The sequence below is a fragment of the Ovis aries genome, chromosome 7 (assembly GCF_016772045.2).
Source record: "Ovis aries strain OAR_USU_Benz2616 breed Rambouillet chromosome 7, ARS-UI_Ramb_v3.0, whole genome shotgun sequence".
Lineage (NCBI taxonomy): Eukaryota > Metazoa > Chordata > Mammalia > Artiodactyla > Bovidae > Ovis > Ovis aries.
In genome coordinates this window covers 48,701,152-48,845,330 of record NC_056060.1, presented here as the reverse complement: position 1 = coordinate 48,845,330, position 144,179 = coordinate 48,701,152, and the positions used below count along the sequence as shown (strand labels likewise).

General features: G+C 39.8%; 3 protein-coding genes and 1 long non-coding RNA gene across 15 annotated transcripts; 2 read left to right on the top strand and 2 right to left on the bottom strand.

Annotated features, from left to right (window-relative positions):
- Positions 1 to 30,022: 30,022 nt before the first annotated feature.
- Positions 30,023 to 33,873, top strand: GCNT3 (glucosaminyl (N-acetyl) transferase 3, mucin type). The gene is made up of 2 exons (XM_027971780.2): positions 30,023 to 30,254; positions 32,068 to 33,873. The coding sequence occupies exon 2, from the start codon at positions 32,119 to 32,121 to the stop codon at positions 33,439 to 33,441; it is 1,323 nt and encodes a 440-aa protein (XP_027827581.1). The 5' UTR covers positions 30,023 to 30,254; positions 32,068 to 32,118; the 3' UTR covers positions 33,442 to 33,873.
- A 5,914-nt stretch (positions 33,874 to 39,787) lies between these two features.
- Positions 39,788 to 56,688, top strand: LOC121819972 (uncharacterized). Its single transcript, XR_009601204.1, has 3 exons — positions 39,788 to 46,498; positions 54,010 to 54,125; positions 56,496 to 56,688. It is a non-coding gene; the product is annotated as an uncharacterized LOC121819972 (long non-coding RNA).
- On the bottom strand, positions 53,184 to 85,403 carry GTF2A2 (general transcription factor IIA subunit 2). Its single transcript, XM_012181428.4, has 5 exons — positions 85,330 to 85,403; positions 59,987 to 60,107; positions 59,274 to 59,378; positions 55,858 to 55,984; positions 53,184 to 53,480 (listed from the first exon to the last, which is right to left on the bottom strand). Exons 2-5 carry the CDS (start codon positions 60,056 to 60,058, stop codon positions 53,455 to 53,457), a joined length of 330 nt encoding a protein of 109 aa, XP_012036818.1. The 5' UTR covers positions 60,059 to 60,107; positions 85,330 to 85,403; the 3' UTR covers positions 53,184 to 53,454.
- Positions 59,995 to 111,217, bottom strand: BNIP2 (BCL2 interacting protein 2). 12 transcript variants are annotated; one of them, XM_027971777.3, is made up of 13 exons: positions 111,044 to 111,217; positions 109,966 to 110,043; positions 103,726 to 103,832; positions 102,775 to 102,842; positions 102,126 to 102,302; positions 100,189 to 100,365; positions 97,007 to 97,109; positions 96,291 to 96,422; positions 94,818 to 94,904; positions 94,603 to 94,701; positions 93,831 to 93,866; positions 91,267 to 91,314; positions 59,995 to 60,107 (listed from the first exon to the last, which is right to left on the bottom strand). In XM_027971777.3, the coding sequence occupies exons 3-13, from the start codon at positions 103,773 to 103,775 to the stop codon at positions 60,089 to 60,091; spliced, it is 996 nt and encodes a 331-aa protein (XP_027827578.3). In that variant the 5' UTR covers positions 103,776 to 103,832; positions 109,966 to 110,043; positions 111,044 to 111,217; the 3' UTR covers positions 59,995 to 60,088. The 12 variants fall into 12 exon arrangements, with proteins under 12 accessions (XP_027827578.3, XP_060273829.1, XP_042108309.2 ...); XM_060417846.1 differs by lacking the exon at positions 109,966 to 110,043 and adding an exon at positions 109,810 to 109,949; XM_042252375.2 differs by lacking the exon at positions 109,966 to 110,043 and adding an exon at positions 104,048 to 104,169.
- Between the last annotated feature and the right edge of the window lie 32,962 nt (positions 111,218 to 144,179).

The window sequence follows — 144,179 nt, the reverse complement described above, 5'->3', positions numbered from 1 at the left end:
GGTGACCTCCAGGAGTGGGTGATGGACAGGGAAGCCTGGCGTGCTGCGATTCATGGGGTCGCAAAGAGTCGGACACGACTGAGCGACTGAACTGAACTGAAAGTATTTATTCTTACGTGTATCATTCTGTCAGCTTTGATGAATGAACATCCAAGCACAGAAAGAACACTTCTGTTGCTCTCGTTCTTTTCAAAGTTGTCAGATCTGCTTTGTGTTCTGAAGGTTCTCCTTTTCCTAGTCTGCGTCCTGCCCCTTGATCCATCACAGATATCTAACTGCCCCCCCCCCGCCCCACACACACACCATAAAGCTCTTAGATGTTTAATCTTGTCTTGTATCTGCCTGTTGGAGGACTGGTAATACTTGTTAAGCAGCAGCAGAAATGACCTGTGACCCAAAGCAGGGACTTTGTGCTCCATCCTCACAACTCTTGAGTCCTGCAGGGCTGGAGTTTCCAGTTCCCATGGGATGTACTCTTATCTGGAGAAAGAGCCTATAATCTATATCTGTCACTAAGGTCCTTTGAACTACTCGCATCCAACGGCAGTGGGTTAGGAGTTGTCATGTTAGCAGGAGTATGGACCATAAGCACCAGAAAGAGTCACGGCTGCTTTCACACAATGGGGGGCAGATAGGAATGAGTCTAGAGGCTTGGGGTAATCCTCTGTCTCATGTACTGTGAAGCAACACAGGAAGGGTCTGATGACCAAAGGTGCAGACCCTAGAAAGTGAAGGTTTATGTCACATCACTAATAAGACCCCGAGGCCAATGAGTTGATAGATGAAGGTGAAGGGAGTTTAGAGTAGACTGTGGATAAGGGACTGAGTGGCACCAGGTCCACTGCTGAGACCAAACGGGGCTCTAATTCATCCCACCAATCTTCTAGTTTCCTCTCGGGGAGGGAGGCCCATGGAAACCTTGGAAGCCTGCTTCCTGAACAAGTTTAAGAAGTGGCTATGTTTTGGCCAAGGAGCACTCCACTCATCACTTGTTAAGCAAAGCTGCTGGGGTGCGTGGTGGACTGGCAGCTCCAGATGCTGCCCTGTGAGTGTTGAAGCTGCACTTTCCCGAGGATGAGCCCAGCCTGTGAGCTGCACACTATGGGGGCATGTGTTCCCGCAAATTCCTGCCAAGTACGGGACTTCTGTATCAGCCAACTTTGACTCCTTGGTATCCTTGCCAAAACTTTCTCAGAACTGCACTGCGGGCTGATGTTCTTCCTACATAACCCTTCGTTCTCTCTCCCTCTGACACATGACCTAGGTTGCTGGACCTAGGTTGCTGTTTGAAGGCACCCCCACCCCCTTTATTCTTTGTAGGCAGTCCCCCAGTAATCATCTCGCGCATTCAATCCCATTTTAGTGTCAGCAGCTCAAAGGACCTGAACCAACATTTCCAGGTTGCTGAAACGGAGTGGTTGATTCTCTTCTGTATTCAAAATTGCCCCTCCCTAGGGCCTGGAGGCCAGGTCATTTTTCATGTACTTTCTTTTCTAAGCATAATTCTCTCTCCAGTTTCTATGAGGGTAATTATCCTCCTTCAGCGATCTCTTTTATGAGACCGACAGAATCCTGGCCCATACTTATCACCTGACCTCTAGACAAGCCCAGACAGGTCAGCAACCCTGAGTGAACACGGTGGGAGCTCACATGAAGACCCTAGACGAAGCAGTCACATTGCACCGGTCACAGAAACCAACTCTGAGGGTTCGGCTACCAAGCAGAAGGCTCATACTCATACTGCATTTGAAATATAATCTCAAGAAAGCTGATGTTTCCTAGAAATTAGAGTTCCTACATTCTTCTTTCAGGAGCCAGTGAATTATACAGACTTTTGGGTCTACCCCAGGCTGGTATACTTTGATTTACAAAGGGTTTACATTATTGAAGAGTTCTTCAATATTATGCATATATACACACAAACATGTATAATGGTTATATATGTAACTTATGTATAATTTATGTAATTGCATAGAAAATGCACACTCTGTATACAGTATATTGGTTTCCCTTGTGGCTCAGCTAGTAAAGAATCCACCTGCAATGCGGGAGACCTGGGTTCGATCCCTGGGTTGTGAGGATACCCTGGAGAAGGGAAAGGCTACCTACTCCAGTATACAGTATAGAATTGCACCTTTATAGAGGTTTTATGAACATCCCTTTTCTCTTTTTTTCTCTTATTCTATAATAGGACAATATCAAAAACTTCAAAGTGCAGTAATATGGTCTGTTCAAATCATGTATAACTAGAATGATAAGATAATCTTCCTTTATCTTTCACCTCAAACACATCCTCAGAAAACATTAAGATGATACTGGACTAAAAATGTAATCCCAGATTTTTATGGTCAAAATCTGAAAACTTGGAGATTTTCAAGCAGAGGACATTATCCTAATTGAACTATTCCCATTTTGGAAAGCGGGGAACAAAGGAAAAGAACGAAAGCTGATTTGTGTAATAATGTGAGCTGGTGGCTATAACATTTTTGTTTTTTTAGTTGGGGTATAGTTGCTTTACAATATTGTGTTAGTTTCTGCTGTCTACTGAAGTGAATCAGCGCTGTGTCTACACAGAGCTCTCTGAGACCTCCCTCACACTCTGTGCTCCGCTGCCCGCCCCTCTCGGTCATCACAGAGAACCCAGCTGAGCTCCCTGTTCTATGCAGCAGCTCCCCCAGCGACCTCTTTACATGCGGTAGTGTATAATGACACTTTCAAGCTCCTAGTTCATCCCCCACATCCTGGCTGAGTCATCCCCACATTGGGTCCACACATCCGTTCTCTCTATCTGTGCCTCTTTCCCTGTCTTGCAAATAGGTTCACCCTGAGAGGGAGTTACCTTGCAAGGAATGAGTCAGTTGGGAGATGAGTTCTCTTCCTTCTTGGGATTTAAACTATATTTATTTCTCCATGTTCTGTGCTGGACTGTTGAGAGTGGAGAGTGGAAGTTCTGAAAATTAAAACTCTGGGGTCTGTTATGAAGGGTTGGGAGTGATAATTGCCATCACTGAACATCCTGCTGAGCCAAGAACCCCATGAATCACGCACACACTCTGACTTGTGATTCCAGATTCAGACTGTGGAAAATGTACAGCAAGTGGAGGGCAGGGAATACTGGGGTAAAATTAATCGCTACAGATAAAGGTCCTGGTTTTTTCTTTGTTTGTTTTGTTTGTATCGTGTAGGATGCAGAATCTTAGTTTCCTGACCAAGGATTGAACCTGGGATTCCCTGGATTGGGAACTCAGAGTCTTACCCACTGGACTGCCAGAGAAGTCCCTGGTCTGGTTATTTTGCATAGAAGGCAGAGGCAATATGAGGTAGGCAAGAGATCCATATTAGGAGCTTGGGAGTGCTTTGAGAGGAATCTCATATCAAATTATAGCCGTTCTGTATTGACTGAATTCTCTTGTTGTTGTTCAGTCACTCAGTCATGTCTGACTCTTTGCAACCCCATGGACTGCAGCACACCAGGCTTCTCTGTCCTTTACTACCTCTCGGAGTTTGCTCAAACTCATGTCCATGGAGTCAGTGATGTCATCCAACCATCTCATCCTCTCTTGCCCCCTTCTCTTCTTGCCCTCAATCTCTCCCAGCATCAGGGTCTTTTCCAGTGAGTCAGTTCTTCACATCAGGTGGCCAAAGTGTTGGAGCTTCAGCATCAGTCCTTTCAATGAATATTCAGGTTGATTTCCTTTAGGATTGACTGGTTTGGTTTCCTTGCTATTCGAGGGACTCTCAAGAGTCTTCAGCACCTCAGTTCGAAAGCATCAATTCTTCAGCACTCAACCTTCTTTATGGTTCAGCTCTCACATCTGTATATAATTACTGGAAAAACCATAGCTTTGACTATTTGGACATTTGTCAGTAAAGTGATATCTCTGCTTTTTAATATGCTGTCTAAGTGTGTCATAGCTTTTCTTCCAAGGAACCAGTGTCTTTTAATTTTGTGGCTGCAGTCACTGTCTGCAGTGATTTGAGAGCCCAAGAAAGTAAAATGTGTCAATGTTTCCACTTTTCCCCTATCTATTTGCCATGAAGTGATGGGCCCAGATGCTGTGATATTATTTTTTTGAATGCTGAGTTTTAAGCCAGCTTTTTCACTATCCTCTTTTACCCTCATCTAGAGGCTCTTTAGTTCCTCTTCACTTTCTACCATTAGAGTGGCATAATCTGTATATCTGAAGTCGTTGATATTTCTCCCGGCAATCTTGACTCTGCATATAAGTTAAATAAGCAGGGTGACAATATACAGCCTTAATGTACTCCTTTCCCAATTTTGAACCAATCCAGTGAGTTTCTTCCAAATCCTTCAATAAAGACTGACATGCCTGGACAATATTGCATGGTGGTTTCCTCAGTTCAGTTCAGTTGTGTCCAACTTTTTGTGACCCCATGAATTGCAGCACACCAGGCTTCCCTGTCCATCACCAGCTCTCGGAGTTCACTCAAACTCATGTCCATCGAGCCGGTGATGCCATCCAGCCATCTCATCCTCTGTTGTCCCCTTCTCTTCCTGCCCCCAATCCCTCCCAGCATCAGGGTCTTTTCCAAAGAGTCAACTCTTCGAATGAGGTGGCCAAAGTATTGGAGTTTCAGCCTCATCATCAGTCCTTCCAATGAACACCCCGGACTGGTCTCCTTTAGGATGGACTGGTTGGATCTCCTTGCAGTCCAAGGGACTCCTGAGAGTCTTCTCTGACACCACAGTTCAAAAGCATCAATTCTTTGGTGCTCAGCTTTCTTCACAGTCCAACTCTCACATCCATACATGACCACAGGAAAAACCATAGCCTTAGCTAGGTGGACCTTTGTTGGCAAAGTAATGTCTCTGCTTTTGAATATGCTATCTATGTTGGTCATAACTTTCCTTCCAAGGAGTAAGTGTCCTTTAATTACATGGCTGTAGTCACCATCTGCAGTGATTTTGGAGCCCCAAAAACGAAAGTCTGACACTGTTTCCACTGTTTCTCCATCTATTTCCCATGAAGTGATGGGACCAGATGCCATGATCTTCATTTTCTGAATGTTGAGTTTTAAGCCAACTTTTTCACTCTCCTCTTTCACTTTCATCAAGAGGCTTTTCAGTTCCTCTTCACTTTCTGCCATAAGGGTGGTGTCATCTGCATATCTGAGGTTATTGATATTTCTCCCGGCAATCTTGATTCCAGCTTGTGCTTCATCCAGTCCAGCATTTCTCATGATGTACTCTACATGTAAGTTAAATAATCAGGGGGACGATATACAGCTTTGATGTACTCCTTTTCCGATTTGGAACCAGTCTGTTGTTCCATGTCCAGTTCTAACTGTTGCTTCCTAACCTCCATATAGGTTTCTCAAGAGGCACGTCAGGTGGTCTGGTATTCCCATCTCTTGAAGAATTTTCCACAGTTTATTGTGATCCACATAGTCAAAGGCTTTAGCATAGTCTTTAAAGCAGAAATGGATGTTTTTCTGGAACTCTCTTGCTTTTTCCATGATCCAGCGGATGTTGGGAATTTGATCTCTGGTTCTTCTGCCTTTTCTAAAACCAGCTTGAACATCTGAAATTTCACGGTTCACATATTGCTGAAGCCTGGCTTGGAGAGTTTTGAGCATTAATTTCCCAGCATGTGAGATGAGAGCAATTGTGCGATAGTTTGAGCATTCTTTGGCATTGCCTTTCTTTGGGATTGAAATGAAAACTGACCTTTTCCAGTCCTGTGGCCACTGCTGAGTTTTTCAAACTTGCTGGTTTCCTAGAGGACAATGAAATGAACCTTTCTCCTGGTGCCTGGGGACAAGGCATGCCATCTTCTCACCAGAAGTGAAGCTCTAGGCAATGGCAATGGGAACTGTCCTGAGCAGGGTCAGGAGCAGGGCTGAAGAAGCATTCACTGTGGGGATTCCACTCATGTGTGATACCAGACAGAAATTATAACTCCCTGATATTTACCAGGAGACAAAAGGACCCAATCTGGAGGCCATCACTAATGGTCTCTGCAGGGTCAGAAACACCGTGTAGGTCACATGAGCCTGTGTGAGCAAAAGAGAGGCACTGCTGACTGAAGTACTCTGCCCATTTTGTGTGACAAAACGTAGGTCAGCTTCCTCCATGGTTTGCTGTGGGATAAAAAGACCCCAGACACAGAATGTTACAGTATTCTGAGATTACTTCTAAGATCTGCATTGCGGGAAGGATGGAGACGCATGTTCAGACTGTTGGGCAATCACCACAGACTGGTATCTTACCACATCAAAATGACAGAATGTATTTTATTGATGATTATGACCTAAGATCCCTTTTGAGTGTTGCCCTGTGTCCACAGAGAGGATCACGTGACATCAAGGCAAGACAAAGGGACTTTGTGATTTACCTCAAGGAAGGGAAAAATGGATCTTATAATTCTACCTTGGCAAACTTTAAATGGCTCTTTGAAAAAGCAGTTAACGTGTATTTGAAAAAGATTCCAGTGTTAGCCAAAAAAGTCGTTAAGAATTGATTGTGTTTCTAGAAGTTTATCTTGCTTTCTGTAGCCATTTACCACTCTGTGTTGTGGTAGAAGGAATGATTTATTCCCTTCAAGCGTAACTTTCTTCTCTAGCTTCCAGGAAAACATAAGCGTGAGTAGCAGGGACGCTGTGAAGAGTCGTCTGTACTGATTTGGGTATCTTTATGAAAAGAATAATAGAATGTACACTGTATTTATCTAGCGTTAAGCATCAGAAATTAAAGGCAGAAACACACACCCTGAAGCTGTTAATAACTCTTTGTGGTACTGAATTTGAAAACTGATCAAAATTTTAGATAAAATGAAGCTGGTAGTGTAACATTTTATCCTTGCAATGTTAACAAATTCTCATTTTTTTTTCATTTGATTAATGTGTATTAAATGCACACGGCATGAAAGAGACTGAACCGGGTCTTGAAGGACTATGTGAAATAGTTTCAGGTCAACAGTTCTTTCACACAGGACATATTAACCATGTTGGCCCACCCAATAATATAGGTTTTTTGCTCTATGGTTACCATGAGACTTACATATAACAGCTTATATTTATCACAATCTGTTTTAGGTTGACAGCAACTTCAGTTTGAATGCATTCTAACTCCACATCTTTACTCCCCCTCAAAGTGTTTATATTTTTGATGTCTCAGTTTTACCTATTTTTATCTTATATATTCCTTAAGTAATCATTGTAGCTAGTTAATTTTATTATTTTTGTTTTTAATGTTCATGCTAGCCTTAAAGGTGATTAAAACACTACCTCAGTCCTGTCTGACTCTTTGTGACCCCATAGACTGTAGCCAGCCAGGCTCCTCTATCCATGGAATTCTCCAGGCAAGAATACTGGAGTGCGTTGCCATTTCCTCCTCCAGAGGATCTTCCTGACCCAGGAATTGACCCGGGGTTTCTTGCTCTGCAGGCAGATTCTTTACCTTCTGAGCCACTAGGGAAGCCTAATTGCCTTTATCTTTATACTCTCGGAAGTTTTCTTGTTCTTAATTAGCATCTTTGTTTTTCTGCCTAAAGAGCTCCCTTTAATATTTCTTGTAAAGCCAATTAGGTGGTGATGTCTTTAGCATTTGCTTGTCTGGAAAGCTCTTTATGTTTCCTTCAATTCTGAAAGGTATCTTTGCCAGGTAGGGTATTCTTGTCTTTTGTCCTTTCAGCACTTTATATAGTGCCATTCCTTTCTAGTTGCAAAATTCCTGATGGTAGTCTCATGGGGAATCCTTTGTATGTAAGAGTTGTTTTTTTTTTTCTTGCCACATTTAAGATTCTTCCCTTGTCTTTAGCTTTGGACATTTTGATTGTAATGTGCCTTGGGTTTCTTTGGGTTCCTCTTCTTTGAAATTTTCTAGACTTTCTGGGTCTGAATGCCCATTTCCTTCTTCTTGCCTTATATTTCCTATCTCTTTGTTGAAGTTCTCACTGTGTTCATCCATTTTTCTCCCAACTTTTCAGAGTATATTTATGACTGTTAGTTTGAATCCTTTATCAGGTAAATTACTTTTCTTTGTCCCATCAGGGGTTCCCCCCCTGCGGTTCTATCTTTTTCTTTTGTTCAGAACATAGTCCTCTGTTTCTTCACGTTGCTTGACTCTGTTGGTTTCTATGCAGTAGATAAAACAGCCATCTGCCCCAGTCTTGAAGAAGGGGCCTCATGTGGCAGATTAAACCCTGCTTTAGCTCTCTCAGTAGTCTCCAAAGCTTTGGGATTCTCCAAGCAACTTATTGTATTTTTAATCACGCCCAGTGTTCACTTGGGGTGTTTCCTTGTCAAGGACTGTCTCTAGAATTGTTAGTTTCTAGGGACCCAGGAATACAAACCTTTCTGGCCACCAGAGCCAGGTGATCCAGAATCGTCCCCTGGGTAGCGGACAGAAAGCCCAGGAGCCAGGCATATGTAAGAGCTGGCTGTGTGCTATAGATGTATCAAGATTTCCTTCCTTTTTTAGGCTGAATTATATATTTATTTACACCACATTTTGTTTTATCCATTCATCCGTTGATGATTTACAATGCTTTTTAAAATGTTTGAGGTATAACTGACATACAGTAAACTGCACATATTCAAGTCTGCTTTCTCTCTCTCATATGTATTGTGCTTTGCTTTTTGGTGCTCAGGAAATACTGCATTTTTAAAAACCAAATTGAAGGTTTGTGGCAACCCTGTGTCAAGGGTCTGTTGATGTCATTTTTCCAACAGCATTTTCCACTTTGAATCTCTGTGGTATGTTTTGTTGATATTTCAAAGCTTCCCCCAGCAAAAAGATAAATCACTGAAGGCTCAGATGATAGAATTTTTTAGTGATAAACTAATAACTACGGTATGTACATTTTTTAGACACAATGCTATTACATACTTAATATACTGTGGTATAGTGTAAACATGACTTTTACATGAACTAGGAAACCAAAAAATTCTCATGACTTGTTGATCACAATATTTGCTTTATTATGATGTCTGGAACTGAACCCACAGTATCTCCAAGGTATGCCTTTTTGGATATGTATGTATATATATTCCCATAAAATCATCTCAATACATATATATTTCCATTTCTATGATATATATATTTCCATAAAATCATCATCCATAAAGTATATATACATATATATAATCCTATAAAATATACATATATATATTTCCATAAAATCATCATCTCAATAAAAAAAGATCCCTTTATGATGCAGCATTAAAACAAAACATACAAAAGGGGCATAGTTTACATAAGTGTTCATTGTTGGTGGAATGATCACAATCCTAAATTTTCTCACAAATACCAGTAGAGTATTTTATAAGTGATAACAAAGAAGGTTAACTATAAAGCCATAAAAACTTGTGTTTTATTATTGATGCTGGGTCAGGCAGTGTACCCGAATGTAGGAAGAATGAAAACATTCCTTGAAACAAATTTCAAACCCATGACATGTCAGTGTGATATGTCTGATCTATGATGAAGGAGTTGACTGTTAACTTGTTAGGAACTTCCTGCTGAATTTGAACGGAAGCTGGTCAATATCCAGAGACAGGTGATTCCGTGGGGCTAAGACCCAACCTCCAAATGTGGCCAAATATAAAATGCTGACCAAACACCAGGCTTCTTCATCCTCAAGATTACACTGCCAATGCTAAAAGTTAGAGCACAGGTTACTGGTCATCTGTGTTGAAATGTGTTGAAAGGAACTCTTCCTATAAGCATAAAGTAAAGATTCTAAATGACCAGAAAGCTTTGTGTCTAGCTTATTTGTTGTAGCATTTGTTTTTCCTCAGTGGCTCATGAAAAGCGATGCATCTTTTAATCAACGGTATCTTACATTTGAAGAAAGGTGGTGATTAGGAAAAGATATGAAAGGCAGTTTCAAGCTTCCAAGCGCAGTGTTTCTGATTGTCACCCCTTCTTTACATGCCTTTGTGTCCTGCACCCTAGAATTTGTGAGAAGCTTGGGCTCAGGCTGCACAGAATGGGATCCTGCCTGGTCAAGCAACCTCGGCAGTCCTGTTTAAGTATTATTACTAGCCCAAGCTGATACATTTCACACAGAAGTTAAGGGAGTTGACCCTCTGTGCAGTCAAAAATCCAAGTATAAATTTATAGTCACCCCTCCACATCTGCAGTTCCATATCTATGAATTCAACCAACCACAACCTGTGGAATGCTACAATATGTATTTATTGAAGAAAAAAGTCTGTGTATAGTTGTTGCTGCTGCAGCTGCTGCTAAGTCGCGTCAGTTGTGTCCGACTCTGTGCGACCCCATAGACGGCAGCCCACCAGGCTCCCCCGTCCCCGGGATTCTCCAGGCAAGAACACTGGAGTGGGTTACCATTTCCTTCTCCAATGCATGAAAGTGGAAAGTGAAAATTGAAAGTGAAGTCGCTTAGTCGTGCCCGACTCTTAGCGACCCCTTGGACTGCAGCCTACCAGGCTCCTCTGTCCATGGGATTCTCCAGGCAAGAGTACTGGAGTGGGTTGCCATTGCCTTCTCTGGTGTATAGCTAGACCGGTGCAATTCAAACCTCTGTTGTTCAAATGCCAGCTGTATTACTTCAAACACGGTGAGTTTTCCCTGAAATGATACAGCAAGGTTAAACGTCCAGACTTTTATACCTTTAAACTGTTGTGTAAGAGAGTTCAGTCTGTCTCACCCAGCAATGAATATTTATTTATGTATTTAAATAACATTTATGTCTCCTTGCTCATTTCTTCCCTGGTGGCTCAGACGGTAAAGAATCTGGCTGCAGTGCAGGAGACCTGAGTTCGATCCCTGGGTCAGGAAACTCCACTGGAGAAGCGTATGGCAACCCACTCCAGTATTCTTGCCTGGAGAATTCCATGATCAGAGGAGCCTGCTGGGCTACAGTCCATGGGGTGGTAAAGAGTCAGACACGACTGAGTGACTAACATATACACGGGTAGATATGTAGGTTTATTTAACCACTCTCCAGTCTGGGCCGACTGTGCTATAGAGTATTATAAGTGGCAATTGCCTGTGGAAGGGTTGGCTTTGTAGGTTTACTTCAGTGGAGAAAAGGGAAGTCAAGGCAATGACTGGACTGAACTGATCACATTTTTTTTTAATATAAGTATAGCTGATTGGGGGTCTTCCCTGGTGGCTCAGACAATAAAGAATCTGCCTGCAATGTGGGAGATCCCAGTTTGATCCCTGGATTGTGAAGATCCCCTGGAAAAGGGTATGGCATCCACTCCAGTACCCTTGCCTGCAGAACTCCATGGACAGAGAAGCCTGGAGGGCTACAGTCCATGGGATCACAAACAGTCGGCCACAGCTGAGCGATTAACACAGCTGATTTACAATGTTTCAGGGGCACAGCAATGCGATTCAGGTATGCATACATACCCATTCTGTTTCAGATTCTTTTCTATTATAGGTGAATTGATCACTGACTGAATTTGTTCACCAATATAACCACATGATTTTATTTTCTATTCCATCCATTTCATTCCAGTCTGTTGGTTGGACATAAATACTAGCCACAATCCTAGATCCTGGGGATACATAATAAATAACATATAGGCTTTATCTATAAGAAGGTGGCTGGCCAAAGGAGTGAAATAGTGGAGTGTCAGGCCAGAGAGTAATTGGCTATTTTACCACATTGTGACAAGTGCCAAAAGAGGTTCAGGTTTTGACTGGACAATCCTGGTATCTAAGCCTTCTGCTTATAAAACAAAATGGAAAAAAAAAAATACGAACAAACATTAGGTCTCAGCCTAGGAGTGACCTTTCTCACAAGTCCTCCCTAACTCACATATTTATTTCCAAACCACCTTATCATATCACCTAAAACATGGTCTAACACCAGCCTGTATTCTCTAGTAGTCTGTTAACTTCCTCAAGATAAGGCCTACATTTGGCCCACCAAGAACTCCCTTGTATGCAGTATTGAAATGATAAATATTCTTTGTGAAAATATTCTAAAAAGAATGTATCATTTGCTTCCTTTGATGAATATCTTTCTTTCTAGAGAACTTGCTTTTCATATTCAGTTCAGTTCAGTTCAGTTCAGTCACTCAGTCGTGTCCAACTCTTTCCGACACTTTGCAACTCCATGAATCGCAGCACGCCAGGACTCCCTGTCCATCACCAACTCCCGAGTTCACTCAGACTCACACCCATCAAGTCAGAAATGCCATCCAGCCATCTCATCCTCTGCCGTCCCCTTCTCCTCCTGCCCCCAATCCCCCCAAGCATCAGAGTTTTTTCCAGTGAGTCAACTCTTTGCATGAGGTGGCCAAAGTACTGGAGTTTCAGCTTTAGCATCTTTCCTTCCAAAGAAATCCCAGGGCTCTTCATATTTAGGTTTTTAAAAGCTCTACCTTTGAATGTTTAAAAGTAGCAAAATCAATTTTTTAAAGAAAAATCTAATAAAAATGTGTTATTAATCTACAGACATGATTAGATGATCATAAATTGTCATCTCACATTGGCATATTTATTTGGGGGCCAGAAAATAATTATCTTTCATGACAGATATGTTAATTGATATATCTTGATATCTGCAGATGAGGAAGTTGACAAAAAGGAGGATGTCAAAGAAAGGCATGGGTATGGGGAATCCTGCATCTTTTCCAGGTGCCCTGGATGGTGCTTTCAGTGGTAGTGTCTTTGAGCAAGGTGGGTTAAGTACAAAGGAAACATGATGAGTGAAGGAGTCTGGATTTTATTCTTTGAGCCCATTCCCTGAGCAAATGGAAATTGTTAGGTATTTGTTTTCAGCAGGGGAGTTGCATGGGCAAAGCTATGTTTCAGGGTGGTAATCTGAAAACAAGGGAGGCCAGATTGGGACAGGGGAATAATTTAAGAGGCTGCAGCTATAGAGTTTAAAGGCAAGAAAGGAGGGTGGTGAGGATGGAGAGCTAATCAAGGAGAAATCTGAGGGCTTAGCAATCTGCCAGAAGACTATTGCACTCATTGCCCTTGTTGCCTGGGAATTACTGCTCCATAAATGTCTTACTGAATGAGCGAGTTCCTGTAGATAGGAAGAAACAAAGGGGAAGCTAAGGTTACTGCCAAGTCCAGCCCCAGAGTTGGCCAAGATTTGGAATGATGGGTCTGGAGTAGGAACAGGAGAGAAGATGTGCTCAGGCTGGGTCAGCAGTGGGGTCATCAGCCTCTATTTTCTTTTCCCAGTTGTACTTCGTATCACTACGCTTCTTCCAGTGCTATCAGCCATCTTTTTAGTTGCCACTTTTTGGGGGGAGCAAGGAGGTTGAATATTCTTGTTTTTTAAGAAACTTCTGGGCATTTGCATGCTCCCTGGGGAAATCTCATCATCTTTGTTGCAACTGTAGTAAGATCTTAATAAGACAAAAGGCTCAATAACTGGCAAGGGTTGTTCTGTTTCACTGAATTTTTCTGAAGTCCTTCAGGTAAAGTAGGAACTTTTTAAAAATACTTGGATGGCATACTTGTAAAAAGGAGAAGTCTACTTTACTTCAAAGGCAGATGGTTGACAATTATCATTAAGAAAAATTATTTAGAACTTGGGAATAAGAGGAAGAGGTAGGCAGCATACCCTTGCAGTGATGACATGAACACAGGGGCATTCTTCAACGAGCTCACCCAAGGGTTAGTTTACTTACCTGAGGCAGGACTTCTCACCTTCATGCTATTCACCTTTTGCGCAGGATACGTCTTGGTATGGGATTTGTCCTCTGCATGGTAGGATGCTTAGCAGCATCACTAGCCTCTACTCACAAGATGTCATCCCTCCCCCTGCCCCCCACCCCCGGCTGAGTTGTGGCCAGAAGCCATCATCTCCAGATGATGCCAGATATCCCTTGAGAGGCAACATCACTCCTGTTTGAGAACCACTGATTTAGAGAATGAACATTTGACTTGGCTATTTGCTGTTAATTAAGGGCACAGACTCAGTCAAGTAGCTGCTCCATTTGCAGATCTTACTCTGTTGAGATGCAAACAATTTCTCCCCAGTAGAAGGGAGATTCCAAATGTTATCATTTTTTTATTATCTTGTAAGGCATTAGCCAGTGGTGTATCTGCAAGAGGAACTTGACCCTAGCCTTCTTTTATCAGTTCAGTTCAGTTACTCAGTCGTGTCTGACTCTTTGCGACCCCATGGACTGCAGCACGCCAGGCCTCCCTGTCCATCACCAATTCCCAGAGTTTACTCAAACTCATACCAATTGAGTCGGTGATGCCATCCAACCATCTCATCCTCTGTTGTCCGCTTCTCCTCCTGCCGTCAATCTTTCCCAGCATCAGGGACTTTTCAAATGAGTCAGCTCTTTGTATCAGGTGGCCAAGTATTGAAGCTTCAGCTTCAGCATCAGTCCTTCCTCTGTTCAGTTCAGTTCAGTTCAGTCGCTCAGTTATGTCCGGCTCTTTGCAGCCTCATGAACCGCACCACCCCAGGCCTTCCTATCCATTACCAACTCCCGGGGTCCATGCAAACCCATGTCCATCGAGCCGGTGATGCCATCTAACCATCTCATCCTCTGTTGTCCCCTTCTCCTCATGCCCCCAATCCCTCCCAGCATCAGGGTCTTTTCAAATGAGTCAGCTCTTCGCATCAGGTAGCCAAAGTACTGGAGTTTCAGCTTCAACATCAGTCCTTCCAATGAACACCCAGAACTAATCTCCTTTTGGATGGACTGGTTGATCTCCTTGCAGTCCAAGGGACTCTCAAGAGTCTTCTCCAACACCACAGTTCAAAGGCATCAATTCTTCGGTGCTCACCTTTTTTTATAGTCCAACTCACATCCATACATGACCACTGGAAAAACCATAGCCTTGACTAGGTGGACCTTTGTTGACAAAGTAATGTCTCTGCTTTTTAATATGCTGTCTAGGTTGGTCATAACTTTCCTTTCAAGGAGTAAGCATCTTTTAATTTCATGGCTGCAATAATCATCTGCAGTGATTTTGGAGCCCAGAAAAATAAAGTCAGCCACTGTTTCTCCATCTATTTGCCATGAAGTGATGGGACTGGATGCCATGATCTTTGCCAACTTTTTCACTCTCCTCTTTCACTTTCATCAAGAGGCTCTTTAGTTCTTCTTCACTTTCTGCCGTAAGGGTGGTGTCATCTGCATATCTGAGGTTATTGATATTTCTCTTGGCAATCTTGATGCCAGCTTGTGCTTCCTCTAGCTCAGCGTTTATCGTGATATACTCTGCATATAAGTTAAATAAGCAGGGTGACAATATGTAGCCTTGACATACTCCTTTTCTGATTTGGAACCAGTCTGTTGTTCCATGTCCAGCTCTAACTGTTGCTTCCTGACCTGCATACAGGTTTCTCAAGAGGCAGGCCAGGTGTTCTGGTATGCCCATCTCTTTCAGAATTTTCCAGAGTTTATTGTGATTCACACAGTCAAAGGCTTTGGCATAGTCAATAAAGCAGAAATAGATGTTTTTCTGGATCTCTCTTGCTTTTTCAATGATCCAGCTGATGTTGAGAATTTGATCTCTGGTTCCTCTGCCTTTTCTAAAACCAGCTTGAACATCTGGAAGTTCACGGTGTAGAAAGAAAGAGAGTGAAGTCACTCAGTCGTGTCCGACTCTTTGCGACCCCGTGGACTGTAGCCCACCAGCCTCCTCCGTCCATGGGATTCTCCAGGCAAGAATACTGGAGTGGGTTGCCATTTCCTTCTCCAGGGGATCGTCCCGACCCAGGGATAGAACCCAGGTCTCCCACATTGCAGGCAGATGCTTTAACCTCTGAGCCACCAGGGAAGCCACATATAATAGCAAGTTTCTCAAAATGCTCTTGGAACCAGCTTTCCCATCTGACTGTTTTCAGTAAGTAGTCAGCCGAGCATTTGATGCATTTCAGTGTATGTTTGGAAAGAGTTGTTTCTTAACTTTTGGGAAAATTATGCATTAGCATGGTTAACTTTTCCTGGCAATCTCATGACTTGGGGCTGCCAGTGTGAACTTTGGGTCAGAAGGCTCCTAGCTTTCGGATTTTGTTTCCAAGTCTTCTGAGATCTTTCCCTGCGGTGCTTCTACATGCTCCCTGTCCCTCACAACCCTTTCCTCTGGCTGTTCCGTCGACCAGCCACCTACCCGGTTGCGCCCTCATCATATGCACTTGAGCACCTGTCATATCTGCCCTGCAGTTCTCCCTGCCAGTCTTTTGCTCTTTCCTCCCATCCCTGGTAAAGGCCACCACTAAATAAGGATTTCTGAACCGCGCCTCTGACATGATGCTTACAGGACAAAGACTCCAGGCAGCAGAAACACAGAATTTTTTTCTTTTTCTTTTTAAAAATTTTGTTGAAGTATGGTTGCGTACAATATTGTGTTAATTTCTATTGGACAGCAAAGTGACTCAATCACATATATGCATGTGTGTATTTACATTCTTTTCCATTATGTTTTGTCATAGGCTATTGAACATAGTTCCCTGGGCTGTACAGTCAGACCTTGTTGTTTATCTTGTATGATATTGATAGTTTGCCTCTGCTAATCTCAGACTCCCATTCCTTCTTTCCCCTACATCTCCACCTCCTTGGCAACCACAAATCTGTTCTCTGTATCTGAGTCCGTTTTTGTTTCATAGATATGCTGATTTGTATTTTATATTCCACGTATAAGTGATATATGGTATCTGTATTTCTCTTTCTGGCTTATTTCACTTAGTATCATGATCTCTTGGTCCATCCATGTTGCTGCAAATGGCATTATTTCATTCTTTTTTTATGGCTGATGTATATGTGTGTGTGTGTGTGTCTGTCTGTCTGTCTGTCTGTCTCTGTGTCTGTGTACACACACACACACCACATTTTCTTCGTTCATTCACTGTCAATGGATATTTCCATGTCTTGTGAGTAGTGCTGCGGTGAAAAAATTGGTCTTTCAGATTCAGGGTCAGAGGTTCGGATTACGGTTTAGAGTTAGGGTTCCCACACAGTGAGGAAACGGAGACCCAGAGAAGTCAAATGCTGTGCTAAGTTGCTTCAGTCATATCTGACTATTTGCAACCCTGTGGACTGTAACCCACCAGGCTCCTCTGGCCATGGGATTTCCCAGGCAAGAATACTGGAGTAGATTGCCATTTCCTCCTCCAGGGGATCTTCCCAACCCAGGGATTGAACCCACATCTCCTGTGTCTCCTGCATGGGCAGGCAGTAGCTGATTATAAAATCACACAGAGAGGGAGAGAAATCATTTTGAAGAGGTTAGTAATCAGGTTGAATGTCCTGAGGTGGTCTCTGGACACTGGCTTTTGCATAAATCCAGATATTACCTCTTCCCCTGTCATTTCCTTTCCATTATGTCATTCCATTGCACTCCATAAATCCTAGGTGTTACCTCTTTCCCCGTCATTTCCATTCTATTTCCATTTCTGGGCAGAAAATGGTTGCATTCATGGGCATGAGGAAGGGAGTGCCAGTTGACTCAAGCGTTTTGGGCTTCAATCAGAATTTCTCAGGGCAATCCTGACCAGCGTTCCTTGAGCTTTAGTATCTTGCCTGCTTTTACCCCAGAAAGGGCTGTCTGACTTCCTTCTTCTGCCACTCATTGGATTGTGGGGCTGGTTTTTCCTGATACTCCTGTAGTTAATCTGTTTGCTTTCCACTGGCTGTTTCTGCTTTCTTCCAGCCCACTGGCCTCCCAGTGCTACTTCATCTTCCTGCACGAACACCACCTTCTAAACTCTCCTTTTTGTGCTTCTCCCACAGAGAATCGATAAGTGTGTTAGCCCCTTAAAAAACTTTTCCCCTACAAGTATAATTGAGTCAGCTTCATGTCAGATGCTGTTTGTCTTTGCGCAATTGTCTAGATCACAATGTGTACCGTATCCACTTTTCCTTCCTCAATCAGGGTTGTGATTAGAGCCCCACTAGAGTATCGTATTTAATACTTGAGCTGTGTCACTCAGAATGTAGCCAGATTAAATGCTTCCTAATAGAGGTAATAAAATTTCATGTGGTGTGTATGTGGCTCAGTTGTGTCTGATTCTTTGTGAGCCCATGGAATGTAGCCCGCCAGGCTCCTCTGTCCATGGAATTCTCTAGGCAAGAATACTGGAGTGGGTAGCCATTCCCTTCTCCAAGGGATCTTCCTGACCCGGGGATCAAACCCTTTCCCTCATTGTAGGCAGATTCTTTACCATCCGAGGGACCAAAAATCCAGTTTTAGAGTACCAATTAAGATTTAGTTTGTTTGCTTTCTCTTTCTTTATTCAGGTTCTGATATTCCTCACAAAATCACCAGCACTGTGTGGGTTTTCAAAAGTATGACCTGGGGTTTATGTAATCACAGCTGAATGTGTTTGTAGAGCTTAGTGACCCCCATTCAGGCAGCACTGTGTTCTCAGGTGCCCAGGCCCCCTCCCTCCATTCATTGGTGCTTGGCATTTGCTTTATTTCAAAGCATAGTTGTTTGATCCTATTATAATCATTACCTTGCCTATTTCATTCCATACATCAAAATATATTCCAGAGGAATCCAAAATTTAAATGTTAAAAATCACAATTTTTTTTTAAAGAAAATGTGAGTGAATAGTTGTATGGCCCTGGAGTAGAAGTGAGCATTCTATGTATTATATGAATTTCAGAAGCCAAAGCGAAAGTATAGATACATTTAACCACATTTAAGATGATTCCAAACTTCAATACATCAATGTTGACCGTTGGAAAGAACCCCATAAAACACAGTCAAAGTCAAACAACACATTGGGAGGAAATACCTCTAAAACCAGAACAAAGGATAAATAACTGATAAATTCAAAGAGCTCTTACAAATCAGTTAGAGAAACTAACAGCCCTATAGAAAAAGGGACAGAAAAAATCCACAGGAAAGAAATATAAGAAGAAATACAGGGACTTCCCTGGTCATCTAGTGGTTAGTACTTAGCACTGTCACTGCTAGGGCCTGGGTTCAACCCCTGGTTGGGGAACTAAGATCCTGCAAGACTCATAGCGCTGCCAAGAGAAAAAGCAAATGTTCAAGAACAGGAAAAGAAGCCCAAGCTCACTAATAATCAAAGAAAAGTAGACAAAAATCATAGTGGGATAGCATTTGTCATCTTCTGATTGAGGAAAAGACAAAAAAGAAAGATAATATCCAGGGATGCTGAGGGGAAACAATTACTTTTGTGGTTAAAGTGGGTAAAACATTTTGGGTAGTGCCAATTTAGACAATTTTAAAGCTGTATAATCTTTGACCTAGAAATTATTCTTTTAGTAATTTAGTCAATAAAAATAACTGAACAAATATACAAAACTAATTTTTAATGTAGCAATTTTTATAATTGGAAATACATTAGGAATAACTTCATTTACATTGACAAAAATGTATGGACAGTGAATGACTTTCAGTGTGTATTGTGAAGAGAAAAAAGCAAGATTCAAAAGGGCAGATAAAAGAGAACCCTCTTTTTGCATCATCATCATTATAATATTGGTTTCCCAGGTGACTCAGTGGTAAAGAATTCACCTGCCAACAGAGGAGAAGCAAGAGAGATGGGTTCAGTCCCAGGGTCGGGAAGATATCCTGGAGGGGGAAAAGGCAACCCCCTTCAGTACTCTTGCCTGGGAAATCCCATGGACACAGGAGCCTGGAAGGTTGCAGTTCATAGGGTCACAAAGAGTTGGATACAACTGAGCATGCACACGGACGACAATAATAATAATAATATATGTTTACTGCTGTTGATATGCATTTTTCTAGAAGTTTCCTACTATGAGTCAATCATTAGATTTCTGGATGGATTCAGAGATCCTCCCTCCCTTCAGAGAAGGGCAGGTTTCAGCCATTCAACCACCTGGTCACTCACTAATTCCACAAATGTTTGTTGTGCCCCTGAGGCAGTGAGAGTGAGGTTAAGTAAACTGACTCTGAAACTGATTGCCTGAGTGTGAACCCATCACATGGTGCTCTTCTTGGGCAGGTTAATTTCTCCCCTTAGACATGATCTACTCTAGCTTCCACTGTGAGTGGAGAAACTGAGGCCCAATGAAGGTAAAGCCTGCGTTCTGATGGTTTCTCAGTTAGGGAGGGGCAGAGGCCAAGCTGGAATTGCTCCAGAAGCAGCAGCCTGGCTAGGAATTGTTTTCCTAGTGTGGTCAGTGAAGTGCAGATAAGGGAGTGGTTGTCAGGTCAGACCCCAGGCTACAAATTCTGACCCTGCCACCTGCTAGTCGTGTAGCCTTGAGTAAGTTATTCAGTGTCTCTCTGCCTTACAGGATTTGTTGTGAGAATTAAATGTAAAGGGCTTGAGACCATGCCTGGAACACAATATGTTTCAGTCTATGTTGCTTATTATTTGCAAGCCTTCAGGGATTAAGAGGTGGACCAGAAAGCATGGTCCTTGTAACTGAAGGAATTTATGACATTGTGGAGAAAGTGTTGGGAAATGCTATGATGAAGTAATGTTTCAGGATCTTAAGAGAACAAGGAAGCAGGGGGTCACAACCAAGCTGAGGCCTAGAGGTGGCAGGGGTGGCCTTTCCCTCTGGGTGGAGGCAATAAACTGGGTCAAAGTCCAGAGCTGAGCGAGAAGTGGTTATTTCCAGGAACTGAATGTAAAGCGGGAGAAATTCTTGATCTCATGCTAGGGTGAGGAATGCTATTGTTCTCTTGAGGATAAGGCAACTAAGTTGAACCTTCAGCCTGACTGTTTCCTCTAACCCTACTCTTTGCCTGACATATCTGTGCACTCATCCAGTATGAGCCTAAAGGCTACCTCCTTCAGGATGTCTTCCAGGGATCCCACTTTCCCGCAGAGCTTTCAGTCTACTTGGTACGAGTATCCTTGGTACTTTCCAAATGTAATTGTCCCTGATTGTTGATTGCTCTTCCCTGCTAAACTGTGAGCTCCTCCATGATTGTATTATATTTGCATGGCACCTGTTTACCAGTGCATGCCTGTTGGTATGGATAGATAACGGAGGCAGGGAGAGGGTCTGGGAGCTTCCCAAGGAGAAAGAGGTCCAATTTCTGTTTTGAATCCTTGAATTCCACACCCATTCCACCATGGGCTCCTGTCCACTGTCAACCATGGAAAGCGTACCCAGGCCGGACGTGGGCTGCAGCTGCCCAGCTTTACTGTCCAGGGCAAAGACAATGCTTGTACTTAATACTCTATAATAACCTATAAGGGAAAAGAATCTGAAAAGGAATATATATATATATATTTATATATATATATATATGAGTGAAAGTCGCTCAGCTGTGTCCAACTCTTTGCAACCTCATGAACTAGAGCCCACCCGTTCCCTTTTTCCACGGGATTCTCCAGGCAAGAATACTGGAGTGGGTGGCCATTCCCTTCTCCAGGGGATCTTCCCGACCCAGGGATCAAACTGGGTCTCCTGAACTGCAGGCAAATTCTCTACTGTTTGAGTCACTGTATATACATATACATACATAACCGAGTCACTGCGCTGTACACCTGAAACTAATACGACCCTAACAATCAATCATACTTCAGTTCGAAAAAAGTAACAAAGGAAAAAAAAAGACAAAGCTAGTCTCCCATGAGCTGGAACTACAGTATTTGAAGCCTTGGTACCCAGGACCAAGTTCAGTCTGTCTGTCCTCCCAGTTGCTCAGGAATCAGACCAGCAGGTGTAGGTGGGGGAGAAGTCACAGACACCACTGGTTCCTACACGCCGGCACTCCTCCTCCTCCCTTTCCTCTGCTCTCCACCCAGGGCCCAGCATGTTGTTGCAACAGTCTATGACTGAAAGACGGTGATGACCATAACCACACACCCGAAACCTTCTAGGGGACCACAGTGTATACTGTAGATATGACCTTATGGGCCCCAATAGCCTAGAGAGGCTCGCATCCTAGGAATACTTTATTTTTGTGCTCTCCAAAAGGATGGCATGAGGAGTCAGTAGTTTTCTTATTTCTATTTTGTTTTTTAAGCTCAAGAAACTAGAACCAAGATATGTGTTGTTTTGTCATTTAATCCATTTTTATATTTCCACATTAGTTGGCACGGTGGTCATTTTCCTTTAAAAGATCATATGAGTACGTGAAGTGGCACTTTGTGTTTGGTGGTGCAAGTGTTTCAATTATTTTATTTAGGTTCTCATTAGAACTTCCAATTTTACATTTATTAAGAAGATATTTTCTATTAGTATCCAGCTAGACTTAAATACACGCACATACACACAATCCTACATTACGAACGGCGCCCCCCTCCAATAAAGACTAGATCTGTTCACACAGACCTGCAAAGAGGTAAAATAAAGAAAAAGCATCATGTTTGACTTCTGCAATCAAAGACAGCATGATTTTTTTTAATTGAACTATAGTTGATTTAAAATACTATGTTAATTTCTGGTATATAGCAAAGTGATTCATATATATATATATTTCTTTTCATATTCTTTTTTATTTATTACAGGATATGGAATATGGTTCCTTGTGCTATACAGTAGGACCTTGTTGTTTATTCTATACATAGACATTTGTGTCTGCTGATCCCAAATTCCCAATTTATCTCTCCCCTAGCCCCTTTCCTCCTTTGTAACCATACATTTGTTTTCCCTTTGTTAGACTGTTTGTTTTGTAAACAAGTTCATTTGTATCATATTTCAGATTCTACATATATGTGATATCATATGGCATTTGTTTTTCTCTGACATTTTTCACTTAGTGAGATAATGTCTAGGGCTATCCATGTTGCTGCAAATGGCATTATTTTGTGTTTTTTTTTGTGGCTAAGTAATATTCCATTGTATAAAGATACCACATCTTCTTTATTCATTCCTCTATCAATGGACATTAGATTGCTTCCATATTGTGGCTATTGTATTATTAAAGAATGGAGAGCACTATTTTGTTTTGCTTCCTAAGATGATTCTAAAATAGCTTTTTTTAAAAAAATTAAAAAAATATAATGCCTGTGCATGCTAGATAAATTAGAAAACTGATGAGACAAAAAGGGGAAACTGAAAACCAGCCACAATCACACAACCCAGAATACCATGGTTAATATTTTAGTACATTCCCTTCCAGACATTTTTCTGAAATGTGTTTTCAAATAAGAAACAAATAATGGTGGTGGTGTTATAGGGATGGGAGAGGTGGTGGTAGAGAGTACAGAAATTAGAGCTCCTGTTCTGTACTTTGCAGGTTTCAGAACTTCTTTTCACTCCCCTGAAACCTAGGCCTGTTTCATATCTATGTTTCTAAATGTCCCTGAGTTAGGAAACAGCTTCCGTATGGGCTAAGAATTTGTGATTCATGTCAGAGACCTGAAAAAATAGTGGCCACATAAGACAGAAAATTCTTTCTCATATAAATGAAGCCTAGAAGTAGGCAGTCTAGAACTAGTGAAGTGGCTTGATGGCTCCCTTCCTGAATGTTGCCTCCAGGTCCTAAGAAGCTGCCAGAGCTCCAACCATTACATCTGCTTTCATGATAATAAAAAGAAAGGAAAGAAGGGCTTAGCCTCTCCATTTTAAGGAGCTTTCCTAGAAGCCCATTTTACACTTTAAATTGTATTTTTGCTTATGATTTTTTCACAGTCAAATCTGTTTCTTTTTTGTTTATAATTTTCAGGTTTTGGTATAATAGTTAAAATACTTTCCCAACCTAAGTATCGTTATTCTGTATATTTCCTGAAATTTTAGAACTGTTTTCTCCTTTTGGTTTTAATCTTTAGTTTATTTATGTTTATAGTGTAGGGTAGGGATCTAACATTCTTTTTCCAAATGACTTCCATAACGGGATGTTTTCTTTAATCCATGATATCTGTTCCTCTCGTAACAATTAGCCAAGATCCTTCCTGAAACAATGCGGGAGGCATTCAGACAAATTCTTAATTTTCTTTTTCTAGATTTCATTAAAACCTACATTAATTTGTTTGCACTTGTACTTCTAACCATTTCTTTTTTAGTTTCAAACTCTGGTCCTCCATTATATCCAATACATATCCTTTTTTGCACTTATACATGGCATTATAGTATATTTTCAAACATTTCTCCCACACAGGACTATAAACAGCTTGAGCTGTTGTTCAGTAGCTAAGTCATTTCTGACTCTGTGACCCCACTGTAGCACTCCAGGCTTCCCTGTCCTTCACCATCCCCTGGAGCTTGCTCAAACTTATGTCCATTGAGTCAGCGATGCCATCCAACCATCTCATCCTCTGTCGTCCCTTCTCCTCCTGCCCTCACTCTTTCCCAGCATCAGGTTCTTTTCCAGTGAGGCAGCTCTTGGCATCAGGTGACCAGTATTGGAGCTTCAGCTTCAGCATCAGTCCTTCCAATGAATATTCAGCTTGAGAGTAGGGATTGTCTTAATCCACTTAGTATCTCTAATACTGAAATGTTAGCAGCTTCCTCAGTGTTAAATGCAGTGAGCGAATAAAACAGTGTCATTGTATATGTCATTTGTTACGGGTTCCCTTTAAAAGGTGACTTTATAATGACTCAGTAGGAGGTAACATAATCTCAAATTAATATGCCTTTAAATTTCAGTTTTGGAAGATTTCTTCTGAGGAAGTTTCTTAAGCAAAATTGCTATTTGGATTTCAGTTGGCTTCAACTCTGTGGTATCGTATTTTTGCGTACAGTTGGAGGGTGCCTCTATCCATCAAGTCCAGTAATTATTAGTAAGCCTTGGTTTCATGACTCCAGTACTTAGAGGACCTTCAAGGGACACCAAGGAAGCTGTTCAATTCAGGAAACATTTCTGGTGTATCTGTCATTTGCAGGTTCTTGCACTAGCTGCTATAAGGAGGCAGAGCTGAGTCAGAAATGGTCCTTGCCCTTGGGATCAGGACACCGCGATGAGGACGAACAAGTGTGTCTTGATGTGTTCATGGAGGGGGAGTTGGGGTGGCATAGAAAAAGCCTGGCCATGGCTGCCCTTCCATCTGTGGTGCTGAGAAGCAGGAACCCTGGCCTTGGTAGAAAGCGGAGCATCACCCAAAAGTGAGGGCAGAGAGTGAGGAAAAGGGGCTTCCTTTATGACTTAGCAAGTGATCCACCTTGGGAATGGGAGGAGCAGGGAGAGTCTGGTTAGTTTGCCTGAGGAGATTGTTTCCTTTTCTTCAGAAGTTTCCTCTGCATTTAGCGAGCAAGTTCTTACTGAGTTCTGGGGGGTGTTGTTTTTTTTTTTTTTTCCTTCTTCCTTTTTTTCTTTTCTTTCTTGAATCTTTTTTCTTTAGAAGTGTGGAGTGTGTCCAGGGGACGGGAGAGTTTTGCGTGGGACTGGAGAGTGCCCTCAGCCAGGCAACCTTAGCTGAGCCTGAGTTGTGTTCTACATCCCTGATTGGAGACAAAGATGATCACGCTGGGTCTCTGAACCACTTCTCTGTGGCTAGAGACCATAGTCCATCTTCTCCAAGAGCCTACTGATACCGAACATTGAATGAGGTTAGGGGTTAAAGTACCTACATCCCACCTTCCTCAGCACCTTCTCTCTCTCTCAGACTCCAGTTCTACCTATCTGATAACATATTAACTTGGCTTGGTTATCTCTTTTTATTTCCTCTGTCTCTGAGTCATGGCCCCTTCTCCTTAGTCAGTCACTGGGGCTCCCCTTGCTCCCTCTGACCACATGCAAACTTTCTCTTCTGGGCAGCCTTAGAATTCTGCTAATACCTACTGTACTAGGAAGTGAGAGAGAACGAATATGTTTTCAGGAGCTTATAGTTAATGAGAGGACAAAACTGACAGATACTAGGGATGAATACCACCCTAATGATATAAGTAAAAGGATGCATTTGCTAGTTTGTAAACTCAGCATCAAATGGTTGGATCTCTGCTGTCTGGACCTTCCTCTGACCCTCTTGTTGGGTGTGTGTGTACACTGGGCTGTGTCTGACTCTTTGCAGTCTTTCTCAGAGTAGCCTGCCAGGCTCCTCTGTCCATGGGATTCTCCAGGCAAGAATACTGGAGTGGGTCGTCATTTCCTACTCCAGGGGATCTTCCTGACCCAGGGATGGAACCTGTGTCTCTTGAGCCTCCTGCATTGGCAGGTAGATTCTTTACTGCTGTGCCCTCTGGGAAGCCCAGGGTTCCCTGTACCTCCATCAAGGGTAACACCAAACTCTGCTGCATTCTTCCAGATCCATCATGTTGAGCCTGCCTTAGTTTCCCCATTGTTGAAACTCCTAGACAATTTCACAGACAGAGATTTGTGATTAAAGACCATGGAAGCAGGTAAAATTGTTTGCCAATAATCAGATGAAACTCATGATTAGGAGAAAAGGATTGAGGGGTCTGAGTGCGAAAAGTCTGCTAGTTCAGAAATGAAACCAAAGCAATAGTCATTGTGATAACTCAGGACTGTGTCAGATTTATATTTATTATTGGGCTTAATGTTGCTTTTATTTTCAGTACTTGAGGGAGGTGAGTGTGTGTGTGTACGTGTATGCTCAGTCGTGTGCGATCCTTTGTGACCCCACTGGGATTTTCCCAGCAAGAATACTGGGGTGGGTTGCCATTCCCTCCTCCAAGAGGTCTTCCTGATAGAGGGGTCGAACCTGTGTCTCCTGCATTGACAGGTGAATTCTTTACCACTGAGCCACCAGGGCCCTCATCAGTTTCATTGTTTGGGACTTGAAAATATCTTTGTCCCCAGGCTTTATTGTATCTCAACAAGGCTAAAAGAAACCCACATGAAGGGATTAATTTCCTAGGTCTGGGCTCCTGCCTTGAAACTTGCTTGGTCGCCAGGCACTATGAGACTGGGCTCTTTCTCCCTTCTTTTTTTTTTAATATTTATTTATTCATTTTATTGTCTGTATTGGGTCTCAGTTGTGGCACTGGGGATCTTCCTTGTGTTGCTCAGACTTTCTAGTTGTGGCACAGGGCCTCAGTAATTGTGGTACACAGCCTTAGTTGCCTGACGGCATGTGGGATCTTAGTTACCCAGTCACGGATGGAACCTGTGTCCCCTGCATTGCAAGGCAGATTCTTAACCACGGGGCAGTCCCCTGTTCCTCCCTCTTGCCAGTTGCTGAACTTTCTCTTCAAGGCCAGCACGGACTTAAGGTGTGGAATCTGCTGTATTGTGATCTCTGCGGGTTGCCTGGCTCCTGATCTTCCTGTGTCTCTCTCCAGCCTTTCTGTTTTCTCTCCTGCATTTCCCTGGGGCCAGCTTACACCTACCCCTCCTCCCTGCAGTGCTAATACTGACCACTTACATGAAGAGCACAGAGAAGGGGCAAATTCCAGGTCTCCTCCCTGATCTCCCTGTCTAGCCACATCACCAGCATCAGCATTTTCCCTTGATCCAGTTAAAGAACACTATTTGTACCCTCCTTGAGCTATAAAACTAGGCCCCATTGGAGACTACCTAACAGTAACCTTCACCAAGGGGCTGATATGCCAGCTTTAAAGCCAAGCTGCTCACGGTTGTTGTTGTTCAGTGGATAAGTGGTATCCAACTCTTTGCAACCCTATGGACTGCAGAACACCAGGCTCCTCTGTCTCTTGTATGTTATCTTGCTTAATCTTCACAACAATTCAATAAAATGGGTATTGTATATATAGCCCCATCTATATAAAGGAAGTCGTTGACACACAGAGGGATTAAAGAATTGGCCAGTGGTCACACAGCTAGAAAGTAACAGAGCCAGGATTCAGAGCTAGATCTCTCCTGCCAAAACCCAGGTATGCCCATAACTAGGAGCCACTTCGTGTTGCTAATATGTAGACTATCTTAACAAAATATATCCACAATTTGTTAATGTTCTATTAGCATATATTATAAAAGTGGATTCCTGTTTAGGTTACTTTAAAAATCAAATATTTAAGATATATCTCTATTGAGAGATTCTGTGATTTTTTTTTTTAAATGGGCAAGATGGTGGGACTTTGAGGAGGTCATCAAAGCAAAGAAAGATATAAAGCAAATTAGAAAGATTTTGCTATATCCAGATACTGAAGTGTTATCCTTTAATTGTTTTCGCCTCACAGTGACCAAAGCCGGCAGCAGACAAGAGCTGATGGCGGGGAGGGGGCGAGAGGGGGCGCATATGGCTCCATATGGATGCTTGCCGATGGTTCGTCCTCATCTGTAGTCAGAAACTGGTAGTGCGTGCTAAGTTGCTTGTCGCCTCTGACTCTGCAACTCTATAGACTGCAGCCCGCCAGGCTCCTCTGTCCATGGGATTCTCCAGGCAAGATATACTAGAGTGGGTTGCCATTCCCTTCTTCAGAAGATCTTCCCGACCCAAGGATCGAACCCACGTCTCTTACATCTTTACCACTAGCCCACCAGGGAAGTCTCCATAAACAGGCAGAGGAGGTTCCCCAAAAGGAAAAGACCTATCCTGATGCTTTACTGGGGGCTGCGTAAACAATTCTTGTAGAAGGAAGGCAGCACTAACTCATCCCGGATATTACACTGTTGTCTTTACACGAAGCCTGCCCTTCTGGACTCACCTTTGTTATGTGGAATGGGGGAGTCTGCAAATCATGTTAGTGCTTATCAGCGCCCCCTGTTACACTCTGCCAATAGGGGGCGCTGGAGGGAGGCTGGAGGCGGAACTTCCTGTTGTTTTTCTCTGTACATTGCTTATGTGAGCATCACCATGGAAACTCCCTTTAACCTCGCTGTGGCCATTCCTTTATGTGCCTGCGCTGAATCCAGTTAACAGTAACGGAAGGACAGAGACACCAGGCTCTTCAGGAGAGGTCTGGATCTCAGGCGAAGAGGATCTCCTCTGAGCTCAGTGACCCAGGCACCATCTGCTTTAGGGTTCCCATCTCAGAGGTCTGAGTTGCTCCTTACTGGCACCCCTCTTCCCAAATTCTCAAGTAAACAGTTCCTAAGTATCTCCCTCCTTCCAGCCTACTTCCAGCAATTGCTGCTGCTGCTAAGTCGCTTCAGTCATGTCTGACCCTGTGCGACCCCATAGACGGCAGCCCACCAGGCTCCCCTGTCCCTGGGATTCTCCAGGCAAGACCACAGGAGTCGGTTGCCATTTCCTTCACCAATGTGTGAAAGTGAAAAGTAAAAGTGAAGTCTCTTAGTCGTGCCCGACTCTTAGCGACCCCATGGACTGCAGCCTACCAGGCTCCTCCGTCCATGGGATTTTCCAGGCAAGAGTATTGGAGCGGGGGTGCTATTGCCTTCTCTGGTAATTGCTTCTTCCCTAATAATTTAGCATTTCGATCCCTCCCCCGACTTTCACTTACTTACTTGATACCTAGTTAAATTCTTTCTATGAAATTATTAATATTAAATTTGCTATTTCAAACATTTGGTGAGGAATGCTGCATTTTTGGAGGAGTGACTTGAGGGTGAGAGAGACAAAGAGTGGCAAGCAATGTGAGCAGTTTTTTGTTTTCTCTTGGGTGTGGCATATGAGGATCTTAGTTCCCTACCTAGAAATTGAACCTGTGCCCCCTACTTTGGGAGGTCATAGTGTTAACCACTGGACCACCAGGGAAGAACCTGTCAGCAAGGTCCCTGCCAGCAGTTTGGAAGGAGGCATTTTTCATACTGTATTGCCAAAACCATCTATGGGACTCTCTTGGTGTTATCCTTTGTTCAGACTGCCAAGAATCCTAGAGTCTCAGACATTAGTGAGGGAGATCTACAATTTGGAATCTCAAGGATATTCCTACAGCCTAAAGATTATTAACAGTCATGGAAAGGCAAATGGATTTTTTGTTTGTTTTTTTGAGCAGTTGCCATGAAAGAACAAACTCTGGTTTTTGCTTTACTTTTCCCCTTCAAATAAAACAACAAAAGAAACAACTTTGAAGGTCATTTTTATTGCTTCAGTCTTCAGTGAAATTCAGGGAGTCTTCAGGGAACATAAGAGGAGTGACCTCTGATCTCCAGGTCAAAAGAAGGCAAGGGCGCACCGGTATCTTTTCATGGTTCCTTGTTAGGGGGAAAAAAGCTTTCAGGTTCTTGCATGAGTATTGACAGGTTGTTACAAATGATTTTACAGCAGGAGAGCATGGGTACAAACTGGACTGTTCTGGATCAAATAGCTGCTTGCCTTCTCAGACATTGCCAGCATTTTTTCCTGCTTGCTCACCTCCCTTGGTGACTTGTTCTTGCAAATATGATCCTGAATGATATATCTGAGCTTGCTCTCTTATCTGAGAGCAGGAAGCTGGGCGAGTGACGGAGGCACCTGCTGCTCTTTACAGAGATTAAGGAGGAAACTGCCACAGTCTCTTGGATGTCCTATGGAAGTTAGAAAACGTATTCTGGAGAGGCTGAAAGGAGACCAGGAGATATGATGCTCATGTTCACTTCCACAGAACCCGACCCTTGGAAAAAGAAACACACTGTGGCAATAGATCTTCCCTAAATAGGACAGAAGCGATTAAAGGTGAGTTTTCTTTATTGTTCATTTTTCCTCCCTCTTAGATTTCCGTAAGTTATTCCTCAAGTGGATACAATCATGCATCAAAGGAGATTGTGGTAAGGGAAAAGAGTTATTGCTGGAAGGGTATGTCACATTTTGTTTCTCTTTCTCACCTTTTAGGAGTTTCTTCCCCTCTACAGTATCTGGTTTTCTTTGGTACTAAGTATCCTAGTGATTCAAATAGACATTTAAATTGACATACTTTTCATATTCTTTTTCATTATGTTTTGTCACAGGATATTGAATATAGTTCCCTGTACTGTATGGTAGGACCTTGTTTATTTTTTTACATAGCAGTTTCTAAGTACCCTGTATTGTATTTAAAATGTAACTATGGTGGAGGAACAAGAATCAAGCTTACAGACACAGATACACACACACAGACACAGACACACAGACGCAGACACAGACGCAGACACACACACAGACACACAGACACACACACAGACACAGACACACAGACACACACACAGACACACACACACACACGGGGACAAGGGAATATGGATGAGTCCCAGATTTGCTTTTTATAAGTATGTGATATTTGGCAAGTTATTTAGCTTCTGTTTTCCTCTCTATGAAAGAGGTCTAATAATACTGTGTTTTAAGCATGTTGTGAAGATCCAAGGGGACGACATAAAGAAATATTTCTGACTCAGAAAGCTGGAGTGGGCTGCCATTCCCTTCTCCATTTGTGTGGATATATTTTATTCATTTATTTTTGGCCTCACTATGCAGCATGTGGGATATTAGTTCTACAACCAGGGATTGAACCTGCACCCACTGCCTTTGAAGCGTGAAGTCTTAACTACTGGACCACCAGGAAAGTCCCTGGATAGATGATAAATCTGAGTCAACGGAGAGTTATCTATATGAATGACTATAATGTATTTTTGGAATTATGTTCAATTTTTTGTACTTGTTTAAGAGCATTTTCTTAAAGCATGGCTAGATGCTATATCCGGAGAAGGCAATGGCAGCCCACTCCAGTACTCTTGCCTGGAAAATCCCATGGATGAAGGAGCCTGGTAGGCTGCAGTCCATGGGGTCACTAAGAGTCGGGCACGACTAAGCCACTTTACTTTCACTTTTCACTTTAATGCATTGGAGAAGGAAATGGCAACCCACTCCAGTGTTCTTGCCTGGAGAATCCCAGGGACGGGGGAGCCTGGTAGGCTGCCGTCTATGGGGTCGCACAGAGTCGGACACGACTGAGGCGACTTAGCAGCAGCAGCAGCAGATGCTATATATAACCAGTGAATTATGTGTGGTGAAAGCATCTAAAATATGAACTGTCAAATAAGACCAAGAAGTGAACTGTATCTTTTAGAAGAACTTTGGGTTTCTAGAACTGAAGGTGAGAGTGTGAACTTCCTGTCTTTTCTGTCTAGACCAATCACAAATTCTGTCCTCCAGATAAAAGCTATTTTAGACACAGGGTGGTAAGGTGTAGGCAGAAGTCCTCTCTTCCTTGGAATAAAGGGTGGGGACTTCCTCTTACTCAGTATTCCTCCACAGCAGCAGGTACCCAGGGTTGCTTCCTTTTCTCTCTCCCGGGTGGAGGTGGAGCCGGGTCCTAACTCCAGTCCCAGCATGATCAGCTGGTTTGCAGCGTCAGGTTACAGATCTCCATCCACAAGGGTCCTAGGCAGGACTTGACTGAGGATATTTGTCTAGAGAAGAAATCTATCTTTGCCATCACTCTGGAGTTGAACTTGATGTTCATTGAGGATATTCCGGATTAGTTTGTAACTAAAGGCATTTTGTTCTGTCCAAGGATCTCCTCCTCCACCTTCCCTGTACCCAAACTCTACTGACCTCCCATCCCATGAAGATGACTGGGTGGAAGAAGAAGCTCTGCCGGGGGCATCATCTGTGGGCCCTGGGCTGCTATATGCTGCTGGCTGTTGTTGCTCTGAGGCTTTCTCTCAGGTTGAAATGTGATGTAGATTCCTTGGATCTGGAGTCCAGGGACTTCCAAAGTCAGCGTTGTAGGGACGTTTTGTACAAGAACCTGAAGCTGCCAGCAAAGAGATCCATCAACTGTTCTGGGATCACACGAGGGGACCAGGAAGCAGTGGTCCAGGCTCTCCTGGACAACCTGGAAGTCAAGAAGAAGCGGTTGCCTTTCACTGACACCTATTACCTCAACATAACCAGGGACTGTGAGCAGTTTAAGGCCCAAAGGAAGTTCATACAGTTCCCACTGAGCAAAGAAGAGCTAGACTTCCCCATTGCATACTCGATGGTGGTGCATGAGAAGATTGAAAACTTTGAACGGCTGCTGCGAGCTGTGTATGCCCCTCAGAACATATACTGTGTCCATGTGGATGTGAAGTCCCCAGAAACTTTCAAAGAGGCAGTCAAGGCCATTATTTCCTGCTTCCCCAATGTCTTCATGGCCAGTAAGTTGGTCCCCGTGGTTTATGCCTCCTGGTCCAGAGTGCAGGCCGACCTGAACTGTATGGAAGACTTGCTCCAGAGCTCGGTGCCATGGAAATACTTACTGAATACATGCGGGACAGACTTCCCCATAAAGACCAATGCCGAGATGGTCCTGGCCCTCAAGATGTTGAATGGGAAGAACAGTATGGAGTCTGAGATACCTTCTGAGTACAAAAAAACTCGCTGGAAATACCGCTACGAGGTGACAGACAGACTGTCCCTAACCAGCAAGATGAAGGACCCTCCCCCTGATAATTTACCTATGTTCACTGGGAATGCCTATTTTGTGGCTTCTCGAGCCTTTGTCCAACATGTCTTAGAGAACCCCAAATCCCAAAGACTGATTGAATGGGTCAAAGACACCTATAGCCCCGACGAACACCTCTGGGCCACCCTTCAGCGTGCTCCATGGATGCCTGGCTCTGTTCCCTACCACCCCAAGTATCACATCTCAGACATGACTGCCATCGCCAGGCTGGTCAAGTGGCAGGACCACGAGGGAGATGTCAGCATGGGGGCACCTTATGCACCCTGCTCGGGAATCCATCAGCGGGCCATCTGCATTTATGGGGCTGGGGACCTGCACTGGATTCTCCAGAACCATCACCTCTTGGCAAACAAGTTTGACCCAAGGGTGGATGATAACGTCCTGCAGTGCTTAGAAGAGTATTTACGCCATAAGGCCATCTATGGGACTGAACTTTGAGCTGTACTGTGGGCAGATTGATACCCGAGGGCCAGGGACATGTGCCAACAGGGCCAGGGCATGCTGGTACTGTTTAGGGTGGGGGACGGGGGCTGTGGAATTCATGGCATCCCCCAGGGTCAGAGGGCGGCTTTTGGAGTGTGGAGAGTAGATATGCTGACCTGCAGACTACTTCCCTGGGGGAACACTGACTCAGCCCACTTCCAATAGCTCCTTCATGCACTTTATCACTGAGTTCATAATAAGAACCAGCTGTCTGGGTAAGTGTGGGAGGAGACCCTCCCAATTCAGTTGAATTGGTATTGAGTTTTCCACTCTCTGGAGGTGCCCATTCCTAATAATTCTAGGCTTGGTAGTGGGGAGGGGACTTTTTGATGGACAGAAGGCCTTCTGTTTTATACTATTAACTTAATAAATAGCTTCTGATTAAAATCTCTACCTCTTTTTTTTTTTTTTTTTGGTCTAGTAAGCCAGAAATAAAACCATGAGACTTTTTCTCATAACTCTTGGTGACATTCAAAATCCTCAGTAGCCAGCAAGAGAATCACCATTATTCCCTAGTGATAATGGCAGGCTGTATAAATGGCCGATGCACAAGAATGCTCCCCTTGTTTTGTTAACATTGCCAATAAAAAAGCCAGGGTGATTTAACCAATGTGACCATCCAAATCCTTACAGGAAAATTACAGCACTAATTTTGCAAGCTTCACAGCCAAAGCTTAATGTTTCATAACAACGATTGTAGCATCCATTAGGTAAGGTCATCATATAATTTACTGTCAAAACTGGAACTCATTTTAGTTGGCGGGGGGTGGGTGTCCTGTAGTATTAAGGATTATTTAGATAACAAGAATACACTAGGTCTGGTCACTCCAACTTTATGTCTCTGGAGTCAAAACTCTTCTTTAGGTATGTGAATGGAATGGTCACTGATTTTGTGGTTTATACATTTCCTTGGGTGGGAGACAGTTGTGTGTGTGTGTGTTGTACGTGTCTTCTCTGCCTCAGCCTTCTGGTCACCTACCCAACAAATGTTACCCAGTGAAACAGTTTCTTTTCTAAAGCTCCAGAGATAATTATCAGGTTGTTATTAGTTGCTTAGTCATGTTGGACTCTTTGCGACCCCACGGACGGTAACCCGCCAGGCTCCCCTGTCCATAGGATTCTCCAGGCAAGAATACTGGAGTGGATTGCCATTCCCTTCTCCTGAGGATCTTTCCAACCCAGGGATCAAACCCTGGTCTCCTGCATCACAGGCAGATTCTTTACTGTTTGAGTTATAGGGAGATCTCACTTTATCAGAAGGCAATTAGCTGCAAGTTATATTCTTCTGTGATGAGGCAGTGATCCTTTGTAAACAGATAAGCATATCCTGTATATGGTAGAACTGGTTTTCTGCTTACAGTACATTCTGGAAAAGTGATTTACACACCAGTCTGTATAATCTGGGGCTTCCCTGATGGCTCAGTTGGTAAAGAATCCGCCTGCAATGAGGGAGACCCCGGTTAGATCCCTAGGTTGGGAAGATCCGCTAGAGAAGAGAAAGGCCACCCACTCCAGTACTCTTAGGCTTCCCTTGTGGCTCAACTGGTTAAAGCATCTGCCTGCAATGTGGGAGATCTGGGTTTGATCCCTGGGTTGGGAAGATCTCCTGGAGAAGGGAAAGGCCACCCACTCCAGTATTCTGGCCTAGAGAATTCCATGGACTGTATAGTCCACGGGGTCACAAAGAGTTGGAACACAACTGAGCAACTTTCACTCACTCACTCACTCGTATAATTGGATCGTGCAATGAGCCTGTGTTCTTCCTTTCTGATTTTGAGTCAGTTCATCGAGTGTTCTCACAATCAGCTTCCCCAGCATTCCATGTACTCTGACATAGCTATGACTGTGTCTGGCACAGTGACTTTTCTAGGTTAGTGACTGCTTCTGTAAGGCTGTATTCCTTTGAAAATGGGCAGTGCCACCACCAGCTTACCTGTACTGTCGCAGGGTCCTTGTCACCTTGCTCTCATCATGGAGATGACTGGTGAGTAGTCAGTTGCTCTGCAGTGAGCCCTGTAAGGTCTGTCCTTAGCACCAATGACTGTAGACCTCTCCACCTATTAGCCTTTCGAATGTCCTTGGTCCCCCTCTGAGGGGGCTGCCAGGGGGCAGAAAAGTTTCCAAGTACACATGTCCTGAAAAAAGAACTTGGGTCTTTGGCTTCATAGTCAACTTCCTCTTTAAATTTTCATGTGGGGAAAAAATGTGTCTTTATATAAATACATTAAAAAGATTAAAATGTGAACTTATCGTTTTGGGGGAACAAGTTGCTGAAATTCTCCAAGCATTGACATTTCCTCTAGAAATATTACACATTCAGGTGAACAGGAAATGCTCTTTATTTAATAACAAACACAAGGTCTTCATATCAGAAGGGTCAAATTTCGCCCTCCTTGGGTTAGTGTATTTTAGAAACTGTACAATTAAACCAACCCATCTGTTGATTTTTCCTTCTCTCATATCTGTTTCTATACCTTATCTCTGGAAAGGAAACATCCTATTGATGAATTGAGCAACTGTGTGTGTATTCCTTTAGAAAGCTTGAATTTCCTCTTTTGATTTGTGGACTGTTGATAAGTGTTGTTTTAATCACTATATTTTTGCTGCACACTCTGCCCATTGCAATATGCCCTCTTTTCTTGATTTTGTGAAAATTTAAGAAAGGAAGAAAAGGCAGTTTGGAAATCTTGTTTGGAAAGAGATGATATAATTTATGTGGGGAGAACAAGTATTTGAATTAAAAATGGACAGAATAATTAAATTCATGGCCTGCCTTAAGTACTTCAGCTGAACTGAAGTTCAGTCTACCTACTGTGACTTCTTTCCCTTAGTTGGCCAGTCGTGACAGAGATAGAGTTCCCATCTCTATGAAGCTTTGAGTGTATGACAAGCAGTGAAATAGCTCATTCATTCATTCCACAAATGTTAATTAAGCTCTTACTATTTACTAGGCATTGTTCTTGACACCAGGGATAGTGTAGTCAATAAAACAGAGATTCGCATGCTAATGTTGTTCACGTACTAGTGGGAAAACACCTATAAACAGTTAACATATATGTATATTAGGAGGCAAATACTAGAGAGAAATTGAAGGGAGTGAATGAGACCTTCCAGTGGGGAGGAAAATTTTAAATAGTGTGGTCAGGTCAGGGAGGTTACATTTTAATGAAAAAGGTAACATTTGAGTAAACATCTGAAGGAGATGAAGGAATGACCAGTGAGGATAAATGGGGGAAGAACATTCTAGGCCAAGAGGAAAGACTGCAGGAACACACCTGTCATGTTTAAGGAACAACAAGGAAACGGGTGTAAATGGAGCAGAGGAAAGGGAGGGGTGAAGACTTAAGAATACAGGGGAAGAGGGTGTATCCTGACGGCCTCTGTGACCCATTGGGTGGACTTGTCTTCTCTGAGAGAGATTAAAGGCCGCTGGAAGGTTTCGAGCAGAGGCTGACAGGATCTAACACTTGAATGCTGCACTGAGGACAGGCTGGTTGGCTGGGAGGCGGGGGTGGGGCCAGGAGGCTAGCGTAGAGGCCAGCGTGCTGATCCCAGCACTAGCAGCAGTGGCGAGGACCCGGCTAGCAGCAGGAGAAATGGCCAAAGTGGTCAGATCCTGGGAATGTTTTGAAGGTTCAATATGAGAGTTTGCGGACAAAGGCAGTTTGCTTATGAGGATCAGTGGAGCCGTCAGGGATGACTCCAGTGGTTTTGTTCAGGTGTTAAGTTTAGGAGGACAGGGCTACCATGGACCAAGACAGGCACACTGTGAAAGAGTGGCTGTTTAGGGGAAGACCATGGGTTTGACTTTGAAGATATAAAATTGACGATGCCTATTAGACATCTGAGAACAGATGCCGAGGGGATGACTGTGACAGGAGTCTGGGTTCAGGAGAGAGGTCTGGACTGGAGGCACTTAACCTGGGGCTCCTCCGTTTATTTATCATACAAAGCCATGGAATGGGATGAGAGCCCCCAAGGAGTGAAGAGAACTAGAAAAGAGCCTCCCAGATGAGTTCTGAGGGCCTTCTAAAATGCAGAAGTTACGGAGATAAGGAAGAACCAACAGAAGAAGAGTTGGAGGGAAGCAGCTGGGGAGGTAGAAGGAAAGCCACTGGCCGTGCAGGGTTCTGGAAGTGTAAAGGAGAAAGCGACTCGGGAATGAGGAAGTTGACGACTGTGCCCCAAGCCACTGAAAATCGCTTAAGATGAGAACGAAGACAGAACTATTGGATTTAACAACGTAGAGCTGGCCTTGATAAGATCAATTTTTTTGTGGTGTTTGGAGGTGAGAATATGATTGGAGGTGGTTCAGAGAGAATGTTAGAGCAAATCTGGCTTTGGCCAGTATAGATAAATGTTTTGAGTTTTGCTTTAAGGCAAGAGAAGGAGAATAAAAGTAAAATGATGGCAGGTTAAGAGCAGTTTGTCCTAAAAATTAGAAAAGTGATAGCATATTTGTCGGTTGATGAGAAAGATCTAGTTTAGAGGAAAAGATGCAGGAATGAGATGGGTTGCTTGCCAGAGTGACAGCCTAGTGAAGAAGACAGGGTCATTATGTAGCACACAGGAGAAAGGGCCTGTCTCTGTTGGAAGCATGGACGACAGTTCACCCACAGTAGCAGGACTGAAGGCAGGATAGATGGGCTCAGATGTACATAGAGGGCCAATGTGGTGGTCTGTAGAGTCTGTGGAGTTATTTTAGGTATAATATACACACAGAAAGGGGGCTTCCTGTGGCACAAGAATCTGTCTGCCAAGGCGGGAGATGTGGGTCCTATCTCTGGGTTGGGAAGATTCCCTGGAGTAGGAAATGGCGACCCACTCCAGGATTTTTGCCTAGAAAATCCCGTGGAGAGAGGAGCCTGGTGGCCTACAGTCCCTGGGACTGAGTCAGACACGACTGAGAAACTGTGTGTGCACATACACACACACACACACACGTACACATACACACACACACACGTACACATACACACACGGAAAAGCACAAAAATCCCAAAGATATAGATTATAATTTTTACAAAGTGAACAAATCTGTGTAACTCGAACCCTGATAAAAAACCAGAACATTACCAGCAACCCAGAGGGCTCCTGTGTCCCTTTTCCAGTTACCACCTAGGCTGCAGCAAAGATAACCAGACATTGAATCCCAGCAGGACCCTGCAGGGCCCTTCTGGGTACAAGCCCTTCTGTGTCTCTAGTTCTTGTTTGTAGGAAAAGCTTTCCCTCCCTAGGCATTCCTAAAATTTCAAAAAGCAGACTCGAATTAATGACTAGAGAAAGTAAATGTGGAAAGAAAGAGCTTGAACATTGGAGTCAGAGGACTTCTAGTTCCTCCTGAAGGGAGGTAACAGTCTGATGCATATCTTTGAATTGTCCTGCAGAAACTAAGACTCACATCTGGTGGAGGATCACAAGATCATAGACCCCAGACTGGTAGAACCAGAAGATCGACAACTAACATTCCTGAAACCTCATCCAACCTGATCACACATCCTGCAACCCTCACCTCCAAATTTGCCTTTAAAAACCAAAACCCGTTGGGAACTTCAGGTCTTTTGCGTATTTAGCTGCCCAGTCTGCTTGCTTTTGTTTAGTTGCTCAGTCATGACTGACTTTTTTGTGACCCTAAGGCCTACATGTTCATGGCTCCTCTGTCCATGGGATTTCCAGGCAAGAATACTGGAGTGGGTTGCCATTTCCTTCTCCAAGAGGTCTTTCTGGTCCAGGGATTGAACCTGGGTCCCATGCATTGCAGGCAGATTCTTTACCGTCTGAGCCACCAGGGAAGCCCACAGATAATAGTACTTTCCTTTATCAGCATCCTGTGTTAGTGGACTGGCTCTGCAACATTCAGGTAAGTGGATCCAAGTTCTCTAACACCACTACTCTGTGACCTGGTTTTGAATTTTTTGTAAGTAGTATGTTCTCTTCTGTTTATGACTCCTTAAACTCAACATTTTGAGTTTCATCTATGTTGCATGTAGTCGAAGCTCAATGATTTTCACTGCTGTGTGATATTCCCTATGTGAATATACCATAGTTTTACCCATTCAACTGCTGCTGAATATTTGGGTTAACTTTTATGAATTGTGCTCTATGAACTTCTTGAAATGTTTTATAGGGAATATATGTATACATTTCAGTTTAGTAGGTATGTAGGAGTGAAACTGCTGGGCCATAAGTTATACACGTTTACCTTTAATAAGTACTGTCCTCGTTTTTACAACATGATCTACCAAAATAACTCCCACCAGCAAGGTGTGAAAGTTGCATTTGCTTCATTTCTTAATATTACTAATCTTTGTCATTTTAATCATTCTGGTGGGTGCTGGTGATATCAGATGGTGGTTTTAATTTGCATTTCCCTACTGTTCAGTAGCTTTTCAAATGCTTGCCATTTGGATATTCTGAAGTTCTCTTTCAATTACTTTTATTTTGTTCAGGCTTCTCTTGTAGCTCAGTTGGTAAAGAGTCTACTTTCTATACGGGAGTGAGTGAGTGAAGTTGCTTAGTTCTGTCCGACTCTTTGCGACCCCATGGAGTGTAGCCTACCAGGTTCCTCTGTCCATGGGATTTTCCAGGCAAGAATACTAGAGTGGGTGGCCATTTCCTTCTCCAGGAGATCTTCCCGACCCAGGGATTGAACTCGGATCTCCCACATTGCAGGCAGATGCTTTACCCTCTGAGCCACTGGGGAATGCAGGAGACCCAGGTTCAATTCCTGGGTTGGGAAGATCTCCCGGAGAAGGAAATGACAACCCACTCCAATATTCTTGCCTGGAGAATCCCATGGACAGAGGAGCCTGGTGGGCTGAAACAGCAAGATGATTTTATGAGGAAATGGGGAAGAGATAGTGGAGGTTTAGAAAGAGAAAAATGTATTAAATGTTTCAGATTGGGAACTGGAAAAGAAACCAGGAAAAAAAAAGATGCCTGGCAGCATTAAGAACCCACTGACGTTAGGGAAAGTGCATATAAAAAGAAATCAGCCACTCATTCACATTCAGCTGCAAGGGTACAGGCCTATAGTAGGAAGAGAATAGGCTTTACTCAGGTTCGTGATTTACCCTAGCAAATATGAGAAAAATTATCAACTCCTGACCAACCTTGCCTAATCTACATGCAGGCTAAGTTTCTAACCCCAACTGGGCTATTTTGAAGTAAAGCCCAAATATATTTTTATTTTTAATTGGTTTTTAAAAATAATTTTGTGTATTTACTTATGACCGTGCTGTGTCTTCATTCCTGTGCGGGCTTTTCTCTAGTTGTGACGAGCAGGGGCTGCTCTCTGCTTGCGGTGAGTGGGCTTCTCATTGCAGTGGCTTCTTGTTGTAGAGCACATGCTCTAGGGCTTGCAGGCATTAGTGGCTGTGGCACATGGACTCAATAGCTGAGGCACATGGGATCTTCCCGGACCAGGGACTGAACCGATGTCTCCTGCATTGGCAGGCAGATTCTTTACCACTGAGCCACTAGGGAAGCTCCTAAGTATATTTTTAAATTAACTTATTCTGCAGTATGTAAATCTCAACTGAGATAAGTAATAAACATTTTAAAAACTCAACATATTAAATCATACCTAACATAGTAACCACTATGACCATTCAGGTATGACCTAAATCAAATCCCTTATGATTATACAGTGGAAGTGAGAAATAGATTTAAGGGCCTAGATCTGATAGATAGAGTGCCTGATGAACTATGGAATGAGGTTTGTGACATTGTACAGGAGACAGGGATCAAGATCATCCCCAATCCCCATGGAAAAGAAATGAAAAAAGCAAAATGGCTGTCCGGAGAGGGCTACAAATAGCTGTGTAAAGAAGAGAAGTGAGAAGCAAAGGAGGAAAGGAAAGATATAAGCATCTGAATGGAGAGTTCCAAAGAATAGAAAGGAGAGATAAGAAAGCCTTCTTCAGCAATCAATGCAAAGAAATAGAGGAAAACAACAGAATGGGAAAGACTAGAGATCTCTTCAAGATAATTAGAGACACCAAGGGAACATTTCATGCAAAGATAGGCTCGATCAAGGACAGAAATGATATGGACCTAACAGAAGCAGAAGATATTAAGAAGAGGTGGCAAGAATACACGGAAGAACTGTACAAAAAAGATCTTAACGACCAAGATAATCACGATGGTATGATCACTCATCTAGAGCCAGACATCCTGGAATGTGAAGTCAAGTGGGCCTTAGAAAGCATCACTACGAACAAAGCCAGTGGAACTATTTCAAATCCTGAAAGGTGATGCTGTGAAAGTGCTGCACTCAAAATGCCAGCAAATTTGGAAAACTCAGCAGTGCCCACAGGACTGGAAAAGGTCAGTTATCATTCCAATCCCAAAGAAAGGCAATGCCAAAGAATGCTCAAACTACCGCGCAATTGCACTCATCTCACACGCTAGGAAAGTAATGCTCAAAATTCTCCAAGCCAGGCTTCAGCAGTACGTGAACCGTGAACTTCCAGATGTTCAAGCTGGTTTTAGGAAAGGCAGAGGGAACCAGAGATCAAATTGCCAACATCCGCTGGATCATGGAAAAAGCAAGAGAGTTCCAGAAAAACATCTATTTCTGCTTTATTGAGTATGCCAAAGCCTTTGACTGTGTGGATCACAATAAACTGTGGAAAATTCTGAAAGAGATGGGAATTCCAGACCACCTGACCTGCCTTTTGAGAAACCTATATGCAGGTCAGAAACCTATGTGCAGGTTAGGAAGCAACAGTTAGAACTGGACATGGAACAAGAGACTGGTTCCAAATAGGAAAAGGAGTATGTCAAGGCTGTATACTGTTACCCTGGTTATTTAACTTCTATGTAGAGTACATCATGAGAACGCTGGGCTGGAAGAAGCACAAGCTGGAATCAAGATTGCTGGGAGAAATATCAATAACCTCAGATATGCAGATGACACCACCCTTATGGCAGAAAGTAAAGAGGAGCTAAAAAGCCTCTTGATGAAAGTGAAAGAGGAGAGTGAAAAATTTGGCTTAAAGCTCACCATTCAGAAAACAAAGATCATGGCATCTGGTCCCATCACTTCATGGAAATAGATGGAGAAACAATGGAAACAGTGTCAGACTTTATTTTTTCGGGCTCCAAAATCACTGCAGATGGTGACTGCAGCCATGTAATTAAAAGACGCTTACTCCTTGGAAGGAAAGTTATGACCAACCTAGATAGCATATTCAAAAGCAGAGACATCATTACTTTACCAACAAAGGTCTGTCTAGTCAAGGCTATGGTTTTTCCAGTAGTCATATATGGATGTGAGAGTTGGACTGTAAAGAAAGTTGAGTGCCGAAGAATTGATGCTTTTGAACTGTGATGCTGGAGAAGACTCTTGCAAGTCCCTTGGACTGCAAGGAGATCCAACCAGTCCATTCTAAAGGAGATCAGTCCTGGGTGTTTTTTGGAAGGAATGATGCTAAAGCTGAAACTCCAGTACTTTGGCCACCTCATGTGAAGAGTTGACTCATTGGAAAAGACTCTGATGCTGGGAGGGGTTGGGGGCAGGAGAAGGGGACGACAGAGGATGAGATGGCTGGATGGCATCACCGACTCGATGGACCTGAGTCTGAGTGAACTCCGGGAGTTGGTGATGGACAGGGAGGCCTGGTGTGCTGTGATTCATGGGGTCACAGAGTCGGACACGACTGAGCGACTGGACTGAACATAGTAACAGTAACTCTTTGATACCAAATGTTTTAAAATTTTGCCCAGTGTCTTAATTATGCTGTATAGTGGCTTATTTGAATTTCCTTTCTCTGTCTTTTTTGTTTTGGCAGTTTGTTAGTTAAACAAGTTTTTTGTGTGGTTTTTTTTTTTTTCCCTGAACGGTCACCATACTTTGGATTCTGCTGATAGGATGCCAGCAACGCTATTTAAAATATTTAATATTTTCCTGTTCCCAATATTTCTTATAAACTGGTACTTAGATTTAGAAGCTTAAAAGGATTCAGGTTTGAAGTTTTGTCAAGAAAATTTCATTTTGGTATCTTGTATTTCCGATTCCATCACAGCAGGAGGTATATATGTCTGTTTGGCCTTTTTTTAAATGTTGGGATTGAACTGTGGGGTTTTGAAGTTGTCAGGTGGATTATACATTTCCTATAACCTTTCCACCTAATCATGTAATTAAAAGATGCCATTGAAGATCATTGTTTAGCCCTATTATTTTATAACAAATTACAAAATGGTGGTATCTTAATTCTATAAATCCTTCATTTAAAATTTAATGTGAAACAAAACTTCCTTATCAAGTGTATTGCTAGTCTGAAGAATAATATTTCCCTTTACCAGTTTAATGCAGAATAATGATTTGGTTACCTAATGAAAATGAATCTACGTGTATTTTAGAACTCCAGAAATGTTAAAAAACAATTTATACGCTGTGACTCACTGCACTTATCTTCATGATGTTCCATCTTTGGCTAGTGTATTTTCCCATGGCTACAGGACCAAAGTATCACAAACACGGTGGCTTAAAACAACAGAAACTCACTGTTTCACAGGTCTGGATGACAGAAGTCTAAAACCAGCTTCACTGGGTCAGGACAGGGTGTAGGCATGGCCATGCTCCCTCTGGAGGCTTTCGGGGAGAACCTGCCCCTGGTGTCTTCCAGCTTCTGTGGCTGCCAGCGTTCCTTGGCTTGTAGCGGCGTTGCTCCGGTCTCTCCCTCCACGGTCATATTGCTTTCTTTCCTCCTGTATGCCGAGTCATATTGCTTTCTTTCCTCCTGTATGCCGAGTCTCCTTCTGCATCCCTCTTATAGATACATGTGATTGCACTTAGGACCCATCCTGATTATCTTACACTTTCCCCCATTCCAAGATCCTTAACAACATTTGCAAAACTTTTGCCACATAAGGAAACATTTACACATTCCAGGGATCAGGACTTGGTATCTCTGGGAGTCATTATTCAGCAGAGTGAGAACCTTTTAAAGTTGGCTGTTTCCTTGGGATATGATTCCAGTAATTTTGGATAACTTCCTCATTTTCTATTATAAAAAGCCTTTCTAAGATTGTATTTCTATCCTTTACCTTTAGTTAGCTAGTCTCATAAAATTTTTCTGGCTTTTAAATGTGAATGGTATTTTTAAACCACAATTTTGGCATTAGAGATGCTCTTTGTAAATGGGTTGTCACTGAAACAAAGGATCCAGGAATCAAGAGAGTGAGTGTGGCTCTCAGTAAAGTTACATTCAATAACTCATTGAAAATAATCTTTGCTTCCTCTACCTGCAACTTTGGGCTCGGCTTTTTGGGCCCCACGGGAGGAATTCTTCCACCAGAAAACCAACAATGTTCCCACTGAACTGGAAATTGAGATTCCCCCTTGAGTATTTGGGATTTTTGTACCCCTGGACCAATGGGAAAATGAGGGGATTATATTGACTGGGGTGGAAAGTGAGTCACTTGGCTGTGTCTGATTTTTTCCAACTCCGTGGATTGTAGCCTGCCAGGCTCCTCTGTCCATGGAATTCTCCAAGCAAGAATACTGGAGTGGATAGCCATTCCTTCTCCAGGCAATCTTCCCAACTCCAAGGATCAAATCTGGGTCTCCTGCACTGCAGGTGGACTGTTTACTGTCTGAGCCACCAGGAAGCCCATTGTCTGGGGTGGTTGATCCCAATTATCAAGGGACATACAGCTGCTGCTAAACTCTGTGGTGTTGGAGAAGACTCTTGAGAGTCCCTTGGACTGCAAGGAGACTCAACCAGTCCATCCTAAAGGAAATCAGTCCTGAATATTGGAAGGACTGGTGCTGAAGCTGAAACTCCAATACTTTAGCCACTTGATGCAAAGAACCAATTCATTGGAAAAGACCCTGATGCTGGGAAAGAGTGAAGGCAGGAGGAGAAGGGGATGACACAGGATGAGATGGTTGGATGCCATCACCAACACGATGGACAGGAGTTTGAGTAGGCTCTGGGAGTTGGTGATGGACAGGGAAGCCTGGCATGCTGCAGTCCATGAGGTCGCAGAGAGTCAGACCTGACTGGGCAACTGAATTGAACTGAACTGAAATACTGTAACTCACTGGAGTGCCTTAGTGCCCCTATATATTTTATTGTAAAAGTTAAAGGAAGACTGTAGCAATTCACTAAAGGTAAATTCACTAAGAACTTATATACTTTAGGAATGAAGTTTAGGGTCTCCTTAAGAACCCTAGTCAGCTAAGGTGCTGACTGAAGGCAACTGGAAAATGGTATGGGCTGTGTCAAAAAGATAGCCTGATGGCTGATTTATAAAAATGAGGACTGTGCCATTCATGTTTGCTTGTTCTATGGTGTGCGTATAAACTACGTTTGATTCCTTTTAAAAATGCTGCACTTTTCACTCACCTCAGCTTTTCTAACTCTCAGTATCTTCTCAGCTCAGCAGGGTTGCCAAGCTCTGTTTGGGTTCCCCTCTCCCTGCGTCTTTCAGTTCAGTTCAGTTCAGTCACTCAGTCATGTCTGACTCCTTGTGACCCCATGAATCGCAGCACGCCAGGCCTCCCTGTCCATCACCAACTCCCGGAGTTCACTCAGACTCACATCCATCGAGTCAGTGATGCCATCCAGCCATCTCATCCTCTGTCGTCCCCTTTTCCTCCTGCCCCCAATCCCTCCCAGCATCAGAGTCTTTTCCAATGAGTCAACTCTTCGCATGAGGTGGCCAAAGTACTGGAGTTTCAGCTTTAGCATCATTCCTTCCAAAGAACCCCCACGGCTGATCTCCTTTAGAATGGACTGGTTGGATCTTTAATCTGGGTATTGCTCCATGCAGACAGCTGGACGACTACAGAGCTCATCCTTACCCACCTGTCCCCTGATTCTCAGGGATTACAGCCTTGTGTCCTGCCTGTTGCCTACTGACTGAAGAACACGGTTTCATACATTTTGTGTACTTTTCTAGTTGTTTACAGAAGGAAGTTAAGTCCTGTCCTTGTTATTCTGGCATGCCTTGAAGTCTCTGAAGATGGCTTAAAACACAAACTTGAGATTAAAATTGACAGGTAACATTTTATTAATCTTAGATGCACAGTGATTTTATATATGTGTATACTCCAAAATGATTACCATGATGTTAATACCCATCAAGACACAGACAATTTTTTTTCTTGTGATGAGACTGTTAAAAGTTAGAACTACTTTCAGTTCAGTTCAGTTGCTGTGTCTGACTAACTGTGACACCATGGACTATAGCACCCCAGGCCTCTCTGTCCATCACCAACTCCTGGAGTTTACTCAAACTCATGTCCATTGAATTGGTGATGCCATCCATCCTGTGTTGTCCCCTTCTCCTCCTGCCTTCAATCTTTCCCAGCCTCAGGGTCTTTTCCAATGAGTCTGTTCTTCGCATCAGGTGGCCAAAGTATTGCAGTTTCAGCTTCAGCATCAGTCCTTCCAATGAATATTCAGGACTGATTCCTTTAGGAAGGACTGGTTGGATCTTCTTTCAGTCCAAGGGACTCTCAAGAGTTTTCTCCAACACCACAGTTCAAAAGCATCAATTCTTCAGCACTCAGCTTTCTTTATAGTCCAACTCTCACATCCATACATGACTACTGGAAAAACCATAGCTTTGACTAAATGGACCTTTGTGGCAAAGTAATGTCTCTGCTTTTTAATATGCTGTCTAGGATGGTCAGAGCTTTTCTTCCAAGGAGTGTCTTTTAATTACAAGGCTGCAGTCACCATCTGCAGTGATTTTGGAGCCCAAAAAAATCAAGGCTGTCACTATTTCCATTGTTTCCCCATATATTTGCCATGAAGTGATGGGACCAGATGCCATGCTCTTAGTTTTCTGAATGGTGAATTTTAGGTCAACTTTTTCACTCTCCTCTTTCACTTTCATCAAGAGGCTCTTTAGTTCCTCTTTGCTTTCTGCCATAAGGGTGGTGTCATTTGCATATCTGAGGTTATTGATATTTCTCCCAGCAATCTTGATTCCAGCTTGTGCTTCTTCCAGCCCAGCGTTCTCATGATGTACTCTACATAGAAGTGAAATAAGCAGGGTGACAATATACAGCCTTGACGTCCTCCTTTTCCTATTTGGAACCAGTCTGTTGTTTCATGTCCAGTTCTAACTGTTGCTTCCTGACCTGCATACAGATTTCTCAAGAGGCAGGTCAGGTGGTCTGGTATTCCCATCTCTTTCAGAATTTTCCACAGTTTGTTGTGATCCACAAAGTCAAAGGCTTTGGCATAGTCAATAAAGCAGATGTTTTTCTGGAACTCTTGCTTTTTTGATGATCCAGCAGATGTTGGCAATTTGATCTCTGGTTCCTCCGGCTTTTCTAAAACCAGCTTGAACATCTGGAAGTTCATGGTTCACGTACCATTGAAGCCTGGCTTGGAGATCTACTTTCAGCAACTGTTAAACATCCAGTTGACCGTTGAACAATGAGGCCTAGGGTTGCTGACCCTTTGCAGTTGGCCTACATAACTTACAGCTGGCCTTCTACACAGGCCAACTATAACTTACAGCTGGCCTTCTATATGTGGTTTTTCTGAATTCGTGGTTCCACATCTGTGGATTTAACCTACTGTGGGTCATGTAGCACTGTCACGTGTGAGTGTGTGTTTGGTTGTGTCTGACTCTTTGCAAACTCATGGACTATAGCCCACCAGGCTCTTCTGTTCATGGGATTTGCCAGGCAAGAATAATGGAGTGGGTTGACATTTGCTTCTCCAGCATTGTGGTACTTACTATTAAAAAAAAAAAAAAAATCCCTGTATAAGTGGACTTGCACAGTTCAAACTGGTGTGAATGATAGTACTTAAAAAACATTTTTTTTAAAAAATTGGAGAATTTCTTTACAATGTTGCATTGGTTTCTGCTGTACAATGTGAGTCAGCTGTAAGTTTACACCTCTCTCTTCCCTCTTGAGCTCCCTGTCACTCCCCATCTCACCCCTCTCAGTCATCACAAAGCACCAGGCTGAGGCTGTGTGTGTTACACAGCAGCCTCCCATTAGCTATCTTAACACATGATGTGCATACATTTCAGTGCCACTCTCAATTCGTTCCACGTTCTCCTTCACTTGTTACCTAGAGTCATTGTGCTGTACACTCTCTGGACTTGTTTATATAGCTGCAGGTTTGTATCCTGTGACACCTTCACTCCTTTTGCTCACTCAGGTCACCACTTGCCTCTGGCAGTATCTGTTCTCTGTACCTATGAATTCAGTTTATTTTAGATTCTACGTATAAGTGAGTTTATATAGTCTATCTTTCTCTAACTTCTTTCACTTAGGATAATGCCCTCAGGATCTATGTTGTGGCAAATAACAAATTTCCTTGTTTTAAAAATGGCTGAATAATATTCAGGTCCTTGTGGGCCACACATAACACTGTATGCATTTTCCATCCATCCATGGTCGCTTATTTTCACATCTTGACTATTGTAAATAGCGCTGCTTTAAACATGGGTGCAGGTTATCTTTTTAAGATAAAAGATTTCATTTACTTCACATAAACACTCAGTAGAATTGCTGCATCATATTCTAAGGTTTTAAATTTCTGAGGAATCTTCAAAGTCTTCTATAAGTAGTTGCACCAATTTGCGTTCCTGCCAACAAGGCATGATGGTTGCCCTTTTCACTCATCTTTGCTAGTGCTTGTCTGTCTTTCTGATAGCAGTATCCTAACAGGTATGAGGTGATGATCTTACTGTGGTTCTGTGCTGCAATTCCCTGGTTAATGACGGACATCTTTTTGTGTACCTGTTGATGTTACTTATGTCCTCTTCAGGAAAATGCCTATTCAGATCTTCTATTTTTACCTACTGAGTTGTCTGAATTCTTTGTTGTTTTTTGGATATAAATCCATCAGGTATGTGATTTGCAAATGTTGTCTTCCATTCTTCAGGCTGCCTGTTCATTTTATTGATGATCTCCCTTGTTGCACAGAGAAGCTTTTTAGTTTGATGTAGTCCCACTTAGTTTTGCTTTTGCTGCCTTTGCTTTTGGTATCAAAACAAACAAAAAAACAACACACACTGCTGAGACTGATGTCAGGGGGATTTACACATCTTCTTTCAGCCTGATGACTTTTGGTCTTGGGTCCTTTAGTGCGCTCTGAATTGATGTTTTGGTGTAGTGTAGTACAGCGGGCCAGTTTTGGTCTTGGGTCCTTTAGCGCGCTCTGAATTGATGTTTTGGTGTAGTGTAGTACAGTGGGCCAGTTTTGGTCTTGGGTCCTTTAGCACGCTCTGAATTGATGTTTGGTGTAGTGTAGTGTAGTACAGTGGGCCACTTTTGGCCTTTTGTATGTGGATGCCATTTTCTCAATGCCATTTATGGACTAGACTGTCCTTGTCCCATTGCATATTCTTGCCTCCTTTGTCATAAATTGATCATATATCTGTGGGTTTATTTCTGGGCTCTCTATTCTGTTCCATTGATCTAAGGTTTTGTGTGTGTGTTTTTTTTTTTAATGCCAATGTACTACAGTGTTTTTTTTTTGGGGGGGGGGTAGTGTTTTGATTACTATAGATTCATAATAGTCAGAAAGCAGAAAGTGTGATGATTTCAGGGTCATTCTTGCTTCAGCTATTGAAGGTGTTTTGTGGTTCACTTTGGGGAACAGAATGAGTAAAACCAGATGAAGAAAGGATTAGAAAATAAGACAGCTGGAATATTCAAGAGAGAATACTGTTGACAGTTTTCTGGCATAATACTCTCTTGAACTAATCCTGCTAAATCCTTTGCTGCATGCTTCATAACACCTTGAGGCATTTACCTTAAGACAAGGTACATGTCTTGCCTCAAACCACGTGCACATTTTATCTACCTATATACTAGAAAAATAAGATTCTATCATTACTACAGCATATAAAAAATGGTTGAATTTTCACCAATTTACAGGACCTTTTTAGAACGGATTGACAAAACTAAGGTCGCAAATTCTTATTTTAGTTCTGCTAATAGAGGAATAGACGTTTTTTTCTTGCACATTAAGAGGCCGATCACTGCAGATGGTGACTGCAGCCATGTAATTAAAAGACGCTTGCTCCCTGGAAGGAAAGTTATAACCAACCTAGACAGCATATTCAAAAGCAGAGACATTACTTTGTCAACAAAGGTCCGTCTAGTCAAGGCTATGGTTTTCCTGTGGTCATGTATGGATGTGAGAGTTGGACTGTGAAGAAAGCTGAGCACCAAAGAATTGATGCTTTTGAACTGTGGTGTTGGAGAGACTCTTGAGAGTCCCTTGGACTACAAGGAGATCCAACCAGTCCATTCTGAAGGAGATCAGCCCTGGGGGTTCTTTGGAAGGAATGATGCTAACACTGAAACTCCAGTACTTTGGCCACCTCATGCGAAGAGTTGACTCATTGGCTGGGAGGGATTGGGGGCAGGAGGAGAAGGGGACGACAGAGGATGAGATGGCTGGATGGCATCGCTGACTCGATGGATGTGAGTTTGAGCGAACTCCAGGAGTTGGTGATGGACAGGGAGGCCTGGTGTGCTGCGATTCATGAGGTCACAGAGTCAGACATGACTGAGCGACTGAACTGAACTGAAGCTTATTATCGCTAGAGCCTGTGGGAGGGCACTCTGGTATACACTCTGGCCGTGTCTCTCCTGTAATCTCTAGTAAAGTCTGAGTACTACCATGGTGGGAAGATTAGACCAGCTATATCACTATGCAAATGTTAGGCATGTGATGTGTATGCAAGTAATTAGAACTGAGAGGGAATGTTAGGCTGTGACTTCTGCACTCATGCCTAGGGAAAAACAGGTGCGCGTATGGTGGCTGAGCTGAATACAAGAACTGGTTTCAACCTGTGGAATGTGGTATAATCCCTAGGGACTACACCTGGGGCATTACAGATATACCTTAAGCACCTGGCACTCCGTGCCAGTTACCTGGGTGAGTATGAGTGAGTACTGAAACCCATGCAAGTCCTTCCTGTCCTTTGCTGTGTTTCCTCATGACTTCTTTGTTAAGAACTCATAAGGAAAGAGATCAGTATGGGTTACACTCAATACAAGTGGGTTTAAGTTCTGAAGGATGGGTAGGATTTTGATTCTGAAAGGTAAGTCATGAGAAATGAAGGAAACTGCATAGCCAAAGACACAAATCTTTTTTTGTGTCTTTCTCAAATTAACTGAGCAGACTATGCAATCGTTGGTACAAAAGATTAGGAAGAGAACACTGGAATCGATTATGCAGAATGGGCTGCAAGAATGAAAGTTAAGTTTTAATGTTAAGAATCAAGGACTACACTGACATATTAAGGTAACACTAGGGGCACCCAGCCCTTCCTACCATTACTAGGTTACAGTAGTCAACAATTTCCTACAAGAAACTCAAGATCTAGGCCAAAGTGCTTCTGTACCTTTTGCAAACACAATCTAGTGACATCATTTATAGGATTTAAAATTCCCAAAAGTATACACCCCCAGTCATAGACTTCTTTAAAATCACTATGACTGTTCATAACATGAAAGTCTAAACCATTATTCCTTAGGAAACAGAAATTTCTACAACCATAGTAAGTTTACTATCAACATTACTCGTCTTGTAACCATTATCTTGAACCTTCAAAATAAAAAGGTATTGATCTTGACTAACTGCAGTTAAGACAAATCCTAATTACGTAAAGCCTTTGGTAATCAAGTTTCTAAATCTGTAAAAGGGGAACAAAGTTCTTCCAGGGTCATTGTGAGGATTATCTAGAAGAAAAACACAGCACCTGTTTTTGTTACGTTTACCATAATGAAGTTAGTGATGTCGGCCCTTCTCTTACACAGATCAGACTTACTTAAAAATGATGACATCTATAGAGTAACATGCTTTCTCAACAACAAAAGAAAAGCTGAGGGATTGTGTGCAATATAAAGATCTTTTTAATATTTTAATAGGTTTATGATGGAGTGAGAGTGAAAAGACAGTGTCACACTGAAAAGGGTTGAATTGCGAGGGACCACAGGCTGGGGCTTTAAAAGCCTGCTTGTACTAAATGATAAAACATTCTGCGAGACATTTTAGAAATGCCACATTCTTCATCATGTATTCCTAGACTGACAAAACTTTTCCTTCAAGTACACAAAGATATGGCAGACGGTTAACCGGACTTTTTTTACTGAAAGTGTAATAACTGGTAAGATGTAGAGCACTCTAGAAATGAAACTTTACTGTTACGGCCAATTTAATTACATGTCATGTGAAGACTATTTTATGTTGTTGCAAATAGGTTTTTTGGTTTTATTTTAGCTATGAAAGTCACTCAGGGGTGTCCTACTCTTTGCAACCCAGGCATTCTCCAGGCCAGAATACTGGAGTGGGTAGCCTTTCCCTTCTCCAGGGGATCTTCCAACCCAGTGGCTGAACCCAGGTCTCCTGCATTGCAGGCAGATTCTTCACCAGCTAAGCTACAAGGGGAGCCCTTATTTTAGCTATATAAGCTGTCTAAAGATGGTCTAATTTTTTCCTAGTCGAGTTTTTCGCACCAATGATTACCCTTGTTTTTGCACTTTGAAAAAGATTTTTATAAGGAAAGTTCCAGTCTGGAATTCTGGTTTTGCCCCTGCTAATGCTTTCACCAGCTAAACTTGCAACTGATAACTAACTTTACTCAAACGAATGGATGTTCTAATTTCCTTTGTAAGGAACACGGTACTCTTTTAAAATGCTTATCTAGTATCTGCATATTGTGAGCTTAGTAGCTCTAGCAGTTATTACTCACACTGAGTTTTAAAATGAATTTATTAAAGAATACTCCTAGGAAGGCAACAATGTTTGATTTGTCATTAAAAAAAAAGTTCTGTTTCTTCATGCTGTATAATAAAGAGGGTACAGACTTATGAGCTTCTTTCTATTGGAATTCTCTGATAGTACAGCACAGAGTAGTCATTTCTGCAATGTTAGAATAAATTAAAAAAAAGTCTCTTCTATGCTTCTCTTCAAAAAGCGATGAACAGTAACAGGATGGCATTAAAAAGCCATTTCTTTTTTCTATTCATTCTGTAGTATTGGAGCCAGTATCTAGGAAACAGAGGAGAGAAAGAGTAAATTCAAGAAGCAACTTAAATATTTCGAGAAAATCTTTCAAAAGTAAAACAGGAACTAACGGTGGTGAAGAAGGGGAGACAAAAAGCCGACCACAGGAGTATCTTCTGCACTTAAATGTCGTTTTACCTTAATGGGAAAGTCAACCTTTAGCCTCCATGTTTAAGAAAAATCAAGCTATACTACATTTGGTTTACATACTTTTTTTCAGGTCCTCTACTTTCCCCAAATTTAAAATCACAAAGGATAATAATGTATAATCAGAAGAAATTTGTATTTAATTCCTGGTGAGACAAAAAACCCAAATTCTAGTCACTATCACTTTTTCTCTGCTTCTCTATTAGGAACTGAACTGTATTTCAGAAAGCTGACCAGTAGAAAAAATGGTTTTATTTCACAGTAGCACTGCATTTATCGGGTGAGGAATGGTATTATTACTTAATCTCCTACCTCTAACTGCCACAGCCATTTATATTTTAATGACTGTTTTTTTCTGCTGACATAGAGGAACATGGAACACAATATAAACTTTTCTTGAATACTCAACAATTTTTTCTTTGAAGAGCCATCACTTATACTGTGCTGTAAGTGAAGCAAGCTCCTCAGAAGCCACCGAAGGAGGTAAGGCTGATTTGTACTTTACACCCACTGAAGTTTGAAACAATAAGATACATCTTTTATCTTTAAGAAGCAAGAGAAATACACTTTAAGGACCACTTATAAGTAAAACACAAATGTTTACATGGACTCTTTGATATTAAGTTTGCTCAGGAGCCTTCACTGACTTTTTGGTAATTAAATATGTTTCAAATAATTGAAACTGACACTCTGCTAGTCTGTATCTGTGCTGTCCAATATGGTAGCCAGTGGCTAGGCACATGTGCTTAAAGTTAACTAATAAATATGAGACCATTAACTATCTCAGCTACCCTAACCCATTTTAAGTGCTTAATATCAGATGTGGCTACAGGAGAGTACAGACAGAAAATTTCCATCCGGATGCTGATCCATATAATTAACTCATTTTGGTAGAGGTCTAGAAATTACACAGTAATGCTAAAATTCTATAGTAAAAGTTTGAAAACCTAAGGGTTATAAGGATGCTATTAGCCTAAATTATAAGAAAGACTTGGGGGAAAAAATACATTATCTGACATACACAGAAATGTTATCACTTGTGATCCAGGAGCTATTTTTAAACAGACTTTTGTTGTTGTTATAATAAGGACCCAAGTATATGATAACTATATAAAGTTATCCTAAATTTCTTAGAATGATTATTTCTAGTTAACCTTCTGAAATGTACAAGCCACTGTAACATTGCTCATTTTAGAGACTCTGACATCTGGAAAACACAATTTCTTTAAAAAAGGGAGAAAGGTACAATTTTAGGCAGCTATCAAAAACCAGGCTTAAGAGAACAACAGTTAATGAGTTGTGTGAAAAACGATGTATTCACAAATGAGTATTACTATAAAGATATATATAACTGAAGGCTAGAAGATTCTATACTCAAGTGATACGTCATCTCCAGATGATGTTACAAATGATGTCTTTTCTTCTCTATGGTTTTCTGTCTTTATATCTTTTCAGTGATTAGAGCGTTTCTTTGAAACCCAAACTATAACAATAAAAACCTAACCTATAACCCAAGAAATGTAGGGTTTTGTTTTCCACATTTGTCTTTCTCTTGACAGTCTTCTCTATTCAGGAATAATTGCTTTAAATGCAAACTGTTCAGAATACAAAGTAAAAGTATATTTAAAATACAATTTATGTATTTATTTTTGCTTACTGAATTTAATCATGGGACAGAAAGCAGAGACATACAGTTTCTGAAACATTAAAGGCGTGAACAAGTTCCTAGGTCTGCTGTGAAAATATCTGCGAGTACCAGATGAGAAGACTAGATGTTTACCCTTATGAGTGATGGGGCTCTTCTAATTATTTGAAAGGTTTTAAATAATCACTTTAAAATGTATAGCTATTCAGTAACACAGAAGCCATAGGATAAATTGTTGAAATTAAACACGTAAGGAAAAAGAAAAAGCTTGAGAAATACTTCAAACCTGTAACAGAAATAGGGAAGAAAGGCTTACTAATTTGGTCCCCTTTCCCCCAACACAAATCCGACCTGTGCAAGTAGTCTGTGTGTCATACGAAACGTTTATACCTCCAGTTAGTAAGAGGACTATTTGAGATCCGGAATTTAGAATCTGAGAAAGGAGCCAGGTCTCTAGTTGGGAGTAGATCATTAGCCAACTTCCCCCCTTACTTTCAGATGATTCTCTAAAGATGCATGAAAAAGATGTCAAGTAGCTTTGCTTTCACAGTAATTAGGGTAGACACTTACTTTTACCATCACAGGCTACAATTTTCACTTTATCCACTTTAATAAGTTCTGTCACCTCTCTGAATTCAACATCATTCAATACAAAAGTCCACACGTTATCGCAGAATCTGTATGTATTTAGAGAGCCCTTTAAAACAAAACATTGAGGCAAACCATGAAGTCATTTTTTTCCCCTCATATTTTTCTCCAGACAACTTATGAAATCCTAGCTACAAGTACATAATTCTCAAAATAGGATGAAAATTAAGGAAAATGAAGCAAGCAAGCTAAGTGTTAAAATACCATACTATTACTTAAAAAAAAAAAAAAATCCTAGAGAAATATGCCAAGGTAAGAGTTTATTTTAGTAAGCAGACTATTTCCAGCGCTGGAAGAGCCTGCAAATTACTCACCTGAAATCTGAAGAAAAGCTGAAGGGAAATTTGAATTTGTATTTATACTGCCCTCATGTGGTGAAATTATGAAAACGTATTTGAAATTTTATGAAACTACTTTAAGAAAGCAACCTATTTTATTGTGTATGTTAATTCTCCAAATTTGTACAAATGCATGGAATTCCTAGAAACATATATTAGCCACTAAGATGATAACATTATTGTCCTGCGCAACTGACATTCTTCTACTTTATTTTCTTTTAGGAAAAATGTGTGTCTGGACATTAAAAAAGGTCTTTTTGAAGAGTGTGATGAAGGTGCAAGAATGAATGCTAGCTGAATATAATCAAAACCCAAGAGACATACACATGGATTCACGAAACACTGAAATTCAGTATTCGATAAAACATGTATGTGCCTAAAACCTTCAAACCAGAAAAAAAAATTCAGCACAAAACTGTTCCCTGCTGTGTTACTTGTAATACCAAAATGTGAGTTCTCCTAATGTCTTACAAAGTTAGAGTGACTAGGGTAACTATAATGGTTATGACTTAAGTTACTGAATTCATTAAATAATAGGAATAATTACCATCCTAGGTGCTAAGGATACAATGGTAAGCAATAGACATATGATCCCTGCCACCCAAGAGGTTTAGCTGAGCAGGGAAGATCATTAAAACAAGTAAATACATAGTGTGAAGTGCTATGTAAGCCTGGGTTACTCGGAGCATAGCAGAAGACAGGACAGAGCGTGCTGGAGTGCCAAAGACTAAGGAGTCAGGGAAAGAAAGGTGGGGCAGCAGAAGTGCAGACAGACACTTGGTGTGGGATAAGGAGTTCCAGAAACCAGAGTGTGACAGGCGGTCCTAAGGTAGAAGAGATCAGGAACCTTGGGAAAGAACAGATATCCTGAGGGTACCAGGAGGTCAGGGAAGGATTTCAAGCAGAGGAGTAATGTACTAAAACGGCATTTTTGGTGATGGCATGAAGACCAGACTAGAGGGGAGTCTGACTGGAGGGGAGTCTGATACTTTAGCTGGCTGTGTCAAACAGGTGAAAGAGGCTGGGCAATAGCAGGAGCAAAGGGTCCTGAGAAGTAGAGAGGTTTTAAAAGGTAGATCTGTCAAACCTGACAACCAACTGCATGTGGCTGGATAGTGAAGACAGAAGTCTGTGTCATTCCCAAGTTTCTGGCTCGTGTACCAGCGCAGTCATAGAAAAAGCTGCTTCGAGAGGAAAGTTAAAGTTGAGTTTGAGCTACAACGTACTGTATCCAGTGCACAGCTGGACTGTAAAAGCAAGCATGGGAGAATATCCGCTTTAAAGGATGAGATCATGAAAGGAGCATATGTGGAGCCCTAGAGAACCCCTTAGGAAAACCAACAATTAAGTGACAGACAGTAGGAAAACTACAAAGGAGCCTGAGAGAGGGGTCAGAGAACAGAAGGAGAGCTAGAACAGTATGGTTTCAAGGGAAGTAGGAGTTTTAAGAGATTAATCAACAGTATTACTGATTGTACATTGGATTTATCAATAAATAACTTGGCAAGAGAAGTTTCAGTAGAGGAGTGGGATTAATGCATTGAAAATCACTCAGAACATACTGTTAAGTAAAAAGACACAGAGTTGTAAGTGTAAAAAAAATTTTTTTTAATTAGATCTATTCTTTTGACTATAGTTTGAGGCTTTTGGAAGGCTGAAAAATCAAATGCCAACTTCAGTGTTCACTTCTGGCATCCCTGTGTGTATAATCCATGATCCTATGAACGTGTAGGTTACTGTCATAGCCAGTCGGTGGTAGCTGTGTCAATAACGTGAACTAGGTAGGTCACTATGATTTACGATTAGCGTGTGAACATTCAAATATGCTGAAATTCAATATATTCAAAATATTCCTTGTATATGATAATATGAGGTTACACTTTAATATACATTTTTCCCACTTTTTTTTTTTATATTTATCTATAACTGAGTAACACTTTTTAAATCCTTTAAACAGATCCAGACTAGAAATCTACAATAACTGGCGATCACTCAGACCTTGTGAACCCTATGACTCTAAACAAATTCTCTACATGGCCTAAAGTTTATGGACTATCATGGCTCAATTTAAAGGATCAAGTTTTGAATAACAAACTAGGCAGATGTGTATGTATGACTGCACAAAAAAAAGCTAACTTTGCCAGAATTACTACTATTCAAGAATCTGATAAAATTTTATACAGACATATATGTGAAACTGGTTTACAAATATAAAATACATGCAGATTTTATCCCTTCACGTAAAAAAGTCAAATGTGGCCCTGTTTGTCTTCTTCTGCCTTCTACACCCAATATCCAGAACAATGCCTTGTACCAACTGGCATTGAAATGTTTGCTGAATAAATGGCATTTTGTCTTTTGTGATTTTCACCACCAGCTGAAACAAAAAACCCCAAACACTGATGTTCTCTTAAATGCAAAATAACATCTATGGTCTTTTTATATGATGATTTTCATCTCTTTTAATCTGGATTTACTATCAAATTAAGATCTTGTTTGGTTTGGTCTTACTGTTCAAAGTACAAATGATTCCTATGAGACCTAGCTCCCAGAAGAGACCATCGTCTGCCAACAGGCCTGCCAATAAGCCATGCTATCTAAGAGCAGGTGGGGCGCAACATGACGTTTCTAGAAATTACAGTATTCTTCCCTGGCCAGAGTTTAAAAATCATAACTGATCCTTAGAGATTACTCTCACTTACCTTCAACCCTGAAGATACTGTTTCAGACGTCTGAAATCTTTAACTCTTCAAGGAAGGTAGCCAAACATACATAGGCTGATTTGTGAAATAATGGAATAAAAATCGAAAAACAACTGTACCTCACATTAAGTGAACTGGTAGATATATCATTTAAATATAAAACAGGATTCAGTTGTTCTAAAACAAGTTTTAAAGTTTCATTAAGTCATCTCTTTTTATGATTAATAAATATGGAGGTATTATAAAAATCACTATTGTAACAAGCACGGTGCAGCTAGATTTAAGAATATATCCTTACCCTGAAGTTGACGCGGTTTCTGACCCTCTGTGCCAGTGCTGCGTTTATAGCCTTATCAAACTGAAGTAGAACTTGAAGGGCAAGTTGGGGGGTAATCTGTTGAGACTGAAAAAATAAAGGTCATGAATCCTCTTTGGGAAGAACATTAAAGACAAAAATAAAAATACATGAGTTAGCATCTAAAATTTAACTAAGGTTAATCAGAGCCTCTAAACTTGAATCCCTTTGTTCTTTTTTTGAGATAACAGGCAATTAATAAGCAAAACCTGACAGTATTTTCTTACACTATCTTGAAACAAACATAATTTTGAAAAGAAAACATACAGTGATGTTACAACATCAGGACAAAACTTTGTCTATCACTCCTTCACAGTATCTGGAAAGAAGTTTTCACTGATAAATTGAAGGAATCAAGTCTTGAGAAAAAACTTGGGATCAGTAATACGTTAAAAAAAAAAATCTAATAAAATTCATCAAAGTTCAAGACATACGAAAATAAATGGAAATACACAATATGTTCTTGGATGAGAAGTTTATGTAAAAATGTTAATTTTCCTAAAATTAAAAATAATTCAAAATTCTAATTTACATCTCAAGACTTGCATTAACTTGTCTAAAGTTAAAGCTACACATAATATGCTATTTTCATAATTATGAGAACAAGAATTACTATACATCCATCTAAATAAAAATGTTGATTTTTAGTCTCTCACCTGTATAAGCTCATCCAGGCTCTCCTGAAGACTGTTTCCCAATGTGGTATTTCTGTACAACTGATATGCCATGGCTTAGGAGGGAGAAATTCTTTTTCTTATTCAGGCTTGCATTGATGTCCTAAAAATTTAATATGAAAGTATTAAGAAAAATTATAAATCACACATGTAATACAGTCTACTTCATATATTCAAATATACACTATGAGTGGGTAAAGAATCTGCCTGCAATGGAGGAGACACAGGCGACATGGGTCTGATTCCTGGGTCAGGAAGATCCCCTGGAGGAGGAAAAATCGCAACCTATTCTAGTATTCTTGCCTGAAAAATCCCATTGACAGAAGAACCTGGTGGATTACAGTCCACAGGATCACAAAGAATTGGACGTGCCTGAGTGACTCAGCACATACTATGTATACTATATAGTAACTTAGGAATTACAAGGAATGGTTAAAAATGCTTTTTCTGTTTTTCTATTATTTCAACACAGGCATTTATATTCCTGTATACAAAGTGCGTGCATGTGTGTGTGTGTGTGTGTGTGTGTGTGTGTGTGTAAATGTACACCTTTATCGTTTCTTTCAAACATCTACCTTTTGACCTACTCTGGACTTTACCATGTACCATTTATTTCCACTTACTGCCAAGGCAGTGATTCAATCTCCAGCTCACATTTGAGTGCCTTCCCCTTCATTTTCCTGTTCTCTTAAAATTCAGTATTTATAGAGTGCCTACCAAGAATATAACACAGTGATAGGTATCATCGGAGAGGAAGATAAAGATACACTCTGATTTTAAATAATTTATACTTTGGGGAAGGTAAACATAAAAAAGACATACAAAAGAAATTTAAGAGAGAATAAGAACTGTGACAGAGATTATACTGAAGCTGATTGAATGAGCTGGCTCACAAAAACTTCCTGATTCTTCAAGCTAGACTTTAGCCAAGCAAAGGAGGAAAGTCACCTTAGGCTGAAAAAATAGAATGAATAAAGCCACGGAAGGATGAAATCATCCAGTCTATAGAGAGAACTGCAAATTGATCCATATTAGGGTATCAGTATATGAATAGGAAGCGGTAGGATGTGAGGCTGAAAAAGATGACATGGATGGATTTGCCAGGAAAGGTGCCAGAGTTTTACAGTGAAGGTAAGGGGAGCCCCTGAAGCTTTCTAGGTAGGAAAGGTCAGGCAAATGGGCAGCAATGTAAAGGACATACTTGAATACAAGTTTAGAAAGAGATGAGGGATGAGGGCTTGCAGAGGAGGTCAGATTCAGCAGATACTGAGCTTCTACCACATGTTGCGTGTAAGATCCCTGACCCCGTGACACTGTCCGTTTGGACAGAGGGAGACAGCTGTACACAGAGTAACCATCAAGTAAAACTTGGCAAAAAATAACAGCTGCCTTCACGTTACATACTTGGTGGGCATCTGATACGCCTGGTCCCTCCTGCCTCTCCAAGTCTTTTCTCTGGCTTCTGTGGCCCCCAGTCAGCCTTCTCCTCCCGCCACACTGGGTACTAGCTTCTTGTTTCCTTTGGCGGGCTGCTCCTCAGCAACCTGACTGCTAAGCCTTGAGTACCCCAAGGCTTCTGTCTTCTCTCTATTTGTTTACTCCCTTAATTACCCTATCTAGGCCACAACTTTAAATACATTGTATTTATCTGCTGATGACCCGCAGACTTTTTGCCAGTCCTGACTTTTCATATGCCCACGTTGCGGCACACAAAACGGTGTCCTTGACACTGGATGGAAATATCAAATAGTAGATCAAATTAAATTTCTCAAAAACCAAATTTCTTGATATTCTTCAAAACTTTTCTGCCCCTGGTTTGCCTACCTCAATTAACAGTAAATCCAGTCTTCCAGAAAGATGGCCCCAAAACCTTACAGTCAACTTCTCTCGCATCCTGCATGCAAGCTATCAGCAAATCCTTTCAGCTGTTCCTTCTGAATGTAACCAGAATCGGACAACACTGACCATCTCCACTGCTAGTATTAGATCACCATCATCTGTCACTAAGATTTACAGTGACAGACAAGTAAGGGGTCACCCTCTTTCCACCCTTGTCTATGCCCCTTGAGCTGTTACAGTGAACCTTTTAAAACAGAAATAAAATCGCATCACTCATCTATCGAAACCTCTCATGGCAACATCCTATTTCAAAGTAAACACCAGAGTCCTCCTAATGGTTTTCAAGGCCTGAATGGTCTGGGCCCTCCACTATGGCTCTGGAACTTGACTTCCACCCTCTCTCTCACTGACTGCCTCAGCTACCAGTGCCCTGCTTCAGTACGGCAAGACGCTCTTGTTTAGGGCCTCGGCACTGGCTGCTTGTTTTGGTTCAAATGTTCTGCGCAGATACCTGCATGGTTTACTCTCTCATTTGATTCAGATCTCTGCTCAGGTTATTACTTCATCAGAAATGACTTTTGTGACCAACCTAGAAAAAAGAACTTCCCCCCTTTCCCTTTGCACTGCTTCATTTTCATTCATACCACTAACTGAAGCTGACATAAATATGCTTATCCTGTTTCCACCCCCCCAAAACAGATGTTTCCTAAAGATACGACTCTCATTCACTTATATATTTATCATCTGGAGCAATGCCTAGTACACAGTATGAATTCAGTAAGTATCTGTTTGTGAATAAATAACTTGGTGATATGTCAAAATGCCAATATCAAATTGTATTGCCATTAGGTGCATTTATAATAGGTTTTCTACTTTACTGAAGGAAGTGAAGCGGTAAGCACTCTAACTCTCAAAACTACATCTAAGCACCTAGCAGTATCGCTTGTCACTAAAGTCAAACTATCCATGTTGTTACCGAAATACAATCCTTCTACCTGTGTACCAGGTCCTAACCTCTCTAGGACAGGATATTGTTCCACAAATTCAATTATTCCTGCTCTATCAAATTTCCCTGTCTATGGATCTTTCCCATGAACAAACAGGAGCTATTTTTCTCATCTTAAAAAGTCTCAACTTGCGTTTCCCGCCAGCCTCACTTTATTTCTCTATTCCTCTATGTAGCAAAAACGCCAAATAGTTGTTTGTATTCACAGTCTCTCATTCCTTTTCTCACAGTTTCTCTTAAACTTAACTCCTTAAAGTTTTGCCTCAAGCATTAAATGAAACAGACTGTGAAGGTTATCGCTGGCAATGCTACAACTAACAGTCCTCAACTCTCAGTTCTCATCAGACCTAAGCATCTGGCAAAGCTGACTGTTCCCTCCTCTTTGATAGAGGATCTTGTCTTAGCTACCGGGACAGCACACTTTAAGGGTCATTCTCTTAAATTTACTGGTCCCTCCTCAATATCATTTGCTAGCTGATGCTCTTCTCCCTTAACTCGTAATTCACAAGGCGCCCCTCGGTCCTCTGACTCTGTCTACATGCGTTCCTTGCCGCTATCACTCTGCCTCATGGCTTTACACACCATCGCTGATGATCCCCAAATTCGTACACTAGCGCAGACCTTGCCCTGGACTCACTGCTGGATCCAACTGCCTACTCAGCATCTCTGTTTGTTGTCTTTCCCATCTCAGTTGATAAAACTCCATACCTCTATGGGCTTAGGCAAAAACCTGTGAAGATATTCCTGGCCACCTTTTCCTACCCCTGGTCTGGCCATCTTACCTTCACATCCAATCTCTAGCATAACCTGTTAACTCTACTTTCAATATGGATTCGGAATCCAGCCGTTTTTCACCATTTGTACTGTTATCACCTCGATGTCTGCCACTATCAACTGTCACTGGGATTACTGAAATAGCTTCCTAACTGGTTTCCTGGTTTCCACGCCTGCCTTCTACATTCTAATCCCAATTCAGCGGTCAGGTGCTCTTTTAGAACACAGCATTTCTTTGTGCAAAACTCTCATGTAGCGCCACCCAAGTTGGACAGGTGATAGTGGAGAGTTCTAACAAAATGTAATCCACTGGAGGGAATGGCAAGCCACTCCAGTATACTTGCTGTGAGAACCTCACCAACTGTATAAAAAGGCAAAAAGATAGGACACAAAAAGATGAGCCCCCGAGGTCAGAAGATGTCCAGTATACTACTGGGGAAGAGCAGAGGACCTCTACTAACAGCTCCAGGGAGAATGAAGCGGCTAGGCCCAAGTGGAAATGACACTCAGTTGTGGATGTGTCTGGTGATGAAAGTAATATCCAATGCTGTGAAGAACAAGTATTGCACAGGAACCTGGAATGTTAGGTCCATGAATCAAGGTAAACTGGACATGGTCAAGCAGGAGATGGCAAGAGGAAACATCAACATTTTAGGAATCAGTGAACTAAAATGGATGGGAATGTGTGAATTTAATTCAGAAAACCATTATATCTACCACTGTGGGCAAGAATCCCATAGAAGAAATGGAGTAGCCCTCATAGTCAACGAAAGAGTCTGAAATGCAGTACTTTGGTGCAACCGTAAAAATGACAGAATGATCTTGGTTTGTTTCAAGCCAAACCATTCAATATCACAGTAATCCAAATCTCTGCTCCAACCACTGATGCTGAAGAAGCGGAAGCTGATCAGTTCTGTGAAGAACTCCTAGAATTAACACCAAAAAAAAAAGATGTCCTGTTCATCATAGGGGACTGGAATGCAAAAGTAGGAGGTCAAGAGATACTTGGAGTAACAGGCGAGTTTGGTCTTGGAATAAAAAATGAAGCAAGGGAAAGGCTAACAGAATTCTGCCAAGAGAATTCACTGGTCATAGCAAACACCCTTTTTCAGCAACACAAGAGATAACTCTCCACATGGATAGCACCAAATGGTCAATACCAAAATCAGACTGGTAACATTCCTCGTAGCTGAAGATGGAAAAGTATACAGTCAGCAAAAACAAGACTTGGAGCTGACTGTGGTTCAGACCATCAGCTCCTCATAGCAAAATTCAGGCTTAAGCTAAAGAGAGCAGGGAAAACCAGAGTCCAGTAAGGTATGGCTTAAATCTCCTATGAATATACAGTGGAGGTAATGAATAGATTCAAGGGATTAGATCTAGTAAACAGAGTGCCTGAAGAACTTTGGACAGAGGTCCATAACACTATACAGGATAATAAACTATAATACTGAAGAAAACATAAATAGGATAAATAGTAATACTGAACATAACTGTAATACTGATCAAAACCATCCCAAAGAAAAAGAAATGCAAGAAGGCAAGGTGGCTGTCTGAAGAGGTTTTACAAACAGAAGAGAAGTGAAAATCAAGGGAGAAAGGGAAAAGTACCCCCAACTAAATGCAGAGTTCCAGAGAATAGCATGAAGAGACAAGGCGGCCTTCTTCAATGAACAGTGCATTAAAAACTGTTCATAAAAACTACCTTTATAAAAACAGAAGGTAACAACAGAAAGCGTAAGACGAGATCTCTTCAAGAAAATTGGAAATACTGAAGGAACATTTCATCCAAAGATGGGCACAATAAAGGACAGAAATAGTAAAGACCTAATAGAAGCAGAAGTAATCAAGAGGCGATGAAAAGAATACACAGAAGAACTGTACAAAAAAGGTGTTAATGATCTGGATAACCATGATGGTGTAGTCTTTCACTCAGAGCCAGACATCCTGGAGTGTGAAGTCAAGCGGGCCTTAGGAAGCACTGCTGCCAGTAAAGCTGGTGGAGCTGACGGAATTCCAGCTGAGCTATTTCAGATCGTAAAAGATGATGCTACTACAGTGCTGCACTCATTGTGTCAGCACATCTGGAAAACCCCAGTGGCCACAGGACTGGAAAAGGTCAACCCTCATCCCATTCCCAAGAACGGCAGTACTAACGGACGCTCACACCACCACGCAATGCTCAGAACTCCCATGCTAGTAAGGTTATGCTCAAAATCCTCCAAGCTAGGGTTTAGCAGTTTCTGAACTGAGAACATTCAGATCTTCAAGCTGGGTTCAGTAAAGGCAGAGGAACCAAAGATCAAATTGCCAACATTTGCTGGATCTTAGAGAAAGCAAGGGAATTTCAGAAAAACATCTACCTCTGTTTCACTGACCATGCTAAAGCCTTTGACTGTGCGGATCATAACAAACGGCAAAATTCTTAAAGAGATGGGAACACCAGACCATTTTACCTGTTTCCTGAGAAACCTGTATGTGGGTCAAGAAACAAAAGTTAGAACCTTGTCTGGAACAACGGACTGCTTCAGAATTAAGAAAGGAGTACGACAAGGCTGTTTACTGTCACCCTGTTTATTTAACTCATATGCAAAGCACATCATGCAAAATGTCGGGCTGGATGAGTTACAAGCTGGAATCACGACAGCCGGGAGAAATATCAACAACCTCAGATATGCAGATGACACCACTCTACACACACGCTTGGCAGAAAGCGAAAAGGAACTTAAGACCCTCTTGAGGAAGGTGGAGGAGAAAGAAAATGCTGGCTTGAAACTCAATGTTAAAAAATTAAGATCATGGAAAAATTAAAATCATAGCATCAGGTCCCATCACTTCATGGCAATTAGAAGGGGAAAAGGTGGAAGCACTGACAGAGTTCCTCTTCTTGAGCTCTAAAATCACCGTGGATGGTGACTGCCGCCATGAAATTAGAAGATGACTGCGTCTTGGCAGGAAAGCTATGACAAACCTAGAGAGTGTGTTAAAAAGCAAAGACACTACTTTGCCAACTGACGTACTGTCAAGGCTATGGTCTTTCCAGTAGTCATGTATGGATGTGAGAGTTGGACTGGAAGAAGGCTGAGCACCGAAGAATTGATGCTTTCAAAATGTGGTGCTGGAGAAGACTCTTGAGGGTCCCCTGGACTGCAAGGAGATCAAATCAATCAATCCTGAAGGAAATCAACCCTGAATATTCACTGGAAGGATTGATGCTGAAGCTGAAACTCCAATACTTTGTCCACCTGATATGAACAGCTGACTCATTGGAAAAGACTCTGTCACTGGGAAAGATTGAAAGTAGAAGAACAGGGTGCTGGAGGATGAGATGGCCGGATGGTATCACTGATTCAATGGACATGAACTTGGGCAAACTCCAGAAGATGGTGAGGGACAGGGAAGCCTGGTGTGCTGCAGTCCATGGGGTCACGAAAAAGTGAGACACGACTTGGTGACTGAACACCACCAACTATTACCTCGATGACCTCATCCATCATCTCCCCCTTGTTCTTGCCCTTCTCCAGACACAACGGCATCCTTATTTTTCTTAGAACATGACATAGATGTTCCTGCCTATGTAAGCCTTTGTGACAGCTGTCTTTTCTACCTGGAATTATCTTCCCCTGGATATTCACTTGGTTTTCTTAATACCTTTAAGAACTTAATGGGGCCTAAACAGACCACATATTTAAAATCCCACCCCCGCCTCCACCCTGCAGCTCTCAATCTCCCTCACTCTGCTCTGTTTCTTTGACGGCACCATGACCTTCTAATACATTATACAGTTTTCCTATTTTATGTTTACTTTTCTGCATCCTTCAGCAGAATGTAACCTCCTACCAGAGCAAGGGCTTTTATCTGCTTTTGTTTACTGAAGAGTAAACCAGGCATCGAGAACAAACACTACCTGGCACATGATGGAAGGAAATTAAACATCTGTTCAAAAAATAAACGAAGGCAAAAAACCAGTAAGCATAATGTGTGGGGTAGGTTAGGGGGATAAAGAGGGCAAGAAGGAGTACCAGTAGGAAGATACAAACTTGACAAAAGTAGAGCATAGAATCTTGTGTCCTCTCCATTTCCCATTTAGGATAAGTCCAAGAGTTACCTAGAAATGAAGAAGGCTGAGTGCCGAAGAACTGATGCTTTTAAACTGCGGTGTTGGAGAAGACTCTTGAGAGTCCCCTGGACTGCAAGGAGATCCAACCAGTCCATTCAAAAGGAAATCAGCCCTGGGTGCTCACTGGAAGGACTGATGCTGAAGCTGAAACTCCAATACTCTGGCCGCCTCATGCGTAGAGTTGACTCATTGGAAAAGACTCTGATGTTGGGAGGGATTGGGGGCAGGAGGAGAAGGGGACGACAGAGGATAAGATGGCTGGATGGCGTCACTGACTCGATGGACATGAGTTTGAGTGAGCTCTGGGAGTTGGTGATGGAGAGGGAGGCCTGGCGTGCTGTGATTCATGGGGTCACAAAGGGTCGGACATGACTGAGCGACTGAACTGAACTAATGAATTATCAGAAGGAGAAATAAACAATCCTGTTTGCAACTGCCTCAAAAAGAACAAACTATATAGAAATAAAAGATATGGATATTGAAAACTGCAAGACAATGATGAAAGAAACTGAATATGATACAAATAAACAGAAATTCCATGCATGTGGATTGGAAGAATCAATATTATTAAAATGTCCATACTACTTAAAGCAATTTACAGATTCAACACAATTCCTATCAAAATTCCAACAGCATTTTTCAAAGACATAGAACAAATAATCCTAAAATTTATATGAAACCACAAAGACCCCAAAATGCCAAAGCCATCTTGAGAAAGAAGGACAAAGCTGGAGGCATCATGTCTGCTGACATCTAACTCTATAATGAAGCTACCGTAATGAAAACAGGATGTCACTGCCAATAGAAACAGATGTACAGATGAATGGAAGCGAATAAAGGGCCCAGAAGTAAACCTGGGTGTGTATGACTGATTAACTTATGATAAAGAAGACAAGAATTTTGTACATGGGCAAATGACAGTCTGTTCACTAAAGGGTGCTGGGAAAACTGGGCATCCTCATGACAAAAGAAAGGCACTGGACCACTATATTACACCATACACAAAACTAAACTCAATGGTTTAAAAGCTTGAAATATAAGACCTAACACCATAAAACCCTAAAGCTCCTAGAGAGAAACAGAGATGGTAAGCTCCTTGATACAGATCTTGGTGATGGTTTTCCAAATCTGACATCAGAAGCAAAAGCAATAAAAGCAAAAATAAATAAGTGCGCTAGGATCATATTAAAGAGTTTATGCACAACAAAGGAAACCATGAAAAAATGAATAGGCTACCTACTGAATGAGGGAGAACATTTTCAAATCATATTTCTCACATGAGGCTGATATCCAAACTATATAAAAACACAAAACTCAATAGCAAAAACCCAAACAATCCCAGTAAAAAAATTATAAATTACATATGTAATGTGTAGTAGTCTATTTCATATATTCCAATGTATGCTATTAGCTATTATAAAAAAGACAATTGATAGCAAGTATTGGCAAGGACGTAGTAAAGGGAACCGTTGCGACTTGCTGATAGAATGTAAACTGGTACAGCCACTATGGAAAACAGTATGCATGTTTCTCAAAAAAGTAAAATAGAACTCCCATATGACCCAACAATTCCACTTTAGGGTGCTTATCAAAAGAAAAAGAAAACCCTAACTGGGAAAGATACATGCACCCCCATGTTCACAGGTATTCCCAACAGCCAAGATATGAAAGCAACCTAAGTGTCCATCAAACATGGAACAAACAAAGAAACTGTGGTGGAGAAACTGGGGTGCAGATGGACATGAGCTCACTTCCTCTCTCAAAAACACCAAAATCATAGCTAAACGACTGCAACATACCAAAACAAATTTTCTATATCCACACACAAAGAAGCCAGGATACTGCGATACTCATAGCATACTAGGTCAGACCTGCATGCTGGCGCTCACCTCCGAGAGGTAAGTAGTGACGGCAGCTCATTTTGAGGACAAAGACAAGGGTGGCAGGAGTTCTAGAGTACTCACTGGTGTGAGCTCTTCTGGAGGCTGACATTTTCTTACTAAATAGCCTGTAGGCCCCAGTATGGGGATGCCTCAGGTCAAACAATCAATAGGGCAGGAACAGAGCCCCACCCCACTGGCAGACAGGTTGTTTAAAATCTTCCTGAGCCTACAGCTGCCTACTACACACACCCCTTGACACGGCCCTGTCCACCAAAGGGACAAGATGCAGCTCTACCCACCAATGGCCAGGAACCAGTCCTTCCCATCAGAAGGCTTGTAAAAGTCTCTTAGATAAGCCTCATCCAAAAGGCAGCAGACAGCAGAACTAAGAACTACAACTCTGCAGCCTGTGGAAGAGAAACTGCAATCACAGGAAGTCAGATACAATGAGAAAGGAGAGAAATGTGTCCCAGATGAAGGAACAAGGTAAAGCCCCAGAAGGGGAGATAGGCAATGGACTCAAACAATAATTCAGAGTAATGACAGCAAAGATGATTCAAGATCTTGAGAAAGAATGGAGGCACAGGCCAAGAAGATGCAAGAAATGCTTAACAAAGACCTAGAAGATCTAAAGAAGAAGCAAACTAAAATGAACGATACGATAAAATGAAATGAGAAACACTCTAGGAGGAATCGAGAGCAGAATAAATGACGCAGAAGAACAGAGGAGGGAGCTGGAAGGCAGAATGGTGGGAATCTCTGCCACGGAGCAGGATAGACAAAAAAGAATGAAAACCAAAAGTGAGGACAGTTTAAGAGACTTCTGGGACAAAAACAGATGCACCAGCACTCGCATTATAGGGGTTCCAGAAGGAGAAAAGAGAGAAAGGGCCTGAGTAGCTGAAGACATCCCTAATACGGGAAAGAAAAAAAAGATATCCCCAAGTCCAGGAAGCAGAGTCCCATACAGTATAAACCCAAAGAGGAATACACCACGACACACAGTAATCAAACTGACAAAATTTAAGATGAAGGATAAATATTAAAAACAACAAAGGAAAAACAAATGAAATACAAGAGAAACCGTATAGGGCTATCAGCTAATTTCTCAGCAGAAACTCTGCAGTAGGAGTGGCACAATACATTTAAAGCGATGAAAGGGAAGAGCCAACAACCAAGAATACTTCACCCAGCAAAGCTCTTGTTCAGATTTGACAAAATCTGAAGCAAAATCAAAAGCTTTACAGATAAGCAACAGCCAAGAGAATTCAGTGCCACCAGACCAGTTGATAAAGGAACTTCTCCTGGTGGAAAAGAAAAGACTGCAACTAGAAACAAGAAAATTATGATTGGGAAGTTCACAGGTAAAGGTAAACATACAGTAAAAGTAGGAAATCATTCGACACAAATGTGACACCAAATCCAGCAATACAGTAGAGTACAAATGCAGGATAATGGAAACACATTTGAAATTAAAAGACCAGCAATTCATGGTAACTGCAAACTGAAAATCTACAAATAGATACATACACACAAAAGAAAAAGGAATCCAAACACAACTCTGATGATCAAATCACAAGAGAACAGAAGAAGAAAAAATAAGGCTGTCAAAAACAAATCCAAAACAGTTAACATGGCAATAAGAACATACATATTGATAGACTTTAAATTAAATGGATAAATGCTCCAACCAAAAGACACAGACTGGCTAAATGGATACAAAAACAAGACCTGTATGTTTGCCATCTACAAGAGACCCACTTCATATGTAGGGACACATATAGACTAAAAGTGAAGAAAACATAGGCAGCGTACTCTCTGACATAAATCACAGCAATATCTTTTGGGATAAACCTCTTAGAGTAATGAAAATAAAAACAAAAATAGTGAAAGTTAGTAGCTCAGTCGTGTCTGACTCTTTGTGATCCCACGGACTGTAGCCCACCAGGCTCCTCTGTTCATGGAATTCTCTAGGCAAGAGTACCTGCGTAGGTTGCCATTTCCTTCTCCGGAGGATCTTCCCGACTGAGGGACTGAACCTGGGTCTCCTGCACTGCAGGCAGATTCTTTATTGTTTGGGCCACAGGAAGCCCTCAAATGGAACTAATTAAACTCAAAAGTTTTTGCACAGTAAAAGAAACCATAAACAAAGCAAAAAGACAATCCACAGAATGGGAGAAAATATTTGCTAAGGATGCAACCAACAGGGGATTAGTCTGCAAAATTTATAAACAGCTCAAGGAGGCAATATCAAACAACTAAACAACCCAATCGAAAAATGGCTGGAAGACCAAAATAGACATTTCTCCAAAGAAGACACACAGATAGGCAAGACACATACTAAGATGCTCACCAGCACTAACTATTAGAGAAATGCAAATCAAAACTTCAGTGAGATACCACCTCAGGCTGCTCAGAATGACTATCATCAAGCTGTCTACAAACAACAAACGTTGGAGAGTACATGGAGAAAAGGGAATGCGCCTGCGCTCTTGGTGGCGATGTAAGCTGGTGGGCACTGTGGAGAATAGTACGGAGGCTCCTTAAAAAACTAAAAACAGGAACTTCCCTGCTGGTTCAATGGGTGGGACTCCACTCTTTCAATACAGGGGGCACGGGTCCGATCTCTGGTGAGGAACGAAGATCTCACATGCTGCACAGCCAGGAAGTTTAAAAACATAAATAAAAGTGGGTGTTAACACAAAAACTAAAAACAGAACTATCATAGGATCCACCAATCCCACTCCTGGACATCTATTCAGAGAAAGCCACTGTTCAAAAGGATGGATGCAACCCAATGCTCATCAGAGAGCTGTTGATAAGAGTTAAGACATGGCACCAACCTAAATGTCCATGGACAGATGAATTAAGATATGAGAGAGAGAGAGAGATATATATAAATGGAATATCACTTAGCCATTAAAAAAGTGAAATAATCCATTTGCAGCAACATAAATGAACCCTGAGATTATCACACTAAGCTAACTCAGACAGAGAAAGACAAATATCATATGATATCACTTACATGTGACATAATACAAATGAACTTGTTTACAAAACAGAAAAAAGCTCACAGACTTAAAAGACACACTTACGATTATCAAAAGGGAATGATGGAAGGAAGGGATAAATTAAGAGTTTATAACTGAATCACTTTCCTATATACCTGAAACTAACACATTGTAGCTCAACTATAATATAAAATATACACTTAAAGAAATAAAGAAATTATGGTATCTATACACAAGGATCATTCTGTCAGAAAAAGAGAATGAAATCTTGTCACTTATTATGGCAGGGATGGAACCTGGCATGATACTAAGTGAACTGAAAGTCAGAGAGGAAAAAAACACAAATACCAATTACTCTGTCTTGTATGTACAATCTATAAAACAACCAAACAACCCCAAGTGCACAGATACAGACAGACTGACAGTTGCCAGAGGTGAAGGGAGTCAAAAAAATGCAGCTGCAAAACAAACATGGAAATTCTGACTCATATTCAGAAGGCAGACCTTGTAATACACACACGTGAATGCTTACGCATGTGTGCGTGCCAAGCCGCCTCAGCTGTGTCCAACTCTTTGGACTATGGACTCTAACCCACCAGGCTCCTCTGTCCATGGGATGCGCCAGGCAAGAATACTGGAGTGGGTTGCCATGCCTTCCTCCAGGGGATCTTCCTGACTCAGAGATCAAACCAGGGTCTTTTACGTCTCCTGCACTGGCAGGCAGGTTCTTTATCATTAGCGCCACCTGGGAAGCCCGTACATGTGTGTATATATATATGCTAAAAATACGTATGAAGACCTATAAGACCTTCTAAAACTAACACCTAAAAAAGATGTTCTTTTCCTTATAGGGGACTGGAATGCACAAGTTGGAAGTCACGTAACAGTTGCCTGGAGTAACAGGCAAATTTGGCTTTGGAGTATAGAATGAAGCAGGGCAAAGGCTAATAGAGTTTTGCTAAGAGAACGCACTGGTCACAGCAAACACCCTCTTCCAACAACACAAGAGACAACTCTACACACGGACATCACCACAGTCAATAATGAAATCAGACTGATTATAGTCTTTGTAGCCAAAGATGGAGAAGCTCTATACAGTCAGCAAAAACAAGACTGGGAGCAGACTGTGGCTCAGATCATGGACTCCTTATTGCCAAATTCAGCTTTATAAATTGAAGAAAGTAGGGAAAACCACTAACTAGACCATTCAGGTATGACCTAAACCAAATCCCTTACGATTATACAGTGGAAGTGAAAAATAGATTCAAGGGATTAGATGTGATAGATAGAGTGCCTGAAGAACTATGGACAGAGGTTCGTGACACCGTACAGGAGACAGGGATCAAGACCATCCCCAAGAAAGAGAAATGCAAAAAAGCAAAATGGCTGTCAGAGGAGGCCTTACAAATAGCTGAGAAAAGAAGAGAAGTAAAAAGCAAAGGAGAAATGGAAGGATATACCCATTTGAATGCAGTCCAAAGAATAGCAAGGAGAGATAAGAAAGCCTTCCTCAGTCACCAATGCAAAGACACAGAGGAAAACAATAGAATGGGATCTCTTCAAGAGATCTCTTGAAGATCTCTCAATAGATCTCTTCAAGAGATCTCTATAGTCTTTAGAGATACCAAGGGAACATTTCATGCAAAGATGGGCACAATAAAGGACAGAAATCGTATGGACCTAAGAGAAGCAGAAGATATTAAGAGGTGGGAAGAAACACAGAAGAACTATATAAAAAAGACCCAGATAATCAAGATGGTATTATCACTCACCTAGAGCCAGACATCTTGGAATGCAAAGTCAAGTGGGCCTTTGGAAGCATCACTATGAACAAAGCTAGTGGAGGTGATGGAATTTCAGTTGAGCTATTTCAAATCCTAAAAGATGATGCTGTGAAAGTGCTGCACTCAATATGCCAGCAACTTTGGAAAACTGAGAGGTGGCCACAGGACTGGAAAAGCTCAGTTTTCAATCCAATCCCAAAGAAAGGCAATGCCAAAGAACGCTCAAAGTACTGCACCATTGCACTCATCTCACATGCTAGTAATGCTCAAAATTCTTCAAGCCAGGCTTCAAAAGTACACAAACCATGAACTTCCAGATGTTCAAGCTGGATTTAGAAAAGGCAGAGGAACCAGAGATCAAATTGCCAACATCTGCTGGATCATTGAAAAAGCAAGAGAGTTTCAGAAAAACATCTATTTCTGCTTTATTGACTATGCCAAAGCCTTTGACTGTGTGGATCACCATGAACTGTGGAAAATTCTGAAAGAGATGGGCATACCAGAGCACCTGACCTGCCTCTTGACAAATCCGTATGCAGGTCAGGAAACAATAGTTAGAACCTGACATGGAGTAACAGACTGGTTCCAAACAGGGAAAGGAGTACGTCAAGGCTGTATATTCTCACCGTGCCTATTTAACTTATATGCAGAGTACATCATGAGGAATGCTGGGCTGGATGAAGCATAAGCTGGAACCAAGATTGCTGGGAGAAATATCAATAACCTCAGATATGCAAATGACACCACCCTTATGGCTGAAAGCAAAGAAGAACTAAAGAGCCTCTTGATGAAAGTGAAAGAGGAGAGTGAAAAAGTTGGCTTAAAGCTCACCATTCAGAAAACTAAGATCATGGCATCTGGTCCCATCAGTTCATGGCAACTAGATGGGGAAACAGTGGAAACAGTGACAGATTTTACTTTGGGGGGCTCTAAAATGGACGTGAGTCTAAGTGAACTCCAGGAGTTAGTGATGGACAGGGAGGCCTGGCGTGCTGCGATTCCTGGGGTTGCAAAGAGTTGGACATGACTGAGCGACTGAACTGAACTGAAAAAACTGCAGATGGTGACTGCAGTCATGAAATTAAAAGACGCTTACTCCTTGGAAGAAAAGTTATGACCAACCTAGACAGCATATTAAAAAGCAGAGACGTTACTTTGCCAACAAAGGTCCATCTGGCCAAAGCTATGGCTTTTCCAGCAGTCATGTATGGATGTGAGAGTTGGACTATAAAGAAAGTTGAGCGCCGAAGAATTGATGCTTTTGAACTGTGGTGTTGGAAAAGACTCTTCAGAGTCTCTTCGACTGCAAGGAGATCCAACCTGTCCATCCTAAAGGAAATCAGTCCTGAATATTCATTGGAAGGACTGATGTTGAAGCTGAAACTCTAATACTTTGGCCACCTGATGGGAAGAAATGACTCACTGGGAAAGACCCTGATGCTGGGAAAGTTTGAAAGTAGGAGAAGGAGATGACAGAGGATGAGATGTTGGATGGCATCACTGACTCAATGGACATGAGTCTGAGGAGGCTCCGGGAGGTGGTGATGGACAGGGAGGCCTGGTGTGCTGCAGTCCATGGGGTTGCAAATGGTCGGACACAACTGAACGACTGAACTGAATTGAAAAATACCTAATGAGTTAAATGTTAATTCAAATTGAGCTGTTCAGAGGACATGTGAATTGGTATTCTGAAAACTATGAATTTATCAAAATACAGTCTAGAGTTTTCAAAGTGATGTAACATTTAGAGTTATGCCAAAAAACTAAATAGAAAGGCAACGTATAGATGTTTTCTTTTTTTTTGTCCACACTGAGGGATGCATGAGGGATCTTGTTTTCCTGACCAGGGATCAAACCCAGGCAGTGAAATATGGAGTCTTAACCACTGGACCACCAGGGAACTTCCAACATACAGACTGGGAGAAAATATTTGCACATCATGTATCTGATAAGGAGTTACTATCCCCAATATATTAGGAGTTCACACACCTCAACAGCAAAAAAGCAGAGTAATCTGATTAAAAAATGGACAGAGGATCAGAACAGACATTTTCCCAAAGATCACATACAGATGGCCAAAAACTACTCATGATTAATTATCAGGGAACTACAAATCAAACCCACAATGACATATCACCTCACACTCATCAGCATGGCTATAATCAGAACGACAAGAAGTAACAAGTATTTGGTGAGGATGCAGAGAAATAGGAAAAATCACTGTGTAATGCTGGTGGGAATGCAAACTGGTACAACAAATATGGAAAACAGTATATAGGCTCCTCAAAATATTAAAGACAGAATCATCATATAACTCAACAATTCCACTTTTGGGTATTTATTTGAAGGAAAAGGAAACACTAATTCAAAATGACATATGCAAACCACAACAGATGCACACACACACACACACAAATAACACAAACACAACACTAAAGACAGTCATCAAACCAAAAAGGAAGGAAAAAAAGAAGACTGTCAGAAACAAATCCAAATCAATTAAGAAAATGGAAAGAAGAACATACACATCAAAATACCTTAAATGTAAATGGATAAACGCTCCAACCAAAAGACACAGACTGGCTGAATGGATACAAAAATAAGATCAGTATATATGCTGTCTATAAGTGATCTACTTCAGACTAGGGACACATATGCAAAGTGAGGGGATGGTAAAAGATACTCCATGTAAATGGAAACCAAAAGAAAGCTGGAGCAGCAACACTCCTATCAGAGAACACAGAGGAAGGACACTACATAATGATCAAAGGATCAATCCAACAAGATATGAGAACTGTAAATATATATGCACCCAACACAGGAGGGCCTAAATACGTAAGGCAAATGCTATCAGCCATAAAAGGGGAAACTGACAGGTACACAATAATAGCGTGGAACGTTAACACCACACTTTCACCAATGGACAGATCATCCAGACAGAAAATCAGTAAAGAAACACAGGCCTTCAGTGATACATTAAACCAACTGGACTTAACCTATACAGGACATTCCAACCGAAAGGAGAATACACTTCCTTCTCGAGTGCACATGGAACACTCTCCAGGACAGATCACATTCTGAGCCACAAATTGACCCTTGGTAAATTTAAGAAAAATGAAATCATGTCAAGCATCTTTTCTGATCATAATGGTAAGCGATTAGAAATAATTATGGGGGGGGGGAATACCTGTAAAAACCCCACAAATATGTGAAGGCTACCGGATATGTTACTAAACAACCAATGGATCACTGAAGAAATCCAAGAGCAAATTTTTAAAAACCAAGAAACAAATGACAAAGAAAACACGATGATCCAACCTCCATGGGAAGCAGCAAGAGTAGTTCTAAGAAGGAAATTTATACCAATATAATTTTACCTCAGAAAACTCAAGAAAAATCTCAAATAACAACCTAATCTTACACCTAAAGCTACTAAAGAAAGAACAAACAAAACCCAAAGTTACTATCAGGAAAGAAATCATAAAGATCAAAGCAGAAGTAAATGAAATCGAGACAGAATAGAGAAGAACAATGAAACAAAAAACTGGTCCTTTGAAAAGAAAAAACAAAATTGACAAATCATTAGCTAGAGTCATCAGGAAAGAAAAGGAGAAAGCTCAAATAAGAAATGAGAAAGCAAAAGTTACCACCAACAGCATGGAAATACAAAGGATCGTAAGAGACTACTGCTGCAAGCAACTACACACAAATAAAATAGACAACCTAGGAGAAACAGATAAATTCTTGGCAAGGTACAAGCTTCCAAGACTGGACCAGAAAGAAACAGAAACTATGAGCAGACCAATCGCAAGTACTGAAGTTGAAACTGATTAAAAAAAAAGACTCCCAAGAAACAAAGTGCAGGACGAGGTGGCGTCACAGGTGAATTTGTCTCTATCAAACATTTAGAGAAGAGCTAACACTTGTCCTTCTACTGAGAGAAAGAACACAGTCAGTCACTCAGTCACGCCAGACTCTTTGTGACCCCATGGACTCTAACTTACGAGGCTCCTGTCCGTGAATTTCCAGGCGAGGAGGCTGGAGTGCGCTGCCACTGCCTCCTCCAATCCTCTCCACCCTTTTAAAACTCTTCCAAAAAACCGCAGGGGGTGCTTCCTTGGTGGTTCAGTGGTTAAGAATCCACCTGCCAGTGCAGAGCCAGGTTCAATCCCTGGGCAACTAAGCCAGTGTGCCACAACTGCTGAGTCTGTGTCTCCAGCCCATGCTCCATGAGAAGAGAAGCCACGCAAGAAGGCCATGCACCGCAACTAGAGAGCAGCCCATTCGCCACAACTAGGGAAAGCCTGCCCGTAGCAACGAAGACCCAGAGCAGCCAAAAGCAAATAAATATATGGATCTTAAAAAAAAATTGCAAAGGAACACTCCCAAGCTCATTTTACAAGGCCACCATCACCCTGATACCAAACAAAAGATACCACAACAAAAGGAAATTACAGGCCAATATCACTGATGAACATAGACACAAGGGTCCTCAAGACAACACTAGCAAACTGAATCCAACAACACATTAAAAGGGTCATACACCATGATCAAATGGGATTTTCCCAGGGATTCAAGGGTTTTTTTTAGAATTTGCCAATCAATGTGATACATCACATTAACAAATTGAAGAATAAAAACCATATGATCATCTCACTGGATGCAGAAAACTCTTTTGACAAAACTCAACACACATTTATGGTAAAAACTCTCCAGAAAGTAGGCAGAGTGGAAACCTACCTCAACATAATAAAGGCAATACATGAGAAAACCACAGCTAACACCATTCTCAACAGTGAAACACCGAAAGTATCTCCTCTAAGATCAGGAACAAAACAATAATGTCCACTCTTGCTACTTTTATTCAACAGTTTTGGAAGCTGTAGCCAGGGCAATCAGAGAAGAAAGAAAGACGAATTCAAACTGGAAAAGAAGTGTAACCACCGCTGCAGATGACACGATACTATACACAGAAAATCCTAAAATGCTATCAGAAAACTACTAGGACTCATCGGTGAGTCTGAGACACAAAGACAACTCTTACATTCCTATACACTAACAACGAAAGAAAATAAAGAGAAATTAAGGGAAAAAACCCCCAGGACTTCGCTGGTGGTCCAGTGGTTAAGAATCCTCCTGCCAATGCAGGGGACATGAGTTCCATCCCTGGTATGGGAACTAAGATCCCACATGCCACAGCGCAACTAAGCCTATGTGCCACAACTACGGAAGCCTGTGTGCCCCAGGGCCTGTGCTGTGCAGCAGGAAAAGCCATCGCAATGAGAAGCCCCCGCCCCACAACAAAGAGTAGTCCCTGCTCTCCACAACCAGAGAAAGCCCGTGAGCAGCAATGAAGATCCAGCGCAGCCAAAAATAAATAAATAAATAATAACAATAATAAAAATCCCATTTACCACAGTAAAGCTACCTAGGAAGGCAAAAGACCTGTACTCTAAAAACTTTAAAAGACGCTGATGAAAGTAAGCAAAGATGATACAGATGGAGAGATATACCATGTTCTTGGAATACAAGATTCAATATTATCAAAATTATTATACTACCCAGGGCAATCAACAGATTCAGTGCATTCCCTACCAAACCGCCAATGGCATCTTTCAACAGAATCACAACAAAAAAAGTTTACAATCTGTATGGAAACACAAAAGACCCTGAATAACCAAAGCAAACTTGAGAAAGAAAGACAAAGCTGGGGCAATCAGGTTCCTTGAATTAGGACTGTACTGGCACAAAACCAGAAATATAGATCAATGGAACAGGATAAAGACCAGAGATAAAACCATGCATCCATAGTCAAGTAGTCTATGACAAAGGAGGTAAAAACAGACAATGGAGGAAAGACGGTCTCTTCAGCAAGCGGTGCTGGGGGTACCTCCCTGGTGGTCCAGTGGTTAAGAATCTGCCTTCCAATGTAGGGGACTGAGGCTTGATTCCTAATGGGGGAACTAAGATCCCACATGCTGTGGAGTAACTAAGCCCATGCATCCACAGCTGGAGAGCCCCTGCACCAAAACTGCTGAGCCTGCATGCTCTATAGCCTGTGTGCCACAACTGAGACCCAATGCAGCCACACACAAAAGATTTCAAATACTCAAATATCTTAAAAAAAAAAGGCGGGGGAGGAGGACTTCCTTGACAGTGCAATGGATAGGAATCCACCTGCCAATGCAGGAGACACGCATTTGACCCCTGGTCAGGGAAGATTCCACATGCTTGGGAGCAACTAAGCTCAGGTACAACTACTGAGCCCAAGTGCTGCAACTACTGAGGCCTGTGCACCTACAGCCTGTGCTCCCCAACCAGAGAAGCCACTGCAATGAGGAGGCTGTGCACCACAGCTAGAGCGTAGCCCCCACCCTCTGCAACTAGACAGTCTGTGCAGCAACAAAGGTCCAGCGCAATCAAGACAATGCAACCAAAAATCAATAAGTATACAAATGACAGAATATGCAGGTTAGGAAGCAGCAGTTAGAACTGGACATGGAACAACAGACTGGTTCCAAATAGGAAAAGGAGTACGTCAAGGCTGTATATTGTCACCCTGCTTATTTAACTTCTATGCAGAGTACATCATGAGAAATGCTGGGCTGGAAGAAGCACAAGCTGGAATCAAGATTGCCGGGAGAAATATCAATCACCTCACATATGCAGATGACACCACCCTTGTGACAGAAAGTGAAGAGGAACTAAAGAGCCTCTTGATGAAAGTGAAAGAGGAGAGTGAAAAAGTTGGCTTAAAGCTCAACATTCAGAAAACTAAGATCATGGCATCTGGTCCCATCATTTCATGGCAAATAGATGGGTAAACAGTGGAAACAGTGTCAGACTTTGTTTTTTGGGGCTCCAAAATCACTGCAGATGGTGACTGCAGCCATGAAATTAAAAGATGCTTACTCCTTGGAAGGAAGGTTATGACCAACCTAGAGAGCATATTAAAAGGCAGAGACATTACTATGCCAACAAAGGTCTGTCTAGTCAAGGCTATGGTTTTCCAGTAGTCATGTATGGATATGAGAGGTGGACTGTGAAGAAAGCTGAGCACAGAAGAATTGATGCTTCTGAACTGTGGTGTTGGAGAAGACTCTTGAAAGTCCCTTGGACTGCAAGAAGATCCAACCAGTCCATCCTAAAGGAGATCAGTCCTGGGTGTTCTTTGGAAGGAATGACGCTAAAGCTGAAACTCCAATACTTTGGCCACCTCATGTGAAGAGTTGACTCATTGGAAAAGACTGATACTGGGAGGGATTGGGGGCAGGAGGAGAAGGGGGTGACAGAGGATGAGATGGCTGGATGGCATCACCGACTCGATGGACATGAGTTTGAGTGAACTCCAGGAGTTGGTGATGGACAGGGAGGCCTGGCATGTCGCAATTCATGGGGTCACAAAGAGTCAGACACGGCTGACTGAACTGAATCAAAAAGAAAGGGAGCGGGGGGTGGGAGGGGTGGTGCCAGGAAAACTGGACAGCTACATGTAAAAGAATGGAATCAGAATATTCTCAAACAGCATACACACACACTAAAAACGCAGCATAAAGACCTAAATGTAAGAATGCATACTATAAAACTCTTAGAGGAAAACACAGGCAGAACACTCTGACACAAATCACAGCAGTATCTTTTGGGATTGACACCCTACAGCAATGAAAACAAAAACAAACAAATGAGACCTAATTAAACTCAAAAGGTTTTATACAACAAAACCATAAACAAAACTAAAAGACAACCCACAGAATGGAAGAAACTATTTGCAAACAAAACAACCAAAATACACAAATAGCTCATGCAGCTCAACATCAAAAAACCCCATCAACCCAATCAAAAAATGGGCAGATTTAAATGGATGTTTCTCCAAATAGGACTTCCCTGGTAGCTCAGTTGGTAGAGTCCACGTGCAATGCAGGAGACTGCCTGCAATACATAAGAGACGTGGGTTCAATCCCTGGGTTGGGAAGATGCCCCGGAGAAGAAAATGGCAACCCACTCTAGTATTCTTGCCTGGGAAATCCCCTAGACAAAGGAGCCTGGCAGGCTGCAATCCATGGGGTTACAAGAGTCTGACATGAGTTAGCAACTAAACCATCGGCACCAAACTGGACAGACAGATGGCCAAGAAGTGCATGAAAAGATGCTTAAAATCAGAAAAATGCAGATCAAAGCTGAAATGAGGTATCACTTCATACCAGTCAGAATGGCTATGAGCAAAAGAATCTGGAAACAATAAATGCTACAGAAGGTGTGGAGAAAAGGAGATGCTCCTGCACTGATGATGGGAAAGTAAATTAGTGTACCCATTATGGACAACGGTTGGAGCTTCTTTTTAAAAACAAACAAACCAAAAAAAAAAAAACCCAACTAAATATAGAACTACCGTATGATCCGGCACTCCCACTCCTATACATGCACCCCAATGTTCACTGGAGCTTCCCAGATGGTACGATGGTAAACAATCTGCCTGCCAAATGCAGGAGACCCAAGAGAAGCGCGTTTGATCCCTGGATTGGGAAGATCCCCTGGAGTAGGAAGTGGCAATGCACTCCAATATTCTTGCCTGGATAATCTCATGGCCAAAGGAGCCTGGCTGGCTACAGCCCATGGGGTCACACAACTGAGCAGGCACACACACAGTGTTCATTGCAGCGTTATTTATCTACAATAGCCAAGACTATTAGTCATTCAGTCATGTCTGACTCTTTGTGACCCCCTGCCAGGCTTCTCTGTCCATGCAATTCTCCAGGCAAGAATACCAGAGTGGGTAGCCATTCTTTCTCCAGGAGATTTTCCAGACCAAAGCCAAGATATGGAAGCAGCCCTAAATACAGATGTGGTACGTATATACAATGGAATATTACACAGCCATAAAAGAGCAAAACAATGCCATCTGCAGCAACATGGATGGACCCAGAGACTGTCATACTATGTGAAGTAAACGAGACAAAGACAAACAACACATGGTATCACTTCTATGTGGAATCTACAAAAATGGTACAAATTAACTTATTTTCAAAACAGAAATAGAGTCACAGATGTAAAAAACAAACTAGTTACCAGGGGGATGAGGGAGAGTGATATATTGGGAGATGAGGACTGGCATATACACACTATTGTATGTAAAACTGATAATAGTGCACATTTCACTGTCTTTTTTCATGTTAAGAGAAAAGATATTTCTGATGAGTTAAATAAACCTCTGGAGATAAATGAGCAGCATAACTGATTTAGCCATTGCTGTCTGTCATCGTCAGACAACAGTCAATAGCTTCATCTTACATTTTGTATTTCTTTGCATTGTGATGGTTTTGCCTTTTAATAAAAATGAAGAAGCATTGCAGGTGTTTTAGTATTTGCTGTATAGAAAATATAACTTTTTAAATTGAAAAATAAAAAAGTAAAAAAAAAACTGATAATAACGACCTGCTGTAAAGTACAGGGAGCTCTATTCAGTATTCAGTAATGACCTACATGAGAAAAGAAATCTTAAAAAGTAGATATATGTATAACCTATTTACTGTACACTTGAAGCTAACACAACTATATTTCAATTAAAAAAACCAAACACAAAAAGATATATACAGTCTTCCACTGCAGCATTATTTCCAACAGTCAAGACACAGAAACAACCAAAATGTCCACTCATGGGTAAATCAATAAAAAAAGGTGTGGTATATATAATAAGATGATTATTCAGACACTTAGAAAAGTCAAATCTTGCCATCTGAGACAATGTGAATGGGCTTTGAGGGCATTACACCAAGTCAAATAAATTACATCGAGTCAAAGAAATTAAAGCAAGACAAATACCACATGGTCTCACTTACATGTGGAAACCAAGAAACAAAAGAAAATTAAGCTCACAGAAGATTAGGGGTAAGGGAAAAGGATGGATGAAACGACAAACTTCCAATTATAAACCATAAATCATAAAATTATAAATTAATAAAATTTAATTATAAATTATAAAATACATCGCAGGGATACAAGGTACAGCATGATGACTAGAGTTAATAATATTGTATTGCATATTTGAAAGTTACTAAAACAGACCTTAATTCTTCATAAAAAAACTTTTTTTGCAACCATGGTGACGGATGCTAACTAGACTTACTGGGTTGATCCTTTTGCAATATGTACAAGCAGCGAATCATGTTGCACACCTGAAACTCATGTATTTATACGCCTATTATGCCTCAAAAAATACTTTTACAAATAGTTATTTAAATATTTGTTAAAATTACTTGCTTTAACAGTCTTAGATTCCCCAAAATTGCTTGTGAGATATTAAATTTTTCTAGATGTAGTTTGAGCCATAGAATTTTAGTACTACTCCATTTTGCAGTTTAGAAAAGTAGAAGGCGCCACGTTCGGAAGTAACCGGACAGTGCTCGTCTGTCTTGAGCAAACCATCCGGTTTAAATTCGTTCTAGTACGAATTCACAAGGGGTTTGAAAGCAGGCTTCAAGTGACCGAAGGCACAAGAATGAGACATTTAAAGAAAGCGACCCCTCGATATTGCGGGTGGGGGTGGGGTGGGGAACTCATCCTTGTAGGCTTTAAGACATTCACCTGGCTAAGAATACGGTGCTAGGCTGAGGACTTTTCTCCCAAACCCCCGTGTTCCCTGGACTGTTTACTTGGCACCCGGTGGACAACAAGTCTCTTGGCCGCCTCCCTTTCCTTCCCATCCCGGGAGCGCCGAGGGACCATTTAGGCATCGAAATTGGTAACGGGCCAGGCCGAAAATGCCCTCCCAGAAGACCCAATCGACGTAACGCCTGCTCTGGAGAGTGGCAGGGAGTGCGGGCCGGTTCACCCAGTACCTGGGGAATAGGCGCTTCCCGCCTCGGAGCGGACAGAAGTGGCGCAGCCAGTAGGTCAGCCAAAGGTACCTACTTTTCCGACCACCTCTCCCGCCGCAGCAGAGATCGCAGAGGTGGGCCGGCGACCCGGAAGCGCTCGCAGAACCTGGAAGTGACAACACAGGGGTGGGCCGAGAAGCCCCGCCCCTTCCCGCTCCCGCCACCCACTCACGCCTGAGAAGGCGGAGGTGCGGAGAGGAGGGTGGAGCCGCAGTTTTCAAGCTTACACCGCTCAACCCACTTAGATCCCGAGTAACTCACCAGGTTCACTACATAATGAATAAGAACTATAACTTTATAGGTTGTTCTTCACTATTAGACACACTATTAGAAAATCTAAGGCAGTCACATTTTATGCCTGCAGCGTGTTTAGCGTAATGCTGTTGAAGACCCTGTAAACTGAAGACAGACTCTTAAGTTTATAGCAAGAATTTGATTCAGAACAGTGCGGCAATTAACTTAACCCAGCAAGCGCTTGGTTTGTGAACCATATAGTATTTTGATTTGGAAGAATGTGTATTTAAAACTTGTGCTTGCTGCTGCTGCTGCTAAGTCGCTTCAGTCGTGTCCGATTCTGTGCGACCCCGGAGACGGCAGCCCACCAGGCTCCCCCGTCCCTGGGATTCTCCAGGCAAGAACACTGGAGTGGGTTGCCATTTCCTTCTTCAATGCATGAAAGTGAAAAGTGAAAATGAAGTTGCTCAGTCATGTCCGACTCTTAGCGACCCCATGGACTGCAGCCTACCAGGCTCTTCCGTCCATGGGATTTTCCAGGCAAGAGTACTGGAGTGGGGTGCCAGTGCCTAATACAAGACAAATACTTAAATATGTATTCGCATTGTGTTATCTCAAGTGGTATCGTAACTGTGGAACAAAGGAGGCTGGAACGTGCACAGCTGTTTGCCGTTAAGCAGCTGAACAGTGATTAGAGTAAATGCAAAACAAGTGCTACCATCTGGAACCTCTGAGCAGGGTCACAGAGTAAACAGGTTATTATTTACGCTATGTTTTCAGCCACTTAGTGAACGGATTTCACTGGTGGATTCCCCATGACTGAACTAATTCCAAACTATGAAATACAAAGTGTGATTATCGTTAAGATAATGTTTAAAATTAAAGCAGGATGAATTCTTTACCCCTCTGAATAGGAAGCAGCACCCAAACTACAGAAACAAGAGTAAAGATCTAAAACTATTCGAAAAGCTTAAACTTTGTAAAAATTCTGTAGTGAAATGGGAGACAGAAAAATGTGATAAAATGAGTCAAAAACAAACTTTACAATTAATTTATTTAAATTCATTAACGTTGCAAAAATATGATGTGCAACAAATCAGGACACAAGTTATTCCTAACAAGTCAAAGAAAATATTACATCTTAGTATCAATAAATCAAGACCAACCCTAGTATTTCTGACAGGGACCAACCACATCAACATCTTGCACACACAGTTTTTAGAAGTGAAATCTCTCTCACTGTAAAAGGAGAGCACTAGGCTACACAACATTATGTGAATAGTGGTAAAATGATCACAGTACGTTAATTGTGTCTAAATGACAGCAAGTGAACTTATAGTAAGAAAAATGTTTGAATTCTTGAAATACACATTATCAAAGTGCGTTAGTGTCTAACGAATTCTGAATTGTGTTCCATGTGCCCCAAGGTCTGTGCAAGTCAGTGCCCTGAACATCACAAATATTTACTAGCTAGTTTACATAAATAAAACTGTTTAAGGGGCATAATTTTAGAAAATTCAAATATAAAAAGTGCAGTGGAGTAGCTAATTAACATTACTTTCCAAGTTCCTCCTTGCTGCTGCTGCTGCTAAATCACTTCAGTCGTGTTTGATTCTGTGCGACCCCATAGATGGCGGCACACCAGGCTCCCCGATCCCTGGGATCCTCCAGGCAAGAACACTGGAGTGGGTTGCCATTTCCTTCTCCAATGCATGAAAGTGAAAAGTGAAAGTTAAGTAGCTCAGTCATGTCTGACTTAGCAACCCCATGGACTGCAGCCTACCAGGCTCCTCCCTCCCTAAACTCAATGTGAAAATGTATCAAAATTTCAAAATGCCAATGTTTTAACCTCTTGCAGAATGTCTTATAAAACACAACTAGCTATCTCAAAGAGATAATAATTCTTTAGTAACATGAAAGCACTAAACCTTTGATTTTCTTCTGTTGTATGATGTATTAAGTGCCTTATGTAGACTTTCCATAGCATTTTTAAAGTAGTTCTCAAATCAATCTCTTCAAATTTTAGTGTCACTCCTTGCCGGTCAACACATTAGTTTCAATTGCCATTTACAACTTCCAAGGAAAGTTACACTACTAGGACTCACCACTGATCTGAGTCTAATTTACTCATTCTTGGGGTAGGAAGAGAAGGGTGAAAGGCTCCCTACGTAATTCTTTACTATTACAACACTAACCATCTCCCACTTCTCTTACCCAGCTGACCTTCTCATGCAAGCATGCAAGTCTAAGTCCTTAACTTTCTGCCAGCAACTCAAATTTCACAATCCCTATTCCCAACAGAGTACTTGGTCTAACTTTTAAGTGCTTTAGTTCTTCTAGATATCCCACCCTTCTGAGATCTGTGATCCATTTCTCCAATGTCTATACAGGATAAGAAAAAACATAAGGCATGAAAAAACAGAATGGGGTAGCCATATCTATCCATTTTCAGTCTATCTCCTCCTCCTCCTGATTGAGCACTGTTAGCAATTCTCCACATATAACACGGGGCAAAGGATGAAACTACTGTCACCTTATATACAACCTTTCCAATCTCATTAGGAAACTGGACTGTTCTACTTGATAATCTTAATGCTAATTTATCTGTCAACTGAAGAAATCTAAAAAGCCACTTCTGTATTAATTCAAACACTTTCAAATTCCCTGAGCACTCACATGACAACAGCCAGAGTAAGAGTCATTTACAAGAAGGCTTATCAAAAAAGCGGGTTCCTTACCTTTTTAAGTTCTGGAATTGCAGCTGAAAGACAGTCTAGCTACCTATATAAACCTGTCAATCAGCAAATTTCAATATTCAGTATAGTTACTAAATAACGATATCCATTTTGGAACAATACATTAACTGTTTACCAGCCATGAAATGTCAAAAGTAACATATCCCATAACCCTATATTTTAACCTGAGCATTGTAATTGCCAACATTCCCTATTTGAACTTGCTTCTGTATGAAGAGACAAAGAAAGCAGAAGGAAATATGTATTCTCATGGGAGGTATTACCAGCCTTTGCACCTTTCACTCCAGTCTCCTTATTCATGTATTCTGTATGTAGCCTGCAATATTCTGTAAATTCCTGCTTGATACGAAAAATGGTACCAACAGCTGCCATATATAGTACTTCCCTTAACAAGGACACATTCAGTGGCATCTTAGATAACAACTGATTTTACCCCTAGGCCCTACTTAGAATCATACTTCTTTATATATCTCCCCAAACCAAGTTAAAAAGACTATTAAGCTTAAATTATGGGACCACTACTCTTGGTGCTAATAAGGAATATGTCCAAGAAGAAACACAAATTGCTTGATGAGAAACTTTTGACTAAAAAGAGAGACACTCTGAACTCAAACACAACAAGAAATAGTGACAGAAGCATCAAATTAAACAAGTTAAATCCATGATCCCAGCAGAAAGATAAAATAACACAATTCTATTTAATCAGTAAGGGAAAATTAAAATTGAATGATACAGGGAAAATGTCACATAGCTACTAATGTCACACAGTCACATTACTATTTATAAATAACAAATTTAATAAATACTTTTCCTCTAGCCTACTTGTTATGATCTTCAGTCTCATAGTTATGAAACATTATGGGGCATGTCCCTGGACCAGATTCTATTAAGGTATATGTTAGAACAGGTATTCTTTTAAATCTAGTGATTGATAGCACACCCCTTTGCTTATATCACATTCCCTCTAAATTTTAATGTTCTAATAAAAGATAGGCTACCTCTACTTCAAAAAAAAAAAAAAAACAACAACTTAGGAATATGCACCACTTTTGCAACAAGTTGTATCTATAGTCAGGAACAATGCTTGTGAAAGCAAAAGTCAATAAACAGTAACAGGTTGAAACTGAAGAACTGGGTACTAAGTGGGGAGGAAAGTCACATATTAAAAAGCTCAGCTCAGTTTGAAACTACTTTTCAGATGAAAAAAAACCACTTAAAGCACTCTACAAATATACACTCTAATCACAAATAAATTCAGTATGATCTTTTATTCATAATTCTCATATAATAAATTCAGAAGGAATGCCTAAATTGTTAGTTTGCATTTGCAACACAAAGTATTTCTAAGATCTGAGCAAGCAATATGGTTTTGGTTTTAGTCACTGTAATGACAATAGTTCAGGATCTGCCTACAGCTGCTGGATCCAAGTCAAGTCAGAAGGCTGCTGAGGGAAGAGTCTCATCCTGGGAATCCTCCAGCCTCTCCCAAAATAGGACTTGGGTTAGCATGTCAAGTTTATGAGTGGGGAGGACAAAGAGTAAAGGAAATTCTCTTCTGTAATAGAAAAGTTTATAGTGAAAACAGTAATGATAAAAGCCAATCTAGGATAGACTAGAGCTTGAAGGTTTAGCTCTCATTCATCTCAATTTCACTACTCTTTTCATATAAATTACCTTATGAAGGGCTGGAGCATGGTACGACCCTTAAGTTAGGAAAAGTACTGAGTTCACCAAATATATGAGTCCCACAAGTATATTAGAGCAATCTATTGCTTTTGGATGGTTCTGTGGGTAATTAAGTTCTACCTGGGGGCATAAGTACAATTTCAATGTAGAGTCAAGGTACTTACCAAATTAAACAAGGAGTTTATATGCTTACACCAAATGAGTCATCCATAACACCACAGTATGATGATTCTCTAAGACTTACAAAATAACTTAGTTTACAGTACTGTCAACACAATTTAACAGAAAATGTGAAAACACACCACATCTAACTAGGTCAAACACCTGATAGGAAAGTATTTTGGTAAAGTGCCCACATTGAAAGCAGTTAAAAAAGCAGCCCTGTTTTCTAAAGAGAAGTGACAGTGAGTAACTCATCACATTCTCTACTACACTGCACTCACAAATTCATAAGAGTGATATCCTGGAAACACAGCTTATTTCACATTAGTGAACAAACCTTTTTATGAAGTTTTGACTTTTGGCCAGAAGATAAAATGTCCAAAATATACATATATACACACAAACCCCAATTCTTAACCTCTTTAAATTCTCCAATTCTAGAAATGGCTTTTTGATTTGTCTTTTAAAAAAAAAGTGTGCAATATACTTGTATTTGTGTCTGAATCAAGAAACAATAAATGTTAAGTGAGAAAAATGTTCAGAATTGTACTAATCTACTTACATTATGTACATGACCTTTGAATATTCATGAAAACCATTTTAACTGTCCCTCACCTTATGAGCATATTTTCTAAGTGACCCAGGAAGTATATTTAACCATTTACAAAAACAAAACTTCTAACATGCACTTTAAAAAATCATGGTCTTATTTACCTGCATATTTGTCCACAAGAAAGGTATACATTAAAAAATATTGCTCAAAAACATAAAAATATATATTATCTCTTTCCTTTTTCCATTTAGACATATAAATATTTTACTGAAGAAAATGCATCATTTAACAAACAAATGCAAAAACTGCTTTATATAAAGTGTGGTTCTCTGCTATAATAAGCAATATAAAATATAAAATGATTATAATATAATTAGCTAGTAAAGAACTAAATTCAAGAGATCTACAAACCAATACAGCAGTGAACAGTCCCTTATACAAAAGTCCATTAAGAAAAAGTCAAGTCAATTCTGTAACAGGTTACATAAAAATCAGGACCAATAAATGCATTATAAATGCAAAAAAGCACTGCTTCATCAGCACATTCTTCAGTTGTGTTTGGACTAGATGCCAAACTTACTGTTCATTTTTCGGTTCATCTTGTTTTCCATTAAGCTCTTGATCAACTCTGTTTAATGAAAAATAATACAGATAATAAGTTATCAGTAAATGATCAATTTTCTTTTTAAAAATAATGACTGATTTTACCATAGATTATTATTCTGTTAAAAACAAAGCTTTGCAAAGAAGCAGACATAGTAAAAAGGTTACCAAACATTCTCCCAACCAGGAAAAGATAACTTCTAAAGGCAAGAGGACACTGGCAAGAATGTGACTGCTGCTGCTGTCTTTTTTTCTAAAGAGTATAAGATACTTCATATACAAATGCACATAAATTTTATTAGAAGTTCAAGTTACAGCAGGCATATTAAGATGCTGAACTGTAACATGGCGGGGGCAGGGAGCTAAGTGATCTGAGTGGCAGGAAAAATAATTTGTCAAAAACTATTTTGTTAACTGATATATTTAAATGCTACAACTGCCACCAACTGATCAATTTATAATTTCAGTGATGAAAGTACATATTTATGGATGCCATAATTATTCTCCAGAATTTTACTGGTACACTAAGAATTTGAATGCTTTTCATTTATCTTGATAGTAAGAAGTCACAGAATTTAATAATCAGAAATATCTAGATATAGATTAAAAATTAGGAGAATTATGTAATTAATCACAAGAAACTTACAGACAACCCTTCACAGATAATGTACAACAATTTATAATATAATATTTGTATATTTTTATTTGTAGTACTTTGAATCACTGATGGAGTTTAAAACATCTTGGTATGATATATGAAGATACTTTTCACACTTGTTTACATTACTATGATCAAAGCCTTGGCCTGTGGTAAAGCCAGATTAACAACATTTAAAAATATTAGTTATACTGGTATCAAAATTTGAAAGGTACATATTCTTGATAAGGCATGCAATATATACATAAATCTTTTCAACATCTGAAATATCAGTATGAACTAATTTCATAATTGCTTTATTTTAAAACTCTGTTCAAACATTTTAACAGTCAACATCTATCTGTCTACACTTACACTGAGTTGTCTGAAACCAACATCTAAAACTGCTATATTTAAGCACACTCAGCTCTGAATCTTCCTATCACTAGTACTCATTATAGAGATTTTACCTTGAGTAAGTTCCCCACAGGTAGCTTCTGTTAATTTGGTATTAAAAACATGCCCTTCTATTTTTAACTTGAATGTCATTTTCAAGCTGACAAGGATTATTTTTCAAGGCTAAAGAAACTTTCTACAAAAACTAAGAAGTGCCTGAAAGATATGCGTAATGATTCTATTTAAGGTTAAATAAAACAAAAGTTAAAAAAAAATCAAGATAAAAATAATATTTGTAAGTTTCAAACAATACATTTAAATAAAAAGTACAATTCCACTTTTTTTCTGGTGCCTAAGTTACTTAACTAAGAATTTTGTAAAAAGATACAACACAGCAGATTTCATCCACAAAGGAAATTCATTTTGAAATCTACAAAGCAGCTGGCTTCAAAATATTTTATAATTACAGACTATATTTCAGCCAGTTGTCTGGCAAGTGCACACCAATGCCTTGAGAGGAGTGAGAAATGAGCAAGATCTAAAATCATTGTTCTTATCTCTATCTTAAAATGTTTAGCTGTAAAGTGTCATATAGAAATGTAAAGCTCTGATTCGATCATGTGGTCAACTGAATTCTTGCTCGTCAACAGAGCCAAAATGTGTTTGAAGTTAAATATGAAGTTATGAATATTTCAGCTTTAATTCCTCACAGTGGTCCAAATAATAAATAAATCTCCCGCCTTAACTCTTATGAAAGATTGTATGAATCTGTTTTGCTGATTTAATTGTCAATATTTTAAAAATCCATTAACAAGTCAGATCTAAATCCTGTACTTTTCTAAATTACTATATAAAACAATACTAATTTATACCTTTGCCTTTCATCTTCTATGCTAACATATTAACAGATGACAGTCTGTTATGCTCAAAGCGGAAGTATTCAAAATTAAATTAAAGATGGAAAGCAGAGTGTTTAACTATCAAATGGTATATTGAACTTTTAGGTATTTTATCACATGGAGAATTTGACTAGTTAGCAGGCCATTGTTTAAGCATACAAGGAAATCAATGTTGGTTAGCCAAAGAATATCTGCATTGTAAATATAATTATCAACCCCAGGGGGGAAATCTGATATATTAAAAAAGACCATAAATATTTCAAAAGCACAAATTGGTAAGGTATTATAAGTAATTGGCTTTTCAAAGAGCATTCTTAGGATCTGTTATTTATACCAAAAGGAGGAAGGAGACGTGGTCTTTATTTTCTAACTGGCATTATTAACTGGCCTTTATTTTTTAACTGGTCTTTATTTCCTACGTAGTAGAGAATCCAAGCCACACTCAGCAGCAGGAACTTTGGATTCACAGCATATCTGGGCCCTGGGGTATATTCATATTTACAAATGCTGTTATCTTTGTCTACAAGCTAACCAACCCATAAGGAAGAGTTAGTCTGTGCAATGCAAATGGACTAGTCTAGATGCAACCCAATCAAGGTGTGCATATACCTTTTCTTTTTCTTTTTTAACTTTTCTTCTTCATACCTTGGTGGGGAAGAGTTATTTTAGTAAATATACATGTTATGAAGATGAACAAAAACTAAAAAAAATAAAGGCTCTAACAACAAACTCAAGTTTGTAGGCAAACACAAAAATATTTAATACACTATATAGAAAGTCAGAACTGACGTAAGAAATGTGGCGTTGATATATTCAACAAACTAAAACCTCAGATTATTAGAACAAAGAAACATTTTTCTATATTATAGCACTGTGATACTCAAGTATTTATGTTAACAGCCTTCTGCTAAGCCCTTCTAGAAGTTATGTAAGTAAATTTGGTAAATAGAACAAATTACAGCCACTGAAAAGTATCAAGGTTAGGCTGATATATTTTATTTCCCTAGTAATATGATTATTTGATGCCATAATGAGCTTACTTAAAACTTGAAGAGCAGCATGTTCAGGTGTGGAGAATGTGCTTTAGTACTGACCAATCAAGAATCATCTCTTAGACTGTTACTAGTCTTTAAAATTATAAATGAACCAAACCAGAAACAATTTCTCCTACTTCAGCTGATAGCCTAAAGAAAATGGTGACTTAAAAGGAAGGTGTTCAAAAGTGTCTTCTTCCCCCTTTTCTTCATTATAAAAAAAAAAAGAGCAGTTACAAAATATTTATAATCCATGAAGGGAGAAAGAATAGGTACCAAAGTATTTACCTCTTGTATATCAAAATATAAAGATCCAAATACAATGAAATAAATAAAACACAACATACTGTTTTATGCATTCTGGTATTCCAACATATTCCATGGGGACAAGCTCTGCCAGTTCTGCCAAATTAAAGACGTATCTAATTTTTTGGCTGAATTTTGAGCTATAGAAAAAAATAAAGATAAATACCTTAATATTTTTGACCAACAGAATTGACAAAACATTCATACAAAGAGTTTGTAGATTTTTTTTTTCAGTTAATGGCTCTCAGAAAATTACCTAATAAATGGTCTTGTAATAGCCAGAAGTGTTCTTATAAACCAAGAGGGATGTACAATGATTAGAGATTTTAGGTTTTTCCGTAACCTGGAGTTAAAAAAAAAAAAAAAATTGAAAAAGCTCTACAAATTCTAATGCTAGAAGAAAAGCTAAGTCATCAATAAGTTTGTACAAGTCTATACAAAAAACTGAAAAAAAAACCAAAAACCAACCCTCATTCAAGAGCTGTCATTTAGATATATTACTAAAGACAACAAAAGATAAATAAAACAAAAAGCACTCCTAAATTGAAATGGCCCTTCCCACTGCCATGAAATTAATTCTACTTCATTCGTATTTATTTTCACAGTGTAGCCTGTTATTAAATGTCTCCTAGTATACAACTTGTCTTCAGGACTCTGCCAGTCAGGGGTAGAGGTCAATGATGAATATAAAAGTAAGCTCTTCATTTCTCAGGAATGGAGGGGAAACTGTTACTGATTTCTTCAACAACATGAAAGGCACTGGGCAGGCAGAAAGATAAGAGGGGAAATCACCTAGGGAACAGGCAACATGAATCAGATCTAATGTATTCTTATGGAGTCTAAATGGAGAAGGAAATGGCAACCCACCCCAGTATTCTTGCCTGGAGAATCTCATGGACAAATGAGCCTGGTGTGGGCTATAGCCCATGGGATCGCAAGAGTCTGACACGACTTAGTGACTAAACCACCACCACCAACACCAAGTCTAAAATTCTGATTAAAAGTTAAATGCATTATCCTAGACAACTTAAAATGATGAAATAAAAACTGCTGTTTTATTGTTATAGTTTACACTTATCATAATCACTAAACATTAAAAAATTACATGAACCAGCCAATGTCATGTTCATGTATGAAGAGAAACCTATTCATAAACCTGAGTTGATTAAACTACTCTGAATTAGCTGTGGTCAAATCAAACCAAAGAGATAATCAAAATTCCTTCTATTAGCATGGACGACTCTCAGAAGAATACAATTCTAGAGCTCACTCCAAAGAAAGATTACAGATAAATAAGCGTCATAAATAACAAAATACAGTAAGCACTATATGCTCAGTCGTGGTCGATTCTTTGCGACCCCATGGACTGTAGCCCACCAGGCTCCTCTGTCCATGGAATTTTCCAGGCAAGAAACTGGAGTGGGTTGCCATTTCCTTCTTCAACTAAGCACTATAAATGAAGCAAAATGCAGAATGTAATAAAATAGGAAATGTACTGAATTCCCCATCCTTTCCCAAAATATAAATTATAGGAGTGTCTGATGTGGTACAGAAGAGAAATAAAGAGCAATTCTATAAGTCTGAAAATAGAAACTTGCTATGAAATTAGTAAATGTAATTTGTGAAGTAGATACATGGTACCTGTAAGTGGTAACAGAAAATAAATGTTAAACTAATAAGGACATTATAAAATTTATTCAGACTAGCTTTTAACCTGTATTTACAATACCTTCTGTCAATTTGTTGATAGCATTTCCTGAGCCATCCCAGACTGGGCATTTTTCTTCGAGTTGTTGCACCATTTAAATAAACTATCATGTAGTTTTCTGCTACTAACAGCTCCAAAGTGCCAATAACATACCTATAAAAATAAAGTCTTAAACACTGCTATGCAGAACCAAACCAGGTTTATCCAAATAACACAATTCCCTTCCCTCTCCTTCACTGAAAGCAAAAATTCAAAACTCTTATTAGTATTATTGTCATTTAAAGAAAAAAAAAAAACTTCTTTCTTTTAAAAATACACACTGAAATGTTTATAGGTGATAAATACTTGCAGGGATTTGCTTCAAAATTATATCATGAGGGAAGTATTTATGGGAATAATGTATAAACTGATAATTGTGGAAGTGGGTGATAGTTAGACAAAGATTTAATATATACTTCTCTCTACCTTTGTATATGTTTGAAATTTCCCACAAAAGCACTCGATGTGTCCTCAAATGTAAAATAAAGAAGTTGGAACAAATAATCTGTAATATACCTTCCAGTTTCAACATGACAATTCTTCTGTTGAGTTGGAATAGTTTCAGAATGCCAAATAACAGACTTAAGGAACCAGAACCAGGATATTTACAATTTTTACCTAGCTAAATAAAGTGCACTTTCTTAAACTAGAGATATGATTTACTCAGTTCTTTCCAAATATTGTGATGATCTACTTACTTAAAGAGATTGTCCATCAGGTATCTATAATTAGGTTGACCACTTTCAGGCATAAAACAGACAGCAAACACAACAATGGCATTTAATCCATCTCCATAATACCCTGAAAAAGAAACCAGCATGATTATACTCTGAAGACTTTTCAGATGATATCATTTTTAGTTGATAAATTATAGTGGTTTATGTTCCACACATTTCTGAATCAAAAAGTATATTTTTTGCTGTCATTGGTCTGACCTTGTATAGTCTTACAAAGATCTTTAAATCCTCTCTTCTCACAAACAATAAAATCAATAAAATCCTCTCTTCTCAAAAACAATGAAGATATAAAATCTGGTTTATATGGTGGCCTTATAAACCAGAAACCCACTTAAATTAGCATACTCAGAAAGCTAGCCCTACTTTATCAAGTGGATAGAATTATACAATCCAAGAATATACATCTGCAATAAAACATTCTTATGCAACTTTTACATGTAAATAGTAAATGTAAAAATAGTTTTACATTCAGTGATGTCTAGCATTTTGTAGCTTTTAGAGCCTTACAAAGTAAGAAAAGATTATATCTCTGACATAAGACTAAGTGAAGAAAAACAGCACTAAAATATGCTTTAATTATAATCTCTAAAATGTAAATGTTTTAATGATAATAGATATTAAGCTGTAACCAGCAAGGAGTATTTCTGCTTTAACTTTCATTCTGATTGTTTACAAACATGCACTGAAAAGGTTGAACATTTCATTAGAATCTTCACTACCTTTCTTAACCCCTTAGTCACAAAACATTGCAGTAACTCAGTAGGACAAAATGGCCCTAATTACTATTTTCTCTTAAATGAAGTGCTATGTCTCAAAAATATTAGGTTTAAACCATGAGGCAGGTCTCACAACTTGCTTCCAATGAATGAGCTGAATTAATACATTATCTGTGCACTTCCTGATCCATATTATCCTGTTTTCTTCCCTGCGTAAGACTAAATTAGGCAGAATAATGCAACTGCAAACATTCAAGTGATTTGTTTTCAAATGAATGAAGACCACAGAAATAAGCAGGACAAAGCATTTGGCAGAGGGTAAATTAAGCAGAAATGACTACGTGAAAAAACCAATCTGCTTGACATATGCGGCACCTTGTCCTGCATTAGGAGGAATTCAGGTTATATGACATGATCTACGGAGTAACATTCTGATGCTATTTAAACAGTGACTATGTAAACTTCTACATACAGGACAGTCAGAATGATATAAACTATAGCTGTACTTCATAGCTTTTCCTATTTGACTTGTAAATTTCTTAAGGAACCAAGGCTTATATTCGTATATTCCAGAAATACACAAAGTAGGTGTTCCATAAAAATGCAGAATGAATTCTCCACTTTGTGGTAAAGCTAAGTGGTTTGTTCACAGTTTTAAGGTAAATTAAGAATCATATTTTAAAGGGTCAGGTTGTATTTATAAGCACAAAAGACTTGTACAACAATGTTCATGGCAGTTTTAATCATAATAGCTCAGACTGGAAAAATCTCACATGGTCCATCAAAACAGAGATGAATAAACAAATCAGCAGTAACAAGGAATGAACTGCAGATACATGCAACAACAAGGAAAAATGTCAAAATCATTATGCTGAGTGAAAGCAGACGAGTGTAAACTGTGATTCCAGTCACGTGATTGTAACAGGCAAAACTAACCATGGGGTAGGCATTAGAACAGCGGTTACTGCCTAGAGGGTATTCATTGAGAGGGAGTACCAGAGAATTTTCTGGGGCAATGAAAATGTTCTGTCTGTCTAGGAGGTGTAGATTATATGAGTATATATGGTTATACAGGCATTTGTCAAAACTCAGTGAATTATACACTTAAGATTAGGGCATTTCTAGTGAAACAAGATGGAGAAGGCAATGGCACCCCACTCCAGTACTCTTGCCTGGAAAATCCCAGGGACGGAGGAGCCTGGTAGGGTGCAGCCCATGGGGTCACTAAGAGTCGGACACGACTGAGCGACTTCCCTTTTACTTTTCACTTTCATGCACTGAAGGCAATGGCACCCCACTCCAGTACTCTTGCCTGGAGAATCCCAGGGACGGGGGAGCCTGGTGGGCTGCCGTCTATGGGGTCACACAGAGTGGACACGACTGAAGTGACAGAGCAGCAGCAGCAGTGAAACAAGAAAGATAACTACTCTATATCACTTGTATCTAAAATGTCTAAACTCTCAGGAACAGAGATTAGAATGGTGATTACCAGAGACAGGATAAAAGGGGAAATAACAGTCAAAGTACAAACCTCCAGTCAGAAGATGAGTAATTTCTGGGGACTAATGCAGTACATGGTGACAATAGTTAACACAGTTAACCGTATCTATTATGTACTTAACAGTTGCTAAAAGGGTAGTCTAGACCTTAAATGTTCCCACCACAAATAAGAGGTGGTAATTATGTGATGTGATGCAAGTGTTAGCAAATGCTATGGTGGCAATCATTCTCAATACAGAATGCATCAAGTCAACATATTTTATACCTTAAACTTATATAGAATGTTATATGTCAGTTTTATCTCAATGAATATGGAAAATTAAAAAAGGAATTTGCAAATACTGCAAAAATAAAACAAAGGATTAGAGTATTTTACTCCATATAAATTCAGTTCAGTTCAGTCGCTCAGTCATGTCCAACTCTTTGCGACCCCATGAACTGCAGCACCCCATGAACTCCCTGTCCATCACCAACTCCTGGAGTCCACCCAAACCCATGTCCATCGAGTCGGTGATGCCATCCAACCCATCTCATCCTCTGTTGTCCCCTTCTTCTCCTTCCCTCAATCTTTCCCAGCATCATGGTCTTTTCAAATGAGTCAGCTCTTCGCATTGGGTGGCCAAAGTATTGGGGTATAAATGGATAAAAAGAGGAGAGTGTTAAGTCTCAGTTTAAGGGTGTTTAGGGATAAGGGTGGAGGGAGATAGTTTTCATTGCATACTCTTATACTTTTGGAACTTATTGTATGTGTATATTAACAAATTTTAAATGTTTTTTTCCTTTACTTCAAACCCGTTACATTTCTAAAAGGACACATATTTATTATACTTTCAAAATTATGTTAATATCCCAAAGGAAAGATTCTTTAAGCATTCAGATATCTGACAGTGTATTAAAAAAATCTGGAAAATCTTTGGCAGCTCTTACCTCCATGGCTGATAACTTTCTTATAGGGTTCAATTGCTTTCATATCAACCCTGTGGTCCTGTTCTCCAATTCTGAACATACGCCAGCGTCGTCCATCTTCTTTTTCCTCTGCTGCTGTATATTCAGTAATTGAGCCTTTCCTAATAACTTCAGTAGTCTTGGGTTTTGGAAGATCATCTGTCAAAAGATTTTTGAATCACAGATTGTTACTTATACAATAAAAATTAAATTACATGTTAACCACTTTACTATCTAATCAGACTGTTTAGAGAATATTTTTTATTATACCTTCTGTGGAATTTTTTTTAACTTTTTATTTTATATTGGGATATAATTGAGTAACAATGTTGTGAAAGTTTCATACGTACAGCAAAGTGACTCAGTTTTACATATACATGTATCTTTTTTTTTTTTCAAATTCTCTTCCCATTTAGGTTGTTACATAATATTGATTAGAGTTCCCTGTTTGTGGAATTTTAAATATTTCTTCCATAATAGAGAAAAAGGCTTACTCTTGATATAAGGCCATTTTATTTTTGGAAATCATAGTTCTTTAACTTTTTTTGTATTGCTTAATTCACAGAGGACCTAATCGCAGTACAATGTACATCTACAATTTGCAGATCCTGTTGACAACACTGTCCTTGACAGATAGTTACCACTATATTAACTAAAGCAACTCTCTGGGGGCCAATGTTTTTTGCTGTTGAACACATAAATTATTCCCCAAACATTATAATACCAGATAGAAAGTGGTTAACAAGTCAATGGTTACTTCTCATTTGATCAGTTTCATAAAGCAGAAAATTATTTGATAATATTCCAAAGTGTACATGCAAAAGTCTATTTTAAATTGACATTAGCCAAAGCACAAGCACCAGTGATTAGGTATAATTTACAGTTTAAGGTTGCATTTTAGCTGATTTTTCATGATGTAATGATTTTCAAAATTTTAGTATCACAGTCCTTACCAAAAGATGGGGGAAGGGGAAACCTACTGTATGTTAGTTGTCTGTTTCCAAGACAAAGTTGTTAACGGAAAATATCCTTCCAGGAAATGACTACAGCAGCATTAAAGAAAGAAGAGACAAAACACATAGGCAGAAAACTATTTCAGTATCTTTATAAAATATTGTTTACTACTGGATTGCTTATTGAACCAGTAAAATGGGGAAGAAAAAAGAACAAAAGATAAAGTAAATTAAGAATCTTACTCTTTACTGCGGATAACATACCTAGTGCTAAACTTTTGCTTGGAAGCAAAAGACACTTAAAAGATGAAATATGCATATATAAGTTATTCCCAACTACAAAGATACTAGACAGCAATTATCTAACTAAAGGAAGCATGCAATGCAAAACACATGCCAATTCCTTTCAATTCCAAATAGCTAATGATAACAAATCTAAGAGTGGAGTCAAGGAGACTACATTAGTTCAAGTTGGTCGTTTACAAAGTGCAGCACTATCAGATGAACCCACTGAAAAAAAAACCCTCAAAAACACACCTCAAAACCATCCCTATAGAACTCCCTCTCTGCAAATTCTTAACTACTTTTAAGAATTCCCTGAAATATGTTTTTCAGTGCTTTCCCTCTTATTTAATCCACTGAATAAAAGAACGCTGTAATTATCAAGCAATATTTGGGAGCAAAATGGAAAAACATAATTTTATAGCACTGGGCAATTAAAAAAAATAATAAAGCCACAGGTAATCTACTATAAACAGTTTGGAAAGCCATAATATTCAACGTTAGCCAATTTTTATATCTTTACAACCTATACATGAACTTTAGAATTGATAACATCTCATTTCAAAAAAATCCCTTAATCACTGATTTTAGTTGGTTTCATGATCAAGTGAAAATGCCACTGTGCATATACATGAACACAAACAATCATTAATAAAGGTCAGGTAAAATCAACGAAACACCTACCTTCCCACTCAAATTCATTACTGTCATCCGATGGTGTATCTAGGTCATCTAAGTCAATCTCCCCACTTTCATCCAAATCATCTGACAACACAGAGCCATCACTAGGATCCAGAGTTAGGCTAATGTCGGGAGCCATTAGTTTCTTTCTCACTTTATTGCCATTAACTTCTAGCGAGCCTGGAATGGGTTAAAAAGAAAAATCAAAGATATATTTAGAAAAGATGCTTAGATGCATAAATCGAATAAGAGAACTTTAATCACTTTATTCTTGAGAAAATAACATTCATTAAACAATTCCAAAGCCCTTACGTACAAACTTTGGACTTTGATCACTACTGTTTCTGTATCACAGCAAGCTGACACATCCCAGCAAGGACATACTTTTTTAAATAACAGAAGCAAAACTTCCAGTCACTGTTTACTACTAAAAATCATCTTCCCTCTCTCCTTCATGATCAAAATTTCTAAAACCCAAGGGTATGTTTTTGCAAAGTATTCCAAAGCATTCCAAAAATGCTTTCCTAAACAGTTAACTTACCCTTTGGCACCCTATGATGGAACAAAAACTGAGTATATTTTATATCTTGACAAAGTGTGTTAAAAAGAAATACCACAGATAAAAGTCTATTTCTAAGTGTCAAGTTCTTACCAGGCTGACTCTCTGGTCCAGTTACAGCTAATACATCTGCTTCAATACTATCATCTTCTGGTAAAGGTCTAAAACACACAGACATAATTTTTAACCCAGAAATTAAAAAAAAAAAAATCTTTTGACATTCAAAGATCTATTAAAATAGCTTATAGAAACAATTATGTAGAAAACAATGTTTCTTAAGCTTGAGTAATTTACAAACTACTGTTAAAGAAAAATTTCAAACTGTCTCAATTGATTTACATATCTATATAAGTAACACATAAAAGTAGGTATATATTCCCTATGTAACAGCTCTTGAATACAACTACAAAACAAATTTTAAAAATCATTACTTTACAAAATGAATATGCTTCAAATGCATGAATTTAATGGAATGTACAATACAATGTACGATGAAGCTAAACTGTCACTTAAAATGGGAATATGCACATGATGATTATGTTTTTGAGCTCAGCACTTCTGTACCACGATTATCATGCTGTGCTATGCAATGACTCAGTACTCACCAGCTGTTCCTATTCCAACTGCTAAGTAACCTTCTTATGCACTGAGATGGTCTTCTGACCAAAATGGCACAGAAGTATCCCTTAAATATACGGTCTGCCTTTGCTCTCTCTCTCTTACCCTAACTAGTGCCGACAGAATCGTAAACACAAACACAAATGTGTCACGGTAGCTCACCAGATAATATAGAAAGCTTTCCTTGTCTAACTTAACAAGTTTTTGTCTTAAAATAAAAGCATAAAATTTAATAATTCCTGCAGGCTTCTAAAGACCATCTTCCTCTAGAAATTCTGAAGACTCTATTATTAGTACTAAATGAACATTTTGCAACACTGGGTTTCTTTAAGAAGTCCAATCAATATTCATTTAGTAAGTGACACCTCAGTAAAGAAGTAGTGAAGTTCTGTTTTGAATCTGTTTTCATTTAAAAACGTTGCTCACATTGGAAAATCTTCATCTTGCCATTCTTCCTTAAGTTCTACACCTTCCATCCTCAGTCTGGACTCAATGTCAACTACAAACTCCTGATAATCGAGAGTGCCAAAATCCTGTTAAAAAAAAAAAAGAAAAGAGAGAGCAAGAAAAAATTTCATAGGCTTATTTTCCACATTATCTGTTGAAAAGATGCAATAATCTTATATTTGAGTTCACACTTCCACCCCGATCATGAAATAAATTTAGTGGGTTGCAACTACTCCTTTCCATTCCCCTCCCCCCGCCCCAAGAATTAGAAGAGTCAGAATACATATATTCTAGAAATTACCGTTTGTGATAAGGGTGCTGTGCAGTGAAGTACTTATTCCACACGTATACATGCATGTGTGTGTCCAGGACATGATTCACCATTTATTAGGTACTGTGAATTATGGAAAAGCAATTTGGGGGCTGAGGAGCACAAACAATAAAAGTAAATAAATATATTCTCTATTCTAGACCCATCATCAAATTTTCTGTCCTTTGGAGAGAGGTTAATTCTGGAAATTGAACACTAGTAACTAGCATTTATACTCTTAATTCAGCAGAGCCCACGTGGTGTGCTGTCTCTAATATTTACTTCTCCATAATTCCAATGCCACAATTTCTGAGCCGCTTAAAGAGGGCTATTCAGTACCTGTTCAGTAAATGAATTTTGCCATATTTTTATTTGTTTCATATCTATACCAAGCTTTTCTCATGTACTTTAGCATGAGTTTTCAGACACTGACCGTAGTGAATATTTCTATTCATGCCACTACATGTTTTAACTTAGTTTCAGTTTTTCTAAGGAAGGATATGGGTGTTACTATCCTCAGTTTACAAAATGACGGATCTAGAGTTTGGCAAGGTTGATGGAATATGAAAGAGAGGTTTAAATATATTTAAGAAATCATTAGGTCAACTGGTTAACATTACAACAAAAACTATGGTACCTTGAGGGGGCAGGAGGTATAAATGGAATATCTGATTCACTTACATTAGAGTAAATCAGTAGATGACTAAACTTAACTTAAAAAATGAAGTAACTCCTGAGAAATCTGTATGCAGGTCAAGAAGCAACAGTTAGAACCGGACATGGAACAACAGACTGGTTCCAAATTGGGAGAAGAGTAAGTCAAGATTGTATATTGTCACCTTGCTTATTTAACGTATATACATCGTACATCATATGAAACCCCTGGCTGGATGAAGCACAAGTCAGAATCAAGATTGCAGGGAGAAATATCAATAACCTCAGATATGCAGATATGATATGCCACCCTTATGGCAGAAAGTGAAGAGGAACTAAGAGCCTTTTGATGAAAGTGAAAGAGGAGAGTGAAAAAGATGGCTTAAAACTCAACATTCAAGAAACTAAGATCATGGCATCCAGTCCCATCACTTCATGGCAAATAGATGGGGAAACAGTGACAGACTTGATTTTCTTGGGCTCCAAAATCATTGCAGATGGTGACTTGCAGCCATGAAATTAAAAGATTCTTGCTCCCTAGAAGAAAAGCTATGACCAACCTAGACAGCATATTAAAAAGCAGAGACATTACTTTGCCAACAAAGGTCCATATAGTCAAAGCTATGGTTTTTCCGGTAGTTGTATATGGATGTGAGAGATGGACCATAAACAAAGCTGAGTGCCAAAGAATTAATGCTTTTGAACTGTGGTGTTGGAGCAGACCTGCAAAGTCCCTTGGATTGCAAGGAGATCAAACCAGTCAACTGTAAAGGAAATCAGTCCTGAGTATTCATTGGAAGGACTGATGCTTGAGCTGAAATTCCAATACTTTGGCCACCTGATGTAAATAACTGACTCATCAGAAAAGACCCTGATGCTGGGAAAGACTGAAGGCAGGAGGAGAAGGGGAAGACAGAGGATAAGACGGTTGGATGGCACCACCAACCATCAAACTCATGTTGATGGACATGAGTTTGAGCAAGCTCCAGGAGTTGGTGAGGGACAGGGAAGCCTGGTGTGCTGTAGTCCATAGGGTCACAAAGAGTTGGACGCAACTGAATGACTGAACTGAACACATACATCTCAGGAGACAGAAAGTATTACTAGTTATAACTATAAGTTTTAAAACAGAGGTAAAAGTGATTGACACCAGTGGAAGAAGGTGGGATGGGGAGAATGAGGCTTTTCACAGTAAATCCTTCTGTATTATTTAACTTTTAAAACCACGTATGTGTAACCAGTGGTCATGTTTAATGGTTGCCTATCTGTTATGTCATTATAACATTCAAAAGATACACAAAGCTGTAGCAAAAACCATTATGTTCCAGAACAACAATAACAAAATTACATAGAAATTTTCTAAAGTGTTAGATTTCACACAGTAAACTAAATTCTTATCTCTGCCAAGACTGGGAGGCTTTTTTTTTCCCAGTTTGAATTCTTACTTAGGCTTAAGAGGTTCAAAAATCTTCAAAAGGTTTACATTTTTGAGGAGTTACTTGCAAACAGAAAAAAAGCAAATGCTGTCTTTTTTTCATCAACATATTTGCTGGGAAGTCAGTTAATTTATATGTAAGAGTAAGGCATTTTTAATTCTCTGGGAAAAACTTAGGTAATTTTGAGAAATGAATGGAAAACACACTTAAAATACAATAATCTTGATTTATTTAAGCCTTTGATATCCACCATAAAGTGAACAAATGTTTTATCCTAGATTTAATAACCAGAGAAGTGTCATTAATTAGTCTCACATTTGCACTGGGTGTTGGAAAAATAACAGGATGCTCTCAGTATTTTTTCAAATACTTCACATACTCAAAAATATTTAATATTTCAAAAATATAAGCAGTGACTGGAAGCTGCTACCACGATGTTTGCAACATCTAGCACAGTGTCTGGCACATAACAAGCCTGTAAATATTAGTTACCTTTAAAAATAAACATTTAATTGTAAGGTGTAACACTGAATAATCAGCATTTGCTTTGCTCAACCTCAAGCTTATTTTTCTAATTAAACTACATAAATAGGCTTCCTGTTAAGTTTTACACCTCAATAAAGAGTAGTGAAAATATTTGGGGAAACTAACATACTGTCCATTTCTGTTGGTAAAAATATTCTATGTTTGTAAGAGAAAATACGCACCTTGTGCAATTCTAAAAGATAAACCATGTCTTTTAGCTATTTTACCACTTCAGTAAGTCTATCACGTGAAAATACTACTTTAAACACAGAGAACCAGAGTCGGTCAGCTCACTAAGCTGATTCATTCAATTTTCACTTTAATATCATTGAGTCACATGATGTTAATACACCCCAGCATGTGGACATGGATATTTAGTTTGGGAATAATTATTTAGGCTTGTTAAACAGGACCTAGAGGGAGAGAAAAATAGGTTCACTCTTAACCATTTCATCACAAGTTTTAGAGGGAAAAATATTGACACACTAGGTAAAGTTTAAACTGCTGCTGCTGCTGCTAAGTCGCGTCAGTCGTGTTTGACTCTGTGCGATCCCATAGACGGCAGCCCACCAGGCTCCCCTGTCCCTGGGATTCTCCAGGCAAGAACTCTGGAGCGGGTTGCCATTTCCTTCTCCAATGCATGAAAGTGAAAAGTGAAAGTGAAGTCGCTCAGTTGTGTCCGACTCTTAGCGACCCCATGGACTGCAGCCTACCAGGCTCCTCTGTCCATGGGATTTTCCAGGCAAAAGTACTGGAGTGGGTTGCCATTGCCTTCTCCTAGGTAAAGTTAGAAAGTCCTTGAAAGAGGACTGTTCTTAGAACCACATTATCAGCAGTTTTAAGAACAGGAAGCAAGAAAGGAGCAATATAAGCACAACAACTTTGAAAGAAATCAGGATATCGCTGACTCACAATATAAATAAATCAGAATGGGGAAGTAATAGTTTAAGATGCTAACTGTCAAAACAACCAAATGCAAGAGGAATAACTTGATTTCTCAACAAACTTGTGGTAGCGGTGGCACATTATTACTTATGCCAGTTATCAGTGGTGGTGATAGAGATAAATTCAAAAGGGTATAGCTGACTTCAGTGAAGTGTGGTGGTAAATTCAACCAAGATGAAAATGGGGATTTCCTCATGCAGCCTAACAATATAAGTAAAAATTAAATATTAAGATCATATTTAGAAACGCCCAAATTATAACTTAAAATTTTACATGACAACTTCACTATTATGTAGTTTAACACAGATGGTGGAATAAGTGCCAGTACTCAACATGTACACTCAAATCAATTTTGTTCGGCAAAAGGACATGCTTAGGCAAGCCTTTCACATCCCCATTTAAACGAAAGGACTTTGTTCCAAATGTTCATGTTCACATTTTCCTATGAAGCTGGCAATGCTGGTAGTACAGAGGAAAACACTTTTGGCCAGCCTGTATGTTTGGGAGGGTCGCCAATACACCTCTGTAAAGATCCTACATGCCTGCTTCTCGTTTCCTTGAGAGCAGAGTCACGTAGGTTTTTAAGAATGAAATGACACAAAGATACTAACAGCTTAGAATGGCTATTCTCAAAAAGACCAGAAATAACAAGCAGTAGTGAGGGTGTGGAGAAAAGGAAATCCTTGGTGGAAATGTAAACTGGTGCAGCCACTATGGAAAACAGGAAGGAAGTTCCTCAAAAAATTAAAGCCAGAATTCCGGTACAATCCAGCAATTCCACTCTGAGTATTCATTGGAAGACAATTAAAACACTAATTAGAAAAGATGTGTGTACCCCCATGTTCACAGCAGCATTATTTACAATAGCCAAGATATGCAAGTAACCTAAGTATCCACTGATGAATGAATGGATAAACAAAAGCACAGGAATATTATTCCATCATTTAAAAAAAATCTGCCATCTACCACAACATGGGTAGACCTTGAGGGCATCATGTAACGTAAGTAAAGTAAGTCAAAAAGAGAAAAACAAACACGTTACGATCTCACTTATGTGTCTGTAATCTTAAGAAAACAAAACAGAAAAATCAAAGCTTATAGACACAGAGAACATATTGGCAGTTGCCAGAGGTGGAGGGTGGAAAGTGCGTGAAAATGGATGAAAGGGGTAGAAAGGTATAAACTTTTAGCTGTAAGTTAGTTCTGGAAAGGTACAGCATGGTGACTATAGTTAGTATCACTGTATTAGATATATGAAAGTTGCTAAGACAGTAAATCGTTAAAGTTCTCATGATAAGAAAAAAAATTTCATAAATATGGTGATGAATGTTAACTAGACTTATCATATGTATTTGGCAATGCATACAAACATCGGACTCATGATGTTGTATACCTAAAACTAAGTTATCTGTCAACTACATACCTCAATTAAATGTGATACCCTATCAGAAATGTTAATACAAAATTCAAGAAAAATCACAATAGCGCTGTTTCTCACAATTGTGAAGACAAAGCACAGGACAATTATGCCAACCATAAAAGTTACATTTATTATATTATCAGTATGCAGAACATACTGGAGGGCTCTGAGACCTTTAAGAATATTAAAGCCTAATAACTGATTTCTAATACTTTCTAGAGTTACAAATATTAGATGCAATATAAAAGTATAACTTTGGAATATTATTATCATCACATTATACTAGCACTCTGCTTTATAGACTATAAGCTTAAGATGACATCTTTCGATTCACAGTCAGCCAAAGTTAAATCATCTGATCTGGCTATACATATACTTCCTTTCTTAGGTGTCTTTTTCCATTGCTGCTCCTTCTGTGAGCGTCACACCAGAAGAATGAACAGAACCACTTTCCAAAGAGTGCTTTTTCCATTTACTGTTTGTATATCTCATACATTCCAACCAAAAATTCTGTATCACATATAAAACATGCGGTTATTATCCCAATTTTAGCTTATATTTGAGGCAAATAACCACATCCTGATTTCCAGGTTAGACCTAGACTGTTTCTAATACAGCACACTGTCTCCAGTTCACTGGCAACTTTCTACAGAATAAGACTGTCAAGCTAGATTTGGCTAAGTACTCTTGCCTGGAAAATCCCATGGACAGCGGAGCCTGGTGGGCTGCAGTCCATGGGGTTGCTAAGAGTCGGATACGACTGAGCGACTTGCCTTTCACTTTTCATTTTCATGCACTGGAGAAGGAAATGGCAACCCACTGCAGTGTTCTTGCCTTTTGCACATAGTCGGACAGGACTGAAGCGACTTAGCAGCAGCAGCAGCAGCTTCAAAGATTCTGTAATGCTGAAAGACTACAGTAACACTTACTTATGATAATTGAGTTTGAGTCCTATGTTTGCAGAAGGAGACCCGTAATACTTCCTGTCTAAAACCAACAATATTATGCTGCAACAGAGATTATGAAAATTAAAAATAGTGTGTGGAGAAAATGTAAAATGATAAGAACTAAGGAGAATGCAAGATCATCAAGAAAATGGTCTATAGGATAACTAGATACAGTAACTTCAGTTAAAATTCTGAGGAAACATCCATTTACAAATTGTAGAAATTCCTATACAATTTTAGATAAAGAATACGTTTAATTTTAAAAATTAAGTAGTTAAGCATTAGGAGAAGTAGTCTAATTCTTTTTTTTTTTTTTAAAGGTGAAGATGGGAAAAAAAAGCAACATCAAAAATCAATCACACATTTCATTAAACTATATGGAAGGCGCTAAGACTACCCGGATGACTAAAGTCGTGCTCTCAAAGAGCTTGCCAGAGCACAGCAGACCAAGGGGAAGTTTCAAATCGATGTAACAGACGCAAATAAATTTCTGATTTAATATGCGCTGGTCCAGCAGATCATCCAGGGCATCAGGTGCACCAAGGAAACCCAAGCCGCCTGTGCCAGCTCTTTAAGTAAAAGATAAGTGTCCATGCAGGAACTCAGCTTTTCACGTATCAGGGTCCATCACAAACGCCGCTTCCTTGTCTATTCCCCAAGGGTGTGGAGCACGTTAGACATCCAAGTTTCTTTGTTCTGTACCAGGACCCACGCTGGTGAGAAACAGGGGACTAACAGGGCCCAGAGACTGCATCCAGATCGGGAAGTGTGCAGGGGGCAGAGAAGAGGGCAGGTGCTCAGCCGAGCACAACCACCACAAATGGAAAAAGGTTGGGAGAAGTGGGGAAGCAAGGGTGGCAAAAAGCAAACAAGCCTGGCCAAGGGCGGGGGCTGAAGCGGGGCGGGGATCCGGGAAGCGCCTCTGGGCAGTTTCTAGGGCGCCTCCTATAACGGATAAAGCTCGGGGCTTCCTTTCTCGGACCGCCCCGGGTGTGCGCCCTTCGGATGTCTGCCCCCGAGGCCTGACCCTCCGGCCCCAGCCTTCCCGAGGGGCACTTACCCCGGAGGGAGCCTTGGCCTCCTCGTCTTCTTTGCCCCTCCAGGCCGGCGACGTGGGGCTGACGGCCAGGTCGCAGAAGGTAGCGCCGAGCGCAGCCTGCTCCTCTCTGACGGCAGCGAGACCCGGGCCCAGCCCCTGAGCCACAGCGGCAACTACAGCGGCCGACCCGGATACAGAGAGCCGCTCCGAAGGAAGTGACAACACCCCGACCTTCTCCAGACCCCGCAGCCGGAGGAAGCCGGGGCAGAGGCGTGGCGTCTTCACGAGTCCCTCCCCCCGCCCACACCCTCAGTGGTGGCGGGCGGGGCCGGGAAGGAGGAACTAACGCTCCCGCCGGCTTTCTGCTTTCTCCCGCGACTTGGCCAGCGGAGCTGTCAAGCGTTTATCTTAGGTTGGCAATTGTTTACACATCTGCAGGAGCTTCCTCTTCCTGCGCTGGGCCACTACCCTTGAGCCTCAAAGAGCCATTTTAATATTCTTTATGTTGGCTTTACTGATCATTGTGATTTACACTATATAATAAAATGGATGCAAAAATAGTTGATGTCTTATTGGGGAAGTAAAACTCAGAAAACCCCTTAGAGTTTGGTAAAATTCTTAAGTGAACAATGCAAAGAAATACAGCAAAACAATAGAATAGAAAGACTAGAGATCACCTCCAGAAAATTAGAGATACAAAGGGAACATATCATACAAAGATGGGCACAATAAAGGACAAAAAAGGCAAGGACCTAAGAGAAACAGAAGAGATGAAAAAGTCGTGGCAAGAATACACCAAAGAACTGTACCAAAAAGTCCTAATGACCCAGATAAGCCAGACATCCTGGAGTGTGAAGTCAAGTGGACTTTAGGAAGCATTATTACGAACAAAACTAGTGGAGGTGATGGAATTTCAGCTGAGCTATTTCAAATCCTAAATGATGATGCTGTGAAAGTGCTTGTTGCACTCAATATTCCAGCAAATTTGGAAAACTCAGCAGTGGCCACAAGACTGGAAAAGGTCAGTTTTCATTCCAATCCTAAAGAAGGGCAATGCCAAAGAATGTTCAAACCACCATACAATTGGGCTCATTTCACATGCTAGCAAAGTCATGCTCAAAATTCTTCAAACTAGGCCTCAACAGCATGTGAACCAAGAACTTCCAGATGTACAAGCTCAATTTAGAAAAGGCAGAGGAATCAGAGATCAAATTGCCAACATCCATTGGACCAAAGAAAAAGCAATAGAATTCCAGAAAAACATCTACTTCTGCTTCACTGGCTACGCTAAAGCCTTGACTGTGTAGATCATAATAAACTGGAAAACTCTTTAGAGAGATGAGAATACCAAACCATCTGACGTGCCTCTTGAGAAATCTGTTTGCAGGTCAGGAAGCAACAGTTAGAACTGGACATGGAACAGACTGGTTCAAAATTGGGAAAGGAGTACGTCAAGGCTATATATCGTCACCCTGCTTATTTAACTTATATGCAGAGTACATCATGCAAAATATTGGGCTGGATGACTCATAAGCTGGAATCAAGATTGTGGGGAGAAATATCAACAACCTCAGATACTCAGATGATACCATCCTAATGGCAGAAAGTGAAGAGGAACTAAAGAGCCTCTTGATGAGGATGAAAGAAGAGGTGAAAAAGCTGGCTTAAAACTCAGCATTCAAAAAGCTAAGATCATGGTATCCGATCCATAGATGGGGGAGAAATGGAGACAGTGACAGAGTATTTTTCTGGGCTCCAAAATCACTGCAGATGGTGAGTGTAGCCATGAAATTAAAAGACGCTTACTCCTTGGAAGGAAAGCTATGACAAGCCTAGACAGCGTATTAAAAAGCAGAGACATCACTTTTCTGACAAAGGTCCATATTAAAAGCTATGGTTTTTCTAGTAGTCATGTATGGATGTGAGAGTTGGATCATAAAGAAGACTGGGTGCTGAAGAAGAGTTTTGAGAGTCCCTTGAACAGCAAGAAGATCAGACCAGCCAATCCTAAAGGAAATCAACTCTGAATATTCATTACAGGGACTGATGGTGAAGCTGAAGCTCGAATACTATGGCTACCTGATTCGGAGAGCTAACTCATTGGAAAAGATCCTGATACAGGAAAAGATTGAGGGCAAGAGGAGAAGGGAACAACAGAGAATGAGATGGTTGGATGGCATCATTGACTCAATGGACATGAATTTGAGCAAGCTCCGGGAGTTGGTGATGGACAGGGAAGCCTGGTTTGCTGTAGTCGATGGGATCGCAAAAAGTTAGACGTGACTTAGCAACTAAACAACAATAAACCTCAGAAAAATCCTTAGAGTTTGGTAAAATTGTCCTGGGCGAACAGCTTTATAACAGTGCTTCTCAAATTGTTACCAGAAAACTGGGTTCACCTCTTAGTGGGGATTGAGCCAAAAGATAACCAAACTAAAGATCATGGGAAGGATTTCTTGCACCAAGCAAGCAGTATGCTAGGGAATCTTTCCCAAAGTAGTGTCTTCCAAACAGAGAAATTTAGGAAGTTTTAAGCCAAGGATTCATGCATGTGCAGGAAGGGGCTTGAGCAGAGTATACTGCAACATAGAATTGGGGCAAAGTTTGACAGTGTTCAAGCTTTAGTGTCACTTTATTTTTTGGCTCCAAAATCACTGCAGATGGTGACTGCAGCCATGAAATTAAAAGATGCTTACTCCTTGGAAGGAAAGTTATGACCAACCTAGATAGCATATTCAAAAGTAGAGACATTACTTTGCCAGCAAAGGTCCATCTAGTCAAAGCTATGGTTTTTCCAGTGGTCATGTATGGATGTGAGAGTTGGATTGTGAAGAAAGCTGAGCGCCGAAGAATTGATGCTTTTGAACTGTGGTGTTGAGAGTCCCTTGGACTGCAAGGAGATCCAACCAGTCCATCCTAAAGGAGATCAGTCCTGGGTGTTCATGGGAAGGACTGATGCTGAAGCTGAAACTCCAGTACTTTGGCCACCTCATGTGAAGAGTTGACTTATTGGAAAAGACTCTGATGCTGGGAGGGATTGGGGGCAGGAGGAGAAGGGGGTGACAGAGGATGAGATGGCTAGATGGCATCACCGACTCGATGGACGTGAGTTTGAGTGAACTCTGGGAGTTAGTGATGGACAGGGAGGCCTGGCGTGCTGTGATTCATGGGGTCACAAAGAGTCAGACACGAATGAGAGACAGAACTGAACCTTTAGTTGACTGAAGGTGTTTGATGGTGAGAAAAGGTCAATATCATCATTTTTTAGGTTCCCATTGATCTGGTGGTTGAGTGTTCAGGTTAATTTTTACCATTGAAACAGAACTGGGAGTCTTTACAACTGTCTTTGCTATTTTTCTTCTTTTGCTGGATAACAGTCATTTGTTCTTCTGTTTGTTTAAGATCCTTATTACTCATAGTAGTGTATATATGTCAGTGCTACTTTCTCACTGACATATATACACCACCATGTGTGAAACAGGTAGCTAGTGGGGAGCTCAGCCCTGTGCTTTGTGAAGACCTAGATGGGTGGGTTAGGGGTGAGATGGGTGCTAGGGAGGCTCAAGAGGGAAGGGATGTATGTACACTTAGAGCTAATGCATGTTCCTATATAGCAGAAATGAAAACATTGTAAAGCAATTATACTCCAATTTAAAAATAAAATTTAAAAAGTGATTTAAAAAACAAACAAAAATAATTTAAAAACAATAAAAAGGAAAAAGATCCTTATACTGACAGCCATTCAAAGGCAAGCATTGTGGCCAGGGTTGGATCACAAGATGGCATTGGCCTATAATGGCTTCTCTTATGTTAAAACTCTGTATCTAGTTCCTTTCCTCCAAGGACCCGCTACCCTATCTGCTTACAAAACTATATGCAGAGAATGATCAACTTATTTAGTTGTAGGCCATGTTTTAGTAAGATAAAAGTATCAGGAAAATTTCATCATTAGAGTCAACAGCCATAAAATTACCTGCCAAGTTGCTATAAAGTTTTCTAAACGTTTATTCTCAGTCTCTGTACTATTTGTCTCACTGTGGCCCAGTAACAAACAGTTCTCTGAAGGGCCCAGGTCTATGAGCCATGTTTTGAGTAGCAATGCTGCTCTATAGCTTCAGTGAACTAAGGTTAGTTTGGAGACCCTTCTCAAATCTTAAACCCTAAATCCCTGCAAAGGCCCAGTAGTCAACAATTTAGGTTGACTATGGAATTGGTGGGGCTTGAGGGGAACTGAAAAGCTCAAAACTTTAAGTCATTGACCCAAAATGCAGTTCCTGGGTTTACATTGCTTTGGAAACGTTTACTCACAGCTGGCAGTGGGTAAAACTCTGTGTGTCTCATCTATAAAATGGGGAATAAGTAATACTTCATAGGACTTTTGTGAGATAAAACCATATGTATATTAGAATAGTGTACGGTATGTTGTAATTGTATATGTGTTAGGTATTATTTTCCTATCAATTTTGTCAAGTAGCTGGCAGAGTGAACAACAAAAATAAAACTGATCAACTAATAGAGCTTTAAACAACTTCTTGGACGATGCTCCTTAGAAAACAATTTCATCTTCAATTAACAGATTTTTCAGTTCCATGTCCTGCAATGTGTAATATTCTCCACAGGGTGGCAGAAAATCATTTGAAATCATAAACAGTTATGTGGTTTTACAATCTTTAGTTTCTTTTTCATTTCACTAACTTTATTGTTTAAATATGCTTGGTCAGTATTTGCTTTGGATTTTGAGTAAGCCATTCTACTATTTGAATTTTTATCCCCATCTCATTAATTATCCATTCTTATTGTTGAAATGTTACAAACTATGGATAAGACAAGAAGGATAGTTGTACTATTAACACATTTATGTATAGCCTTTCAGATTTATATATATATATATATATGTATATATATATATATATAGAGAGAGAGAGAGAGAGAGATGGAGAAATAACTACAAAAATAGCTCATATTTTATAAAAATAAAATAATTTATCTAATAGTTTATAATCTAATTTTTTCTTCTCATTTAAAAATATATCCTGAATTCCTTTTCTGGTCAATAAGTATATTTAATATCATCATTTTTATTATGTATAATTTATGTACTGACAATTCTTATTGAACATTTACGGTGCTCAGTTTTGGATACTCCATCTAGTGTTAAAGACAACACTGCAGAGAGTATCCATAAGGTCAGAAATAGGACTGACTTATTTTCCAAACAATATATTGGCTACATTTTCAAATTATACATTCAATATGTTTTCCCTCAACTTTTAGGTGAAATAACTTAAAGCAATGGGTCCAATTATTAATCTGAACAAAGAATATACTATTTTCCCCGTGTTTGCAAACTTTTCAGATAATCTTTAGTGTACTGTGACAATCGCTTGCTTTTTCTATGTGGTTCCATGAATAGGTAGATATTTAGACTCCTAAAAACTGGAAAATAATTCAGAGGTGCAAACTAAAGAATGCTACTAGCCATGTGGTGCTATAGGAATTGAATCATTAGAATTGCAGCTGCTGACTTTTAATAGACTCTGAAAGGAGTTCAGGTGGAGATCAGGATTGAAGCCCTTTATGATCTGGGAAAACTGGCAGAATTAGCCTTTAGATAGTTAAATATTCTCAGGAGAAATTTTTTATGAACCTGAATTCTTGCATCTTTCCGTATTTAGAAAAGCACTAAAACCATTAACTAAGATGTGTTCCTTGTGACTAGCAGCAAACTTCTGAGATGTATGCTTGGGTGCACATTCCCCCTTTGCCAAAGTCACAGATATACTGACCTCCCCTCCCTCTATACCTCTTTGGAACAGTATATCAGAGCTATCTGAAATGCTGTCTTCCAGCTGTACTTCTTAGAAAGACACTGAATAAAGTCTACTTGCAATTTTTACCTTGTGAGTTTTTTTAAGTCCACAAAGGAAAAATGTGTGGCTTCCAGATCTTAAGCACAAAGCAATACATTAGCTCAGAGCCACCATCGGTCTTTTCCTCTGTGGATTTTGGTTTCGGTGTTATGTTTAAATAGACCCTCCTCACTCTAAAATTAAACAAGTAGCCATAGTTGTTTAGAGTTCATCTTCTTAAAAAAATACAAACATTAAATCCAACTGGAATTTTGTATATGTGCTTATGAGGTAAAGAATCTGATTTTTACTTAACTGACACAATATTCTACTCAACATCATTTATTGAATAATCCAGTAAATTTTTGAACTTGACTAGGACTCAATCAAGTGAATGTTTATCTTCAAAGCTATCATCTAAGATCACCCACTTTGTTCAAGTACCCATTCACAAACATTTTGACAAAACTTTTGTATTCATTCAGAGATCATTAGACAAATCTTTGCTGGACAATACTGTGAGTCCTGAGGGTCGGGCCCTGAGGATAAGATGAAAAAGACATAATGTCTGCCTTCAAGGAGCTCGTAGACTAGTCAGAGAAAAGGGCAAGTGAAGACAGTAAACAGTTTGGCAGATTGAGTGATCTTAGTACTTCTAAGGTTCAGCTAAACAGAAGGGAGCTAACCAGATTGGGGGGTCGCAGATAGGGTCAAGAAAGGAAGACTTTCTGCAAGAGGTATATCAAGATTAAGAATAAGAGGAGTAGGGACTTCCTTCCCTGGTGGCCCAGTGGCTAGGACTCCGTGCTCGAAATGCAGGGGGCACTGGTTCTATCCCTGGTCAGGGAACTAGATCTCAGATGCTGCAACTTAAGAGTCATCATGCCACAGCTAAAGATCCCATGTGCCACAACCAAAGACCCTGCATGTCATACTGAAGATCAAAAACCCGTATGTTGCAACTAAGATCTGGTGCAGTGAAATAAATAAACATTAAAAAAAAAAAAAGATTAAGAGGAGGATCTTCTAAACGGAGAGAATGGCACATAAAGTGACTGCCGTTCATTGTGACTGAAGCACAAGCAATGGGAGTATGAGCAGGTATGAATGGCTGTCATAACAACAATAAGTAGTCAAAGGCCAGATAAAAAAGGGATTTTTTTTTTTTGCCCTGAAAATTGAGTTGTCATTTGATCTTGCAATCTCACTCCTAAGCATATCTCTGGAGAAAAACATAATTGGAAAAGATACATGCACCCCAGTGCTCATAGCAGCACTATTTACAACAGTAAAGACATGGAAGTAACCAAAATGTCCATTGACAAGAGAACTGGGTAAAGAGTATGCAGTACCTGTATACAATGGAATATTACTCAGTCATTAAAAAGAATGGAATAGTGCCATTGGCAGCAATATGGATGGACCTAGAGATTGTCATACTAAGTGAGACAAAAACAAATAAACATCATATGATTATCACTTATATATGGAATCTAAAAAAAATGATGCAAATGAGCTTATTTACAAAACAGAAACAGATTCACATACATAGGAAACAAATTTATGGCTCCCAAAGGGGCGGGGGAAGGATAAATTAGGAGTTTGGCATTAAAATATACACACTACTATACATGAAATAGATAACAAGGACCTACTGTATGGCACTGGAAATTATACTCAATGTCTTGTAATAACCTATAATGGAACAGAACATTAAAAGTATATATATTGTATATATGTTCAGTTATATATATATATATAACTTAATCACTTTGCTATATACCTGAAACCTATTATAAGTCAATTATATTCACACACAACATTATAAATCAACTATATTTCAAAGAAATTTTTTAGAGTAAAAAAGAATGTTTCTTTAATACTAAGGATTTATTCAAGCCAATAAATATGATGAGCAAACTGGAAATGCAATCAATTACCACTTTATTTTACCCTCCCAAAGAAGAGCTTGAAAATGACCTGTACAATGGCAGCTTCATAAGGATAAGCCCTAAGAGAACAACTTTGAGAGGGATAGTACTCATTGGAATACATGTTTTAGTGTGTATGTTAGGATTATTCATGTTCTTTGTCATACTTCATACATCAAAACAAAATCACTCAGTCAAAATGGACTTAAGTGATGAACCTACTCCCCACCCCCACCTCAATCTTACATCAGAGGTGAGATGAGGGGTGATGAAGAAGACATTTGAGACAATGCTAAGAAAATGTGTGTGTAAATTTCAGAAGACATATGTACATTAAACAAAAGTCTTCAAGGCTGCTGCACTCTCCACTGTATAATTTTATAGACAGATTGTTATTGTTGCTTATGAGCACATAAATTCAGTGATGTTTGGCAGCTCACTAATAATTTTTGAAAAAAATAAAGTATCCTTTTTACATGGAGATGTCTTTGCTAGTTGAGCTTGAGGGTAAAACTGGATACAATTATATATTCATTTAATTATTCATAACTTGAGTCTGAAATGAATGTGTATATATTTTTCACTTACTTTATAAATTCAAAACTAAACCCAGCAGCAGCTTTGTCTTTGGTATGGTGACAAGTTTCTTTTCTACAGTGAACCAGTAAAAGATATTGTTCCAGAGATAATTTCTGCTTCCCAATTTCAGAAAATTCAAATTGGACTGCCACATTGGGTGGCAGCCACATTGGGTAATGCTGCCATATTCTACAGGATAGATACAGAGAAGCATCAGCATACATTCCTGTGAAATATTTCTATGCATAGAGTTGGAATATGGCCATTTAAGAGGAAAACTAGGCTGATTTACTGGAGTATTTCGGTCTGCAGGATTTTAAGGATTCAACTCATTCAGGGAAATAGCTAGGTTATGGGTTAAAGTCATATGAGAATAAGAGTTCAGATCTGGACGTGGTCATGTTTGTTGGGGACAGTTCAGTTCAGTTGCTTAGTCGTTTCTGACCCTTTGCGACCCCATGAACCACAGCACACCAGGCTTCCCTGTCCATCACCAACTCCCAGAGTCCACCCAAACCCATGTCGATCGAGTCGGTGATGCCATCCAACATCTCATCCTCTGTCGTCCCCTTCTCCTCCTGTCTTCAATCTTTCCCAGCATCAGGGTCTTTTCAAATGAGTCAGCTCTTCGCATCAGGTGGCCAAAGGATTGGAGTTTCAGCTTCAACATCAGTCCTTCCAAAGACATTCAGTACTGATTTCCTTTAGGATGGACTGGTTGGATCTCCTTGCAGTCCAAGGGACTCTCAAGAGTCTTCTCCAACACCACAGTTCAAAAGCATCAATTCTTCAGCGCTCAGCTCTCTTTATAGTCCAACTCTCACATCCATACATGATTACTGGGGACAGTAAGGATGTGCATTTCATTCAATAGAAGTTAGGAAAGACTAGTACTAGGCTTCCCTGGTAGGTCAGCTGGTAAAGAATCCTCATGCAATGCAGGAGACCCCAGATTAATTCCTGGGTCAGAAAGATCCCCTGGAGAAGGGATAGGCAATCTACTCTAGTTTTCTTAGGCTTCCCTGGTGGCTCACATAGTAAAGAATCTGCCTGCAATGTGGGAGACCTGGGTTCGATCCCTGGGTTGGGAAGATCCCCTGCAGGAGGGCATGACAACCCACTCCAGTATTCTTGCCTGGAGAATCCCATGGACAGAGGAGCCTGGCAGGCTACCATCCATGGGGTCTCAAAGAGTTGGACATGACTGAGCAACTAAAGCGCAGCACACCTTAGACTATGATCAAAACTAATACTGTGAACAAAGCTTAAAGTCCATACTCAGGTCCTATATGAAGATATTAATGCCTGGTGGTCCAGTGGCTAAGACTCCACACTCCTAATGCAAGGGGCTCTGGTTTGAATCCTGGTCAGGGAACTAGATCCCAGAGGCCACAACTAGCAGTTTCGTATGCTATAACTAAAAGATCCTGCATGCTGCAATTAACACTGGGCCCAGTCACATAAATAAATGCTTTTTAAAAGATGTTGATGCAGTCTCATAAAGGAAATGGCAAATGAGTTTAAAACTATCAGATGGTATACATTTTATAACATAAAAGCACAAACTTTGGCAAAATCATGGCAACAAATAGATTGGCGATCATGATTGTCATCTGGGAAGATGATGGGCAGAGATTCATCCACCCTGAATAGGAGTCACTACCAAAGTATCACTCCACTTATTAATTAATGCCTTTGCAAACATATGAGACATAGTATTACTATGCTTGGATTATTACTAAAATACAGACTCATTTTGAAGAGGGAAGTAGATTTTACTCTTCCTTCTCTCCTTGAAGATATGGAATCTTTTTAGCAGTATGACCATCTAAAATTAGAAACATACAAATAACTAATTGCCTTCAATTAAAAAAGCAGAGCTTGATTGATTGATGATGATGACTTTTACCAGTGTTAATGATTTTTTAATTCTTTCTGGGCTGAGTAACCAAAAGTGGGAATTGATAACTAAAGTGAACTGTCCCACAGCCAATTACAGTTCCTGCATTGAGATTAACTCAAAATTAGATACAGCACTGTTGTTCACTAAAGCATTAACAACTTATTCTGTATCTTTAGAGTTGAAGTACAATTTTACTTGTTTCAAGAAAACAAGCAAGTGCATTTTATTTTATTTTTTATTTTTTTTTGTAAGTGCATTTTAAAAGACACAATTTGCAGTCAATTGGGAATTTCATTCTACTTAACAAAAATGTTAACATGGCTCTATGTAAGGCAAATGCATTTTTATTTTTTATTTTATATGAATATAAAAATCAAAAGTTTGTATTATCTGATTCACTACTGTGATGGGCTAAATGTTCTGCAAATGTATTTCCCAAAATACTTTAACCTCCTAAAAGTAACTACCTCAGCTGAGAGAATCTAGGTGATATTATTTATATTTTGAAACACTGGAACTCTGTAAATAAATAAAATGTACTAACTCAAATTCTTGTTAATGAATTTCAGTAAAACAGATGAGAAAATATTAATATTGTAATATTATTTTTCATGTACACAGTTCCCTTATAATATTTAATGACAAACATCTTTTTTCTAATGTAGTTACTAAAGAACCAGATTATAGTTACTAAAAGCAAAGAATACTTTGTAGTTTTAGGTGTTTATAAAATGAGGAGAGATGAAATGATAGAAGTTTAGCATGAATTATCATCTTTCTTTAATCTCTGAAATTGTAGAGTATTAACTCTTCAGCAAGGTCTCCATTAATATGAGGAACTTTATGTATATATTATACACACACACACACACACACACACACACACACCCCATATATGAGATGCTCTTCCATATGACAATAAGCTTACCCAGGCATTATTTACAAATATTGTATCTAATGTTTGTGTGTGTAGTTTGGGATATGAGAGTGTGGGGGTGAATTTAAATCAATAAGATGACTAATGCCTGAAACTGCATTATTAGTCTTTCCTTAATTAGCTTATGGCACTGGTTCCTTTTAGAATGCAATTAATTTTTCATAGAATGGCTTAACACATAAACCGTATGTGAAAATAGAAGGCTAGGAGTGGACTGGGATGAGGAGAGTATTGGTTCTTATTCCGCTACAGTTTCTGTGACCCTGGGCAAGTAACCTATGTCCCCTAGAACTTCAGTTTTCTTGTCAGTAATTTATGAGGTACCAGAGACTCATTTTTATCTAAGTTAGCATTTTGTCTGAAGTTGGGCTTATCGTTTCATTAAATTTTAGGAATTCACGAAAATGTTAAGTGAATGTTTAAGTACAAACCTCTGAAAATTACCTGCCTTACATGTTATCTTTTTTAAAAAAATGGCATAAAAAAAGAAGACAATCCAAATACATAAATAAAATACATGCTAGGTCACAGGAAAGATACTTTAAAGAATCTGAATATGTACCAGGGATATTGGTATTTACAGTTTGCAAGCTTGTACAATACAGTAGACAAGGTCTTGAACTCAGAATCAGCAAATGTCCTTTAAAATTCCAACGTGGGACTTCCCTGGTAGGCAGTGAATAAGAATCCACCTGCCAGTGCAGAGGATATGGCTTCAATCCCTGGTCTAAGAAGATTCCACAGGCTGAGGAGCAGCTAAGCCCCTGCAACACAACTACTGAGCCTTGTGCTCTAGAGCCTGGGAGCTGCCAACTACTGAGTCTGTGGGCTGCAACTACTGAAGCCTGTGTACGTACAGCCTGCTCTCTACACCTAGAGAAGCCATCACAATGAGAGGCCTGAGCTCTACAATGAAGAGCAGCCTCTCCTTGCTCCTGCTAAGTCGCTTCAGTCGTGTCCGACTCTGTGCGACCCCCTGGACAGCAGCCTACCAGGCTCCTCTGTCCACGGGATTCTCTAGGTAAGAATACTGGAGTGGGTTGCTATGTCCTTCTCTGCTCTACTTGCTACAGCTAAAGAAAGCCCATACACAGCACAGTCCCCCCTGCCAAAAAAAAAAAATTTCAACTTGACTACTGAATTTGTAAGTCTCCTCCCTTCTCCTCAATGCAACATGCATTCTTTAAGACTAGGAAATAGGTATCAGTAAATGAAGAAACAGATGGCAATCTCAGGGAGTCTTAGGAATTGTCTTGATCATTTTTTTTTAAGGACCATTCTGAAAATGAGGAGTTGCTTCAAAGTTGAGTTTATAAGCATGCCTCTTCCGATAATAGTTTTGGCTTCAGTTCTTTATTTGACCTAGAGGTACAGAAAATACATGCTGGAATGAAATCACTTGAAACTCATTCCTCTTTTGGATCTTAATAATTTTTTGTGTTTTGACTATTAAAAAAGTCGTTCTCTATATAACCAATTTCTTGGCATAGCTATCTATTTTAAAAGTGTTAATGAAAATATATCTATTTTCAGGTTCTTATAGCTAGAATACATTTTCTAAAGGTGTCCCAGGGCCTCCTAAATAAGGGAACTTTTTGTTAAATTAATAAATCTATCAAAAAATTAGCTTTTCACTTCAATCTATTTTAGGAAGAAAAAAAACAACTCACAGGTTGAAGTCTTTATTGCCCTTCTTCCCCCACATCCTCATAAATTGGTTTGGTGTTTAATTTTTGATCTAGGAAAGAATAATTCATTTTTATCTTCATTTAATTTTAATAGTCAAGGAGTAGTCTACAGAGATTGAATAAATTTAATCCTTCTGCAATTAGTGTCAAATTAATTCATCCTGGATGTGGATAACTAAAGAAATACAGACCCTCCCACACACTGACAGAAACCTTTATCAGGTTTAATGTTTTATGTAAATGATCCTACTAGAAAGGAAGCTTGTCTTGTCGCTCCCTCCTCCCTTTCTGTCCTAATTGTTTGTTTTTAAACTAAAGTTTCTTGGAGGACTGTAGTCTTCCCTGGATCAAATGTGTGACCCTATAAGAATAACATTCTGCCACTGATTTGGCTCATTTGGGTAGAGAAATGAAGTTTTTTCCCCTAATAAAATTCACAGTTACATAACTTCTGTGGGATGTTTCAGCAAGGATGGTGTGGTCAGACATCATGAGGACGATCTGGCTATGTCTTGTGTGCAGCGAGCAGCTAGGATTATGGTAAGGAGCCATTGTTTCACACAACATGATCCATCAGGCTCATCCCAGCCTTGTCATCCAAGGATGATTTCCTGAGCAGGACTGTTGTCCCTCCTATTCATCGAGAAGCCCAGAAACAAAAAGCTACCAAGTAGGTTGGCATCCAAAACATTTAAAACTCTTTCTTCTTTCTTTCCTTTAAAATTAGCATTTGGGATTATATGGTGGTTGTCAGTATAGGTTTTATAATTAACCATCTTCATAGATGAAGAACATAACAATCTAATCCTCTTCTTTTAATTACTTATACATCTATAAATGCAGAGTGGCAATTGCTAAACATGACTCATCAAGGTTTCTTTTAAAAGATAATTTAGTTATCTCTTGTCAAGTCACTATTTAAATGTTACTTTCTATATTTGCTGTGATAAGCATTAAAATTTGTATATTGGTTGATAAATCATTGTTTAGGAGTGTCTAAAGGGTTCAGTAAATGGTATGAAATTGCCATAGTGTAATAAATGGTTATTTGATAATGAATGAAATTGTTTGAAAATACTGTTAAAATGTCAAGTTTAAACATATACATCATTACTCAAAAGGAAGGCAAACATGGAAACCACAGTGACATCATAAATATACTGCAATAAACACATTTATTTATACTGAGCAAGTTGTAGGTACTTTGTATAAATGTGCACAAATTGATATATGAAGTTAATTTCAATCTGCAAAAGTAATTGCATTGGTTTAACTTATTTAACTCTTACAATAATATTTACTGCAGAAAAAGAAGGTAAAGAAATAAATGATGATAAATAGATAAAATACATAGGAAATGGGAATTGTTTTACAATTTAATTACACTGTCACATAAAATTATCACACAAATACACCAACCCGACAGCAGAAATACATTAAAACTCTATTATCTAATGCAGAGAACAGTTTTTTTGTTGGCTATTATTTCATTTGCACATTTAAAATAATTTTGTTTTTTTTTCCACCAGCATGAAATGTTAAACAATCTCAAAAGCAAAAAAGAGTCCATTGGAAACAAAAACTGCCTAAAGGAAATGTTTTGCTTTGTCTAATATTATGAAGATTGACACAACAATCTAAGAAAAGGGCAACAAAAGCACGCCATCCTTCATGATTGATAAATAGAAGAAATATAAACTCAGGATAGAAAGTGAAGTTAATTGATTTGTTAGACTTCAGAACTCACAGGAAGTGTGAAAATAACTTAGTAGCGGTACAGCTTAATGGCCCAACATTGCATTTTGGGGTAAATAAATATACATGGCAAAGATTCATTGGTCTTAAAAAACCAACTCAAACATGTATTTCCTAACACTTTCTAGCCTTATGCTAGATACTGGGGCATTATTTTGGCTCTGTCCTTAAAAAGTTAACCATCTAATAAGGGAGATGAGACATGTTCATAAGAAATAAGGTTTTTATGTCACAGTTGGTTATTTATTTATTGATTTGTGTACGTATCAGGTTGTTTTGCTCTAAGTTTCCAAGCCATAATCCACGACCAGAATATAGTGCTAAAACCTTTCTATTAAAAATCCTGAGCTTTGGTATCAATTTTTGTTTCTGATATCTAATCCTAAAAATCCTGCAACATATTTATTAATATCTAATTTTGTTACCTTACTTAGGTTATTAGGGCAAGAATAGTTTTATTTAGTCTAGGAAAATACAAAATTGACAAGTTAGAGAAAAGTGAACTACTCAAAGGGAAAAAGTAATTGAAGGAATGAGCGAGAATTAAAAATAATTATAGAAGTAAAAACTTGAAGGTTTAATGTAGCTAATAATATACAGTGATTTAAAAGCATATCCTGCAATTTTTTCACGAGTGTCAAATATTTACCCAGGGCCAATAAACTAACTTTTTAGATAGTATTTAGTATTTATGAAATAAAGCCATATTTCTCTTTCATTTTTCTCAATATCCATTCAAACAGAAGATAAATTGGTGGGTCTTCTACAGTCTGGGGGTTAAATAAGACTGTAACACGTGCTTGGATCTTAAACTGGAGTTATTCTTCTAATTTTTATCAAATGACTAGTGGGGAACATAAATGATGAATGAAAAACAAGAAAATTTTCACGGGTTCAATTGACCACTCAGGACTTATCTGAAATTAATTATGCTATTTTCTAAGCTAAGGAAATCTCTGATAACTTTCTGATCTCTGTATGCGGAGCATTTTTAATGGTAGAAGTTTTAAAGGATCATTTTACTGCTTTGTTTGCTGATATGTATGTGTGTATATAGCCATTCTATGTATATTTATTTAGGTCCCTGGTGGCTCAGACGGTAAAGCGTCTGTCTACAGTGCGGGAGACCTGGGTTCGATCCCTAGGTCGGGAAGATCCACTGGAGAAGGAAATGGCAATCCACTCCAGTACTATTGCCTGGAAAATTCCATGGACAGAGGAGCCTGGTAGGCTACAGTCCATGGGGTCGCGAAGAGTAGGACACGACTGAGGCACTTCACTTCACTTCACTTCACTTCATAGCCTCTATTACATGTACATTTTCAATGGGTAACATTTCTTTCTTAAGTAAAATAAGCAGAGGTAATGTTCTTGCCTGGAGAATCCCAGGGACGGGGGAGCCTGGTGGGCTGCCATCTATGGGATCGCACAGAGTCGGACATGACTGAAGCGATTTAGCAACTTAGCAATGATGAATACAGTTGCAACAGCATTCAAATAGTTTAAAAATTTAAAAATAAAATAAGAATGCAAATTTTTAGTATTTTATTTCTACTTTTATTCCTGTTAAAAGATTCTTTTTAATGTGAGATGTAATAATTAGATAAATGTAAACATAATTCTTATTAGAGAGCTATATCTGATTTTTCTTAATGGTATGATATATGATAATTAAAGTGTGCTTTAAATCTTAAGGGCTTCCAGGCTATTTTGGCTCCAGTTGGTGAATTCATTTATAAAAGAAAAGAAGCAGACTTTGAAATAGGTAAAATACAATAATAAAAGTAATTCAGACATGACAATGGAAAATGGAGATGCTTAAAAAGAAAATTTAGAGTATCAGATATTGATGAGAGTAGAATCATAAAACGTTATTCCTAGAATGGTTTTCATATTCCTATAAATTAAATAAACTGACTCACTTCTGAACATTAGGGTCTTCAAAATGATATGTATATACTGAAAATATGATCTTTTTTATTGGCTATTGCTACAGAAAGGGTCATAAGTAATGCCAGCCATTATTAGAATTTAGAAGACATCATTTATTATACTTCAGAATGGCCTGTTATATACAATCGTTATTTAAGAAAATATTGAACATGGGATGTAGTTAACTTCTAACATATTGGAAATATCGTTAATTTAAAATTCAAATTCCTCTATTCTCAAAACGTGTGGTGTTTAACTGCTGTAAAAAATTTATACCCTATCTTAAATTTAAACATAAAACTCAAGAAAGATAACCAATGTTGTAAAACAGAAATGCCTACATCTCTCTGAACATATACGATGCTATCATGCTAACATAGAACGCGTGCCTTTCTTTTCCAGTGTCCTCTCAGTATTAATACTTTCACTAATCCTCGTACTACTTTTACTGCTCCTTCTTGCCCCTTCATGACACCAATTTCTCATTTGACACACTTTCCTAAACTGTGTCATTTGGGCCCCTGTTTTGTGTGATTGTGTGTGAAATTGCAAGAAGAGAATAGGGTAAATTCTCTTCCTCTTCCCTAAGATTAGGGGTGGGTCATGTAATAGTCCAAGCCCTCTGTTTATACAGAAATTACATTCAAGTCAGGTCAAATTGAAATAGAAAATTACCAGTTGTGTCTGCCTTCTACATCAGCAGAAGTATGAATCCTGAAATGCTGCATAGACCTCCCTAAGATGTGACCTGTCATGGGTCCCTATAAAAGCCTACAGGGAGACACCTCTCTACGATGTGAAAAGTAGGGGTCAAGCCTAGATAAAAACTGGCTTAAGCCAAAATTGACTTCTCTTCTGTCAAGAAATCCATGCCTGGTTCTCTTTCCCTGGGGACCTTCTACTCTATCTCCTTATAGCAGGAAAGCTATCAAAAGAAATTTCATGATTGATTCCAATGCATTGCTATAGAAGTTAACTACCCCTGAATGCTTTTGTGAACACCAAGTCTAAAGGACTCTTCCTTCACAATCTGTTACTAGATTTTTCTTACTGGTATCATCTCATCCTTAGATTACTACAGAAATTTCTAACTCTTTTTTTTGTCCTCTAGATGCTTTCTACTATAATCAGTGCTAATTATAGCCACTGAACTAATCGACCTAAAACCGGTTTCTACTGCTGCCTAACAAAGTACCACAAACTTAGTGGCTGAAAACACTCTTTTTAATGTTCACAGTTCTGTGGGTCAGAAATCTGGACATAGTGTTGCTGGGTTCTCAGCTTAGGGTTTCACAAAGCTATTAGGAAAATTAAGATGTTGGCTGGGTTGCATTCCCATCTGGAAATGAGGCCCTCTTCCAGCTTATGTGGAAAGTTCAATTCCTTGTGATCATAAGACTTAGATTCCCATTTCTTACTGGCTAACAACTGGGAGATGCTTTTAGTTCCTTAAGGCTATTCTCATTCTCTGATAGGTAACCCTCTTTGTCTTCAAAGAGCAATCTTCCATTATACTTCAAATATTTCTAAGTAGTGACTGATCCCACCTAAGGGCTCACTGGATTAGATCAAGTCCATCTAAGATAATCTACTTTCCTTAGAGTCAACAGTCATGGAATTAAAAGCTGCTTGCTCTTTGGAAGGAAAGCTATGACAAATCTAGACAGCATACTAAAAGGCAGAAACATCACTTTGCTGACAAAGGTCCATGTAGTCAAAGCTACGGTTTTTCCAGTAGTCATATGTGGATATGATTTGGACCATAAAGAAGGCTGAGTGCCAAAGAATTGATGCTTTTGAACTGTGGTGCTGGAGAAGACTCTTGTGGGTCCCTTGGACAGCAAGGAAATCAAACCAGTAAATCCTAAAGGAAATCAACCCTGAATATTCATTGGAAGGACTGATGCTGGAGCTGAAGCTCCAATTCTTTGGCCACCTGATGTGAAGAGCTGACTCTTTGGAAAAGACCCTAATGCTGAGAGAGACTGAGGACAAGACGAAAAGGGGGTGACAGAGGATGAGAAGGTTGGATGGCATCATTGACTCAATGGACATGAGTTTGAGCAACCTCGGAGAGATAGTGAAGGACAGGGAAGCCTGGCATGCTGCAGTCCATGGGGCTGAAAAGAGTCAGACATGACTTAGCAACTGAACAACAATGATAACAATTCAATGTAACATGACCTATTCATGGTTGTGATGTTGCACTCACACTCAAGGATAGGAATTAGACAAAGTATATACTAGAGATTAATAGAACTGGGGGATCTTGGTGCCATCTTACAATTCCATCTACCTACAGTAAGTAGCTATTTAAATTTAGCAACATTAAAAACAAACCTAATTTCAATGCTGTTTATTGCATCTTATTTCTTTCCTCTAGATTCACTTTTTTCTTTGACAATATTATTTGTGATTTGACATTGGCTATATTATTATTTGACAAGATCCTTTAGTGAGTATTTTATTGAGGGTCAGTAACAGGTAAGCACTTTTAGTTGCCAGAAAATGTCTTTATTATAGTCTCACTTTTAAATTATAGTTCAGACCTGTGTGGGACTCTAATTGACATTTACAGCTATTTTTCTAGAGAAGGCAATGGCATCCCACTCCAGTACTCTTGCCTGGAAAATCCCATGGACGGAGGAGCCTGGTAGGCTGCAGTCCATGGGGCCGTGGAGAGTTGGACACCAATCAGTGACTTCACTTTCACTTTCATGCATTGCAGAAGGAAATGGCAACCCACTCCAGTGTTCTTGCCTGGAGAATCCCAGGGATGGGGGAGCCTGGTGGGCTGCCATCTGTGGGGTCACACAGAGTCGGACACGACTGAAGTGACTTAGCAGCAGCAGCAGCAGCTACTTTTCTATTGCCTTCTGGCATCTGAAGACTGAAGCTGGATATTAGTTCAATTGTACTTCCTTTGTAACTAATGTTTTCCCTCCATGATGGGATTTAACAGTGATATTTTCTAGTTCCACAAGTCTAAGTGTGTACTTATTTATTTTCCTCTTGGTTTCTAGAATACCTTTTCAATTTAAGGATTCCCATCTTTCTTAAATTTTGTAAAATTCTGTATGTTTTCAAATGTTGCTTCAGTCAGTTCAGTTCAGTCCCTCAGTTGTGTCTGACTCTTTGAGACCCCATGAACTGTAGCGTGCTAGGCTTCCCTGTCCCTCACCAACTCCTGAGCCTACTCAAACTCATGTCCATTGCGTTGGTGATGCCATCCCACCATCTCATCCTCTGTCGTCCCCTTCTCCTCCAACCTTCAATCTTTCCTAGCATCAGGGTCTTTTCCAATGAGTTGGTTCTTCACATCAGGTGGCCAAAGTACTGCAGTTTCAGCTTCAGCATTAGTCCTTCCTATGAAGATTCAAGACTGATTCCTTTAAGACTGACTGTTGGATCTCCTTGGAGTCCAAGGGACTCTCAAGAGTCTTCTCCAACACCATAGTTCAAAAGCATCAATTCTTCAGCACTCAGGTTTCTTTACAGTTCAACTCTCACATCCATACATGACCACTGGAAAAACCATAGCTTTGACTAGAAGGACCTTTGTTGGTAAAGTAATGTCTCTGCTTTTGAATATGCTGTCTGGGTTGGTTATTGCTTTTCTTCCAAGGAGCAAGTGTCTTTTAATTTTATGGCTGCAGTCACCATCTGCCTGATTTTGGAGCCCCAAAATTAAAGTCTGCCACGGTTTCCATTGTTTCCCCATCTATTTGCCATGAAGTGACGGGACCGGATGCTAAGATCTTAGGTTTCTGAATGTTGAGTTTTAAGCCAGCTTTTTCACTCTCCTCTTTCACTTTCATCAAGAGGCTCTTTAGTTCTTTTTTGCTTTCTGCCATAAGGGTGATGTCATCTGCATATCTGAGGTTATTGGTATTTCTCCTGGCAATCTTAATTCCAGCTTGTGCTTCATCCAGCCTGGCATTTCACATGATGTACTCTGCATATAAGTTAAATAAGCAGGGTGATATTCTTAATTCTTAAAGAGATTCTCATCTCTTTAAGAATTTTCCACAGTTTGTTGTGATCCACACAGTCAAAGGTTTTGGTGTAGTCAATAAATCAAAAATAGATGCTTTTCTGGAAGTCTCTTGCTTTTTTGATGATCCAGTGGCTGTTGGCAATTTGATCTCTGGTTCCTTCCTTTTCTAAATCCAGTCTGAACACCTGGAAGTTCACGGTTCATGTACTTGAAGCCTGGCTTGGAGAATTTTGAGCATTACTTTGCCAGTGTGTGAGATGAGTGCAATTGTGCTGTAGTTTGAACATTCTGTTGTATTCTTTTCATTATTTTTTCCCCCAGGAACTCTTAATAGAATAATGTCCAAAATAATTTATTCTCCATGTATGTTAACTGCTCTTTCATATTTTTTTTGTATCTAAGTACTGCATGCTGAGAGAATCCCCCAGTTTTGTCTTCCAGTTCAGTAATTCTTTCTTCAACTCTTATCCAGAGTTTGTCCCTTCTACTGATTTTTTAAAAATGTCTTATCTGTGTAATAGTCCATCTGAATACTTTAGTTTGCTTTACTAGCCATGCATTTTGTGTAATTTTAAACCTCTGCTATAATTTTAAGTTTCAAAGGAAAATTTGTATTTCTTTGCAGAAACAAACTATATTTTTTAGATTTTTAAAAATCTATTTTCTTTTGTCTCAAGTAAATTTGCCTTTTTTTTTTAACCACAGTTTTATTTGGCTCCTCTGTCTTAGAATTGGTTTCCTGGTTATATTTTAGAATTTCAGTTTTCAGATTCTGGGGTGGGAGGTTTTGATTTTTGTTTCTTTTTTTTGTGTGTGTGCTCATCTCCTGCTATCTAGTGATCTCATAGTTGCCTCAGAGAATCACCCCTAGAGCCCTCAGGCAAGAGGTCAGTGCACTGGCAGCTGTTCCCAGGTCCCATCCTAGGTGATATTATTAATATACAAGACAGTATTGGGTCAGATCCAGGTAAAGAGGATGTGTCTACGTCCTTTCACCTCACCAGATGCTGACTGTCTCAGAAATTATATTCCTGGGCCAAAGCATCCTTAAAGTCGACAGAAGAGCTCCAGCCCTCGTCATGGCTTCAAGCAGTAGAGGAGATTAATTCCCAAATATTTCCTGCTATTTCCTGTTATCCCTCAGAAGCTGTTCTGCTACCTCCCCTATGTGCTTCCAGACCCAGAGCACATTCCAGAGCTTCAGCCCCATCGATCTGCTCAAGACTGTGAGCAGAGGACTGACATAACCTGGGAAACATTTTAAAGAAGTATATCAGCTGCTGAATTGAGAATGGGCTTTGGGGATCAGTGGCGTGGTTGATGGAGCAAGAGTCGAGGCAAGGAGACTAATAATTAGAGATGATGGTGGCTCAGACTGGCACAAAGGGAAGCAAAGAATCAAGGATGACTGAGAGAGTTTTGCTCTGGGCAGCTGGGTGGATGCGGCGCTCTTCACTGAAACAGGGAAAGACTAAATCTTTTCCCAAATAAGTGAGGTGTTTGTCCAAACCTAGATGATTAGGGTTTGTTGCAGGCCCCTTGATTCCAGATGTGAAACAAAAAGTTAGAGGAAATTTGGTTTCCAACATTAAGGTCAGAGATGTATTGGACCAAGTGATCAGAGATCCTAAAAGGATGGGTCCCTCTAAACTGGGGGTAGGTTAAAGGAGCCTCTTTGTACTGATAGTCAGTGACTCATTTACTCTAAACTTAGTTTAGCTTATGTTTCTATATATTCACTGCCACCTAATTGTGTGAATCAGCCTGTGTCCAGTATGATTTTGGGGGGTGAGGCTATTTCTCCTTTCTGTGTGATGCCTCTGGTTTAATTCTGTTACCTTGGAAGTTAGCACTGGTAACAATACCACTCATGAGAAATCAAAAGATAATTTAGATTCATAACTGAAGTATCATTTAGGGCATGTCTCTGTGCATAGAAAGTGAAATCAAATGTTCAGGCAATTATGAGAATTATTCAGGCAAAGACATTTCTTCCTCCCTTATATGGATATTTCATGAAAAATTTCTAGGCTTGTCATTAACTAGCTCATTACTTTAATTAACCACTTCATTATGTAAGTGTAGACACAGTCTTAGAATTATTTGTACTGTTTCTTCCTGTGTATAAATAACTGTGAAGTAAAAATATTAATTTATGAATGTAATTGTGTAGGTGATCACTCCACATTTACTCAGAATTAGCAATTAGTGCATGCAAATCAGCTAAGACAAAAGTCTCTCTGATCCTGTTCAGAATACAGGAAGAGTTAATTTGCAAGAATGCCTGCTTCTGGCCCATTTCATTCTTAAAAGTCACGTTCTTGCCTCTGAAAATCAGAAACGGACCATATTTGTTGTGAGCTTTATGATCACCGCTAATGCCCTTGCAAACACAAGAAATAAAATGCTAACAAATCATCAGCCATTACCTAATTATATTTACCGAGACAGATAAAGTTGGGGGTGGGGGAGAGTGGATCATATTTTTTTAAAGGCGTTTCTCACTTTGCAAACAAAGATGAAATTTATAGCTTAATTATTCTTCATAGTGCTATACTGAGCCTTTTCTGTTAATCATACCCAAGTCCTAAGATGTTCCTCCCAAAAAGGTATAAAATGTGTGTTGACTCCCAGTTAGATCAGATTCCCTCCAGTACAGGTAATGCTAATGGGATTTAACATTCCTGAGGCTTCACTGGGGCCCTCAGTAGGAAAAACTCTGATATACATGAAGTATCACTCTTTCAGCAATATAAACATCAACTAACACAGAAGAGTACATTTGCCTTGGACATTTTGAATTGTGGAAGTTATTAGAATTACAGGTCATTAAAGATCATGCTTGTGATTGAATAGCAGCAGGTGAGTTGCCTTGACTTACTCTATGTCCTCCACCTGTCTTCCATCCGTAGAAGAACTTAAACCAAAGAATAAATGTACTCAGAGAAATAAGAATATGCAGAAACAAAGGGAAAGCAGTCAAACAAGACAAAAAATAATAATTTAGTCATTAAACAAAGTCAAAGACCTTTAGTTCCTTCTCAAGGGCTATAGATAATGTTCGGAGCCATATCCTCTGAGCTGTTTTATAGACACAATAAAACCCCCATGAGGTGGAAGAAGTTAACTAACTATATGACCAGACTGTAGCCATGACATGTGTGTGTGTGTGTGTGTGTGTGTGTGTGTGTGTGTGTTCAGTCGCTTTGCTGCTGCTACTGATGCCACGTTGCTTCAGTCGTGTCCAACTCTGTGCGACCCCATAGACGGCAGCCCACCAGGCTCCCCCATCCCTGGAATTCTCCAGGCAAGAACACTGGAGTGGATTGCCATTTCCTTCCCTCAAGGAGCCATGACATAAGCTACCATAACTCTAAGAACTGGCCTCAAGGCAATGGGAACAAATCAACCCTGGGACTGAAGATTAACACATAATTGGTCGGGGGATTTCTGCAGAAACTAACACTTCTGGCCAGCAATTTGTTATGTAAGCAAACACTGAAATACTCTAGTCAATATGCAAGTGAATATTGAAATACTCCAGTCAATAACATTTGGATAACAAAAGACATATCAATACATCTCTGGTTAATAATTTGTTAACTGTACTTGAAACAACATAATGCTGATCAGACCACTGCATCACTAATTTCATGGTGACTGTCAGAGATGACCATACTGGTCTACATGTAGGCCTCTATTTGTCTGTACACCCCTGAAACTCCCCTTTAAAAGCTCTTGCCCACTGATGGGCAGGGGGGATCTGGTCTTTGGACATGAGCCTGCCTTCTTTCCCAGTTGCCAGTCTCATGAATAAAGCAACCTTTTTTTCTCTATCAACACCTACCTCTTGAATATTCGCTTACGAGCAGTGAGTAGCTGGAGCTGAGATTTGATAACATCCTGAAGTTTTCTAAGATGCATCCACAGGTCTGTGTAAACTGAGCTATATGTGCTGGCCACTGTGATCACATATATTCTTAACTCGTCATATGCTTTGGGGAAACTCTCAGGTGCCAGACTATAACTTGAGAGCTCCTTTGAAAAAGCATGGACTGAAGTGGTTAGGGAAGATGAAGGTAGGTATTCAATCCACTTCTCATTTACTCATGAATTTGATGTTTCAGCTTTCATTCTCCCGCTTAGTGCAACTCTCTGGCATCACCACCAGAAGGAGCAAGGTTACTGTCTAGCGAGAAAAGCAGGTAGCTTTCCATCGCTACTCATAGCAGTGTTAGATAGCTTATCTATCAGAAGCTGATATCTAAATGTCAGTCACATGCTAGGTATTTTACAACATTATTTCTTTATTTTTAATGTCCGATGTTTAAATTATATTATTTCTTTTTAAATAATATATTCATACGTTTGAAAATTTTTCAAGTTCAACAGACTATACGATGAAAACTCTCCCCTGCCCACTTTGTCCCTCCGCCTCTCAGCTGTTTTTCTCACAGGCAACTGACATTACCAGTTTCTTGTGATATTTCACTTCACACATATGTAACGTTACCTGTTTCTTTAGAGCTAATTTATGCATGCACATGTCTGACATTTTGCGCCCCCATGGACAGGGCTCCTCTGTCCATGGAGTTCTCCAGGCAAGAATACTGGAGTGGGTTGCCATTTTCTACTCCACTTATTTATGTGTGCGTGTGTGTTTACATACGTAAACAAATACATTCTTTAGGGAAAGATAAATGGTAGTATGCTACACACATAACTGTGCATTTAATGATATATCTTAGAGATAGTTCCATATCAATACAAAAGGATCTTTCCTAATCTTTCCTATGCTGTCACTGTGTGCATGTGCTGTAATTCATTCGATCAGTTCTTTATTGATGTGCATTTAGGTTACATACAACCTTTTGTGATTACAAACAATGCTGCAATGAATAAACCTGCAAGGATACTACTTTTTAAAATGCAAGCTTGCCTTCTGGGAGGAGATGCCAGCAGTGACTCTGTTTTGTACTTTATGACTCCATAACTGTGCTGACCAAACTCTGCTTTCAAAAAAAGGAGGGGTGGGATATTTGCTGAGAATGTAATTCCTGAGAAATACATAGAAAAATGCCTTTACTAAGACATCCTTGACAAGGCAAGAAATTATTTTAAAAAATTGGCTTGGCCAAAATGTTCATTTGGGTTTTTCTGTAACATCTTATGGATGGTTCAATCATAGTTCTTGGCAAACAACTTATGCTTTGCTGTTTTACTTTTAAAACCCGATACTGAGGGCGGTCCTAAGATGGCGGAGGAATAGGACAGGGAGACCACTTTCTCCCGCACAAATTCATCAAAAGAACATTTAAACGCTGTGTAAATTCCACAAAACAACTTCTGAATGCCAGCAGAGGACATCAGGTACCCAGAAAAGCAGCCCATTTGTCTTTGAAAAGCGTAATTAGCCTCCAATTAAAATAAATAAATTAAAAAAAAAACCGATACTTTTTGTTCCCCAGACAGGACATTATTCTGGTTGCTGCCAGAATCTGTGCTGCTAGATTGCCATTCCAAGACCACAGATAAATGCATTTCTTTGTTTGCAGTCTGCCTCTTTTTCTCACATGACAACCTGTAAGATACATTCTTAGAACTGAGTACCTGGGTCAAAGAGAACTTGCTGGATTTTTCTGTATAGTCCTCAGTCTTAGGTTTTATTTGTAGATTTCTACCTTGGTCCTGATTCCTCAGTCCTTGTTTAGCCTATTGGAGATGTTTCCCTTCAGACTAAACTCTAGTCTTCTCCTTTGGGTGTGCTGAGATGAGTGCTTTGTTCTGATTTCCAGGCCAGTGGCTGGTGCCCAGCTGTTTGTTGACAGTGTTTCCAGAGGTTGGAGCTTGAATATACAGTCTCTGGCTTTCATCTAGCCTAGATCTGGAGTGCCAGGTCTAGAGCTTCCCTACTGTTCAGGCTCAATTTAAATAAACAGACCCAACTTTCTATGGATAGTAATGTTTGAAAGATATATGAATAGGTAGTTTTGGGGGGCTTCCCCAGTAGCTCAGTGGTAAAGAATCCACCTGCAATGCAGGAGACGTCGGTTCAATTCCTGGGTTGGGAAGATCCCCTGGAGAAGAGCATGGCAACCCACTCCAGTATTCCTTCCTGGGAAAATCCCATGGACAGAGGAGCCTGGTGGGCTATGGTCTGTGGGGTCACAAAGAGTCAGGTATGACTAAAGCATCTGAGTACAAGCAAGATGTAGTTTTTCTAATTCTAAAGTGTTATTGACTTCCCTGGTGGCTCAGACAGTAAAGCGTCTGTCTACAATGCAGGAGACCCAAGTTCGATCCCTGGGTCGGGAAGATCCCCTAGAGAAGGAAATGGCAATCCACTCTAGTACTACTGCCTGGAAAATCCCATGGACAGAAGAGCCTGGTAGGCTACAGTCCATGGGGTCGCAAAGAGTTGGACACGACTGAGCGACTTCACTTCAATTCATACAAATTCGAATTATTATCATGAAAGGATAGGGGCCTAGGTGTAAATTTGGGATGTTATCAGCACAGAGGTATTCCAGCAACCCACTCCAGTATTCCTTTCTGGGAAAACCCCATGGACAAGGGAGCCTGGCGATGGTCCATGGGAATTCATGCCTCTGACTTGGTTCTGCTGTTAAAATTTCGGATTTATGTAATTAAAATTACTTGCCAAAATACAATGACATGATTAAAGAACATCCTCACCACTCAAAGCATGCTGAGAATTCTGTTTAGTTAATTGGAGTTATGCGTGTACCTCCAGGGCTAAATAGTTTGCAAAAGTGCACTATCTGTTTTCTTTTCAGCTAAACTGATCCAGGAGATGTTTTGTTCCTAAGTTGTCATACAAAAAGGTGAATTTAGGGACTTCCTGTGGTCCAGAGGTTAAGAATTTGCTGTCTAATGGATGTGAGAGCTGGACTATAAAGAAAGCTGAGTGCCGAAGAATTGATGCTTTTGAACTCTTGAGAGTCCCTTGAACTGCAAGGAGATCCAACCAGTCCATCCCAAAGGAGATCAGTCCTTGCTGTTCACTGGAAGGACTGATGTTGAAGCTGAAACTCCAATACTTTGGCCACCTGATGCGAAGAGCTGACTCATTTGAAAAGATCCTGATGCTGGAAAGGATTGAAAACAGGAGGAGAAGGGGACAACAGAGGATGAAATGGTTGGATGACATCACCGACTCACTGGACATGAGTTTGGGTAGACTCTGGGAGTTGGTGTTGGATAGGGAGGCCTGGCGTGCTGCAGCTCATGGGGTCACAAAAAGTCAGACACGACTGAGTGACTGAACTGAACTGAACTGAATGCAGGTGATGTGGGTTCAATTTCTGATCAGGGAACTAATATCCCACATGCATGGGGCAATCAAGTCCATATGCGGCAACTAGGGAAGTCTGTGCTACAACTACTGAGCCTGTGTACTGTAGAGCCTGTGCTTTGCAACAAGAGAAAGCCCACATGCCACAACAAAGAGCTTGAATGCTACAACGAAGATCCAGCAGAGCCAAAAATAAAAAAGGTGAATTTAGTGTACATTCTCAGTTGTGTCCTATACATTACGTGCACAATGACCATAACTGCAAATTTACTCAAAATCTGATGAAGAATCTCATTTTTTAGATATTGCAAGGTTCTTGTTCTGCAATACCAGGCCTCATACTACTAAGGGCTTTGCCTTTGCAAATGACAAGAATGTTGAACACATTTCAGTGAATACAACTCAACAAAATCTCAGATTCTTTTAGTAAGAGTTTACTAGATAAGAGATATTGTATACTTTGGTAAGTGAAGTCGCTCAGTCGTGTCTGACTCTTTGTGACCCTGTGGACTATAGTCTACCAGGCTTCTCTGTCCATGGGATTCTCTAGGCAAGTATACTGGAGTGGGTTACCATTTCCTTCTCCAGGGGATCTTCCCAACCCAGGGATCGAACCCGGGTCTCCCGCATTGGAGGCAGACACTTTAACCTCTGAGCCAACTTTAGTCTTATTAGTTTTCCTCATTATTCCTTACAATGATGTTCATAATTGTAATATGTTTTGAATGAAGAAAAACAATAAAAAGATGCTGAAACTCACAAAAGGAAAATAGAGTATTTTAGTGTTTTTTTCAGTATAGTTCAGTCACTCCGTCATGTCCAACTCTTTGTGACCCCATGGACTGCAGCACACCAGGCCTTCCTGTCCATCACCAACTCCCAGAGTTTACTCAAACTCATGTTCATTGAGTCAGTGATGCCATCCAACCATCTCATCCTCTGTCGTCCCCTTCTCCTCCCGCCTTCAATCTTTCCCAGCAACAGGGTCTTTTCAAATGAGTCAGCTCTTTGCATCAGACAGCCAAAATATTGGAGTTTCAGCTTCAGCATCAGTCCTTCCAATGAATATTCAGGACTGATCTCCTTCAGAATGGACTGGTTGGATCTCCTTGCAGTCCAAGGGACTTTCAAGAGTCTTCTCCAATACCATAGTTCAAAAGTATCAATTCTTTGGTGCTCAGCTTTCTTTATAGTCCAACTCTTACATCCATACATAGTATGTTTTTATATCTAGATCAATAGTCTTTAGAAGACTATTTTAAATCCAGTCTAAGGCTAGTCTAATTTACAAGTTCTATTGTAAATATTAGAAAGGAAGTGATTCGATTACAGAAGATTATTTCTCAGGAATATTATCAATGTACAAGTAATACAGTAGAGATAAATAGCAGTCCCAAATAGGACTATTTTTCACATTTTAGACAATGAGGAAACACAATCTTGCAGTGACTTGGAAATACAAAACTATTTATTGTGGAAGCTAACTCAATTATAAATGAAGCAATTATGCTTTATAATATAATCTTATAGTTTAAAGCTGGAAATTACCGAAGTGCACACAAACACATTAAAACACAAGAATAATTTTTAAATGGCAAACATTTTATTCATTTTTAATTACAAAATACATATAAAACAGATTTAAAAAATATAAATAAACATGGTGCCTTTACTCAGAGATTACCATGTTTTGATGTATATTCTTTGACCTTTCTCTTTGCGTCATGTATATTACAATGCACAGTTTTTACAAAATGAGATCATAGCTTACATATTGTATTATATCATGAGTTTTTAGTTTGAAATGATTTCAAACTTGTAGAAATTTTGAAAATACAATGCAAAGAACTCCCTAAACCCACCATTCAAAGAACCTATTCAAGTTTTGTTAACTGTACAAATAAATGTTCTTTACATAAAAGGATCCAATCTAGAAATAAACATTGCTGTCTTTTTAATCTTTTTCATTAAAAAGGACATTCATTAAAAGGACAGTTCCTCAGTCCTTACTTGACTTTTATGACCTTGACATATTTGAAGATTACCGCTTAGTTGCTTTGTCAACTGCCCCTCTATTTGGTTTTGTCTGCTATTTCCTCACGATTAGACTCAGTTTATGCATCTTTGGTAGGAATATCACAAAGGAATGTTGTGGCCTCTCACTGCATTTTATATGATGGCATACTATTAGATTTCTCCACTACTAGTGATATTAACTTTTGTCACTGGTAAGGTGGTTTATAGCAGGTTTTTCCCTATGAAATTGCTTTTCCTTTTCAAGTAGTAAATATTTTATATGGAGATATTTGGAGATCATACATAAATATGTGTGTGTGCATCTCCCAGTTTTTAACCAACTCTCTTCCACTAGTTTTAGCACTGCTTGATGTTTCCTAATTAAGTTTATTACTACTATGATAGCTACCAAGTGGTGATTTTTCTAAATCCATTATTTCTTCTATGTTTTTTAGTTGACATTCTATTATAAAGAAGAGCTTTTTCTTCATTCATTTATATCGGTGTGGATCATGGATTTCTATTGTTTTTCTACTACTATATGTTTCTATTACTGCTATTAATTATTCTGATCATGAAATTGCCCCATATTTAGCCAATGGAAGCCCCTGTGAGCTAGCTTCTATGTGAAGGTCCACATTATTCTCTGAGCACTGCCTTACCTTCTGGTACAAGATGTCCCAGGCATACTGTATACTTTTCCTGCTCCAGCCCTGGAATCACTATTTCTCCAAGAAGCCCTGCTTCTTTTTCATGGAGGTACTTTTTAGTGGAGAAGTCTTTTCAGACCTAAAAAGTGGTGTGCTTATTGCTTCTGGAATGTTGATGCTCCCAGACACTCAGGAAAGACACATATGTATAATACATGTACATTTATATCTGGTTTTATGTTTATGCATACTGAAAGCCATAAATTCGCAACAATATCACCAATTCTAGTCCAATACTGCAGGGTGAATTTTAACCTTCACTCCTTTCATATATGTAACTCTCTTCTCTGACAGTGAATAGCCTTGTTCTCTTAATCCATTGTTCAATCTGCCACCCTCTGCTCAGTCATCTTTAACCTCACTAAAAAGAAACTTAATAATATATTACTATTTTTCCAAGTCACTAAATACTTATCTACAAGACCATTTTTAAAGGCTGAATGTTAGTCCACTGCAGGTATACTTGGCCATTTTAGTTGCTTTCCAGTAATGAATATTCTTTTATCTGAATCTTTACATAATCCATTATTATTTACTATTTCTGAAAGTGAAATTACTGGGTGAAAGGTAAACACATTTCTGAGACTCTCAATTTATAGCGCCACATTTTAAGTTTGAGTAAAACTGTGTGAATCTGGATCCCACATATATGGAATTTATAATCACTTTTTCATGGACTTAACTAAAACTGAACTTTGCAGTGGCTTAAAAAATGTGGCAATTACATCATAAAATGAAAAATATGGAAGAACTGTTTACTCAAGGGAGAAAATGGTTTTTAAACTCCCCACAACTGCAAGCATCTATTCAGTAGCTACTTCCTGAATTTCAACTTTGTTCAAGCCACTTGCTGAGCACTATAGGTAACATAAGGTTGCATCAGATGCCAATTCCTTCCTCAAGGAGGGGCCTGCTGCTGCTGCTGCTGCTAAGTCACTTCAGTCGTGTCCGACTCTGTGCGACCCCATAGATGGCGGCCCACCAGGCTCCCCCATCCCTGGGATTCTCCAGGCAAGAACACTGGAGTGAGTTGCCATTTCCTTCTCCAACAGGAAACCATTAAATCAGTGAATTAAAAATTCTTACTTTATTCATCAAAGTAAGGCCCTCCAGGACCTTTGTTTGGCAGGACTTCATTAAGGATTAATTTTCATTATTTAAGAAAAACTTTTAAAGGGCATTTTTAAAAAGTCTATAGTTGAGACTAATTCAGAACAAAATTTTCCTTTATATCCTGTTGTACAGTTTTCTTATTGGAACACCATAGAGTACATTTTTTATTATTCCTATTCTTCAAATCCCCCTCACTTTCCAGTTAAACCCTAAGTTCTACATGCTTATAAGACCCTGCCAAAACACCCTCCCCCAAACAAGGCAAAAACATATAAATACATAGAATTTAATGAATCTATCCAACAAAACGTGAACATTTCAGTGCTCAAAGCAAGACAGACCTAAAATATAAACCCTAATCATACCAACAAATTACTTAGATATATACCCACTGACATAGACAGACATCTCCTTAGATCTATTGGTCATTTATATTAAAATTTTAACACTATATCTAACATAAATTATACAAAACAACTACATCTATGGTACTTTGTTATAAAAACACAACCTGTTTATGTAGCTTAAATCTTAAAGCTCAAATCCTGAAAATGCTTTAGATGAGTTTATTAACTCCATAAATACATAGGTTTTGCCCCAGCCTTTCTACTAGTTTTTAATAAAATTACACATGCAAGCATCCACACCCCAGTGAGAACATCCTCTAAATCATTAAGATTAAAAGTAGTGGGTATCAAGCACACTAATAGGAAGGAGGAGCTCATAAGGCCTTGCTTAACCATACCTATGGGAAATGGGACTTCGCTGGTGGCTCAGTATAAAGAATCTGCCTGCCAGAATCTCCTGCCTACAGGAGATGTGGGTTTGAGCCCTGTGTTGGGAAGATCCCCTGGAGAAGGAAATAGCAACCCACTCCAGTATTCTTGCCTAGGAAACCCCATGGACAGAGGAGCCTGGAAGGTTACAGTCCATGGTGTGGCAAAAGAGTTGGACATGACTTAGCAACTAAACAACATCATCAACAACACAATCATGGGAAAGAGCAGTGATGAAAATTACACCATAAACAAAAGTTCAACTAAGTTATATTATCTAGGGTTTGTGAATTTTGTGCCAGCCACCATGGGCATACAATTGACCCAAATTAATAGAAAACTGATGTAAAGCATATTAAAGGGTAATAAAAAAATAAAGTTAAATTCTAACTAAGCCAAAAAACCCATAGCTAAAATAAACCATGAAAGTGATTTTAATATTTTCTAATTATAGGACAGCTAAGACCCAGACTGGGATTAGATACCCCACTGTACTTAGCCCTAAACCTAAATAATTCTAATCAAATTATTTGCCAGAGTACTACTAGCGAGGCTTAACACTCAAAGGACTTGGCATTTCGTCAGATTCTTTTAGAGAAGCCCGTTTTATAACATATAAACCCTGATAAATTTCACCAACCCTTGCTATACTGCCA

Excerpts from the sequence above, each read along its gene's own strand:
- GCNT3 (XM_027971780.2), top strand. The coding sequence starts at position 32,119 with ATGAAGATGACTGGGTGGAAGAAGAAGCTCTGCCGGGGGCATCATCTG.
- GTF2A2 (XM_012181428.4), bottom strand. The coding sequence starts at position 60,058 with ATGGCATATCAGTTGTACAGAAATACCACATTGGGAAACAGTCTTCAG. Across the intron at positions 59,379-59,986 it reads GCCTGGATGAGCTTATACAG|TCTCAACAGATTACCCCCCA; the intron begins GTGAGAGACTAA and ends TTATTTTTTCAG. Across the intron at positions 53,481-55,857 it reads TGTAGCCTGTGATGGTAAAA|ATACTGGCTCCAATACTACA; the intron begins GTAAGTGTCTAC and ends TCTGTTTCCTAG.
- BNIP2 (XM_027971777.3), bottom strand. The coding sequence starts at position 103,775 with ATGGAAGGTGTAGAACTTAAGGAAGAATGGCAAGATGAAGATTTTCCA. Across the intron at positions 94,905-96,290 it reads TATCAACAAATTGACAGAAG|GTTACGGAAAAACCTAAAAT; the intron begins GTATTGTAAATA and ends TTTTAACTCCAG. Across the intron at positions 91,315-93,830 it reads TTAAAAAAGAAAAAGAAAAG|AGTTGATCAAGAGCTTAATG; the intron begins GTATATGCACAC and ends TTCATTAAACAG.